Genomic DNA, 144,179 nt, shown 5'->3' with positions numbered 1-144,179 from the left:
CCCTACGAGAATAGAAGCCATCTTACAATACAACACCCAAGGAACATTAGAGAGTTACAAGCTTTTTTAGGAAAAATTAACTTTCTTAGAAGATTTATATCTAATTTGGCAAAATTAATTAGATCACTAAACAATATGCTGAAAAAGGATTCGACCATAAAATGGACTATTGAGGCTAAAAAATCCTTTGAAGACATTAAACTAGCCTTAACTAAAACACCTGTGTTAATTAGTCCTAAATTTGACAGAGATTTCATCTTGTTTTCCTTTGCTTTTAAGCACACAATAGCTGCAGTTCTATTGCAGAAAAATGACCAGGGCTATGAACAACCCATTGCTTTCTTTAGCAAAGCCTTGAGAGATGCCCCCTTGAAATACAATATAATGGAAAAACAAGCATTGACTTTAGTCAAAGCCATTAATGACTTCAGGGTAGACGTCTTATATTCTCATATAGTAGCATATGTTCCAAATTTAGTAGTCAAAGACATCCTAACTCAGGATGGTCCTGATGGAAAGAGGGGAAAGTGGATTGCTACTATTTTAGAGCGTGCTATAGAAATCAAACCTACTAAGTTAATCAAGGGCCAAGGTTTAGCCAAGCTCATGGCTGAATCGAACTGTCAGGCCTTGGATATAAACTTTATTGCAACAATAGATAATGAAGAGGAGATGGCAACTCCACTAATCAGCCAGGCCTTTATTGAATCACCTTGGTATGTTGATATTATTTATGTTTTACAAAACTTACAAGCTCCTCCTGAATTATCTAGGACTAAAAGCAGGGTTTTAAAGATGAAATCCTTGAAATTTGTATATTAGACAATGCTTTGTTTTGGAGAGATCATGAAGGTATTCTTCTTAACTGCTTATTAAAAGATGAATCTGATAGAGTTTGACAAGAGTTTCATGCAGGTGACTGTGGAGGACACCTTTACTAGAAGACCACTGTAGATAAAATCCTTAGAGTTGGTTTCTACTGGCCTAACTTGTTTTCTGAAGTCAAAAAATATGTGACCTCCTGTCACAAATGTCAAATTTTTGAGGGAAAGAAAAATCTTTTACCTTTACCCCTCAAGCCAATCTCTGTTGAAATACCTTTTCAACAATGGGGTTTAGACTTCATTTGTGAAATTCACCCACCCTCCTCTTCCCAGCACAAATGGATCCTCACAGCCACATACTACTTCACAAAATGGATAGAGGCCATACCTTCAAGGCAAGCCACATACACTATTATCATAACCTTCCTTGAAACCAATATTATATCAAGATTTGGATGTCCAACTAAGCTAATTACTATAATCCAACAACCTTTAAATCCAAAAGAATGATAGATTTCTGTAGTAAGTATCATATCACCTTGGGCCATTCTACAACCTATTACCCTCAAGGAAATGGACTAGCAGAATCCTCAAACAAAAGCCTAGTAAACATCATCAAAAAGTTACTAGAGGACAACAAGAAAATTTGGAACAAAAAGCTAGTCAATGCCTTATGGGTAGACAGATTGACTACTAAGAAATCAATTGGTACTTCTCCCTATCAACTAGCTTATGGGATGGAAGTTGTCTTCCCATCCTCTTTGGGAGTACCAGTAATGAAGATACTTCAAGAATTGCAGGTTGAACCCAATAGTATCCAAAGAAGAATCAATCAAACTATTCATCTTCAACAAACTAGAGAAGAGGTCTACATCAAGTCTCAAGTTGTGCAAGAAAGGGTTAAAAAGATTTTTGATAAGAGAACCAAGGCTGAAGATTTCTACCTTGGGGACAAGGTTCTCAAGTGGGATTCAAGGAGGGAAGACAAAGGTAAACACGGGAAATTTGATTTCCTATGGAAAGGTCCCTATGTCATCTATGCTTACAAAGGAAATAATGCTTTCTTCCTAAGAGAAATTAATGGTACAAAAGCAGAAGATGGGCCAGTGAATGGTCAAATGCTAAAACATTACTTTGAACCTAGTTACTAATTTTCATTTCCCATGTGTACATATTCTATTTTCAAAAATATAGTTTGGATTGGATGATGATTTTTGAAGTTGAAGCCCGAAGAGAAGGCCCTAAGCTTTAAAGATTTACTGTCATAAGTATCAATAATGCAGATGCATAAAGGAACACTTTGCAAGGTAACATCAACAACAATTCAAAGGCCACTAATCTTCAAAGTTCTTGACATTTCACTAGAAAATTCCATCCCCAAGTGGAGCCACTGTTAGGTTCCTATACCAATAGGAGTCATAATTTTGAATGACTAAGGTTAAGCCTTGTAATATTGTACATACCTTTGCTTTCTGCAAATGTTTTCCATATTAAAAAATTAAAAAATGTAAAGAGGGTATGTCCTAAAAGAATAATCAAAGGACAAAAAAGAATAAGAAAAGGTCAAAAAATGAAAATATATGAACCCCCCCAAAAAAAACAAAAGAGACCATGAAAGTGTGCAAGTCAAAATGCCACTACTATTTACTTTTATGCATAATAATGATTGTGTGTAGCTTGTTATTCATGCCACAATCCATGGTAATCAAACTGTTTAATCTTGATTATACCATGCTTTGAATTTTATGTTTATAGTTAGAGAATAAAATCTGACCAAACAGTTTAATCTTGGCAGATCATTAGATAGGTAGAGAAAATAAAAGGAGCTCATCAGTTTAATTTGAGCCCTTGGATGATATAAGGTTAGAATTAGATAGTTTACTTTGTAAAAGAAAAAGAATTGATAAGGGTTTGCTAGCCTAAATGCACCCAAATAAAATGAAGAAAAAATAGCAGGGTAAGTAAAATGGGTAAGTAGTATAAAGATTGCAGAAATATCAAGTGATTACACAAAAGCACTTATGTCATGTTTAAATGCATCTTTCAAATGTGCATAAGCAGTAAACAAAGTAAAGACAATGATTCACAACTTGGTTTATTTAACATCCCCTCATTCATTTCACCCCTTTACTTACTAATTTCCCATAAATAAGTTCTAGTAATTTAAATCCTACAAGTAAAAAAGGCTTAGAGCATTTCTCTGACTTTTGGAGGGACTGGACCCTCGACTTAATGACTTATGGACACAAGTGCTAGAATCCCCTTCATGACAATTCATCTCCCTTCATTTTCCCTCATTTCCCTAATAAAACCCCCTTTTCCTAAGGTTAAACACCATTTGCCTATGAAAAGTAAAAATCCTATGATTAAATTCCTTTTCACTCAAAAACCCACAAAAAACACTTTATCCTAAGTATAAAGCGAAGTGCACAAAAATGTTATGTTTTACCTTTTTACTTAGGACAAACCCACTCCGCCCATTAGATTTCATATTAATTTCTAATTTTATTATATAATTCCCCCATATCCCTTTTCTCGTATATTAACTAAATCCCTATGTAAATAACCCAACCACTAGTTTAGATATAAACTATACACTTTACCCCATATCCCAACAAAAGTTATTAATTGCGTCATTAACCTCACCCGATTCTCTAATCCCGGGGTTAAGCCCCCCCGATCACTTAACCTAGGATTAATTCCTAAATTAATCCCAAACCGTTGTGATTAAAACCCCTGGGCCGCCCCCCCCCCCCCCAACTCCCGTTCATTTCCTTCACGCATCTTCTCCGCCTGACTACTGTTTGATCATCGCCCCCCTCATCCGACAGCCTACGTCCATATCGGCCGAACCCGATCGCCGACCTTTACCCGCCTGATAAGGCAGTTTTCCCCAACCCCCCGAATGCTACGTGTCACACTCTAAAGCACATCGGGCAACCCCTCCTAAAAACCACCCTCACCACAAAAGCGGTGCGACAAACCTCCAATACCGGTTCCCCACTTAATCGAAAAAACCGCCAACTGTTCATTTGTAAATGAACCCGCCAAAAGTAATTGTTTTTCTATAAAAGGTCGAAAATCCCTCTTTTCGACCTTTTCAACCAGTTTCTCTGTAAAACTGTGAAAACCTTTGTGACTCCTGCAAACGCCGAATTGACCAACAGACCTCCAAATTGGTTCCAGAAGACACTGCAGACAACCCAACTAACCTCCTAGTCTGTACCAGAACCGTACAAACCTCTGCAGCTATCACGAACCATCAATTTGAAGCCAATTTGCCCAATTCTAGGTATTTCACCATAGAATACCACTCCCTATTCAAATTTGGAAAAATTCAGCCTGTCAAGCATTTTCATTAAGTAAAATTAATTGAAAAATAGCTTAAATTTAAAAACCTATGGCCAAACCCTCTGATAACTTTCCAATTTCCATTTAAAACCTTTTGAATAAACCCCCAACACCTAATTCAAATCCACAAGAACTGAATAAATGGCTGCCCCTATTGCCTTGGACGTTAGACCGATCACAACTCCCCATTTGGACCTCGACCACCTTCCCTTGGCTGATAGGGATTTCCAAATCAAAGATACATCTACCCAGGGAAACTTGCTTAGAATCCATTGTCAAAGTAGGGACAGATACCTCAACCATGCTGATGATATTGGCCTTTGGGAGTCAAATTTTCCCAAATATCAGTTCCCCCAAGTACATATCTTCCTAGAAATTGTTCATATGTGCCATGCATGCTACATCCCTAGCCATAGAACCATAATGTCTCATGACCAAAAGGTGTTGTTTACTATCACAGCTGAATCCATAAATGAAATGCTGCAACTCCAACTAGGACCAAACCTGACTCCACTCTCAATTGGAGATTTGTTAGAACAATATTCCAAACTAAGTCCCTCAAGACTGGCCCAATTGTTCCAAGATTTCATTGTTGAAGAGCAACACATTCCAAAAAATTCCCCCCGCCCCCATATCTCTATGCCATGTTCTCTGAAAGGGGCAAACAAATCATCACCATGATATCATGTGTCCTAGGTTTCTCTGCTGATGAATTTGTTGATGAACTTGTCCTTGCTGTCATGTCAATCTATACCCCAAGATAGCCTCCTGCTGTTGTGTACAATTATGCTGAGTTCATAGCTCAGAGAATGCATGAATAGTTCACCAAGATGAACAATGAAAGAGTATTCAAATACTCATCTATCCTCTACCATATGTTTTTATATTATCAGCTAGACAAATTTCCTTTTCCCCTCCAGAAGCTGGATACCAAAGGCCAGCCCAGGTTTGTCATTTTTTGGACCCCACTGTTCCATAAGTATGGCTCACCATATACCTATTTAGATTTCATAGATTCTTTTGTTCATCCAGTCATGACTATGCTGAAAGGAAGCCCTCCACCCAGGATAAGTCCAGAGATCAAAAGGGTCCTTCAGTTGTCTAAACAAAGCAAAGTGGGAGATTGGTATCTGTACCAAAACCACATAGAGATAAGGATTTATGGTTTCCAGCTTGCACCATATAAACTACCCAAGTACCTCCCCATGAGGTTATTTTCTCTAGAGTACTATAGGCAAATAATGAACTTTGATGAGATAAATTTTGTCTCGGCCAAGAAGAGATCTCAATTCAAAGTAAAAAACTAGTTAGGCCCCTTCATCTGCAATTCTAGAGAGGCAGGGAAGGAAGCAGACCAAATTTTGCAGCAAATGAAGTTCCAACAGAGTTTCATGTGGAGGTATGACCCACAAGAATTCATGACCAGATTGAGAAAAAAGTCCAAGTTGGCACCTTATATCCACCACCCCATACTAGAGATAGAAAGATATGCAAATCAATCTAAGTGGGTGGAAAACACTCTTGTAGACAGAGATAGTACAAAGGTAGATGTAGAGAATGCCTTATGTGATTTAGAAAGGCAGTTTGATGAGAGCTCGTTTCTGCAGGTACCTGAACAGCAAGAGCCAACCATGAGCACCCCTCCTATCATGTAGACTCCCCAAAATGAAGAAAGAAATCCTAAGAGGAACAGAGAGGGAGCTTCTACTTCAGGCATGGAAACATCTAATGTACAATTTGAAACCAGTCACAGCAAAAGGCAAAGGCTCAATCCTGTTTTTGAACAGGAGGATACAGAAGGCTCAACACAGGTGACAAACACTGATTTGGATAGCAACAAGGGCACGCCCTCATCTGGGGAGACACAGGAACCATCCACATCACAAACTCAGACGTTGGAAAGGCAGCTAAGTGTGGAAGTGTCTTCGTTTAGTAGGCTTGCTGACAAGGACCAAGACATAAAGGACATATATAAAGAAATCAAAATGAGGAATGAGAAGCTTAAAGCTCGGACTTATGCACAATAACTGAAACTCACTCCCACAAATCAAACAAAACTGATGTCAGCTTTTGACATCAAGGAGGGAAAACTTCAAATGTCCTTTATCAAGCCTACAACACAACAGCCCAAGACATCTTCAGATTTCAAGAGGGTTCACTTTGAAGTATTAGCAAGGGATATTCATACCATAGACTAGATAGAACTGCATAAACAAGCTGGAGAGATGATATACCCACCCTTACAGGTAAAGCCATAGCTGCCCATCAGCTACAAAACTCATTGAACAACATATCGACATAGTTTCAGTTGGAGAAGGCCTCCTCACAAGCCAAGGATACAAGGATTAAGTCTTTGGAAGACTTAGATATTGAGTTGGGACATGATCCGAAAGATATAAAGGCTACCGAGCAACTCATAAGGAAGAAAAATGATGATATTGCTGCACTTAAGAAGCAATTGAAGATACCTTAGTTGCAACATCCTCAAACACTTGAAGTCTTAGAGAGCCAAACCAAACATGAAGAGTTGATGAAATTGGTCCTAAAACTCAATGATAAACTAAGGGAGACAAAGAAAGAATTGGATAGCTTGACCAATTAAAACAAATTGACATTGCCACAACTTATACAAATGTCATCCCTACAATATCTACAACAGTCCCTTCCACACTGGAAGCTTCACTAGCACCTACAAATCCACCTACTATAGCATTTCCAGTCACAATAGAGTCTACAACAGTAGGTGCAGCAGGAGAAAGTGCAGCAGAGTTAGTTAGAGCCATGGAGGAAATGTTTATTCAGGCTACAAAAATGAATATACTGGAAGAAAAGTTGGCAAGTTTAGAAAATACAAACTTGCCCAAATTATGCAAAAGCAAGAGGCACAAAAGGCCAATAGAATGAGTGAAAGAGTCAAAGCTATGGAGAAAGGCTTAACATTGGAGAAACCCCTTGGACAAGCCAAAGAACTGTTATGGGCCAATATCATTGACTCCGTCAAGGATATTTGGCCATCTATTTAAGCTATTTTTGAGCAGACAGAAATGATAAAGATAGATACAGTAGCTATTCAGAAAGTCAAGGAGGAATTGGGAGACATGCCTGAGGATGCCAATAGACTCATCCACTTTCTCAACAGCAAAAATAGGTATGAGCTTCATGAGCTAGATATAGAAGACAGAACTGAAACCATTTTGGAAATAAGGAAGGTCCTTTCCAAGAGAAACCTAATGCTGAACTTGGAAGAAAAGTGCTAGAACATGCAGGTAGCCATTGATAGATTCATGGCTAAATTCCAAATTTTGAGGGAGAAAGGATTGCCCAGTCCATTGGTCATCAATGAAAAACTTATGACACAACTAGACTATGATAAGAGACTCAGGCAGTTGGCTAAAGAACAAGCTAGCACTTCAGCAATAAAAGCACTACCAATAGGCAAAGTTTTGTATAATACATTTCAGAACTTGTTTTTTCTCCAGAATGAGATAAAACACTTAGGCATCACCAAGCCCAATTTTGCCAAGTATACCGAGGCTGATGAGATATATAGGCGAATGATGAATGTCAAGTTACCTGATAATAAATGGTGGGAAACAATGACTGATTTACTATGAGAAATTTACAGTAAAAAAGTTACTACACAGTAAAAGTAGAACAACCGGGTATCAGTGTCAAAGAGTATCAGGTGAAAGATAAAAGTTAAAGAGATTCCAGCGTAAAAGACAACAACAACAAGCCAACATAAAGGGCTTAAATCCAACCTTAAAAGCCAGCAACACCACAATAAAAGAGACATCATGAAAACAGTTCAATAGCCGTCTCTATCTTCTTGCAAGAATATATTTGTATTTCCTAGATTAAATCTCAAGTTAGTTTGAGATATTTTGTAATAATTTCTGTATAAATACTTCACAATTTGAAGTATGTAGGGTGGATTCTTAGACATTTCTATAGACCTTTTTGATCAAAAGACTGTAATATATTGTATCACTGATTGGACCAACAAGTTGGATTAATGAATAAAGACAAGACATTTCACAGGATTCATGTGTAGAGTGAAGTGCAGACAAGTATTTTCTCTTGTTGTTGTTATCTTTCTTTAAAGTTTTTCCATAATATTTAATGCATTTCAAATCTGAATGATATAATATGGAATGATATCTCAGGATTTGCTTCATTGCACTATGTTTTAACTGTCATGCATTTAAATGTTTTCTGTTGATTATCTAAGTTAAGGAATTCTTGATTGCTCCTTAGTTTAGGTTGTCTCCTCGTAATCTATAGCAAAGGATTCTTAATTGCCCTTTGTTTCCGATTATCCTCTATTCCTCGTTTTGAACCTGGTTTGAGAATTCTTAATTGCTCTCTCACCCTGGTTAAGACCATTTCACCCATCTGGCCCAAAGACTTGCACTTTCCTCTACTAGCTTTCCCTTTGAACACTCCCTTTAGTGAGTTAATTTCAATTCCACTGCCCTTCTTTTGACTCCAGAGCCTAATGGTCCAAAGACATCATTCTATCCATCTGTTTTAAGGATTCCACCATCCAACCTTCAATACAAATAAAAAACCCCCCTGAACCTTTAGAACTAGCCTGGAATCTCAGCAAACAAAGCTAAATCATATAGAGAGAGCCCTCTCTGAGCCATAGGTTGGCTAGAGCCTATGCTTAAAAGTTGGTTTGTGGTTACCTCGGTCCTTTCCTTCTTCTGGAAACTTCTAGGGAAAAGTTTTGAGTGATAACACCTCCTATAGGGTTAAGGTCGAAACGTGGCCCCTTGACCAAAATGCAGGGATGGCGTGGACAGGATTTCAGGGGTGCGGATGAGTCCGAGGTGGAGGAGGAACTGGTAGAGGTCGAGGACAGTTGATTTGCTACAATTGCAGAGGACCAAGACACTATGCCCAAGAATGCCCTAATCCATCGTGTCTGTCGTGCAAGTATTGCACGTTGTTTGATCATGAAACAAAATACAGTCCTACGCTGATAGCTAGGATACGTGACAAAGGGGCACTATCACCTCCGCCGACTTAGAACTTGTAGATGATGAGGTCTGAGCCATGTGAGGAAGATCCAAATGTAAATATAGTGCTCAGGAGTGAAATCGTGATAGGAGATGACAAGGGGAAACAACCAGCAGATAGTACATTGGTTCGCAAAGCCCCGACGAAAGAGGCTGAGTTCGATTTGGAGCACGTTCGTGAAGCCTTCATGGAAGCTAAGAAGAGCTTCGCTAAGGCCTCCACCTCTGGAAGCAAGGATAAGCCTGAGCTGGAGATGGACCCCTCTATGCTCACAACTAACCTGGAAACCTATATGAAGTTACTGCGCGACAGTAAGTCTGTGAAAGGGTTACAAGAACTGATCAATAGGTGCGCTGGAACTGCGCTAGGTGAGTCGCGCGTAGTATGAAATATTGGCAAGCATAAAACAAGGATGGGATGGGAGATGAGACTAACCGCACAGATAGGAGAGTATGAAATGGATCAGGTCATTTCGGACCCGGGGTTAGATGCGAATGTCCTACCAAAGCAGACTTGGGAGCGAATGGGGAGACATGCGCTGCGGTCTCCGATTCAGCTAAGGATAGCGAATTAGCAGAAAATAATCCCCATGGGGCGGCTATAAGGGGTGACCATGGATATTGAGGGAGTGAGTGCACTGGCCGATTTTGAAGTAATAAAGATAGTGGTTGACAACAATCCCTACCCTGCACTCTTGAGAAATGACTGGGCTACTGATATGAATGGGGTAATCAATATCAAGAGGCGAAAGATGATCTTTGAGAAGAAATTGCTGCGCGTAATAGTACCCCTCGATCCTACTGAAGGATCGTGCTATACTAAACCTGCTCGTGATTATGAGAGTGATGACCACCTGGAATGTATCTATAAGATAACAACGTGAGACCAAGATTGGGTGAATCCTACCATGGATGGACGGATTACATGGGATCATGAGAGTTCCTGCACTTCGGACTCCGACGAAGAAATAGAATGTTGGCAGAATCGGTTACATGAAGTAACTACGCTGAATTGAAACATGATGACCCAGTCGCTGCGCTGTGTGTCATCAGAGGTAAGAAATATGCCTATTTATGATGGTATGAATGAGGTAGATATCTTTTTGGATGCATTTGAAAGGGAGGTACCAAAAAAGCAGCGCTTCCAGGCCTTGGACTGGGCACTGCGCACTACGCCCGCAAGATGGTGGGGTACGCACAAGGGAAGCTTTGATGATTGGCGTGAATGTAGGAGGATGATGAGAACACGATTTGGGAAGCCTAAAATGTGACTGACAGACAAGTACAATGGGCAGAATGATCCACACACACATCTGGCCAAATGGACGTAGGCTTATGGAGAAAAGCCCCAACCTGAGTGGGTGCACCTGTTCTATCATACCCTGGATGTTATCCCAATGAATTGGTATATAGAAACATAGCTCTGCCATGGGATAGGTGAATGGGATATCTTGCACGAAGGATTCATGATGACATTCAGTTTTGAAGACGGGTTTGACAGTATTGATGAAGCGCTACAAGAGGTGAAAGCAACTATCTTTAGGATACCACAAGATCCTTTAGACCTGATTCAACTTGAATGGGATACTCAGCTGAGTCGTGTGCTCGAATTTTATAATGTAACTGCTGAAGCAAAGGATGAGGATCTGTGTATGATTAACATTCCAGAAATAGAAGGTCACCACAAGGTTCAAGGACCATAGATTGAGAACCCTGATATAACCGTGCTGGTGAAAATGAAACAAGTGAACATTGGTACAGAGGTAGAACCCAAATTTGTGAAGATTGGAGACTACTGGGATGACGCGATAGTGGATAAGGTTGCTGAATTTCTCCGCGAATACCAAGACTTATTCCCCACCAAGTTTACAGATTTGAGAGGAATAATCGGGGACCTAGGAATGATGAAGATCATGTTAAAGCCCGACGCGAAGCCAGTTAAGCAAAGGCCTTACCGTCTTAACCCGAAATACAAGGAGAAGGTCCGCTTAGAGCTAGACAAGATGCTAGTGGCATGCATCATTAAGCATGTGGAAGAATCTGATTGGGTAAGCCCAATGGTGTTGCAAGAGAAGAAGCAGAAGGATGAGATAAGGATATGCGTGGATCTCAAAAAACTGAATGATGCTTGTGTGCATGATCATTTCCCGACTCCATTCACGGATGAAGTGTCGGACAATGTAGGCAGCCAAGAAGAATATTCCTTCACTGATGGGTTCTATGGGTATCACCAAGTCAAAATCGCACTGGAGGATAGGAGAAAGACAACCTTCGCGACTTAGTGGGGTTGTTTTCAATACATTGTAATGCCGTTTGGATTGAAGAATGCACCTACAATCTTTTCGTGCGTGGTTGTTGCGACATTCGAGGAATTTATTCATAAGTTCCTGGGGGTATATTTTGATGAATTGACTATATTTGGGCTGGTTAAGCGCCATGTAGCAAGCTTGCGCCTAATGCTGGATACTTATCGAAGATACCAGATTGCGCTCAATCTCAAGAAGTGTCTGTTTTGCGTTCCTTTTGGGAACCTGTTAGGGCATGTGGTTTGCAGACAAGGACAGATGGTAGATCCTGCGAAGATTGCAGTGATACTGAACTTGGAAGCACCAACGAGTGTGAAACAGTTGCGTGCTACTCTGGGACATACATGATATTACAGAAAGTTTATCAAAAACTATGCCCAGATCACTGCGCCTATGGAAAAATTGTTGAAGAAGGATGTCACATTCTGCTGGAACGATGATTGTAAGAAAAGCTTGGATATGTTGAAAGGAAAGATGGTTACCGCACCGATTCTAGTCTTCCCAGACTGGAAGAAAGAGTTTCATGTACATGTCGACGCGTCATGTATAGCACTGGGGGTAGTACTAACACAGGCTGGCGGAGAAGGCTTAGACCATCCTATTGCGTTCGCAAGCCGCAGATTATCCAAAGTAGAGAAGAACTATTCTACCACTGAACGTGAGGGGCTAGCTATGGTGTATGCGCTCCAAAAGTACTGACACTACTTGCTAGGAGGCCATTTTAAGATGTATACGGATCACTCCGCGCTGAAGTACCTAGTCAATAAGCATGTGTTGGGGGGGTGAATCTGCAGATGGCTCTTATTGTTCCAAGAGTATGATTTTGAAGTTGTTGTGAAGCCTAGATGATTGAACGCGAGACTATATCATCTATCGTGCATTGAAATACAGAGGAACCTACTAACTTTGAAGAAGGATTGCTTGATGCGCAACTATTTGCAGTGCGTGTTTCATATGGTCATTTTGAGGATATACTACACTTTCTAACAACACGAATTGCACTGGAAGGATACTCTGTCCAGCAAAAGAAGGAATTAGTGCTGCACATGATAGATTTATTTGTCTATACAAGATGGGGACTGATGATATATTGCGACGGTATGTACTTGAGTTCAAACAAAGCAGAATCCTTGTAGATGCTCATGGGGGCACCGCGGGAGGACATTATGCGGGGAGAGCAACCGCGCAGAAGATTCTATGTGCAGGGTTGTGGTGGCCAACCCTTCATCAGGATTCAAAATAATATTGCAAGGCGTGTGATGTATGTCAAAGAATGGGCAAGCCATCGCAGAGGGATGAAATTCCTTTGAATCCGCAAATGACATTGCAACCCTTCGAGAAGTGGCCAATAGATTTTGTATGACCCATTCAGCCACAAGGGAAGAGAGGAGCAAGGTACATTATCATTACGATGGAGTATTTGACTCATTGGACGGAAGCACAGCCAGTGAAGGATTGCACGGGCGCGATGACTACGAAGTTCCTGTTTGAGCATGTACTGACGTGATTTGGATGTCCAAGGATCTTAATGAGTGATCATCGTACGCACTTCTTGAATGAGGCGATCAATGCACTAACAGAGGAATTTTAGGTATATCACTAGAAGAGCACACCTTATCACCCATAGGCTAATGGGACAGTGGAGGTGTTCAACAAAGTGCTTGAAAATACGTTGACCAAGGTTTGCAATGCTCAGCGAAGTGACTGGGACCTACACATACCTGCAGGACAAACCCCTTTTAGGCTTGTTTATGGTGTGGAAGCCGTAATGCCTATGGAATACATCATGCCTAGTCTGCGCATAGCAGTGCTCACAGGTATGATGGATCGTGGAGCCTTGGAAGAGAGGCTTGTGCAGCTGGATGAGCTCGAAGAAGAAATATTTTTGGTTGGATTTCACCAGCAAGTCCAAAAGCAACGTGAAAAGGCATGGCATGATCGACACATCAAGTTGCACACATTTAAGGTAAATGATATGGTTTTGTTGTATGATAGTAAGTTTGATAAATTTCTAGGAAAATTCAGGATGCACTAGTTAGGGCCTTATGTTATTAAGGAGATTACTGACGGAGGAGTAGTACAACTGGTCAAGTTAAATGGAGAACCCTTCCCAAGAAAGGTGAATGGTAGTCACTTGAAGCCATACACTGGCGGTCCGGCCATGTGACTAAATGAAATTAGCACAATCTTAGTGCTCCAAGCAGCTGAAAGGAGGCGTCGGACTATAAAATACACTACCCAAGTTGGGGAGCTACGCGATTAGAAGATGGTGCGAAGCAAGGACGTGTCACTGGGTCTGCGACAATGTGGAGGGAGCTACGCTACCTAGGAAGAAATCGCGTAGGTCAGCCAGAAAGTGACCGTTAAAGTCACTGTTCATGAAAAGACGATTGAAGTGAGGCCAAATGGAGTGGGCGACCGACATTTAAGACGGAATTTATGGCTTAGATCTTGAAAATCTGCCGCCAATCCGACATTAATGAACCAATTTGGGGGGGAACGGTCAGATTTGAATTCAAATTGCCCTATAAATTACAAGTGGTTGCCTAGCAAAAAACACTTGGCATTTTAAGAATTCAGTTGTTGCGCTCTCCGGTGCAAATGAATTGCGAATTCTTTCAAGACTTGATAGCGAGTCCAACATTTGAACAATTGTCAAAAGAGACACAAGCACTATTGAAAAGCGTCATGTCAACCCGTGCAGAATCTATGAACACCGAAGGAGTAGCCGTCGAGGAAAATGTGCAAAAAATTGATATGGGACCCCAGTAGCTGCCCTGGAAGTGGCCAAAGTATTGGCGGAGGTCCCTAAATCCCCAAGAATGCGGAGATTGAAGCCGACCCCAACCAAGGAGACCATGAAAGACAAGAGGGTCAAGCAGCTTTCCATCCCGGTGCGCCCGTCATCGAGACGAAACCCACAAAAGTCCACTATCCAGGAGAAAGGCAATGCTATAAACCTAGAGGCAGAAGAGGAGGATATCAAAGACATCCCCTTGGACGATGAGGATGTGGGAGTGGAAATAGAGGAGGTTGAAGCCTAGGGTGTGGACCCTATTACACGGTTGCCAGAATATTTCCCTCCGTGCAAGCCTAAGTCCAAGGTCCCAAAGGACATTTATGAAAGTAAGAGTCTCCTGCAAACCCCATTGCTACCAGATGAGATCACTTTTGATGGTCTACGTTTGGCACGGGTGCCGATTTTGAAGCTCGAAGACTGGGACTTGGCGGACCATGAGAAGTTACTACACTTGGCGACTGAATAATTGATGCACCACATCATAGATACAAATACGAGGATGACTACATTGGAGCTGCGGAAGTGGCTCAGAGGAGTAGAGAAGGCAGGATTAATCAACTTGCTCTCGGTGCCGCACTATAACCACACCCCCGTGACAGTTTTATTCATCAAGCAACTGCTGTTCCTGGTGCATGATGGGTGTCTGTGGCTGGAGGAGCCGATACCCATCACTGATATGTTGATTCACCGCATAACACGCCTGTCGTATATAGGCGAAAATCTAGCTATGATCTTTGGCGGCAAGGGTGGTGAGCTGGCACTCACAGAATCAATGAAAGAGAAGTTCAAATTGGTGAAGAAGCCGCACGGGTACGCTATCTCTAGCATCTGCGACCCCGCTGTGAAGGTGGCAACGTAGATCCTTGCATGGAAGGTGATGCGGAAGTGCCATGCTGACGAGGTGCCGGCACCTTTCGTCGTGCTCGCATAGCAGTGCGCGGAAGGGGTCCATTTTAACTGGTCGGACTACCTTCACGGAGAATTCCTGGCAAACTACTGCGAAGTGCAAGAGAAAAGCAAGATGTTCCACTACATGTGGCTCTTGCTATCGATTGTGCTCGTAGCATGGGAGCTACTAGAAGAGAGCCAATTCCCCTTGGTTGCGCCAGACCTTCCTGAAGCAGTGAAGTACGCTTCGCTGTGGGCAACCAAGGACGCGGAGCACGTTCGGGACAACAAGATCTTCTGGATCTTGATGGAAATGAATATCAGGATGGCTATCAATCGCAAGCCATGATTTTCACCCATGGTATATGCTAACCTACAGAGCTATGCCGAATTCAAAGCTAATTTCCATCGGATATCAATTAGGGTGCAGAAGGACCCTGCGTAGAAGTGGTACGATTTTCCGTACCTAGCCACAGATGATGCCATCAATGCGGTGTTGGATAAATGGCCGGCAGAGTGGCGCACCACCATGGACTTGGTGGTGGGTGGAAGCAAGTCTGCCGCACAAAAGAAGAAGGATGAGGCCAAGCTGAAGATGGCGCAGTTGGTCGAAAAGAGGAAGAAGGAGGCCGCTGAGAAGGCCAAGGCAGAACATACAGGAAAGGAGGTAGGAAAACAGATAGGTGGCATAGAGTGGGGCTCTGAAAAAGGCACGCGGTCGCCTTCACCTGAAACCAAAGAAGAGGACATAGAGTAGCACGACGCAGACCCTTAGGAGACGTCCGACTGCATTAAGCGCCCGAGAGAGCTAGAAAAGGGAGGGTCCAGAAAGAAATCCAAGGAAACCAAGACCTCACTGGACCCTATCACATTAACAGAGGGAGATTTATATGACATCAGTGACACAGTCAGAGATGTCATCGCGGAGGCCCTGCAACAATTTGAAAAGCAGCAACAGATCATCCTAGGGGCCATCTAGACTGGACTGCAGGAGTTGCAGACCCGCGCATTGCAAGTTGGTACGGTGTCTACCAGCTTGGCTATCAACACATCAGAGGCTACCGATATGCTGCACATGAAGGCTTCCAATGTGCTAGTGCTGATGGATGGAACACTGAAAAAAGAAAATAAGGTTGATAGGCCCACTGTCAATGCCTTGAGGGGAGTGGGATTGAACCTGGAAGTGCTCTTGCACGAGGCACTCCTCCTCTTGTAGGATGGAGTAATTGCACAATTGAGGGCCCATGAGCACCATGCCCTCCAAGTGATCAATGAAAATAAAATAAACAATGAGCAGATGGCCTTACAGAGGAATGCTACCATTGTCGCTGAGTCTGAGGATTTCAGACAAAGCAAGAAGATCATATAGGTCATGGAGGAGGCTTCCAGAATGGTCTTGGAATTGGCCGTTCCGGAGGAGGAGCCAGTCGAGGTCCGCATCCATAAATTGGCCATAGGGGTGTGCAAAACTCGGACGAAGATGGCACGTTTTCAATTGGAGCTGAACCTGCAGATTACAGAGCTCCAGTTGAGGGCTTAGCCTTGAACACCACCAGAGGTAAAGGAACAGCGGGCGAGCGCTATCACAGAAGTAGTCATGACAGTGGAGAGTGTAGTAGAAGATTGCACACAGTTGTTTAAACAATCGTTTGAGGTCTTGATCAGCTTGCAGGAGGACCCAACCATCCAAAGGCTAGAGACGGAAGTGCACGAACTCCAACAATGCTATGACGAAGTTAAGGGCACAATGCGAATTTTCGCGCTGACACAGAGGTTAGCCAAGCTGTAGGAAACCAAGCAGATGAAGGAACAGGTGGATGCAACGCTGCACAAGAAGCAGTGCTTAAGGAACGACTAAAACCCTGGCTGGAGAAAGCTTATGCAGTCACAAGAAACATTGAAGGCAAGCTAGTGACTCTGCAAGTGACACAACAACAACTTCAGGTTGACAGCGCAGGGGTAGTAACTGAGAAGGCAGTCGAAGATGTAAAGCAGGCAGCAACTCAGTGCACAGTCGAAGTTGTGGTCATCAAGGTCGAGCTGGATGGGCTTCACGCAAAGATATCTGCGCCTATCGAGTGACTTGAGGGCAAGTCATGATGTTTGTGTTGGGGGCCTGTTGGGAGCGGGATCCCCCAAGGATAGTTTTGGGGATAAAAGCCCATGTTTAAGTCAATTTTTTGTAATATTACTGTAAAGGCTCCGCATTTTGTGGTTTCGGAGCACAAAGGTGTTGTGTGTCATGTTAACACCCAGGTTGTTCCCTATGACTCCCAAGGGAATACGGCCGGGGTAACCACTAACCAGTCTTTGGATCACTGTTTCTAGCCTAACAGTGATCAGAGAGGGCTCTCTCTTTATGATATGTAGCTGTTTGTTGTAGGGTTTTAGGCTAGCTATTATGCACTGTGTTTGTTTGTGTTTGGTTGGTGAAAATTCCTTTTAGGTTCTGGTGAAGTAGTTTTCTGAGAAGTTGAGTACCATTGGGCAATGGAGTCTGCAGCTGTATGTATTTGAAATTTTGGGATGAAAGATGGGACTTACAGGGCCACTTGGGTGTTTAATGAGACAGATTTTGGTTAAAAGACTGGAAACAGCTAGCATGAACAGTGAAAGCATTAAAGAATTTTCACTATTTATTTATATGTTCCCAACAGATAGATTTAAGAGGAGAAAACAGATGTCTTAGGGCAGAGTTGAATCCCTGAGAATGACTGTTATATTAAATACACAGTTCTGAATTGCAGCATTTAAGAATTACAATTCTGTTACTGTATAAGAGGAAAACATTTATAGTAGCTCAGTTTGAGTCCAGGGTAAACATGTTTAAATCCTGGTACTAATCATTCACCTTGCTATCAAGTGTAAACATAAGAACAGTAAAGAGAACAAAAGACTCAAAGCAGACACGACAAAGAGATTTGAGAATACTTATAGTCTTATGCAACACCCATGGAATCCTGTAACATGCATCCTTCACCACAAGACATCAGATAACACTCAGCCTTGGAAATTCCATGCTTTCTTTGTATTAGTTTCTCTGAAAAATTACAATCATCCAGAGCTCTTCTAGGAGAATTATAAATATCGACCAACCAACCAACCCTTTTCACTGCTGTGAAGGGTGAATATATACTAGTCATTCTTTACAAAATATCTGAGTCCTCGGTTATCTCAGATTTACTTCTTTACCAACTATCTAAGATATTATGGGCAGAATTTAATACAGCATTTAATACATAGTACAGGCATTTTAATGCTCTGTCAGAAGATATTTCAGATTACTGGGAATAGCTAAGTCGGTCTGAATATTTGGAGTTAATGCATGGAGAACCCGACTGTAGGCTGGTACACTGTATCTCGGACCTGTCCATTATGACTTTGACTGCTGCAGGTGGTGAGTCATTGGTCTGGCTGAGTTGGCTCAGCCTCTGTCCTTTCCTGTCGGTATTAATTCCCAAAATTGTCGCTGTATGTACCTGTTTCTTTCCTTCTGCGCTATTGGTTCTGTCCTGTCAAAATTGTCTGAGTCAAATGCCTCCAGACATCCTGTGTGGGCAGTTGATGTGCCAAAATTGCCCCTAAAGTTTCATCTGCCTCTGTGAACTTAAAGAAATTGGGAGGTGTATCAAACAGGTGATCTATCTCATTCATGAGAAAAAACAGGTTCTCCACTCTATCATACATCATTTGTCCCGTGGCTGGCCCTGTGTCCTTTGAACTGCTGGGAGCTTTTGCAATCTCTGCCACAGCATGGGCATCAATTCTCTTATTATAGTTGTCCAAAGTGAGCAGTCTACCCACACTGCTCAAAATGTTGGGGAGGCCTCTGTTCTGCAGTGTTACAAACTTCTCCAGGAACCTGTTGATTTCTGTCTGCATATCTTGTGTCCTTCTTTCCAAGGTTCCAATCAAGTTTCTCAGAGTAACCACTCTCTTGGCTATGGCAATTGTTTCTGTTCTGTTGTTGATTCCCATGGTGGCCAATTGAGTGCTGGTCTTGTAATTCAGGATATTGATCATCCTGGTAGCTGCTTCTGGCATGTGCCCAAGGCTTGCCCTTGCTCTTTGTATCTCTTTGTTAGCTTTGGTGATGAGCACCATTTGTTCATCCATGGTCTCAATGTATTGCCACTGTTTGGCAATGGATCTCCCAATGTTGCTCCACAACACTGCTTTCATGTCAGCTGTCACCCTTTCCAGTGCAAGCTCCTTTTCCAGCTCAGCAATCCTTCTCTTAAGGGTTTTCACCTCCCTTTCCTTGGCTGCCTCATTTTGTTTGCTTTTATCAAATCTCTCATGAACATTAGCCAAGTTCTGTTTGAGCTCATCCAGCTCTTTCATTTGAGCTTCCATAGCTCGGATTTCTGCTTGTAGCTTCTGCATATCTAGGGTAGCAGCTTGCTCTGATGTTGTTGTGGGGGCTGTGGATGATGCTGTAGCTCCTGTTTGCTGAGGAGGAGGAGTGATGATCGGAGGTGTTTCCTCGAGATTTATTACTATTGGAGGAGGCTGGGAGGATTGACCTTCCCCTTTCTGCTTCATGGCTTCTTGTAGTGCTGCCTTTGCAGCTTCAGTTTGCCCTAGCTGGTCTTGAGTCCTAACCAGCTCCTTGTATAAGGATACCAGCAAGTCTGTGGTATCTTTTTCTTGCCTTTGCTGGGCAACTTCATCTGTTTGTGGATGGATGGTGGCCGGGAGCTTGATTTTCTTTCTTAGGGCTGCCATGTCAGCATCCCTTATTTTCAGCAGTTCTTGGATGCCCTTGACATCCTTGGGATCATGTCCAATCTCTATGATTACCTCCTCCAAGGATTTGATTCTGTTGTCCTTGGCCTGTGAGGATGCTCTTTCCAATTCCAGCTGGGATGATGTATTGTCTAGGCTGCTCTTTAACTTGTAATTTTCCAGTGTCTCATCTGCCAGGGAGGCATACACCATTTCACCCGTTTGCTTGTGTAACTCTATCTTATCCATGGGGTGAATATCTTTAGCCAGAACCTCCATATTTGTTCTCAAATAGTCTGAGGTGGACTGAGGATGTAGAGTTGTGGGCATGAAATGGCTCATTATCATTTTTCCCTCACTCACATCAAAAGCAGACATTAGTCTCTGCTGGTTGCTGGGAGCTAGTTTTAACAAGTGATCATAGAGTTGCACTTTTATGGGATCACTCCTTCTCTTGATTTCTATGAACTGCTGCTTTATGCTTGAGTGCCCCTCTCTATGCTGGCCAGAAGAGCTGACCTCTCCTCCCATTGTCATATCTGGTCCTCTTTGAGATGAGCTGGCCGAGAGTTCTCCACTGGGTGGGCCCATGCCCATGGCCTGCCTTACTGCCATGTCCTCCTCTTGGGAGTCATTCAATCTTTGTCTCTTCTCTCCTCTGATAAAGGATGAAGTCTGGGGAGTCTCCCTTTCTCTCTTTCTGGTCAAGTCCTCCTTCTGAGGTGTTTGGAGGACTGAGCTGTCCACATTGATGTCTGTTCTTGGAGGCAACTCTGTTTGGGGCTGCTGTTCTGTAGAATCAGGCAAATCTGTCTCCTTACTTTGCTGTAATGGCTGCTGCCCACTAGTTTGTGGTTTCTCTTGTTGCTGCCCCAATGCCTGTGCTTCCATTTCTTCTTGCTGCTGTGACAAAGTGTCAACCTGCTCTTCTGTTAATGTAGGTGGTTGTTCCACCTGTTTGCCTTTGTCCTTGCTTGCTGCTTGGGTTGTCTGCTCGGCAGTTCGCTGTTGTGTTGCTGGTGTTGTGGTGGCTGCCCCAATTTGCCTCCTGTAGGAAGTAGGCACCTGTCCACAAGTTTCCAAGTCAGCTTGTTTTTGGACATTTCTAGCCTCTTGCTCAAATATTTCTTCACTAGTCATTTGCTCTATTAATGTGCCCTCTTCCCAGTCTGGTGCATTTGCATATTTCTCAATTTCAGGTAGTCTTGCATGTGCATAGTTGCCTAACTTGTACCTGATCCTCCTGAGAGAAATAGAGTGGTTAGGGTCATATGGAATCCACTCAAAACTGGTTTTCAATTGGAGTCCTTCCAGGATCCTGTCTGCCTCTTTCCAGCCTTCTTCCTTTCTGTTGTATAAGAAAGGACCTAGCTGATTTCTCACTTTCAACTGTGATTTCTTGTTTTTACTCTGAAAGTGTAGGTAATCTGAGTTCCCAAATTGCCTGAAGTATTCTAAGGCAAACAGTCTCATGGGAACGTACCTCGGCAGTCTAAATGGATTTAATTCACATCCATACACCCTAATGACTGTGTGATTCTGGTAGAAGTACCAGTTGCCAATGTTGTAAAGCTTGTTCAAATGAAGAATTCTTTTCATCTCCTCTGTCAGTCTAGGAGGAGGGGCACCTTGCAGCACTGTCAGGGCTGGATGGACAAATAAGTCAATAAACTCACAGTATGTATAAGGTGATACTGAGGTACGATGGAACACTGGGGTCCAAAAGACAACTGATCTTGGGGTTCCTTGGGCGTTGAGTGGCCTCAAAGGGACAGAGAAGGTAGCTGGCTGGTTGAACAAGAACAGATGGTATATGTAGGAGGTGTATTTGAACAGCCTCTCCCTCTTCAAGTTCATGAACTGGTCATGAATTTTCTCAGCTATATAAGTAGCATAATCATAGTGGATAGCTGGAGGCTTACCAGGGGCAAATATGGACAGCATTGCCAATATGCACTCATCTACATCTTCCAGTCCTCTGAATCCTAGGACATAGCTAATCAAGTCCACCATCATCTTGCCCAACTCATTCAGGTATTGGTAACCAATGGGAGGGGTTCTGACTGCTTCAGAGCTAGGTGCAACAAATAGCTGGTTGATCTTCACAATCTGGTCATTAGGCAGGCTGCTCCCTCTCCTTATCAAATCTTGCATGGAAAGAGGGGTCAGCTTCTTGGCTGTATGGAAATGCAGCATCTGATTTATACTCTCTGGAGTGATCTGAAACAGTACTAGGCCTGTGGGGCTAATGACTGCCCTTTGGCTGGGGTCATAGCGCTCTTGGCAACTGTAGATAAGCTCTGGCATGGGATTAACTTGGGGAAGGTTGTATATGGGCAAATTTGATTCCCAAATTCCCAGGATATCTGCTCCACTCATGTGCTGGGCTCTCAGTTCATTTAACATTTGGATATTATACTTAGTTCCCATAGGGAACCAGTCTGACATCTGGTAATCCATGTCTCCCAGGGCTTGCCATGCTAATTCTTGGTGGGGGGCATTGATAGGCTTAATATTGAGAGCAATGGGAGTCTCCATAGCTTGTGAAAGGATAAACAGTTGCAATTGGACAATTGAGTGGCAAAACAGACTGCAGATTGCCCTCTGTGGTAAAACTTGATTTTCTGAAATGTCAGAAGGGAATTTACCAGCTAGAAATTGAAATACTGCTGGTAATTGGTTACAGAGGCTCTTTTTGGTGTTCAGTTTTGCCTCCTGGTAGTATTTCAGAGGTGTTCAGAGGGGCATTGACCGAGAACACGGAGGACGAGGGGTTTTCAACTGAATTGCGGTTTGTTAGCACTCTGCAGGGAAGTTTGGGACTTCACAGGGACAATGGTGGAGGTATAATTTGGTTCCAGCGGTGAAAAATTTGTTTTACGGTCCTATTGTGCCTGTGAGTAGCTTAGAGAAGAATGCAGGTCGTATGGAGGGCAGAGCAGGGTAAATACCTGTAATTCGACGTGCAGAGGTCGTGGTTAGGTGTGGCGCAGGTACTGGAGCGGTCGCCTTGGTCGAATTTCACAGGTTGGCGAAAATTCGGGCAGCAACGGTTAAGCAGAGCATTCAGCAGACACAACAGTAAAATGACGAAAAACACGGGTAAAATTGGTAAATATGGGTTTTTTACCAACTCGGCGCTTTTTATGATGACGTCAGCATGACGTCATTGGTGGGTCATGGTGACGTGACGTCGGCTGACGTCATCGGGGAGGACGTGGCAGCAGACGACTGGTCAACGGGGCGGTGAGGTGGCAGCCCAGTCAGCAGTGAGGTGGACCAATAAGAAAGGCGGGTACGAGCGGAGAAAGACGTGGCGCTGGGTCAGCGACGAACCGGTGGTGGTCAAACCGTAGCGGTCACGGTTATAGCCTTAACCGCCGCGGTTTCTCGGGGCGGTTTGAGTACGGCGCGGAGGGTGTCAGACGGAGCTCCGAGATGGGTGAGCGCTTGACGCGTGGCGGAAGCATGACAAGGCGCAACGTCATCTTCTCGGGACATAACGTGCGGCCATCGGATGTGCTCCGATATTGATGAGGACCGTCGGATCTGATGGGCTTGATCCGACGGCTGACGGAGGAGGAAGGTGTACGTTCGATAATATGGGCGGAAAATATTAAAATTTATGGGTTTTGTATGGTTTTTTCAAATGTTTTTATTCAAATCACCTGCGCTCGCATTTGGGGGTGTGCCGAAGGCGGATTTTGATTTTTGTAAGGTTTGCAAAGGATTTTATAGGCCAAAGGGGTTTGGAAAGGGGTTTTACCAATGCAGAGGTGATTTTGAGGGTAAATTGACTTGCAGCAAAGGGGAAAGGGGTGGAAAAGGTTCACCAAAGTGGCCAGATGCCATTATGGTCCCTTTTTGAAGAATGCTCGGCTATTATGCCTAGGGGAGGGAATATACATAAGATTTGGGGCTTTATACACCTTAGTGTTAGTATTATTAGGGGTAGGGGTAAAATAGGGGAGCTAAATAGTAGAATTAGGAGTTAGTATAAGTGAAGGTGGGGGGTTTAGAAAGGGGGTGTTAGTGATGGAGTAGAGGGGGAAAAGAGAAGTTAGTGATGCTCTTTGCTGTGAGTCCATGGAATTCACCACCTTGTTTGCTGATATATCTATTGCCTTGGCAAAACATCTTGTGACAACTGTGTAATGGTGAACATATCCCTTCTGCAACCACAACTGCCTACCCAACTATTTCACCTAACATTTTTTGTTTCTTCTTGGAGGGGCACTTAGACTTGCAACCCTCAATTGCCTTTTCTTTTCTTTGGCTTTTTCCTTTTTTATCTATCTACTTCTACCCTTATCTCCTCCAAGGTCCCAGATTAGACTTTTGGGACCTTTGTTTCTCTACCTGAACTACCTGTCTGCCAAGATTAGGCTGTTTGGACAGACTTCTTCATCTATTCTACAACTCAAAATTGAAACATGGCATGATCCAGTTTAGACTGTTGAATCATCCACAAAATGAAATAAGGTCCTCCATATCTGAAGTAATTTCACACACCTCTGATTACCTGGAAATATGTGATCTTTGTGCTAACAATGCAGAGCATATTTGGAAATTTAATAATCAATCATGAAATATGAAACCTATTACTATAGGCATCCAACAGTGGCTCCACATGGGGATGGTTTTTCTTTTGAAAGACCAAGAACAGCAGGTCAGATTGCCTTGTTCCTTGGATGTCCATCTTGATCTTTGAGATCTTATGCATGTAACCTGTCAAAATGGTGTGTTTCTTTTTTGGAGAACCTCTGATATTATCTGCCTGTTGCTGCTAGTTGCAGCACTTGGGAAAACCTCTTTATACAATGTAAATCAAAAGAGAATATATACAATTGCATATATACAATGAACCTTAGGAATCCTCATCATATTGAACCATCATAATAGTGCTTCAGCATCCTGCCATTGACAGGACCTTCATCTGGTTCAGTCACAGTCAAGCTTTTAAGGAAATAAGTATTATTACCTTGTACTGCTTGGATGGCAAATGGTCCTTTCCATAAAGAGTCAAACTTCCCATGTTTCCCTTTGTCTTCTCTTCTTGCATCCCACTTTAGAACTTTGTCTCCTAGATTGAAGTCTTCTGCTTTGGTTCTTCTGTCAAAGGCCTTTTTCAGTTTCTCTTGTAGTATCTGCACTCTGTTGAAGACTTGTTCTCTGGTCTGCTGTAAACAGATTATCTGGTTGATCCTTCTTTGCATGTCATTTGGCTCTGCTTGACTTTCTTGTAGAAGTTTCATAACTGGCACCCCTAGTGATGAGGGAAACCTGGCCTCTAATCCGTAGACTAACTCATATGGGCTGGTCCCAATTGATCTTTTGGTGGTTAATCTGTCTGCCCATAAAGCATTTACTATTTTCTTGTGCCAGTTCTTTTTGTTCTCTTCCAGCACTTTCTTAATGATGTTTATCAGGCTTTTGTTTGATGATTCAGCAAGACCATTTCCCTGAGGATAGTAAGCTGTAGAATGGCCTAAAGTGATATGAAATTTATGGCAAAAATTTATCATTTTCTTGGATTTGAAGGCAGCAGCATTGTCTGTTATTATCTTGTCTGGGCAGCCAAATCTGGCCAGTATATTGTTCTCTAAGAATTGAATGATCACTGAGTCATTTGCTTGTCTGCATGGGGCAGCTTCAATCCACTTGGTAAAGTAGTCTGTTGCTGTTAGAATCCATCTGTGTTGTCCTGAAGATGAGGGGTGAATTTCTCCAATGAAATCCAAGCCCCATTGTTGAAAAGGTCTCTCTGTTGCAATGGGCCTCAAAGGAAGTGGCAGCAGCTGTCTTTTGCCTTCAAACAGTTGGCACTTGTGGCATGATGTTGTGAATTTCTTCATATCTGAGAACATAATGGGCCAGTAATAACCAGCCCTTAATATCTTGTCCACAGTGGATTTCCAGTACAGATGTCCACCACAGTCTCCAGCATGGAATTCTTGCATAATTTTATCAGTTTCATTCTCAAGAAGACAGTGCAGCAAAATACCTTCATGGTTTTTCCAAAGCAGATTCTCATCTAACACACAGAATTTAGATGTTTTCATTTTTAGGAACCTAGACTTAGTTCTGGACAGTCCTGGGGGAGCACACAGGTTTTGTAACACATAACAGATATCAGAGTACCATGGAGATTGTTCAAAGGCTACATTGATCTTTGGAGTCGCCAGCTCTGTTTCACTGTCCAGTTGGTTGATATCTGAGGCTTGGAAATTTGATTCTGTCATTAACTTAGCCAAACCTTGCCCTTTTATCAACTTTGTAGGCTTTATTTCAATGTCAAATTCGAGTATGTTTGCAATCCATTTTCCTCTTCTACCCTCTAAGTTTTCTTGGGTGAGAATGTCTTTGACAATAGGACTTGGTACATAAGCCACAACATGAGAGTAAAGGATATAGATCCTAAAATCTTTGATAGCTTTGATTAATGCATAGGCTTGTTTTTCCATTATTTGGTACTTCAAAGGAGCATCTCTAAGAGCTCTGCTGAAGAAGGCAATGGGCTTTTCATTCCCTTGATCGTCTTTCTGCAATAAAACAGCAGCGATAGTATGTTGGGAGGCAAAGGAGAAGATGATAAAGTCTCTGTCAAACTGAGGGTTAGTTAGTACCGGGGTTTGGGTTAAAGCCAGTTTTATGCTTTCAAAGGCTTGCTTTGCTTCCACAGTCCACTTAACCTTTGAATCTTTCTTTAGCATATTGTTCAGCAGTCTGATCAATTCTGCTAAATTTGGGATGAACCTTCTTAAAAAATTGAGTTTTCCTAAGAATCCTTGCAACTCTTTGACATTCCTAGGGTGAGGCATTTGTAGGATCGCTTGTATCCTTTCTGGATCAATTCTTATGCCATCCTTTGAAATGATGTGTCCTAAAAGTTTCCCTTCTTCCAAACCAAATAAAGACTTCTTGGGGTTCAAGGAAATGCCATATTTTCTGCATGTTATGAAAATCTGTCTTAAATGTTTCAAATGTTCTTGGTCAGATTTTGAGAAGGGTGTAAGATCATCTAAGTAAATGACCAAGAAGTCATGAATTTCTTTTGCAAAAGCAATGTCCATTGCTCTTTGAAATGTCGCCCCTGCATTTTTCAGACCAAATGGCATTTTCACATACTTGAAAGTACCCCATGGGGTAGTAAATGCAGTCTTGTCTTGATCATCAGGGTGTACCAGGATTTGATTGAAACCTGAGAAGCCATCCAACAGTGATATTCTTGAGGCTCCTACTACTCTTTGAAGAATATGGTCCATTTTGGGTAAGGGATAGTTGTCTTTGAGTGACACTAGGTTCAAATTCCTTAAGTCTACACAGAGTCTAATCTCACCAGTTTTCTTTCTTGTAGGGACCAAATTTGAAATCCAGTCAGAGAACCTGATTGGTGCTATGATCCCAGCTTTGAACATTTTTTGTAATTCCTTTTCAATGGACGGAAGAAGCACAGGATTGATTCTTCTCAATTTCTGTTTGAATGGTTTTTGATTAGGCTTGAGGGGAATGGTGTGCTGTATAACAGAGGTATCATAAGACTTCAAGTCTTGATAACCCCAGGCAAAGACATCTTGGAATTCTTTAAAGAGATCAACATATTTGGGCTTTTGATCGGGGGGCAAAGAGGCGGACAGCTTGACTATCTTAGGCTTTTCCATAGTGCCAATATTACATTCTTCAACTCTTGCATCTAATGGCTGCATCTTTGGTTTCCTGGGGACATCATTTGAGTCAAAAATGTCCTCTAGTGGGGTAAGGCCTGCTGGGAGGAAGTTGTCTTTGAGTTGTATAATTTCAGTTTCAATGTTGCTCACCTCTTCACAGTCCATTTGTTTAATTTGTTGAATGTTTTCATTGTTGAAAATGGTTGGGCTGAGTAATTGTTTTGCTGTCCTAAGTGACATTGGGTGAGCAGATTGTTGAAACTGTAATTGTGATTGACTTGCTCCATCAGTAATTTGAGATTGACTTGCTGTCTCAAGATCAATATTTAATCCTGTAAACTCTTGTTGCAAGGTTAAAAAGTTGTTTATTTGCCTATCATTCTCAAATACTTGCCACTCTTTGACATTGTTTGGGATAGAAGGTCTATATTTGACTTCTGCTGTGAAACAATTGTTGGGCTGCAATGGGAATTTGAAGGTGCTGGCAAATGTTGCCAAGCTGTGAGCATGGAGATTGTGGCCCCTTGGAATCTTTGTGAGAATAAACTCGGAGAAAGTTTCTAATATTTCAATTACAGCAGACCTATAGGACCTTAATCTTTTGTCATTGGTGACGAAATCTCCTTTTACTTGTTGAATTACTAGATCAGAGTCCCCCATGATTGAGAGGTTATGTGCTTGCAATGATTTTGCAATTTTGAGGCCTAGTAGCAGAGCTTCATATTCTGCCATGTTGTTAGTGCATCTAAAGTTCAATCTATAAGCCCTGCCTTGTGCACAGGCTTTCTCTTTGTTATGTATCCACACTCCAGCCCCTGCCCCTAACTTGTTAACTGAGCCGTCAAACTCTAGGACCCACAGACTATCCTGCTGTTCAGGAGATTTGAGGTTCTGTTCATGGGATGGCAGTGTGAGCATGAGTTGGGGTATCTTCTCCCATTTGTTTTCCAGGGTAGCTTCATCATTTGTTTGACAATTTTTTACAATTAGGGGAGGGTGAATGGGAGCTGTTGGACTGATTGAAACTTGGCAAGAGTCACTTATTTGACTGATGTTTTGTCCTTGTATGGGTATTTCAGTCTTAATGTCATTGTTCAAGGAGCTTGTGCTGTCATTAAATAGAATGAAGGAGTCTATGTCTGAATGGACAGCATATATTGGAAAGTTTTGAGGTTTTTCTTCACTGCTGACCATGTATTTCATGAGGGTTTCCCTATAAAGTCTTTTAGGTTGTCCAAAGACAGAGATGGTTGCATATGACATGTCTAATTGCAGGGAGCCTTGGAGTTTGGCTCCCCATGATCTTGATAAGAGCATTCCATATTTGGGTGGGATATCAGCAACAACAACATCCATTAAAATGGTTTTGTTGGGAAATTGAACCAAGGACACACACAAATCCTTAATCAGGCCCAAGCATTTGACTTGACTAGAATCAAAAGAAAACAGGTCTTTGTATGGTCTTGTTATATCCAAATTTAATCTTTCCATGACTGCTTTTGGCATGAGGTTATGAGATGCACCTGAGTCAAACATTGCATTGTGCAGTATTTTATCATGAACATGCAAACTGACATAAAAAGGTAAGACCCCTGTGACTACTGTTTTTCCATCTACCTCTGGACCAAACAGTAATTCTGGAGTGTCATCTAGCACATTTACATCATCTTTGTTGTTGGTGAGCTGAAGGGATTTTTTGATCTGTTGTTTGTATATGTCATGCTTTGCTAACTCTGAGAGGGGAATTGCTACCTTTAACTTGCCTATCTCTACTCCTAAGTCAAAGGGTTTATCCACCTGAATTTTAAGGTCACGGACAGCAGTCCTTTCCTTGTTCAATGACTCTTCTGGTTGGATTTCATCTTGGTTTTGGAACCTGCCCCTCATGCCTATGTCTTGAGGGGTGATGTTCGGGTTTGGGTGGGAGGATGAAGTTGCTGTGGGCTCTTGTGATGTAGGCAGAAGTTCAGTGACCTCCTCAACCACTACTTCCTTTGCAGGTAAGTTTGTTTTGTGATTAGGTTCAATGACTGAGTCTTCTTTAGATTGTTGTTTATCCTTTACCTTTTCTGGTTGATTTGCATTCACAGTCCGACTTCTTAGTTTGTACTGCTTATGAACTTCATATATAGCAGTATCATATCCTTGCTTGAAGTCAAAGGATTCTCCTGATTGTGTTTGGAATGTTTTGTTTTCATCCTCATCATGGTCTTCCTGTGTTAGGAAAACCTGGCTTTTACCATCCAGCCCTATTAAATTGATCTCAGGATCTTCATTGGGCTGATTAGCTGAGGAAGTCTCTGCATAATTTTCTTGAAAAGGGGGTCTGATATCTTGGTCAGCACCTGTTTTTCCTGTATTGGGGTTTTGTGTTCTCCTAAAATTTGGGTTTCTAGGAATATTGTTTTGTGGCGCTTCCCAGGATGACTTTCTTTCTACTGATTCCACTCTCTCACCTAGTCTTTTCATGCTGTTTAGTATTGCATCCAACTTCTGATCAAAGCCAGAGGGCTCTTCCTTGAAACCCACCTTCTTTTCCAGCTTTGCCCTATTTCTTTTGGCAATTAGGTTGGCCTCTACAGTGACTGCAACTCTTTGGGCTTCTGCAAGGGTTGGAGGGTCTCTTTCTCTCAACTGATAAGCCATATCCGAGTCAAAACCATCAGGGAAGTTATAAAGGGCCAAATCAGGAGGGGGCCTTAAGTTCTGGGGAATAGCATTGTATATGTTGTTAAACCTAGCACAATATTCCAACACCGTTTCTTGGGGACCTCTTTTAATAGTGTTATATTCACCCAGTATGTGGTGGGGATCTCTCTTTTTCTCCCATCTGTTAGTAAATTCGTGGTATAAAACTTCAGGGGTTGCAATGGAATTTGCATTCAAGGATCTAAACCAAGTTCTGACATCCCCAGTCAAGCTTTGAACAAAGATTCTCATCCTGACACTGTCATCATCAATTTCATAGGTCTCAAAGTGGTCTTGCATCTTTTTAGCATGCTGGATGGCTGTCAAAGGGCCATGGGAATCAAAAAATGAGAGTTTGGTTTGATAATCTTGGGGTAGGGCTGGCGCATTGGCTGGAATCTGCAATGGTGCATATCTGTTAGCCATGTTTATAGGGTTAATAGGGTTGATAGGAACAAATGGGACAACTGGGATAACCGGTGTACTGGGGTTAATAGGATGGGTAACAAGTAGAGAACTGGCTGAGTGAGTATGTGCAGATGGTGAAGATGGAAAGGTAGGACTTTGAGGGGTTGAAGATGAACTAGGGGAGTTGGGTGTGGAACGAAAAAGGACTTTGCAAGGAGTGGGAATGAGGATGGGTTGGTCTGACCTTATATCTGAATCAGCAGGTTTATCCTGCTTGTGCTGTTTCCTTATGTTCTTTGGGATGATATTAGGGTTATCAACAATGATGGGTTGATCAGGGTCAGGGTGTGCCCTAGTATGCCTTGGGTTTCTTTTAGGAGCCAGCTTCTAAGTGTTCTTTCCGAACTTTATACAGAAGTTTAGTATTTACAAGGGCAAAATAAGAACTCTGGAATGACTATATATGTTTCAAGGCTAGGATAAGTTTCCCTAGTTAGCTCTTCCCTAAGACTGAAAAAACAGTCCTAAGATGTCTTGGCTAGTTTCAGGCTTGATGAAAGCTTTGAAAATAGATAGTGATTGAATATTCTTAAGTTTCCCAGTGGAGTCGCCAATTATGTTAACACCCAGGTTGTTCCCTATGACTCCCAAGGGAATACGGCCGGGGTAACCACTAACCAGTCTTTGGATCACTGTTTCTAGCCTAACAGTGATCAGAGAGGGCTCTCTCTTTATGATATGTAGCTGTTTGTTGTAGGGTTTTAGGCTAGCTATTATGCACTGTGTTTGTTTGTGTTTGGTTGGTGAAAATTCCTTTTAGGTTCTGGTGAAGTAGTTTTCTGAGAAGTTGAGTACCATTGGGCAATGGAGTCTGCAGCTGTATGTATTTGAAATTTTGGGATGAAAGATGGGACTTACAGGGCCACTTGGGTGTTTAATGAGACAGATTTTGGTTAAAAGACTGGAAACAGCTAGCATGAACAGTGAAAGCATTAAAGAATTTTCACTATTTATTTATATGTTCCCAACAGATAGATTTAAGAGGAGAAAACAGATGTCTTAGGGGCAGAGTTGAATCCCTGAGAATGACTGTTATATTAAATACACAGTTCTGAATTGCAGCATTTAAGAATTACAATTCTGTTACTGTATAAGAGGAAAACATTTATAGTAGCTCAGTTTGAGTCCAGGGTAAACATGTTTAAATCCTGGTACTAATCATTCACCTTGCTATCAAGTGTAAACATAAGAACAGTAAAGAGAACAAAAGACTCAAAGCAGACACGACAAAGAGATTTGAGAATACTTATAGTCTTATGCAACACCCATGGAATCCTGTAACATGCATCCTTCACCACAAGACATCAGATAACACTCAGCCTTGGAAATTCCATGCTTTCTTTGTATTAGTTTCTCTGAAAAATTACAATCATCCAGAGCTCTTCTAGGAGAATTATAAATATCGACCAACCAACCAACCCTTTTCACTGCTGTGAAGGGTGAATATATACTAGTCATTCTTTACAAAATATCTGAGTCCTCGGTTATCTCAGATTTACTTCTTTACCAACTATCTAAGATATTATGGGCAGAATTTAATACAGCATTTAATACATAGTACAGGCATTTTAATGCTCTGTCAGAAGATATTTCAGATTACTGGGAATAGCTAAGTCGGTCTGAATATTTGGAGTTAATGCATGGAGAACCCGACTGTAGGCTGGTACACTGTATCTCGGACCTGTCCATTATGACTTTGACTGCTGCAGGTGGTGAGTCATTGGTCTGGCTGAGTTGGCTCAGCCTCTGTCCTTTCCTGTCGGTATTAATTCCCAAAATTGTCGCTGTATGTACCTGTTTCTTTCCTTCTGCGCTATTGGTTCTGTCCTGTCAAAATTGTCTGAGTCAAATGCCTCCAGACATCCTGTGTGGGCAGTTGATGTGCCAAAATTGCCCCTAAAGTTTCATCTGCCTCTGTGAACTTAAAGAAATTGGGAGGTGTATCAAACAGGTGATCTATCTCATTCATGAGAAAAAACAGGTTCTCCACTCTATCATACATCATTTGTCCCGTGGCTGGCCCTGTGTCCTTTGAACTGCTGGGAGCTTTTGCAATCTCTGCCACAGCATGGGCATCAATTCTCTTATTATAGTTGTCCAAAGTGAGCAGTCTACCCACACTGCTCAAAATGTTGGGGAGGCCTCTGTTCTGCAGTGTTACAAACTTCTCCAGGAACCTGTTGATTTCTGTCTGCATATCTTGTGTCCTTCTTTCCAAGGTTCCAATCAAGTTTCTCAGAGTAACCACTCTCTTGGCTATGGCAATTGTTTCTGTTCTGTTGTTGATTCCCATGGTGGCCAATTGAGTGCTGGTCTTGTAATTCAGGATATTGATCATCCTGGTAGCTGCTTCTGGCATGTGCCCAAGGCTTGCCCTTGCTCTTTGTATCTCTTTGTTAGCTTTGGTGATGAGCACCATTTGTTCATCCATGGTCTCAATGTATTGCCACTGTTTGGCAATGGATCTCCCAATGTTGCTCCACAACACTGCTTTCATGTCAGCTGTCACCCTTTCCAGTGCAAGCTCCTTTTCCAGCTCAGCAATCCTTCTCTTAAGGGTTTTCACCTCCCTTTCCTTGGCTGCCTCATTTTGTTTGCTTTTATCAAATCTCTCATGAACATTAGCCAAGTTCTGTTTGAGCTCATCCAGCTCTTTCATTTGAGCTTCCATAGCTCGGATTTCTGCTTGTAGCTTCTGCATATCTAGGGTAGCAGCTTGCTCTGATGTTGTTGTGGGGGCTGTGGATGATGCTGTAGCTCCTGTTTGCTGAGGAGGAGGAGTGATGATCGGAGGTGTTTCCTCGAGATTTATTACTATTGGAGGAGGCTGGGAGGATTGACCTTCCCCTTTCTGCTTCATGGCTTCTTGTAGTGCTGCCTTTGCAGCTTCAGTTTGCCCTAGCTGGTCTTGAGTCCTAACCAGCTCCTTGTATAAGGATACCAGCAAGTCTGTGGTATCTTTTTCTTGCCTTTGCTGGGCAACTTCATCTGTTTGTGGATGGATGGTGGCCGGGAGCTTGATTTTCTTTCTTAGGGCTGCCATGTCAGCATCCCTTATTTTCAGCAGTTCTTGGATGCCCTTGACATCCTTGGGATCATGTCCAATCTCTATGATTACCTCCTCCAAGGATTTGATTCTGTTGTCCTTGGCCTGTGAGGATGCTCTTTCCAATTCCAGCTGGGATGATGTATTGTCTAGGCTGCTCTTTAACTTGTAATTTTCCAGTGTCTCATCTGCCAGGGAGGCATACACCATTTCACCCGTTTGCTTGTGTAACTCTATCTTATCCATGGGGTGAATATCTTTAGCCAGAACCTCCATATTTGTTCTCAAATAGTCTGAGGTGGACTGAGGATGTAGAGTTGTGGGCATGAAATGGCTCATTATCATTTTTCCCTCACTCACATCAAAAGCAGACATTAGTCTCTGCTGGTTGCTGGGAGCTAGTTTTAACAAGTGATCATAGAGTTGCACTTTTATGGGATCACTCCTTCTCTTGATTTCTATGAACTGCTGCTTTATGCTTGAGTGCCCCTCTCTATGCTGGCCAGAAGAGCTGACCTCTCCTCCCATTGTCATATCTGGTCCTCTTTGAGATGAGCTGGCCGAGAGTTCTCCACTGGGTGGGCCCATGCCCATGGCCTGCCTTACTGCCATGTCCTCCTCTTGGGAGTCATTCAATCTTTGTCTCTTCTCTCCTCTGATAAAGGATGAAGTCTGGGGAGTCTCCCTTTCTCTCTTTCTGGTCAAGTCCTCCTTCTGAGGTGTTTGGAGGACTGAGCTGTCCACATTGATGTCTGTTCTTGGAGGCAACTCTGTTTGGGGCTGCTGTTCTGTAGAATCAGGCAAATCTGTCTCCTTACTTTGCTGTAATGGCTGCTGCCCACTAGTTTGTGGTTTCTCTTGTTGCTGCCCCAATGCCTGTGCTTCCATTTCTTCTTGCTGCTGTGACAAAGTGTCAACCTGCTCTTCTGTTAATGTAGGTGGTTGTTCCACCTGTTTGCCTTTGTCCTTGCTTGCTGCTTGGGTTGTCTGCTCGGCAGTTCGCTGTTGTGTTGCTGGTGTTGTGGTGGCTGCCCCAATTTGCCTCCTGTAGGAAGTAGGCACCTGTCCACAAGTTTCCAAGTCAGCTTGTTTTTGGACATTTCTAGCCTCTTGCTCAAATATTTCTTCACTAGTCATTTGCTCTATTAATGTGCCCTCTTCCCAGTCTGGTGCATTTGCATATTTCTCAATTTCAGGTAGTCTTGCATGTGCATAGTTGCCTAACTTGTACCTGATCCTCCTGAGAGAAATAGAGTGGTTAGGGTCATATGGAATCCACTCAAAACTGGTTTTCAATTGGAGTCCTTCCAGGATCCTGTCTGCCTCTTTCCAGCCTTCTTCCTTTCTGTTGTATAAGAAAGGACCTAGCTGATTTCTCACTTTCAACTGTGATTTCTTGTTTTTACTCTGAAAGTGTAGGTAATCTGAGTTCCCAAATTGCCTGAAGTATTCTAAGGCAAACAGTCTCATGGGAACGTACCTCGGCAGTCTAAATGGATTTAATTCACATCCATACACCCTAATGACTGTGTGATTCTGGTAGAAGTACCAGTTGCCAATGTTGTAAAGCTTGTTCAAATGAAGAATTCTTTTCATCTCCTCTGTCAGTCTAGGAGGAGGGGCACCTTGCAGCACTGTCAGGGCTGGATGGACAAATAAGTCAATAAACTCACAGTATGTATAAGGTGATACTGAGGTACGATGGAACACTGGGGTCCAAAAGACAACTGATCTTGGGGTTCCTTGGGCGTTGAGTGGCCTCAAAGGGACAGAGAAGGTAGCTGGCTGGTTGAACAAGAACAGATGGTATATGTAGGAGGTGTATTTGAACAGCCTCTCCCTCTTCAAGTTCATGAACTGGTCATGAATTTTCTCAGCTATATAAGTAGCATAATCATAGTGGATAGCTGGAGGCTTACCAGGGGCAAATATGGACAGCATTGCCAATATGCACTCATCTACATCTTCCAGTCCTCTGAATCCTAGGACATAGCTAATCAAGTCCACCATCATCTTGCCCAACTCATTCAGGTATTGGTAACCAATGGGAGGGGTTCTGACTGCTTCAGAGCTAGGTGCAACAAATAGCTGGTTGATCTTCACAATCTGGTCATTAGGCAGGCTGCTCCCTCTCCTTATCAAATCTTGCATGGAAAGAGGGGTCAGCTTCTTGGCTGTATGGAAATGCAGCATCTGATTTATACTCTCTGGAGTGATCTGAAACAGTACTAGGCCTGTGGGGCTAATGACTGCCCTTTGGCTGGGGTCATAGCGCTCTTGGCAACTGTAGATAAGCTCTGGCATGGGATTAACTTGGGGAAGGTTGTATATGGGCAAATTTGATTCCCAAATTCCCAGGATATCTGCTCCACTCATGTGCTGGGCTCTCAGTTCATTTAACATTTGGATATTATACTTAGTTCCCATAGGGAACCAGTCTGACATCTGGTAATCCATGTCTCCCAGGGCTTGCCATGCTAATTCTTGGTGGGGGGCATTGATAGGCTTAATATTGAGAGCAATGGGAGTCTCCATAGCTTGTGAAAGGATAAACAGTTGCAATTGGACAATTGAGTGGCAAAACAGACTGCAGATTGCCCTCTGTGGTAAAACTTGATTTTCTGAAATGTCAGAAGGGAATTTACCAGCTAGAAATTGAAATACTGCTGGTAATTGGTTACAGAGGCTCTTTTTGGTGTTCAGTTTTGCCTCCTGGTAGTATTTCAGAGGTGTTCAGAGGGGCATTGACCGAGAACACGGAGGACGAGGGGTTTTCAACTGAATTGCGGTTTGTTAGCACTCTGCAGGGAAGTTTGGGACTTCACAGGGACAATGGTGGAGGTATAATTTGGTTCCAGCGGTGAAAAATTTGTTTTACGGTCCTATTGTGCCTGTGAGTAGCTTAGAGAAGAATGCAGGTCGTATGGAGGGCAGAGCAGGGTAAATACCTGTAATTCGACGTGCAGAGGTCGTGGTTAGGTGTGGCGCAGGTACTGGAGCGGTCGCCTTGGTCGAATTTCACAGGTTGGCGAAAATTCGGGCAGCAACGGTTAAGCAGAGCATTCAGCAGACACAACAGTAAAATGACGAAAAACACGGGTAAAATTGGTAAATATGGGTTTTTTTACCAACTCGGCGCTTTTTATGATGACGTCAGCATGACGTCATTGGTGGGTCATGGTGATGTGACGTCAGCTGACGTCATCGGGGAGGACGTGGCAGCAGACGACTGGTCAACGGGGCGGTGAGGTGGCAGCCCAGTCAGCAGTGAGGTGGACCAATAAGAAAGGCGGGTACGAGCGGAGAAAGACGTGGCGCTGGGTCAGCGACGAACCGGTGGTGGTCAAACCGTAGCGGTCACGGTTATAGCCTTAACCGCCGCGGTTTCTCGGGGCGGTTTGAGTACGGCGCGGAGGGTGTCAGACGGAGCTCCGAGATGGGTGAGCGCTTGACGCGTGGCGGAAGCATGACAAGGCGCAACGTCATCTTCTCGGGACATAACGTGCGGCCATCGGATGTGCTCCGATATTGATGAGGACCGTCGGATCTGATGGGCTTGATCCGACGGCTGACGGAGGAGGAAGGTGTACGTTCGATAATATGGGCGGAAAATATTAAAATTTATGGGTTTTGTATGGTTTTTTCAAATGTTTTTATTCAAATCACCTGCGCTCGCATTTGGGAGTGTGCCGAAGGCGGATTTTGATTTTTGTAAGGTTTGCAAAGGATTTTATAGGCCAAAGGGGTTTGGAAAGGGGTTTTACCAATGCAGAGGTGATTTTGAGGGTAAATTGACTTGCAGCAAAGGGGAAAGGGGTGGAAAAGGTTCACCAAAGTGGCCAGATGCCATTATGGTCCCTTTTTGAAGAATGCTCGGCTATTATGCCTAGGGGAGGGAATATACATAAGATTTGGGGCTTTATACACCTTAGTGTTAGTATTATTAGGGGTAGGGGTAAAATAGGGGAGCTAAATAGTAGAATTAGGAGTTAGTATAAGTGAAGGTGGGGGGTTTAGAAAGGGGGTGTTAGTGATGGAGTAGAGGGGGAAAAGAGAAGTTAGTGATGCTCTTTGCTGTGAGTCCATGGAATTCACCACCTTGTTTGCTGATATATCTATTGCCTTGGCAAAACATCTTGTGACAACTGTGTAATGGTGAACATATCCCTTCTGCAACCACAACTGCCTACCCAACTATTTCACCTAACATTTTTTGTTTCTTCTTGGAGGGGCACTTAGACTTGCAACCCTCAATTGCCTTTTCTTTTCTTTGGCTTTTTCCTTTTTTATCTATCTACTTCTACCCTTATCTCCTCCAAGGTCCCAGATTAGACTTTTGGGGACCTTTGTTTCTCTACCTGAACTACCTGTCTGCCAAGATTAGGCTGTTTGGACAGACTTCTTCATCTATTCTACAACTCAAAATTGAAACATGGCATGATCCAGTTTAGACTGTTGAATCATCCACAAAATGAAATAAGGTCCTCCATATCTGAAGTAATTTCACACACCTCTGATTACCTGGAAATATGTGATCTTTGTGCTAACAATGCAGAGCATATTTGGAAATTTAATAATCAATCATGAAATATGAAACCTATTACTATAGGCATCCAACATGTCACAAAGGGTAGTCCGCCCTTAGTTTTTTAAAGTAAGGTCGGCTGTAAGAGATCTACCCATGGTCCGTGGACCATGGAAATGTATAAAAAGAGCTAAGCTCTAAGTAGTTAAAATAAGAAAGAAAACAAGAAAGAGAGTTGTAGCTTTAGAGCAAGAAGTCTAAGTCTTGGGTTGTAGCATAGGTAGAGGCTCTATAGCTGAGTGCGCAGAGGCCTAGGGTAGAAGTCCGCAGCTGAGTGCGCGGACCCCTACAGTTGTGTGCGTAGGGTGAACAGATTTTGTAACACTTGGAAGATATTAATAAAAGGAGTTATTCTGCAATTTTTGTGTATTTGTTATGTTGATGGGTTTGGATATTTTGTGTATGAATTTCCTTTATTATGCTTCTATGATGCATGAATGAATACAATTACATTGAATAATTAAACACAATTACAAATATTTGATTACGTGGTGATAACTTTAAGTATTCGGAAAAATAAGCAAATCACTTAGGGTAATTGAGGAATCTGCATGGCGCGCTGCCATAACAACACGAAAGTACCTGAGCCCCAGGTTAAGGCGGCGCGAAGGTCAATCGTATACTTTCGCGAAGGTATTGAAAGCTGGAATAAAGGGTTTGTCTTACAAGCCCTAGAGCGAGATCACCTGCGTGAAGGTAGGGATAGAAGAGATCAAACGACATCACAACCATCTCAGGGTGCGGAAACTTGGTTCCAGCATCCCCCCATACTGCTTCGAGTGAGACTTCGGTCCGCACTCTGCGGGCTGATGCTGAAAGGGCCAGTAGTGTAGGGATTTGTTTGGCTAATTAACACTGAACATGGGTCAGGCCCCCTCAAGCCAACAACCACCAATTCTTTCTTTTGTTGACTGGTGTATTCCTTTAGATCCGTCCCTATGGTCAGAAAGTGGATAATGTCCACAAAGTGATTATTCGCTATGTGCACCGTGAAGAGCTACGTGTTAGGCAATCCTTCCTCCAAATTGGTAGGCTTCTCCCCTATTTCAATGCGTGACAGATGGTCTAGCCCTGCGTTCCACCTTCCTGGCTTCATAATCACCTCGAAATCATACTCCTGAAACAACAACATCCATCTGCATATTTCCCCCCCCCAACACAGGTTTATTGGCTAAATATTTTAATGCAGAATGGTTTGTGTACATCTTGAAATATCCACCTAGCAAGTAATGTTTGAACTTCTGGAGCACGTACACCATAGCTAACCTTTCACTGTTATGCTCTTAACCTGCAAAGTAATACCGAACATAGAATATGCGAAGAAAAGATACCCAGAACACAGAATATGCGAAGAAAATATACCCTGAACACAGAATAGCAATGATTTTATTACTCAGAGAGAAATGTTCACAAGCCTCTTCGAGGGGGCAACCTCCAATAGAGCAGAGCTCGATTACAAAACAAGACACGATACTCCTCGCAGGGAGTCTCTATCCTTTATATATGACTCATACATGCAATACCACGGGCCAATACCGTGGGTTTTATTAATACCATCTATCTAATACTACCGCCCATTTGCAACTAACTGTGGTCCCGTCATTAATTGCGGGTTAACCACTTACAAATATTAATATGGGCTTTATTGACTCTTGACTATGACGTGATCCCATGACATAAATAAGGGGGTTAGGGTGGGACCCTAACATGCCCTCCCCCTTAAGACTAGCCTTGTCCTCAAGGCTGAAGCTGCGGAAACTGCTGAAGAATAGTGGCTGGTTCCCATGTTGCATCTTCCAGAGAGGTGTCTTTCCATTTGACGAGGACCTCCTTAATCATGCGGCCGCGCAGGTGCTTGTCTCGTGTGTCTAGAACCTGTTCAGGTTGAAGCCAGATTGACCCTTCTTCATCCAATTCAGGTAGACTAGTTTGAACTCGGCAATTGTTCCCAATCACTTTCTTGAGGCACGATACATGGAAAACTGGGTGGATTTTTGCTGTAGGTGGCAAAGCCAACTTGTAAGCCACTTCTCCAATGCGCTGAAGTACTTGGTATGGTCCGTAGAATTTTGGAGAGAGCTTTTGACAACCCTTGTCTTTGAGTGATGTTTGCTTATATGGTTGCAGCCTCAAAAAGACCTGATCCCCTTCTTGAAATTGGCGCTCTGAGCGATGTTGGTCAGCCTGTTGCTTCATACGGTTCTGAGCTTGATGAAGATTCTCGCGCAGATGGGCAAGCATGGTTGCGCGGTGTTGTAGGAGTTGATCCACAACTTGCACTTTGGAGCACCCCATGAGATAAGAAGTAGGGGAAGGCGGAAGTTGTCCATAGACTGCTTCATAGGGAGTCATTTTGGTGGTGGCATGATAGTTGGTGTTATACCACCATTCCGCCAGAGGTAACCACTGTACCCAAAGGTGTTTCTTTTCTGAAGTGAAACACCTAAGGTAGGTTTCTAGACATTTGTTGACGGCTTCGGTTTGACCATCTGTTTGCGGATGATATGAAGTACTGAGTTTGAGTTGAGTGCCTTGTATTCTGAAGAGCTCCTGCCAAAAATTACTAGTGAATATTGGGTCGCGGTCGGACACAATAGAAGTGGGCATGCCATGCAATTTGAAGATCTGATCCATGAAAGTTTGAGCAACCAAAGTTGGTGTAAATGGTTGGGGTAGGGCGCAGAAATGAGCATACTTCGACAGTCGGTCCACAACCACCAAGATGACTGACTTGTTCCCAGACTTTGGAAGACCTGTAATGTAATTGCGGACAAATTTACGATAATAGCCTGTGAGACCCAAAAATCCTCTCAAGCTTTTCAAGGTCTTAGGTTGAGGCCATTCTTGCATTGCCTGGATATTTTTTTGGGTCCACCTTGACACCTTCACGCCCCACAATGTGGCCCAAATACTCAACTTCTTCCATGCCAAACGAACACTTAGACATCTTGACAAATAATTTATGCGTGCGGAGCAGTTGCAACAGTAGATCTACATGCTGAAGATGTGCCGCCCAAGTGCCACTATAGATGAGGATGTCATCGAAGAAGACAAGGACAAATTTTTTGAGATATGGTTTGAGGAGGTGATTCATAAGGCTCTGAAAAGTAGAGGGGGCATTACAGAGACCAAATGGCATGACCAGGAACTCATAATGGCCTTCATGAGTTCTGAAAGCTGTCTTGGGAATGTCGACTTCCTTCATGCGAATTTGGTGGTAGCCTGAGCGAAGATCCAACTTAGTGAAGAATTGAGCCCCATTGAGTTCGTCCAGCAAATCGTCAACCACCGGGATGGGAAATTTATCTTTGACTGTTAACTTATTGAGGGCCCTGAAGTCGGGACACATCCGCCACTCCCCATCTTTCTTGAGGACCATGACTACTGGGGATGAATAAGGACTAATGCTGGGACGAATGACACTTGCTTCCAACAATTCCTTGATGATTTTTTCTATTTCATTCTTTTGCGTGAACGAATATCTGTATGGCCGCACATTTGGGGGTTGGGCCCCTGGAACCAATGTGATGCTATGATCATGTTCCCCTCGCGAGGGTGGAAGCTCATGAGGCTTGTCAAAGACCGTCCGATGTTTATTTAAAATCTGTTGCATCTCAGGATGAATTGGTAGAGACATGGTGTCTACTACCTGGATGGCATTAAATTGAGCTACCACTCCATGATGGCCCTTTTTTAACAATTTTTCCATCCTATGCGAGCTGATGATAGAGGGGGCTCCCGCCTGTAGTCCACGGAGGGTATGTGTGGAGTTGTTCTGCTTAAAACTCATATATAACTCCTGGAAATCCATTGTGATTGGCCCAAGAGTGCGGAGCCATTCCGCGCCTAGGACAATGTCGCAACCCCCCATGTGTATTGCAAACATGTGGGTTTTAAATTGATAATCCCCCATTTGAATTTTGACATTTTCACAGCGACCTTCACATTTCATTGTGCCCCCATCTGCAATCTAGACTTGGAAGTTAGAAACTGCCCGGACGAAACAATGTGCTGCTTCAACGATCTTTTGATGGATGAAATTATGGGTACTTCCACTATCAATCAAGACTACTACTGGGCGATGTTTAAGAAAACCCCTGATTTTGAGAGTTTGAGGGGAAGAAATTCCTGCCAATGCATTTAGCGAAATAATTGGTTCATCAGATACAATCTCCTTTTGTTTATCTTCTTCGATCGCCTTCGGTTCCTCAAGTGGTGGATCTTCCTCGGTGGAGCTGTAGTCAGTGGCATCTATTTGAAAAAACTTGTGCTCTTTGCGTTTATGACCCGGGGAATATTTTTCATCACAGTAGTAACATAGTCCTTGCTTCCTTCTTTTGGCCATTTCAGCAGGTGACACCTTTTGAATCTTAAGTGTTTGAGTCGTATTGGGAGCCTGTGAGGGACGACCTTTAGCGGGGAAGTTGGGGCGGCTGGATTGGGCTGTTAATGCACGTTCCACCTTACGGGCTACCTGGCAAGCCTCTGTCCATGTGGGAGGGTGGTGGAGTAGAACCTGAGCTTTGATGGCTTCTTTAAGACCGCTGATAAAGCATTCCATGTAGAACTCATCTGTGAGACCCTTAGTGCGGAAGGCTAAGGCTTCAAAAGCAGTAATATATTCCTCCATTGTACCCATCTGTCGAAGCTTAGTGAGACGCCCCAAAAAAGAGTCTTCCTGTTCAAAGCGACTGCGAAGAGTTTTGGCAAATTGGGCCCAATTCTGAAAATGTCCATTGCAACGCTGATGCCATTCCTTCCATTGCCATCGTTCATTGTCCAAGTACATGGTGCCCACCATAAGCTTAGTCCCCTCATCTATGATATGATTCAATTGGAAATACTGCTCCATTTGTGCTAGCCATGCGTACGTGTGAGAACCGTCAAATTTATGCATATCCAACTTGGGAGGTCGCTGACTGGATGAGAGTGGCTAGACTCACCCTCATGGTATTCATGGCCATTATACGCCTCCTCGTGGGCTGGCTCCTTGCCCTTTGGGAGTGCATCATGTATCTGGTGACTTATTCCTTTAAGCTCAAGTTCGATATTCTTCACCGCAGTTTGGAGGGAGTTCACATGGTCTTCAATTTTGTCGATCCTTTCATTGGCCATCGCTTGAGCGCGAGTTTCTACCATACACCAACCTGATGAAAAATTGGGACCGCCTAAAAAATTTTTACTAAGAAATTGAATGGTACCACCTTGCTCAGCTCGTCGTCCTGATTCTGATGGGCTAGGTCACCAATAAGCGCCCCGGAAGATCTCAGACTCTTTTTTTTTTTTGGAAAACTCCTAACGGAGTTTTACTCCTTCCTGATCAATACTGCAGTCGCCAAATCCTCAGAATGTCAATGCCGCCAAAAGTCCTGCGAAAATTATATCCAGGGACAGGAACCCTTCACAACTACTCCGATCTGGTGGATCTGAGAGATCTGAATGGTGGAACAACTGCTGCTGCTGATCTGATGGAGCTGCGGGACTGATGTCGGCTGCTGCTGCACTTGCTGATCTGGAATAGGTGATGTGTGATCCCCCGATAGAAAGGGAACTATGGTCTTGAGGAGTGTTAGGTGCTACAGATCGCAATATACATAAGGGTCTGACAGTAGTACTCGGCCCAATGTTTCAGGGCTCTAACTAAGGAGGATCGACCGTACCCTTAGCCGTACAACCCGACTACCCTATCGTACGGGCGAGTAATCTCTCCGAGTGCTGTTCTCGGTGTACTGTAGCCACAAGACGGCCGAAGGTTTATCTATGGCGAGGTTTCAAGGGAGCTAGGGGGCTTCCTATATACCCAGAGGGTACGTGGAAGACAGTCCGTGCGCGGTTCTGTCTAATGCGCTACTACTCGAAGGGGTACCCACAGGGGTTACAAGGGAGTCCAACAGACGTGACCACCTCTTGTATTTCCTGCGTGCATGCCTCCCCAAATCCGCAGGTTTATGCGCTTAACGACAGATCCCGTGGTTTAAAGACGCCGAAACACGTCTCTAGCCAAAATTTTTTTTGCTAAAATTTGGAGATCCCACCGAGCCCTGGAAAGTGCTCTGATACCACTTGTTATGCTCTTAACCTGCAAAGTAATATCGAACATAGAATATGTGAAGAAAAGATACCCAGAACACAGAATATGTGAAGAAAATATACCCAGAACACAGAATAGCAATGATTTTATTACTCAGAGAGAAATGTTCACAGGCCTCTTCGAGGGGGCAACCTCCAATAGAGTAGAGCTCGATTACAAAACAAGACACGATACTCCTCGCAGGGAGTCTTTATCCTTTAGATATGACTCATACATGCAATACCACGGGCCAATACCGTGGGTTTTATTAATACCATCTATCTAATACTACCGCCCATTTACCATCTATCTCATACTACCGCCCATTTGCAACTAACTGTGGTCCCGTCATTAATTGCGGGTTAACCACTTACAAATATTAATATGGGCTTTATTGACTCTTGACTATGACGTGATCCCATGACATAAATAAGGGGGTTAGGGTGGGACCCTAACATTCACGCTTTGTCGTCGAATAATTCTTTTTAGCCTTAGACAGTTTCCTGCTCGCAAAAACTATAGAGTGATCCGATTCTCATGCACTGGCTTGTGTCAGCACTGCTCCTAGCGTAGTACATGAGGCATCTACATGCACATGGAACTCCTTCTTCCAATTTGGGAAGACTAGGATCGGTGCGGTGAAAATTTTCTCCTTCAGTACATCCTTCGTCCCAACAGAATGTAGCATCCTTCTTCAACAACTTTTCCATTGGCGTGGTAATCTAAGCATAAATTTCGATGAACTTCTGATAATATCCAGTATGGCCCAGTGTAGTGCGCAACTGTTTAACACTCCTTGGTGCCTCCAAGTTAATTATTACCATGATCTTAGCAGGGTCCACCATGAGTCCTTTCCTGCATACCACATGACCCAACAAGATCCCAAAAGGGACAAAAAAAAAGCATTTCTTCAGGTTTAGCACAATCTGATACCTTCGACATGTATACAACATTAAGCACAGATTATCTACATGGCACTTAACTAGCCCAAACATGGTCCAGTCATCGAAATAAACATCCAAGAACTTATGAATGAACTCCTTGAACACCATGATGATCACACGTGAAAAGATCGCCAACACATTCTTAAGTCTAAAAGGCATCATTGTATACTAGAAACATCCCCATTCTATCATGAAGGTGGTCTTATTCCTGTCTTCTCACGCGATATTTATCTAATGGTATCTAGAGAACCCATCAGTGAATGAATAGGCCTCCTACTCGCCAATATTATCCAGTACTTCATCTGTGAATGAAGTTGGAAAATGGTCATGAATGCAAGCATCGTTGAGCTTCCTGAGATATACATAAATCCTTATTTCATCCTTCTGCTTCTTTTCTTGGACGACCATTGGACTCACCTAATTATATTCCTCCACTGGTTCAATAGTCCTGCTGCAAGCATCTTGTCCAATTCCAAGCAGACCTTTTCCTTGTATTTGAGATTAAGGCGATATGGCCTCTGCTTAACAAGCTTCACGTCTGGTTTGAAAGTTATTTTCATCACTCCCAAATCACCGATGATGCCTTTTAAGTCTGAAAATTTGGTAGGGAATAAATCTTGATATTCGCGGAGCAACTCAGCGACTTTGTCCACAGTAGCATCATCCCAGTAATCCCCTATCTTCGTAAACTTCGGTTCCACTTCTACACCAATGTTTACCTGCTTAGTTTTCAGTGGCGCGTTGATGTCGAGGTTATCTATCTATGGTCCCTCTACTTTGCAATGGCCTTCTACTTCAGGGACGTTAATATTCCTTGGATCCTCATCCTCTCCTTCAGCAATCATATTATAGCATTCTAGCGCATGGTGTAGCTGGGTGCTCCAATTCGGTTGAATCAATTCCAAGGGATCCTAAGGAATTATGAATATTGCTACCTTAACTTCTTGCAACACTTCATCAATACTTTCAAATCCATCTTCAAACCTGAATGTCCTCACAAACCCTTCTCTTAAAATATCCCATTCCGCGGTGCCATGGTGGAGCTCTGTTTCCAAATTCCAGTTCATAGGGATAATGTCCAAAGTGTGACAGAAAATATGCACCCACTCTAGCTACGACTCTGTTCCATAAACCTTAGTCCACTTTGCCAATTGATCGCGTGGATCATTTCTCCCGTCATACTTCTCAGTCAACGTACCTTGGGGTGACCAAATCGCATCTGCATCATCCTCCTATAGCCGCGCCTGTGGTGCAGGTAAATTCTCGATGTGACAAAGACATTTCCTCTAGCCCGAGAGAGCGGGTCTAGCCACAAACAAACAATCTATGGAAAACTTACTTAAGCTAGAATCAAATAAGAGGGCCTACCTCTTAGAACGCTATTCCACTTGGTGATGATCTTGCTTCCTTACTCCAGCTACTTTTCGTTTCCTTCCTTCGAATACCTGAAACAAGAAAACAAACAACGTGATAGCATACAAATTGCATTCAACCCACTTAACAGGTCAAGGAACATTAAGCCATAAAATGTAAGATAACACTTAAATGTAGGAAATCAATCAATAGTTATATTCATATAAGTTCAGAAAGAGATTACAACCAATGCCTTGACGTTGCTAGTCTCCTCCGACGTATCCGGTTTCCACACTTCTGCTAGAATCTCATGGATAGCCCCAACAATGGAAGTTTTAAGGCTTCTTCCCTTTAGACTCAAACCAAATCAAACACACTATCTCCCTCAAACATAAACTATAGAGCTACAAGCTATAATATCTTGCTAGTTATTCAAGCTCCAAAAATACTAAAACTGAAACTACATCCAAAAACTAGTTCAGCTTGGGAAAGGAGGGGCTTATATAGCTTTGATGGAGGGGAGATGGTTCCTCTTATCATGGGAGAGGCATTATCTCTTGGGTTTGTTCCATCCTAATAAGGGAAAGGAACCCAAACTAACTTCCTCGGCTCCATCCAGCCCAACCATTTATTGGACTTCCATTACGGAGTTTCTAGACCTGGAAGCTTTGACTCCATATTTAAACGACTTGCCAAAAGAGGATTGGCGTGTTTGAGACAAGGCTAAGTAGCACTGATTGGTGCTAGTCCCAGTGTTAAAATTTACAGATCGGCGTGGGGGATGAACTGGTCATTAGCGTCGGTCTTGTAAACTAGGGTAAAAGGAAGATTCTTGGGAAATGATGCAAAAGGGAAATGTTCTGCTCATGAAGAGGGACATAATGAGAGTTTCTTCATGATGGGAAAACACATGAGGGTCACTGTGGAACAATGATAAAATGCTGTGTAACATATGCCCCCTAAAGCGTGAAGGCCAAACTAGAGTGAGGGGTGAAATTCTTTACAAGTAGATGCGGGGAACCAGAGTCCGTCGTTGGAAACCCATAAGCAAGCATACATGTACATATTTGAAATCTGATAGTCGTGTTTTATAAACATGAGAGGCATATAATAATACATGAATCCATGGCATAGGACAAACTATCCATCAAGAAAAATATCATGTGCATGGATCCTCGGCATGGACGCAGCCATTCGACTAAAGGGATAATATGAAATAGATCCATGGCATGGGTGCAACCATCCATCTAAAGAATCATGTATATAATAGTGAATGACTCATTACTCCTTGCAACCTGGAATTTTGTAATCTAAGACCAGGGTCTTGCGCTCCAACACGACCTAATCAAAGTACAAATTCTAACATGTGAATAAATGTGTTGAAGTTGAACATGTTAGAAAGTCACTTGATTACCGGTCAATGATGTGAACCATTACCAAGCGTGAGGGAAACCACTAATAATGATAATGGCTCTCAAGGTACCAGCAACACAATTCACGGGGTGTGAATAATGAGCTGAAGTCGAAAACACGTGAAATCATTCGATCGAAGGCCAATGATGAGAACCTGTCGTTGAGTGTGAAGAACTTGCCATTGAGGCATAAAAGCTCTAAGGTACTGGAAAGGAGTTTCTAGACCAACTTCCTAGATAATGAGCTGAAGTCGACAAGAAGCTGTTATCACAAAATCTAACCCTTAAAGGCTACTGATTAGGTAGACCTTGAGTAATTGTTTCAAACCAACTTTTTGTTGAGGCTTAGCCTCCTCAACCTGAGAGGGCTCTCTCACTAGATTAAAGGTTTTGATAATGAATTAGATGGCTAACTCTATGAAACAAACGAATGAGTGTAAATGGTTGAAACAAAATTAGAAAATATTCATTGGGCTTATGGAGTCAAAAATGTTTCAGTATGACAATAATGTTAGCTTTACATGGAAGTCAGGGCATCTAGAATTCAACACATGGTGAATACATCAGAAACATAAAGGACAACACAGTTTACAAATGTATGAAGGAAGTTAGAGCACAATTAGTGATTTCTAAGTAATCACACATTCATACCACTATAAATAATGAGAAGATGGAAATACAAGACATTCTGAACATTGAATTCCTTATGATTCCTGAGAAGCAAAGCCAAATATTGTATTACTTAAAACAGAGTTTTACACAAAGCACAATGTGAGAGTTTTTTTCCTGAAAATTTCCAATAGCCAACCTGTTTGAAGCTCGTTCAACTTCATTGTTCTTCAGGAGAACATCTAAGCCTTCAGGCTCATTCCTCAGACACTTGCTTGACCTATGCTCCTTCCTTTCTGTAGACACCTCCATGGAATTCCTGCAAAACGAAGATTGAAGAGCTTGCACTGTATTAATCTTGATCATTGCCTTGCTTGATCTTAAACAAGGAAACTGCCTCGCTTGATCTTCAGAGAATTCTGATTAAATGCTTGTCAATTTGATTCTCATGCATGAACCCAAACATAATCATAACTGAAAACACTTGGATCCCTTTTTTGAAATTTGAAACTTGAGCATACCAAGACACCTAATGAAACTAATGATGAGAATGAGTGGTTGCATGTGATAGGCATGGTGTATGGATTGACAGTTGATGATGTAAGACTAAGAGATTCTGATAGATTTGACAACTAGGTGAAATTTAACACGGATCAGCACAAATCCCCGATTTCGTAGCGCAGCCAGTGCAAATTCTAGGTTTTGCGCTAGAGAAACTCCTAGACAGTTTCGTAGTGCATGAAAACCTTGACGCAAGCTTGACACATGGAAATTTGTGTATGATGTGGGACCAAGGATAATCAAGAAAAAAGTATTGACCCTATTTGACCAAACCAACAAGACTATCTTCTAGATCTTATATTCTAAAACAACCATGGAAAGACTAGACCAAGACTAACATCAATCCTTTGGAATCAAACTGATGCTCAGAATATAGAAAATTTTCTTAAGTGATAATAGAAGTGATCCACCGAAGGAAGGTCATAATGAATCCTTCATCATCGACACGAAATGGGAACACAATCAATGAGATTAATCTAAGATGATCAGACAATGTACTGGTGGGAAGACTTCTCTTGAACATATGGATGACACGACTCTAGAGTTTGGCAACATTTGACATCATAAGATCAAAGGTCATGGTGACGTGGCAGAGATCATATGAGAGGTTTAAAATGGATAACCCAAAACCCAGGGAGACAAGTGACAGAGTGAGGATGTCCCAAAACTTTTCACGAACAACAGATGAGTGTCAATGTTCAAGAACGACATGCAGCCTCAAGTGAATACAACTGATGAAATACTTCCAATTTTCCCTCCTGGTGAGCACCCTAGTTATTTTTACACAAGCTTAACGTGGATAACATATGCTTGTAATATAAGTCCATCCTTAGGATGAATCCGACCTAGTAAGATTAGTGAGCCCTAGGAAGGAGAAGCTCATGTTCATCATGGTGATGAATCCAATGTCATTTAATGTTTAACGAGTTCGACAAAGTTGTAACTCGGTATCTTTTTCATGTTTAGAGAGTTTGAAAAAGACACGGAAAAGAAAGCTCTACATGGTCCCTTTTTATACATTTGTGTCTCACGAGCCCAAAAAGGTAGAAAATAATACTTGAAAGAACCGCTTGACCATTTCAGTCAAGGAGTACAGTTTTCGTAAATAGTTCATCCCAGCCCGAAAAAAGGGGTAAATGTATACTTGGTAAACGATGTTTCGTAGCCTTTAACAAGTTCAAAAATGACAAGAGCTCGGAAAACTTTTCGTGTTTTAAGAGTCGGAAAAGAGCTGAAAGCAGACCCCCCCATTTTTATTCTCTTTAACGAGTCAAAAAAGGGAAAAAATACTCAACAACCTTTTCATCTTTTACGAGTCAAAAAAGAGCTTAAAGGTACTCATCCAAGAGGAACGAGTGGTATAAAGGGTAGCAACTGGTTTCGGCAATGGAGGAATTGCTCAAAACATGTAATGGTCAAGAGGTTGGCTAATAAAACCACTCATTGTTGTGGTTCCTCAGGAAAGGAAAAAAACCAAGTGAAAGCATATGATCGACAAAAGAGATGGTGGTGATAGAATAAAACAACCAAGGCTCATCTAGCAGAAATTAGCTGATTAAATGGAAATCATGAGATGTAAATCGGGCATGGGTTCATTTTTACACAAGCTTGAACCATGGAGAACTCTGCTTGGATTTAGTTTCATGTTTACAAAAGCTTGAAACAAAAAACTATGCTTGAAATAAGTTTGCATGCCCCCGAAATAATGACTCAATTCGAGGTACATGCCCCCCAAGCTTCATTTCATTCAACTAGGTGAATGGAATGAAGGTTCAGTTTCGAGATCTAGGAAAGACTCGACTGGGATTTTATGAGATCTTAATCAAAGACTCGATTTGGAAAAGGGAGGTGCTTCATTTTTTAATGAGGTTGACATAGTAAAAAAACTATCCTTGAGATCCTTGTTTCATTTTTTAACTATCTTGACACAAGACAAGGAACTATGTTTGCACTCCTTGATTCATTTTTTAACAAGTTTGTCACAAGACAAGGAACCATCCTCATGACTCCTTGTTTCATTTTTTTAACAAGGTTGACACAAGACCAAGAACTATCCTCATGACTCCTTGTTTCATTTTTCAACGAGGTTGACAGAAGACCATGAACTATCCTCACGACGTCTATTCATGACCCATAAGAGAACATGGCTCCCAAGAGGTCTTCACTAGATCGAAGAACCACGCTTTGGGAGGAATACATGTCATTTGGTACTAAATACAAAACGGGTTCCAATGTCCCCAGTACATAATGTACCTTCTGTGTAATCATCAAAAAATGCGAAGACGGAACGGGTAGCCACATAATTGACCTGTGGCGAGGAAGGTACTGCTTGCAAACAAGAGCTGATAGGGGATGATGGTTGCAAAGGAGGCACCTAGTGACCAATGAACGACAATTGATCAATAGTCACAATTCTCCCTTCGTGCGGAAAACAAACCACACGGAAAAGTGAAGAAACAAGAGCTCCCATGACATAAACATAGTCGCGTCCAAGGAGAAGATTAAAATCTAAGGGACCTTGGACTACCATCATGTCTATATAGATGGTATTTCCTCCCAAAGTAATAGGGAACTTCAGAAGGATCCCTAAGGGTTGACTGGTTCCTCCGTTGAAAGCCAACAGATTTTGGGTGACAGGCACAAGCTGTGGGGAACCCAAAGCTTGCCAAGTAGTAGAAGACATGATGCTAATAGATGCGCCTTCATCTAATATAGTGCCATGTACTACCATATTATAGGCTTGTACTGTGATCTGGAAAGGCACATAAGATGGAAGGCGGAAAGTAGTCAATTTACTCCAATCAAAAGAAACGACAGAACTACTTGGTGGGGGTATCATATGATTTCCCCCATGCTCTACAGGAATAGGAGAAGGACTCTCCTGAACAACTGGGACGGGAGGGTCACTCTTCGATTCATGAGAATCGAGGAGATGAGAAGAACATGAGCAGTATGATCACCACTCTCTTTGGGAATAGAGTGAACAATTGAAGGCGGAGCCAAGTCGACACTCTTTTCGACCAATGGTTCATCGGGAACAAACACAAGAGAGTCATGCTCAAGAGGAGCAGGATGGGCAAGAGATGAATCCAAGTTAATCTCTTTACCATCAAGGAGAGGGTTAGAAGAAAGCTTTTGACAACCAACAGAAGTTGGGGTTGAGCAGCTATAAGGTTTTCCAAAACTTTGGAAGCTTTATCCATAAGAGGACAAAGGTGAAGAAGATGCTTCCCTTCACATAACCTACAGGGGAATCTAATCTTTCCCTTCCTCTTACCATCATTAGCTGAAGGTGTAGCATCGACATGACCTCCAGAGGTCAACAGGGATGTTCGATTCAGGTCTTGAGACCATACCTTTAAGACTCTGGGAATGCCAGGACAGTCTCAAAGGAGATGGTCACCCTTAAACAGATTGCAAGGGAATTTGACATTTCGTGGAGGATCAGAAGGTTTTCTAAGAGAGGTGCATTTGGAGTAACAACTACACAGCTAGCCTCTCACTTATCTATCTTCTTCTTCTTCTTAGCCTCCTTGTTACTGGATTTCAAACTTTCACCAAGCGAAGTAGAAGAGGAGGGTGAATAAATAGGAGAAGAAGGTGAGAGGTCAACCTTAGAATCAACGTGATGTGGTTCAAATGAAGGAGATGGCTGGGCAAGGGTCGGGACACTCGGGACCATCGAGGTTGAAAATAACCAGATAGGTAAACCAATGGTTAACCCAGGGAGGGACAACGTTGCCATATAAGGAGCACCAACATTTCCAAATGAAGGAAAAGGACTAGGATTCCAATCCGAGGGGAATCCTTGACTGGTAGACTCTGGAAATGTTGCCATTGGAATCAACCCTAAAGAATTACTAAGGAAGATAACTTTAACCAGGAATATTTCATGGGAAGTTAATTTTAAAACACTGAAACAAAACTTTGCCTTTTCATGTTTTAAGAGTCGAGAAAAAGAAAAAAGGTAACTATGGTCTCTTTTGGTTTAAACGAGCTCGAAAGGACAAGTGCTTGATGAAATTTTAAATTTAAAGAGTCAAAAATACCAAAACGACTGCTCTAGATGATCTAGGCAAAATGATTACTAGGTAACTGTGAACTGCAAAATACCTCCCGACGAACTGAGAAGTACAGGTAGGAAATCTCCCCGAATTCTGTGTTCGATGTATCACATTTACAAGGTGGCAGAATCGGCTTCCAATGGATAAAGGATTGAATACCTAGTGGGGTCTCCCTTTATATACTCGATGGTACGGGGAGCACAAGTCCGTACTAGCGCTGTCTAGTTCCGAAGTGAACGACAGCTGCTAGGTTTAAAGACGCCGAAACATGTCTCTAGCCTAGACCTCTAAATATAAGCATTAAGTTTCAAAGCTTCCTTAGGTTAATTCAATAGATTTTAATGGTTGAGCTTGAATTAGGTTTTAGTTACAAGGCCCTACCGCTGTCAACTGAAAAAACTCCTACATGTTGTCATTCTTCAAAATTGTCTTTATTCGTACCCCACCACTGTGCAGGCGTAGCGCGTAGCACCAAATCCAGCGCTTGGAAGTGATGCTTTTCAAGAACTTCCCTTTCAAATGCATCTAGAAATGTATCCACATTAGTTATACCACCACAATACGGTAAAATTCTTACCTCGGATGATACACATTGCAATGATTTAGTCATCATATTACATCACAGTGTAGATACTTCGTGTAACCTATTCTATTAGTGCTCCAATTCTTCATTTGAATCTGATGTACAAGAGTTTTTGCAGTCCCATGAAATTCATCCATCGGCTGTCAGATTAACCCAATATTGGTCTCGTGTTATTATCTTATAGATCTGGTCCAAATCATCGTCACTTTCCTCATAGTCACGGACCGGTTCAATGTAGCGTGACCCTTCTGTAGGGTATAATGGTACTACCACGCAGAGCATTTTGCTTTCAAACGACACCTTTTGCTTCTTCAAATTGATGACCTCATTCATGTATAGCCCAGTCAATTCCAAGGAGCATGGGATATGGATTGTTGTCATCAACAATCTCTATTACTTCAAAGTCAGCCAACGCGCTCGCACCCTCCATATCTACATTTACTCCATGCAATCTCCCCATAGGGATAATCTTATGTTGATTTGTGATTCTTAATTGAACCGGAGACCACTGCAGCGCAGGCCTCCCCATCTTTTCCCAAGTATGTTTAGGCAAAACATTTGCATCCGACCCTAGATCCAAAATAACTTGATCCATCTTGTATTATCCTATTTTCATAGTGAGCCTCATCTCGCATCTTGTTCTCGTCTTATGTCTGCCGATCTTTCTTACCATGTGGTGCCCATCAGAAGCATTATCCCTACCATCACATTTGTTTAACAACTCCTGTATTCCTTTCGAAACCTTGCTGTCGTGCAACAGTTTCATGCAAGTCTCCAAGAAAGTAGTTGATCCGGATTTAAGTAGGAACGCAATAGATTACAGAGATAACCATAAATACAGAGATGCGATAACCATAAAAATAGAGATGCAGCGGAAATAATACTTCATTTCATTAATGGAAGATACTGAAATATGTTTACAAACAGAAATGGAAAGAAACCAGCTAGGGCGATGGTAGCTTATCTCTGAGAAGAGATGTGGCGGCTACATGCCTCTGAACTGTTCCGAACTGTCTTACAATGAGGCTCGAAGGCCTATTTATTGTTGAGAAACAATGAAAAACCCTTCACATCCCGAAACCTAACCCTAGAAGATGAAACGCCAAATTGTGGGCCCCGTTTGGGTAAATTGGTACATCAATTTCCCGGGGTCGTAACTTTGGCATACGATCTCCGTTTGACGCGTACGATAGCTCGTTAGAAAGATCTATCCGAGTACTACCACTTTGGGAGGCAACATTGGTCTATGACCCATGTTGCCCTAGATTCCCAAAAAAACGTCGTTTAGGGCCTCAAAACGATTCCGGAAGTTCAGGACCCGAAAAACTGCTAAAAATAGTAAACTGTGCTACAATTTAGGAAACTGAAAAAGCTGAAAGAGACAGTTGTGGGGGTCCAAATGGGTTGGTGGGTGGCCACCAACATCCACCTGGATCATTCCTCCCCCCTTAGGAAGCAATGGTCCCCATTGCGTTGAGCTCCTCCATCTGCTGAACTTGTCCTGCAATCTCTGATATGTCCAGTAATGGTGGGAAGCATGGTTGACGATGGTCCATATTGAACACTTGGTGCAGGCAAAGGAATGGAGGAATGATGTGCTCCAAAGCATTGTTCCCCACAGCCTTGGTACTGCTGTAAGGACCATGTCGGAGTGGTCTGAGCTTCTGATGGGTTCTGGTAAGGCGTTCTCTCTGTCGATGCAACCAGAATTTGTTGCCCACCTGAAACTTGTGTGGTACCCCTGTGGGTGAGGAGAAGTTGTTCCTGTGTTCTTTCATGACCGTATCCCTTTGCTGCTGCTGCTGTGTGGAGGAACCCTTTGCAGGGGTCATGGATGTAGCAACGATCTTCCCCTTAGTTTGGGAGTGAACCAGACAAATGAATTTCCTGGTCTGTGATATGAGCTTGCTGCCTTTCTTGGTAGTAATCAAAGATGTGGCGGTAGGCGGGGCTACCTCCGGTATCCTGTATAATGAATTATTCAAAGAAATAATGACAGCACGAGGCCTTGACTCATACACAGCATGTCGCCTCCACAAGTATGGCTGGCCTAATAATACATCACAAACATCCAGAGGTGTAACATCACACAATACCTCGTCTGTAAAGGGTTTGATGCTGTAGGGCAAGCGACACTGCTGGCGAACTTTCAGATCTCGTCCTTCATGAAGCCACCCGATACTGTACGGCTGCGGGTGCGGTGTAGTCGGTAGGCCCAACCGCTTCACGACCTCTGCTGAAACGAGGTTCTTTTGGCTACCACTGTCGACAATGAATTGCAGCGGTGAACCCTTCACCCACATCTGTGAGTGGAAAAGACGCTCCCCCTCCTCTGGATCTTCGGGCTCATTTTTCTTGATCTTGGCGGTGGCAACAGTGGCACTGGGATCCGCATCAATGATCTGCTTCCCTTTACCATTCCCCTTGTCGGGTTCTGGCTCAGGATCAGAACATGCATCTGATTCGGAAGCCTTCAACTCGGCCACCAGCGACTGCTTGGTCCGACACTCACTTGTGTTATGAGTGGGACTCTTGTGGAACTCACACCACTTTCCTGTGTCCTTCTTTGGCTTCGTGGTGTTGTTCTTTTCTTGCAGCTTCGACGGGTTGTCTTGGGTCACCCCGCCTTGGCTTTGTCCTTTGGGCTTCGGATTTGCAGATCCAAAGTCTCGCTTCTTCTGTTTGAACTTTTGCTCGATTTTGACAGCGTATCGGTATGCTGTGCCGAGTGAGGGGATGTCCAAGAACCCCATCTCTTCCTGGATGTATCTGTGTAGGCAGCCGCGGTATTTGAGTACCAGATGCAGCTCAGAATCTTTGATACCCAACTGTGTGCGAAGGGTATGAAAAATGTTTGTGAACTCTGGCACATCTTGGTCTCGTCCCTGCCGTAGTGTGGTCCATTTGATGTATTTGTCCTCATAGGTTCCGACAGGGTAATACTGCTCCTTGATGGCATCTCGGAAGTCATTCCAAGTGGGTGCGGCTGAAAATAGTGAGCCTGTACTTTCATCCTTCTGCTCGCAGTAGGTTTCCCACCAGTCCTTGACGTGGGGGGCTGCTTTGAGAAGAGCGAAAACAATCTTTTCCCGACTTGAAAATTCATGAACAGAAAAATACCCATCTAGCAGATTTAACCATTTATCTACGGCATCTGCGTCTATTTGACCCTCGAAGATGGGGATTTCAAAATTAACTTGTACCTTGAAGGGTGTGGCGTTTCCAGAGTCGCTTTTGGAAGCCGATGCGTCGCCTCTGGGTAGCCGCTGAAGGATCTGCGCAAAGCTATCCATCATCGCGTTCCTTTGCCGCTCGAGCGCTTCTTCGAGCAAGATTTTGATAGGATCTCCTGCCCCCTCGTCTTTCTTCTCATCCGCCATGGGAGGCCGTCGGGATTTTCGAGGCTGGTCTTGCAAAGGTTCGACCAGTTCAAGCCCTAACTCCTTATATCCCGACCTCGTTGGGGACATGCAAAGAAAAACAGAGAAAAAGCAGACCGCTCTGATACCACTGATCCGGATTTAAGTAGGAACGCAATAGATTACAGAGATAACCATAAATACAGAGATGCGATAACCATAAAAATAGAGATGCAGCGGAAATAATACTTCATTTCATTAATGGAAGATACTGAAATATGTTTACAAACAGAAATGGAAAGAAACCAGCTAGGGCGATGGTAGCTTATCTCTGAGAAGAGATGTGGCGGCTACATGCCTCTGAACTGTTCCGAACTGTCTTACAATGAGGCTCGAAGGCCTATTTATTGTTGAGAAACAATGAAAAACCCTTCACATCCCGAAACCTAACCCTAGAAGATGAAACGCCAAATTGTGGGCCCCGTTTGGGTAAATTGGTACATCAATTTCCCGGGGTCGTAACTTTGGCATACGATCTCCGTTTGACGCGTACGATAGCTCGTTAGAAAGATCTATCCGAGTACTACCACTTTGGGAGGCAACATTGGTCTATGACCCATGTTGCCCCAGATTCCCAAAAAAACGTCGTTTAGGGCCTCAAAACGATTCCGGAAGTTCAGGACCCGAAAAACTGCTAAAAATAGTAAACTGTGCTACAATTTAGGAAACTGAAAAAGCTGAAAGAGACAGTTGTGGGGGTCCAAATGGGTTGGTGGGTGGCCACCAACATCCACCTGGATCAGTAGTAAGCATGGAGGGGTCAACTTCTTCAGATAGCCTATCCTAACTTCCTGAGGTAGATGCTTCAACGAAACTTTTCTTTGCTTCCATGAATGTTTCCTTTGTGTGCTCCAGATCAAACCCAACTTCTTTTTTCTGGAGCATTGCAAACCCATCCACCTTCTTTAGGCTACTTTCCCTTATCGACACCAGTTGTCACACCACTTTGCAACACAATATTGACATTGGGATCCTCTTTGTGAGGTTCTACCCTCATCATCTGTAGTTTCTGGGTAGGCTACTGACGCTGCGCCTTCTTCTCCTGCATTTTAGCTATCAATATGGGGAATTCTTCTATTGCATGGTCAAAATGGGTACAATACCGGCATGATGGGCATGTCTGGCTCGTACACTCCCATGTGTAGTGTCCTGGCACTCCGCAATTATAGAAAATAACTTGCCCTCGACCTCTACTAGGTCCTCCTCCTCCTCAGCCTCGTTCGCGTTCCTGATATCCTCTGTGTGCTCCCCAGTGCCTTGATCCAGAGGTTGAGTTTCTATTTGCATCTGATACGCGGGTGTTCTTTCCATCATTAATTCATAGCTACGACAATTACTCTCATCATGGCCTACTGATTTATAGAAGTTGCAGAATAATTATTGTTGCGTCTGTACAAATTTTTGCAGTAAGTGGCAATCATCTGTTACATGTTTCCCTGCTACTTGATAGATAACACACCACAGCGCGGGCCCTATACTTGGTCTTGCTGGGGCTTCTTGCCTCAGAGGCATGGGCCCTCCTCCTACTATATAATTCGTGAAAATAGGGCAATGATCCTTATCATGCCCCTTGTTCCTACACTTGAGGCACCAAACTTCTTCGCGCACCTCTGGCTGAGCCGCTTTCTCCTTTTGCAAGCTCTGAAACTCCAAGCAGAGGTTCTGCAACTTCGCATGAGTCTGTTGAATTCCCACGTCACGTCCTAGATAGGCGTCTCATTAATCTCATTGCGATCCCCAATGCTTCCGCCTATGTTCCTATCTTTTGTTGTGACAAAGCAATGCTTAAGTGAGGCAAGAGTGTGGCTATAAACTAGTCGCAGTTTTGACTGTCTGTGAGATTCATATTGGATTCATGGATTCTGCACTCAGTCTCTGATCTAGCTCCCAGGGTGTTTCAATGATCCTCATCGCGATTTCCTTGAACCCCACTACCGACTGTGTTTTAGACTTAGGCCTACGGAATTCCTTGTTCAGAGAAATCTGAGTGTGTGCTAATGATGCCACTGGGTTATCAGTGCAGTACTTAATGTACCACATCAACACGTGATCTTGTAGAGTAGTAACCAACTGCGTTTTCTTCATATGATAATCTCTAATATTTTATGTTGTCCACACGGCCTTCGCAATGAACCAAAACTAGTCTACGTCCTCATTTCCCAAGCCCTTCAAAATGGGAAATTCATCATATTCAACATATTGAACAGTGGCAGAGGTGGTGGTAGTGTGGGCGAAGGTGTATGCTATGGAGGTGAAGGTGGAGGTGGTGTTAATTGGACAACGCTCTGCGGTGAAGCCTGTGTTGCTCCTTCGTCGTCACTCAGAGGAGGCTCAATCAATGGGCTATATTTAGGGCCTGTTCTCCCTCTATCCTTGAATAACTTTCCACTTCGCGTAGCTCCAAACATCAAGGTAATGGCATAACCCGCTTTTCACACAAGAGCATCTTAATCCAAGTATTCAAAGATCTCAAATACTTACCTCGCGGTCCCTTGAAAAACGTCGCTCTGCTTCATTGTAGCTGACTGAGGTATCGACCGTGAATTCTATCACAAATCCTCCTATGACTCGATCAGGCCAGTCATCGATAGCGCGCACAATCTTATCTTTAGAGGATTCCAACCTCCGTACTAGCTTCAAGGTCCACACTATTGGACTGTCAAGCCTCCACCTTCCTTGGCCATCTGCCAATTTAGCGATCCACTCGTATAGTTCGATCGTGAAGGTGAAAAAGAAGATCTCGTGTATCTCTGTGTAAAGGTATATGTCCAACCACTGTTCTTTCTTCAGGCACGGGTTTCTATTTTCTTGCATCGCAAATTCGTGGATCTTTCTATCCAACCACTCGTACTTTTTCTTTCTTGGTCGGATTCCAGTGATGCGACGTCACACATCACTTTATGCAGATCCTGGTCCCGAAAACATAACCATTTGTTGGCCTAGTGGGTCTTGACCCAGGTTCAGAGTTAGTTTCACCAAACAAATCCCTACATTATTGGCCCTTTCGGCATCAATCCACGGAGTGCGGACTGAAGTCTCACCCGAAGCAGTATGGGGGGATGCTGGAAGAAAGTTTCCGCACCCAGAGATGAACGTGATGTCATTTTATGCCCTAAATATGCCTTCACGTAGATCGATAAGCCTTTAGGGCTTATGATTTAAAAATCACTCTTGAGGTACCTCAGTTAATTAATTATTGAATGAAGGTATTACAGACTCATGTGCTAGTGTGTGTCTATGTCATTTTAGGCAACGGATCAATCAGATTGCAAAATACACAAACATTTGGAAAATGGAAAACAACAGAGAAAAACAGTAACCAAACACAAGAACACAAAAATTAATAAGGAGTTCACCCTATCCTCCAGGGCTACGTCTCCAGTCCAGCTCTCAGTGGTGGCCTTCTTTTATTGTGTCTTTAAAGTAGAGAATTACAATGAGGAGCTCAAACTGAGTCTCCTGAAACAGAATTGCTTGGCAGGGTGGTTCTTGGATTCCCCAAGCCACTAGAATGCACAGATTCTTTTCCTTACCATCTCTTGACCTTTCTGGTCTTTAATGGAAGGAGCCCAATGTGGTGCTCAATTCCTGACAGATCCTCTTAGGGATTTCTCGATGCTGCCTTATGCTGCAGGTCAGCTTGGCTCTCTGTCTTTCTGCTATTTGCTTCACTGTCTCTTCGTTCTCTGTCTTCGTCTTCTTCTTTCTGTTCTCCCTCTGTATTTTCTGTCCTGTTTGTTCATGGCTTTAATGCCAAACGATCTCATGACTACTTGATTCTGATTCCTTCCTCCGTCGAATCGCTTGCTGCTATTCACTTGGAATTCCCCATCTCTGCGTCATCATCAACGACTCACAGGGAGTGGCCACTTGTCCTCTTGCGAACTGCGCTAGCTCTTCCTCGTCGGTTCGGTTTTCCAGTTACACTGTGGAATAAGTCATCCACCATCTCAGCGGTCAAATTGGACCTCAAATCTTTATACATCGTGGCTTAATCCCCTGTTAAATCTAGTTCTTTCATCGAGCGTGATCTTAGCCATTAGATCTGGAGCCCCCAGATTCAACTCCATTCGCTCATATCACGCGGTTGACTTGCCCGGCCGTTAGCGTGCGATGAGCGGCAGTTTTCTCTCTCCTCCGCTTGCCACGCGTAGGGTGCTGAATGGAATCACTCACTTTTCTTCAATTCCGCTTACCGCCCAAGGGTGCCCCCAATATACTACCGGTTTTGGAGAGTGGGTCTCGCCTTTAGCCTTTAGTGCTTTCCCCACATTTTTCCTGGCTTCCATGCAACCGAGCACTTCGGGGCTTTCCTTCTCGAGGGGTTTTGCCCAGTGATGCGCTAATCACGCATCAGAAATGCCCTCTGTTTCCCGATCTGGGCTTCCCAATGGCCAGTTTCGCCTCTTGCACGGTCTCCATGGGCCTCGGTCAGCACGCTTTGACCGAGGTCCTCGTCGTTCCTCACTGGTTGCCAACTTCCACTGTTCAAAGGTCTTCCTGATCACTTTGTGCTTTGGAATTCAAAGTTTTGTCCTGATTTGATAAAGTCATGGTGCTTTGATTATTCTTCATGGATCCAATTCGAATCACGACCTTCCCACTGAAAAAGCTTTTGGACCACCAAAAGTTGGTTTTCAAGCATCGACTAAGTGAGGGTACAACTGTCTCACTTGTCCAATCTCTATCCACTTTGCACTGCTCAGCTTTGAACCTTTAAGCCCAATTCTGAAGTACTCAACATCTCCTCTGCACGTTGTCCTCACCTTCCTGTCCAGAACTGTGTCCTCCTGCAATTCATTAAGATATTCAGGTAGTAGGTCATCAATAGAAGGCAACTGACTCTGCTCTTTGGGATCCTCAATCAATGAAGGTTCAAACAATCTCAAGCAATCTACATTTATGACTGAGTAGATGTGCATGTAAGCTAGTAGATCAAGGCGAAAAGCATTTTCACCAATCTTCTCAAGTATCTTGAAAGGTCCATACCTGATAGGCTTTAGATTTTTACCTTCACCTTGCATCTTGTCCTTGCTGATGTACAACCAGACTTGGTCACCAACTTGAAAACTATGCTCCATCCAATGCTTGTCATGCCTTGCCTTGTATTTGGCTTGACTCTTTTCCAGCTGTTCCTGTACTGCCTGGTGGATCTCTTGGATTTGTTCAATGAACCTAGTTGCCCTGTCCACATCACTCTGTCCCTCAACTGTGGTATCTTTACCAAAGAAAAAATCCAAAGGAGACCTTGGTGTGAAACCAAAATAGGTCTCAAAAGGAGTTCACTGCGTAGAAGAATGTTTTGCTCTGTTGTAAGCACGCTACACATAACACAAATGTTCATCTTAAAGCTTAGGATGTTTGCTGCAATATCCTCTGAATAACTGGATCACTGTCATGTTAAGTACTTCTGTCTGGCCATCAGTTTGTGGATGAAAAGTTGTGATTTTCTTCAGTTTGGTGTCCATCAGTTCCCATAGACTTGACCAAAACTTCCCCACAAATTGGGTGTCTCGATCAGATACAATGGAAGTGGGTAATCCAAAATGAACCCATACATGTTCAAAGAACAATTTTGCACTTTGTTCAGCCGTAATCTGTTTATTTCAAGGTATCAAAATACACATTTTGCTGAACCTATCCACAACAACATATAGATAATCATGACCTTTCCTAGATTTAGGCAGTTCTCCCACAAAATCCATGGAAATACTTTCCCAAGGGTGAGAAGGAACTGGTAATGGAGTGTACAAGCCTATTTTTCTATTGCTGGGCTTGCTTCTAGCACATATAGTACACCCTCTTACATATCTAGAAACAGTCTCATTCATTTTTGACCAATAACAAAATCTTTGCAGCTGTGCAACTGTTTTACTTACCCCAAAGTTACCTGATATCAGAGAAGTGTGTGCTTCTCTAACTATCTTTACTCTCTCAGTTTGTGGAATGCATAACTTCCCACAATGGTATAAGAGTCGGTCCTTTACATGATAATCCAATTCTTCTACTCGTTTGTCTTGACTTAAAGTTGCATATACATCTTTAAAGTCTATATCTTGAGCATATTGTTCAATGTAGATTTCATGTAACATAGAATTATGCTTAAGTATAGTAGATTCATTTATAATGGGTCTAGATAACATGTTTGCAACTTTATTATGTATGCCCTTTTTTATGACTAAATGAAACTGTTGTAGAAAACCCATCCATCTGTAGTGTCTTGATTGTTGCAACTTAGTTTGGGAGTGTAGATATTGAAGTGGTTGATGATCAATATGTATTACTGTCTCTTTGCCCATTAAGTAATGTTTCCACTTTTTCACACTCTGAACTAATGCATACAATTCTTTATCATATGTAGGATAGTTAACTACTGTAGGATTAAAAGTCTCAGAATGATAACATATGGGTTTACCGTGTTGTGTCAACACTGCTCCCATGGCATAGTCACTGTCATCCGTTTGGATCTCAAATGGTCTTTGAAGATCAGGCAGTGCTAGTACAAGTGTTGTACTAATCTTTTCTTTCAAGGTGTCAAAGGCTTTCTGATGTTTGCCTCCCCACTGAAACACCTTGTTCAATCCTGTTAAAGCATGTAAGGGAGCTGCAATTGAGGAAAAGTTAGAAATGAACTTCCTACAATATTGTGCTACTCCTAAGAAGCTTCTAACTTCTGTAGTAGATTTGGGTTTAGGCCAATTCACAATGACTGCCACCTTAGAGGGATCTATCTTCAATTCACCACCCCCCTACTATATGACCCAAATAATTCAGAGATGATTTGCCAAATTCACATTTTGAGAGTTTAACATGAAGTTTTTCTCTTTTCAAAACATCTAATGTCTGCTTAACATGCTTTAAGTGTTCTTCCCACGTTTTGCTAAATATCAGAATGTCATCCAGATACACAAGAACAAAATCATCAAGAAAAGGTCTGAGTACATCATTCATTAATCTCATGAAAGTAGTAGGAGCATTACTTAAGCCAAAAGGCATAACCAACCACTCATACAATCCCTACTTTGTTTTTAAAGCAGTCTTCCATGCATCTTGTTCTGCAACTCTGACCTAATGGTATCCACTGTGCAAGTCTATCTTGGAAAAATAAAAAGCTTCTTTCAATTAATCCAAAAGATCATTTATGCGAGGAAGGGGATAACAATTTTTGATTGTTATCTTATTTAGTGCTCGGTAATCAATGCACATTCTCCATGAGCCATCTTTATTTTTCACCAAAATGATTGGTGACCCACATGGTGATGTGCTAGGCCTAATGAACCCTTTCTCGAGCAACTCCTGCACCTGCTTCTTGATTTCAGCATTCTCTAAAGCAGACAACCTGTACATTCCAATGTTAGGCAATGGAGCATCTTGCTGCAAAATAATATCATGTACTATTTCATTTTTGGGTGGCAGACCTTTAGGTTCTTGAAACAAGATATCATACTCTGAAACAACCTTTTCTAAATCAGTTTGATGTTCAGCATTACAACCCTCAAATACATTGGTTTTATCAGGTTTCTTTTCCTTTACAACCATCAGTAAGAATTGTTTGCATGAATTTATCATTCGTTTCATCTGCCCTGAGTTTATGAGAGTATAATTATTCTTGAGCTTATGAGCTCTTACAAAGTATTCGATTCCATCTTTAACAAGTAGATACTTGTTCTTAGCTCTATAGAAAATAGCTTTTCTGTCATACAAGTAAGGACTTCCTAAAACAATTCCACATATATCCAAAGGAATTATGTCTAACTCAACCTCATCTACAAATGCTGACCCAAAAGAAAACTTGAGTTTGCATTGTCTAGTCACTTGTAGTTGTGATTTATCATTCAACCATCCTAATGGGTATGGTTTCTTGTGAGGTGTAGTTACTAATCCCAATTTCTTTACAATTGCTTCAGAAATTAAATTTACTTGTGAGCCACTATCAAACAAAGTATCAATCTTTTGATATTTGGAAACAACTCGAATATGGAAAAGCTCATGTCTTTTTCTCTCATTTTCTTCATTAATAATAGATTGAGCAGAATTACTAGTAGATGCTTCAAAATTCTTACCTTTTATACCTGTGGCTGCAATGGTTGTTTCATCTCCTGAGTCTGACCCCAAATCCTTCTGAATAGCTGTAGTAGTCTTCTTCTTCTTGCCCTCGAACTTCTTAGGTCTCAACTCTGGATGCAGAATCCAACAATGCTCATCATCATGCCCATCCTTTTTACAGTGAGTGCATGAAGCTTTGCTCTTCTGTGCAGTGTTAGCCTTCCTTGCTTTCCATTTCTGCTTTCTTTTCTCCTTATTCTTGCTTTCAGTGGGTTGGGATGGTCCCCCAACTTCTGGATTTCAATTATTTCCTCTAGCCTCTAGATGAGTAGCTTGTACAGATACCTCATCTATACTAGTGGGATTAAACATGAGGATGGTATGCCTCATGTAGCTATGTAGACCACCAATGTACTTCAAAAGAGTTTCAGGTGAGTCTAATGAGATTCCTAGAATCAATGCTCTCTTCCTAAATTCTTGAGTGTACCCTTGCACACTTTGCCCTTTCAACTGTCGAAGAGTTTGCCAACTCATCATGGCTTGTTGCATGTAGGCCAATGGATAGAACTCCTTTTTTATTGCAGAAACATTCACTCCAGACAGAGATAGTATTACCATGTCTTTTCATATCAGCTTGGGTACTGCATTCCCACCAAACCAAGGCAGTGCCTCCAAGGTGTAGGTTTGCCAACTGAATCTTGCTCTTGTCTGAATCAATACTCTACACTATGCAATAAACATCAATTTGTCTAATCCAACTATCCAACATTTCTGCATTCAACTCTCCATCATATATAGGCAAATCAAATTTAATATCTAGCTTAATCAAAGATGCCTTCTTGTTATGTACATGGCTATTAGGAGGTGTGAGAAAGCTTTCTTCTTTCCCTTTGCCCTTTGAGTGGTCATGGAAATGTGACTCATCTTCTCCTTTGTCTTGTTTAGAGCCAATTGAATCTTCATCCTTATGTTTTCTAAAGTCCTTATACATTTCTTCTACCATGGACTTTATGGCTAGGAAAATTTCTATGAATTGAGGGTCTGGCCCCATAGAACCTTCCTTTGACATTGTCTTCCGAGGATAGACTCTCCTAATCTCAGGATTAGTTTCGACCAACTCTCCTCCTCCTAATTTGAGCTTTGATCTAGTGAGCGTTCAATAGCTAAACCAACAAAAGCTTGTCTAACCTTAACAACCTAAAGCTCTGATACCACTTGATCTGAAAATCACTCTTGAGTGACATCCGTTATTTAATTATTGAATGAATGTATTACAGACCCATGTGCTAGTGTGTGTCTATGTCATTTTAGGCAACGGATTGATTAGATTGCAAAATACACAAACATTTGGAAAATGGAAAACAACAGAGAAAAACAATAAGCAAACACAAGAACACAACAATTAATAAGGAGTTCACCCTATCCTCCACAGCTACGTCTCTGGTCCAGCTCTCAGTGGTGGCCTTCTTTTATTGTGTCTTTAAAGCAAAGAATTACAATGAGGAGCTCAAACTAAGTCTCCTGAAACAGAATTGCTTGGCAGGGTGGTTCTTTGATTCCCCAAGCCACTAGAGTGCACATACTCTTTTCCTTACCAGTTCTTGGCCTTTCTGGTCTTTAATGGAAGGAGCCCAATGTGGTGCTCAATTCCTGACAGATCCTCTCAGGGATTGCTCAATGTTGCCTTATGCTGCAGGTCAGCTCGGCTCTCTGTCTTTCTGCTCTTTGCTTCACTGTCTCTTCGTTCTTTGTCTTCGTCTTCTTCTTTCTGTTCTCCCTCTGTCTTTTCTGTTATGTTTGTTCATGGATTTAACGCTAAACGATCTCATGACTGCTCGATTCCGCTTCCTTCCTCTGTCGAATCACCTATTGATGTTTACTTGGAATTCCCTGTCTCTGCGTCATCATCAATGGCTCACAGGGAGTGGCCACTTGTCCTCTTGTGAACTGCGCTAGCTCTTCCTCGTCAGTTCGGTTTTCCAGTTACATTGTGGAATGAGTCATCCACCATCTCAGCGGTCAAATCGGACCTCAAATCCTTATACATCGCGGCTTAATCCCCTGTTAAATCCAGTTCTTTCATCGGGCGCGATCTCAGCCGTTAGATCTGGAGCCCCCAAATCCGACGCCATTTGCTCATATCGCGCGGTTGACTTGCTTGACCGTTAGCGCGTGATGAGCGGCGGTTTTCTCTCTCCTCCGCTTGCCACGCGTCGGGTGCTAAATGGAATCGCTCACTTTTCTTCAATTCCTCTTACCGCCCAAGGGTGCCCCCGATATACTTCCGGTTTTGGAGTGCGGGTCCTGCCTTTAGCCTTTAGTGCTTTCCCCATGGTTTTCCCAGCTTCCATGCGACCGAGTGCTTCGGGGCTTTCCTTCTCGAGGGGTTTTTCCCAGTGATGTGCTAATCACACATCAGAAATGCCCTTTGTTTCCCGATCTAGGATTCTCAATGTCCAGTTTCGCCTTCTGCACGGTCTCCATGGGCCTCGGTCAGCTTGCTTTGACCGAGGTCCTTGTCGTTCCTCACTGGCTGCCAACTGCCACTGTTTAGAGGTCTTCCTGATCGCTCTGTGCTCTTGAATTCAAATTTTTGTCCTGATTTGATACAATCATGGTGCTTTGATTATTCTTCATGGATCCAATTCGGATCAGCTTATCGATATAACTATCCTTGATCATATTCTATACCTCCGCGAACATTTATGACTGTCTTTCACAAACCCTGAATAGGTGAATTCACTAGTTACGTGTACCAAAGATTACGTATAACCCAACAATTATTCTGATTATATTAAGTGTTTGGTAACTTCAACATACACCAAGATAATCTTCGCGTAAACAGTTAACAGTAATTGCGTTCATATAACAATATAGGTCGTGTAAAGTCACGCATCAATGCATCATTATTTCATAAACCCATTATAACATAAGGCATATTCATATAAAGAGAAGTAAAGAGATAAACACAAGTATTTCTACAACAATCTTCTTTATTAATAGTCAGTTCATCTTACAGACTTAAGACTTCCCCGTGCACTCAGCTGCAAGGGTCCGCGCACTTAGCTACAGATTCTACTCTAGGACTCTATGCACACAGCTGCAAAGCCTTCCTTCTACTCTAAGACTTCTATGTTCTTCCTCTTATTGACCCATTGCATTCATCTTCGTCTCTATATCTTGCTTTAGACATCCTAAGACATGCCTATCTATACAATCCCATGGTCCGCAAACCATGGGTAGATCTTCAAAAGCCGGCTCAACTTACATAAAAGAAGGGTAAAACCCTTTATGACACTTTAACTCTCTACGTGCTCCACGACCACAATTTGTGGAGACTTTACATTTTGTACATCAAAACTTGGGCTTTTTCCCCAAAATTGACCCTAGGGGACCCCATCCCAACATCATGAAAGCAACTTTAGAAGAATAATCAAAGAGGAAGTAGAGGATACAAAGAGCAAGCAGAGGAAGAGAGGAAAACATAGCTTGAAGGAAGCAAAATTTAGATTGAAGCAAGCAGAACAAGAATTGAAGGAAGAATGAGAGTTGAGGAGGAAAGAACAAGAAGATAAGAAGAAATAGGAAGAATAATAAAGGTAAGGCACCATATTAGAAGAAACAACACCAATACAGGTTGAAGAACAAGAATAGAACTAGCCAGCAGCAGAGGATGAGGGTGAATAGATGCAGGATCTAGAGATTACTCAACATATTGAAGACTTGATTGAAGTTATAGATATGGAGTTAGATTTGGAGCCACAAAATGAGGCTATTGACCTAATGTTGAGTGCGCCATAGGTCACCGTTTAGTCTCCATCACCTCTAGCAACAGAGTTAGCTCCGAGCGAAGAAGGGGATGTTGTTCCTCTTAATGATGATTCGGTAATGGACTTGTAAAATCTATCTTATGATGAATTCTAGAAGAGAATTGTACAAGCACGGAGAAAGAATTTTCCGGATGATCATGAATCACCTGCATTCACTAGAAAGAGGGTGATAGTGGCAGTGTTGGGGGTAGTAATTGAATTTCAATTACTCAACATTTAATTATCAATCCAGAGCTTCGTAATCTTTGATGCTCAGCATAAGAAATGCCAAGGATTCTGGATCAGTTTTGTAATCTCTATTTTTATCCCTACAACTAAATCATTTAGGTGCAATAAAACATATCTTGTAAAGTATACCTTTAAATTCTGTTTTTTGTACTATCAACACAATGACACCACACCACTCAAGAGACTAGATCTTTACTAAAAAAGCAAAAACTAGAGATATTAAATAAATAACTCAAGAGAAAACAAATCCAAGATTCATTTCAAACCATGCAAGTGCAAACATTTGAAAACAGAAAGAATTTTCAAAATAAATCTATTTATGCAATCAGTTCCTGTAAAGGAAAAGTAATTCCTGCACTCTGTTCCTGTATTGAGTAAAATATAACAATACCTGCTCTTTGTTATTGTACTAGGAGAAATGAAACACTCTATGCCTATACTAAAGAAAAACACCATGTTCTTGCAATAAAAAAGGATATCGTGTAGCAAGTCTAATCTCAAATGTTGTGGAAAGAAACTTTTCTTGAATTAAGACAAAACTCTCAGACTCATCACACCTTCAATGCATGAACCTCAAGACTTCTTCAATCATCGAAAGAAAATTAAACTCCTGTGCATAAATCTGAAGATAACCTCACAAATATATCTATCTATTTCTGGTTTAACACTATGTTCAAGATCGACTTCTGTGCATATAACTTTATGAATAAAACTCAACTAATGACTTCAATTTGGTTAAAGATGACAATATTATGTTCCTGCACTTATCATTTCCAAATAACCAAAGGAAAACTTACATTCAACAAGACCATAGTGACACGGTGAAATTTCAAAACAAGAGATCCTCAACCAAGAACAAATTCACTTGCACAGTAATGCTGCCAAATAGCTACAGGTACCAAAACAAGGATTTTCACTTGCCTGCTATGTAAAAAGACAATTTAAAGAATAAATGTATCAATTACCAAGAAAGATTGAAATAACCCCTCTATGGATCTTATCTCAGGGAATATGTGTGCACCACAAAGTAGATTTAAACTAAAGAGATGACTTCGAAAACGAAAGAGAATTTCCAGATTCAAACCCTTACTGTGGCTTACAATAAACAAAAGAAATTATTCAATAACAAAGAAAGCTCTGCTTAAAAGTAAACCCCAAGCATAAACACAAGAATGCAAAATTATAGATTTAAACCTTTATCACTTGTTTCGAAAGAAAACACACAAGAGCTTATCCAATCTAGTGCACCTCTTACAAGCAAAATTTCACACAAAAATATTTATCACATCATTTACTTACCACACAATATAATAGACAGAGGGAGAACGAGCTGGGTTGGCTGGGCCCTAGCCAACCAACGGTATCCCTGTTTAAGTAATAAGATTAATATATAAGGACATGTTGTTCAGCATTAGAAATAAATAAACGAATGCATGAATATGGAATTAGCCCTCTTTTATTAAACAACAAAAGTCTCTGCTCGATACATAACATATAGTGAAAAATCCAGCCTTAGAGAGGTCGTGGCGATACAAACTTTTTGAAGATATAAACACCAAAATTGTTCACAGTATCACTAGCTTCCATCCTAATCTATCTTGACATATATACAAATTACATTGGCCCTTGACCATATCAAATAGCTAACAAAATATAGAGTTGTTGGCAACTAATCTCTAACTTTAGAAACCCTCCAACGCTCCAATCCATTTGCAGGAAAAAAGGAACAAGTCCTTAGGAGAGAATGCAAACCTTTCTTCTTTTACAATAGGGACTGACTCCCAGCCAGACTCTCGAACCAAAAATATTCCATATTCGGTGCAGGAATCCAGATTAGTGCAGGATTTCTCAGGATCTTCTAGTATTATAGCCAATTTTGATCTCGAATTAGTGAACATACATTGTAATAGTCGTAAGGTAATACAAATCGAAAGTTACATAGAAAAACATAGACCTTTTGAATTTAATTGAAATGGGCATACATTATCCATTTACCCAAAGAATGATTAAAGAATCTAAAAATACTTGCATAGAGATCTTGTTTAGGTTGTAAAATAGAGGCTAAGTGATCAGGAGCTCAAAATTTGCCAAAAATCAAAGTGTCAGAATCTTGATAAGCTTAGCTTCAGATCAAAGAGCTTGTTATTATGAATCTAATGGTGTGAACGACACTCAAATCCAAGCTCATATGCAGGAGTTAGAGAAAGTCAAAGGTCAGGTTTGACTTGTCCAAGTGCAAGATTGGATGACGTGGCAAAGGTTTCAGCGAATGGGGAAGCACCAAGTGGCAGGTTGCCATTGCGTTTTGCATATCGCATATCAGAGAAAAACAGATGAGAAAATTAAGGAGAATCGGCCTTAGGCAAGTTGAGATGTGATAATCACATATCGCAATTGCACAAAGGGGAGTGTTAAGAATCGACCCTCGGCAGGATCTCGGCTGTGATTGCGATATTGCATATCGCAAGTCAAAGGAGGAACAAGAATTGATCCTGACGAAGCCCGGTTGTGATGTGACAAAATCACAATCACAGATCGTAGCGGGAGCATGAAGTAACACCCCGACCACCGCCAATTGTGATTGTGATAGTGTCCCTGGATGCGATATTCTATATGTTGTGTTTTATAATCCCGGTGGGTCTGTGTATCGCAGAGTGCCTGTTGTTTAGGCTTGAGGTTATCCACCAATTGCAATGAGCGATAAGTCCCAGATGCGATGTGACTATAGGTTCCGTTTAATCGTCCATCGGGTTCGCCAATATCGCATCGCACATCGCTCGTTTTTGTTCACAGACCTTGACCACAGGTTTTTCCCATGATTGCGATATCCGACAGGGCTGCGAAACCGTCGCCTTTTCTGTCGGACGACCACTTTGCATGTGAACACTCGGCCTTAACTGCGAGATAGGCAGGGAAGTTGGCGGGACTGCCGATTTTGGCGGAACTGCTAGAATTAGCTCTGGATAATGAATTTAACTGGTAGTAAGCTAGATTTGGAGGATAAAATTGTGGAAAGATTGAAAGAAGTCACGACTAAGGAAATTTTCAACCAAATGGGATGAAGAAAGAGGCTAAATAGCCATTTTTGGGCATTCTGAAATGATTGGAATAGGTTTCAGGATCAAAGGAGCATTTCTGGATAATATTTTTGCAAAGTGAAGCCTATGGGTGCTCTGGTCAACCAGAATGTTGATTCAGTTTATGGAGGAGTATGAAGATGGAGATGACCTTGCAAGGATCTTCTAGCCTCCATGTGCTTTCTGCAATAACCATTATAGCAGTGTTGTAGATTTATTTCTTCTTTGCTCTATATGTGTATGGAGAAAGAGACTTGCTTAAGTACTTCAAGTGGATTGTAGTACTGTCTATGCTCTTGAAAGTTGGAGTATGGGGTCTTGATTTGAGAGCCCTTAGCTTGCTGATTGTTTCATGAATAACTGTAGGTTGTCATGTGTTTAGAGTGAGAGTTCTTTGTAGAATAATGTTTCCTTGAAGGGGAAATTAGCCACTCTTTTTGTCAGCACACTTATGTACTCTTATTATTGAAGAATTTTGAGCATAATTAGAATGGGTCATGCCTTTAGAGTTGATCCAAGGAGATGTAGCCCAAGAGGGGTGAAATCCTTTAACAATGGTTGGTGTATTACTGTTTGATGCATGTTTCCATTTAGTTTTTTGGTTTCATGTTTTAAGTTTTCTTCATGAAAACTAACTTAAGTAAACACACATAAAATTTATGTTTTTACTTGCTATTTTGGAGTACAAACCTCAAGCACATTTTTATATTCTAAATGGGGAATTAACACAACATTACTAATCTGCTCGATGTCAGATCACTAAGGCAGGCTGATTTAGGTGAAAAATAGGACAATTATGGCAACCAACATTCCCCCAACCTCATCGTATTGTGTTTCCTCACACAACCACTAACCTCTACAAATATATATATATATATATATATATATTGAAAAACTTCTCCTCCTCATTGTTGGATTTGGATGTTGATTCCTGAACCTTCTACTTTAGCCTTCTTTGTTTGAGTCTTCCTCATACGTTTTTCCAATTTTCTAACACGAGTTCACAGATGGGCCACATGGAACCTCCATTTTCTCACTGATTTCTTCAACTCAACCACTGTTATTAACAATTCTCCATTCCTGGTTCTTAATGTTGCATTCTGAGTGTCCACACACCTATTTAAGACCTCAAGCTCATAAATTTGTTGTTTCAACTTTTGAGTTTGGCTTACCCTTTTCCTAGGAACTGAGTCCTTCAATTTCTCTTCTCCCTATATCTCTGTTTCTTCTACCATAGATGTAGGAGGAACATCATCCTTATGCTTTTCCTCTTTCTTATGTTCTTGAACTCCTCCCTACTCCACCTCTTTCTCACGGGTTACCTTCTATCTTTTAACCTTTTTCATTAAAAATGCTAGAGGAACATCATCATCCTCTTCCTCCCTGCACTCTCGACTCTCAACAGGAGTGTCCATTGCTGCTATTCCTTCCAATAAAGAAATATTATCTTGCACATGTGTACTTTCCATGGGGATATCTAGTGAAGGCTCCTCGGGAGAAACACAATCTTTCCTAGGTGATTTAGAATATTCAATGGCCTCGACCTCAGATGTAGTAGCAAGTTTTGAAGCCTTCTTACTCAAAGAAGCGTAATAACTTTGTAACATCCCACATGTTATTCTTCGTTTGCTGAGGGCGAGTAATCTTGGATTCTTTGTCATGTTTACCTTCTTGTTGTAACTTTCCTTTCTGACACTAGGAAGCCTTAGGATTTGCATTTTTATTACACTTTCTTCCTTGATGTATTTTTAAACTAAGAACCTTCATACCACCCCCACTTTGATATGATTCTATAAATGCCTCCCAAGTAGATCCTCTATTTTTCATCTCTTCGCTCACTAGAATCTTGATCAGCCCATAATGACATAATTTATGACCTACTTGGTCCTTCGGGGACTTCTACATGCTTCTTGACATCTTACCCAAAATTTTTAACATGAAATAGGGGAAATTAATCAACTTACTAGATTCAAAGTGCATGAGGAGTCGAATGTGGTACAGGTAGGTCAAGGAGTATCTCCCCTCATAGGTGAGGAATTTCTGTAGAATGTACAACAAATTTCGCCACTTTTCAACCATCTCGTTCCTCAACACCCCTTTCTTCCAATCGACTGCACAATCAACCTTTTCCAAGAACCTACACCACACACCTTTCACTACTTTGCCCTTCTTGAACCATTTCTCACTAGTAGCGGGTAGCTCAGTGGCCTGCAAAATGAATTGCTCCATGACCTCAAACTTCAGCGAACCCATAGTAGTTGTCTTTCCATCAAAATTTAGTGCAAACACCTAGGTAATGGATGAATCATAGCTATTGAATTTTTGCAAGAAAGGAAGAAAGCCAACTTCCTGTAAAAGAGGTAGGCTCATTTCATATTCCACTATCCCTTCCATTTCTTTAATAGAGCAAGGTTCAATCTGCACTAGTGCCATAGTGTTCCTTAGTCTTGCTGCAACCTACAGTTCCCCAATTGTTCAACACCTCAAGCTCTTTCAATGATCAACAATCACTTGTCTACATGATGCCGGAATTATTTCATGATTTCAAAATTGGAAAGTGCAAGAATGATTTTTTTAGTGGTTGCACGATTCCTGAACCAACACTTATTTATAATGCATGCTGGTTTGTGTCATGATTTTTGTACCGACATCATAACAATTAAACTTCCACATTACCCAACAATGACCATCATCCTTGAGGTACCAAAATCCAGTTAGAGATCCGGTAGAATTTCTAAAAACGGGCAAGGTAATGATTATTAGGAGCGATGATTAGGCCAATTACGATTTCGAGGGTTTAAATGGTAAATATTGGTCATATCACATGTGGCGGAGGGAAAAATCAATGATCAACGACATGAATTCAAATGAGATGACAAGGAATTTAAATGAAATGATCTCCACACATGCATTTAGTCCTTATAATGACATCCTATGGGGATGGTTGTTGCTAATTATGATAAAAGTCACCTAGATCTAATGTTAATCCTGCACTTAACCATTCATTTCCCTTTAGACATAACAATAATGATCACTTATACAAAAAATGTGGGTACTCATTTTACAACAAAGCCATTGTTTTTATACATGGCTATCATACTTTGACCTAAAAATCCGAAATCAATTTACAGTAAATTCTTGAACTGACAAAAGAATCTAAAATAACAAGTTCCTGCTCTGTAACAGGAAATGTTTCCTGCACTTTTTGAGATTCCCGCACCATAACAGAAGAGTTCCTGCACTATTTTGGGTGCCATTTGTGCACTTTGAAAGGAGGATTCCTATACTGCTATAAGTGGTCTTCCTGCACTTGTAACAGGAAAATTCCCACACTAAGCAGAAACAATCCCTGTACCAAAAAGAAGGGGTTCTTGCACTGAAATAACCAATCTAGTTACCTCTAAAAAATTGGGCCGGATTGCATAAAAATTTGCAGAGTTAGAGGAGAATTTTATCGCCATATTTAGGTGCCATCATGCTTTTACTCTTAGACAGACAAGGCTTTAAAAATTATCGGCACCTGAAAAATATGAGGGAAAAAAGAAGCGAGACAAGATTATCATAAGAAAGGGAAGGAAAATCACAAGGGACACTTAGAATAAGGTGGATTGATCCATAGAGGGATATAGGAAAAAGGGATGAGGGAAAAAAATTCAGGGGTAAGAGGGAAAAATAGAAATCGAGACAGGAAATTTTTAGAAGAATAGGAGGGGTATTCAATCTAAGGAACAAAGATGAAATCAGAGGGAAATTTAGAAAAGGGAAAAGAGGAAAGACAAAGTATTCACCTTAGATAGTAAATGTCTCTATCAAATAATGTTGTGACTTGGATGAATTAACTGCAACAGAATTTTTGTGTCACTTGCATAAAATTTCACCATGCTGCTTGCTCTGAACTTTAATAAGTGCTTAGTTTCTGTTGGTTTTCTACTGCCACCAGAAATCCTGTAGAAACCTGCTTCTTCTCAAAACAAGTTAGCCATGCTTTCTAATTCAAGTGACATTCCATTATTAAAGAGGAACTTTCCTACCAGCAAGCTGGTTTTCAAGCAGATCCTCACATAACTGCACCAACAAGCTGGTTTTCACAACCATGTGTTTTTTATTTTTATTTTTATATGTATTTATTATTATTATTATTATTATTGTTATTGTTATTTATAATTAGGAAAAGAGTAAATATAAAAGTACTTGCAGTAGGCTGGTATTATTTCCCACCTACCATCTTCAAATCTAACTATTGTTGTACTTGTTGTATGAAATCCTCTTTAGTGGTGGGCTGAAAATATATTTTGAGTCTATGCCCATTCACCAAGAAAACAACTCCCTGTCCATCAATGGTTTTAATTTCCACCGCTCCATTCTCAAAAACTTTAACTACTTCATATGGCCCCAACTAGCATGTGCAAAGTTTCCCCTTAAAATTTTTAAACTTTGAATCATAGAGGAGTACCTAGTTACTTGGCTGGAGTTGCTTTTTCTTGATCAACCTGTCATGCCATTTACTACATTGTTGCTGCATCAAGATAGTTTGTTGAACAACATCCCTTCTTATTTCATCAAGTTCATTTAACTACAAAAGGCGTTGCTGCCATGATTCCGAGAGATCCAAACCCAACTAGACTGCAGTTTTAAAGGTTTTAATTTGGAATTCGATTGGCAACAAGACCTACTTCTTGTACACCAGCTCATAAGGTGTATGACTTGTGTTATTCCTCCAGGTAGTTCTGTAAGCCCATAATTCTTTCGGTAATCTATTTGCCCAATATTTTTTATGAATATTTAATGTTTTAGTAAGAATGGACTCAATCACCTTGTTTGTAGATTCTACCTGGTCATTTTACTACAGATGATACAATGTAGACTTGCAGTGTCGAATCTTGTATTGATCTATAATTCCTTTTACTAGATTAGAAACAAACTGAGGTCCATTGTTAGTAACAATTTCTCTTGGAACACCAAATCGAGTAAAAATTTCATTAAATAGAAAATCAACAACAACTCTTTCAGTAGCATAAGGAACATCTCTAGCTTCTACCCATTTTGTTACAAAATCTTTACAAACCAATATATGTCTTCTATTTAAGAATATTGAGACTATGGGTCCCACAAATTCAATGACATATTTTTCAAAGGGTTCTAACATGACTTGAGGGCACAAAGGCATATCATTGGCTTGACCAAGTTGGCCTATTCACTGACAACTATCACAACACTTAACATACTATTTGGCATCCTTAAACAAGGAAGCCCAAAATTAGCCAATGCGAAGAATTTTGTGTGTTGTTCTTTTTTCAATAAAGTGGCCCCCACAAGGCTCATCATGGGAAGCTATCAAGATATCAAACACTTCCTCTTCTCTTACACATCTACGGATAATAAGGTCGGGTCCAGTATAGAAGAGGTCTCCTTGGATCCAGGAATATGAAGCACTTTTTTGAATGATCTTCCGCCTCTCTCGAGCGGATAGGTGTGGTGGTGTTTTTCCTGTGACAAGATAATTAGCTATGTCAGAAAACCATGAGGAGTTTGTCGAAACAAAAAAATATGTTCATCAGGAAATGAATCATCTACAGGAATTGCTTGACCAGGATTATCCAATCTAGAAAGATAATTAACTACTACATTTGATTTTCCTGGCCTATCAATTATAGTAACATTGAATTCCTGTAGTAAAAGCAACCACCTAGTTATCCTACCGCTAGTTAAAGGTTTATTCATCAAATATTTTATGGCAGAATGATCTGTATGTATAAACACTTCATAACCTATAATATAGTGTTTGAATTTATTAATAACAAAGACCACAACTATAATTTTTTTCTCAGTTATTGTATGGTTAAATTCAACAAATGACAAGTTCTTACTGACGAAGTAAATAACATAGGATTGCTGCTTTTCTTCCTATCCTAAAGCTGCACCAATGGAAGTATCTGAGGCATTTGAGGAAATATGGAATGGAAGGGACCAATTAGGTCCCCTCAAGACTAGTGCCTGTACTAATTTTTCCTTCAAATTCTCAAAATCTCGTTGGAAAGCCTTAGTCCAAGAGAAATCACTATCCTTAGCTAATAATCGAAAAAGAGGGGCAGTTATCATAGAAAATTTTTCAATGAATCTTCGGTAATAACCACATGTCCAAGGAATCCTCTCATTGCCCCTTGTGTTTTTGGTGTAGGAAGGTGTGTAATAAGTTCTATTTTAGCCAGATCTACTTGGATACCCTTATAAAAAATAACATGTCCAAGTACCACCCTTGATTTGCACATCAACCTACATTTCTTATCTCTCAAAGCAAGGCAGGCCTCTTGACACCTATTGAGTACTTTCTTCAAATTTTGAATGGCTTCATGAAAATAAATACCAAATATTGAAAGATCATCCATGTAAACTTCTACGCACTCGAGGTAAACAAAAATAACCAAGGCTGCCCTTTGAAAGGTGGTAGGAGAATTACAAATTCCAAAAGGAAGAACTCGATAACAAGTAAAGGTAATCTTGTCCTTATCCTCAGGTGAGATCTGTATTTGGTTATACCTGCTGAAGCCATCTAAAAATGAAAATTAATTGTTACCTATAAGGGTGTCTAGAACCTGATCAATGAAGGGAAGGGGCCAATAATCCTTGAGAGTGGCTTTATTTAATTCTCTATAGTCAATACAAATACACCATATCCCATCCTTTTTTAGGACTACTACCAATGGAGAGACCCATCGATTGTCAAATATAGGATAGATAAAACCAACATCTAAGAGTTTTTCCAATTCTTCTTTAACAATCTCTCTTAGTGTAGGGTTCATTCGCCTTTGGGGTTGTCGGACAGGTCGGGCACCGTCCGGAATATAAATATGATGAGTACATGTTTCAAGGGGGATGCATTTCATGTTGTCGTAAATCCATGCAAAGGCATCAAGATGATCTCGCAACAATCTCATAAGCAGCTCTCATTAGGATGGGTCTATGTTTGAACCAATATATAAAGATTTTCCTAGACTAATCTCAACAAGAGTAGTGTCAAGCTTAAGAACACTTGTGGTGGCTACTAAGGGTCTATAGTGATGAGGGTGAGGGTTGGGGATCATAATTTTCCTGGAAACTTGGACTAAAGATCTAATAAAATGATTCAATATTATGCATAATGTGTAAGTTATCCATAAAATATTGGATCACACCATCCTTAGTCGACTCAGTGTACTATTGAATCACAGAAAGGGATTGAGTACTATCATAATCTAAACACAAGTTATATCGAATCTCTTGAATAGATTAGGCAGGTGGGTACAAGGTGAACTTTTTCCTAGCATCCCCATGGGAAATATACATGTCACCTGAGTGACATCCTATATAGGCATCTTCCGTGGAAGGCCATGTTCATCCCAAGATCAAAGGGTTCCCCCCAATAGAATTCTTTGGTTGTAACACAATAAAATCTGTAGGGTACTCCCATGAATTGATCGAGACGACTACATCATCTAACACACCCTCCAACTTGATTTTAGATCTATCAGAAAGTTCAAGCACAATGGGCTAGGACGAATGTGATTCAATGGAAGTTATTCCATGGTTTTCCTGGTCATTACATTGACATCCACTCCAAGTTCTATTAAAGCATTGGGAACAAGGATATCACCTATCTAAATAGAGACAACTAGGTTTCCAGGATCAATATATTTTTCCACTTGAGCACATCCTGTCATCAACTCAACTGCTCTTCCAACAAATTGGATAGTGTGAGGTTCAACTCTCTTCCTCCCTAGATTTTTAAGATAGAGTTCCTTAATAATATTAGTACATATAGGAATCTCTTTTATAGCCTACAATAGAGGGACCTTTATACAAAGATTCCTCAACTCGGAAGCCAGGTTATACTCAGGAGTGGGGTCAACTTTCTCCACAACCAACCTCTCTAGAAAGGGAGGTTGGTTTGAAGAAGAAGGTAAAGATTATGAGTGTGTGGGAATAGGCTGAACAGTGACATTATTTTTTTAAAGTTTAGGAGTTTCCTCCTCAATTTTCTCCTTAATGATCACTGCAAGTTGTTTTTGTTTTTGTTTTTCTGAGTTTATTACCCTTCCCGATCTCAGCTGGAGGTCATTGACCCCAACTGGCATGGTATGATAAATAGGGAAAGGGATTGGTCCAATAGAATGAATCATTAGCGAAACTTTATTATTTGGATTAGGCACTGGCAATGTTGGAAATTGAGGTGGTAAAAAAAGGTGGTGGAAATGGCATTGGTGGCATAGACTGAGTTTGATGAGGCAATGTCACTGGTAATGTAGGTTGTGCCATAGGATAAGGTGCATATGATGAGGGATATGACTATGTAGGCATGGGATACAGATAATGAGAATGTGGTGGTCCCCTCCATCCCTATTTCCAAGGAGGAGGAGATTGCCCATACTGAGAATGATACTCATGATGCCAAGACTAGGGGTAATTCATGTTTTGATAGGATAATGGTGCAATATAACCAGAAAAATATGGTGCAAGTTCATAAATCATACATGTACTTACCTGTGGCCATGATTTCTGTGCTCCCATAGCATGTAATGGCTCAGGAACCGAATTCTCTCCCTCAAATGATGCTTTTAATCCTGGTATTGATTGGCATTCTTCGGTAGGATGTTTCCCATGAAAATGTTGAATAACAGAGGATGGAATATTATTCATCTGAAGCAATACATGTGGATCCACAATCGGAAACCCAAAAGTAGACTACTCCTCCGTTGGTTGGTTCTCACCCATCCCTTCAGCATGCACATCTTCATTATCTGCCATTTCTTCTCCTTTAAACATACCACTTCCCACAGACTGTGAAGGTTTACTGTGGTTTAGGTTTATCTTTTTAGTCCAAATAGTCTCCTTCTTCCCTTCTGACAGTTGTGAGATTCCTGAACTACTGTCCCTAGAGTCCAGGTGAATGGTACTTGTGTGATGGGTTTGTGTCTGCTTAGAATTCTTGCCTACAATAGAAGGCCCACCGTGAGAAAAAAATTCCAATTTATTAATATTTCCTCTGCCCTTCTTGGGCTTCGGACCCCTACCTCTCCTAGTCATACATTTTAAAAGAAATCAAACTAGAAATAATTGACAAAGCTTTAAAAAAGAAAAAAAAAATTGCTGGAACACATCAAATCAAATCAAATGCCACAACTAGTTTAAAAAAATATATCTACAACACACAATTAATTCCAAATAAATTCCTTCAAGCAATAGAAACACATTGCACTTTGAAAAAAAAAGCATACTTACCTCTATTGCAGAAAAAAGAAGAACCATAATTTTACTAGAATTCTTTTCAATGGATCCCCGACAACGATGCCAAAATGTTGGGCGTAGTAATTGAATTTAAATTACTTAACACTTAATTATCAATCCAGGGTTTCGTAAGCTTCGAGGCCTAGCATAGGAAATTCCAAGGATTCTGGATCAGTTCTGTAATCACTACCTTTATCCCTACAACTGAATCATTCAGGTGCAATAAAACATATCTTATAAAGAAGACCTTGATAATTTGTTTATGTGCTATCAACAAAATGACACCACACCACTCAAGAGATTGGATTTTCACTATAAAAACAACAACCAAAGATCTTAAAGAAATAACTCAAGAGGAAACAAATACAAGATTCATTTCAAACCTATAAGCACAAACATTTCAAAATAGAAATACTTTTCAAAATAAATCTATTCCTACAATGAGTTCCTATAAAGGAAAAACAATTCCTGCACTCAGTTCCCATACTGAGTAAAATACAATAGTACCTGCACTCTATTCTTGTACTAGGAGAAACAAAACACTCTCTACCTATACTGAAGAAAAACACCCTGCTGCTGTACTAAAAAGGATATCGTGTAGCAAGTCTAAACTCAAATGTTGTGGAAATAAACCTTGCTTGAATTAAGACAAAACTCTCAGACTCATCACACCTTCAATGCATGAATCTTAAGAATTCATCAATCATCGAAAGAAATATTAAACTCATGTGCATAAATAGGAAGATCACCTTACAAATATATCTATCTTGTTTTGTTTTAACATTGTGTTCAATATCGAATTCTGTTTGGTTAAAGATGACAATATTCTGTTCTTACACTTACCATTTCTGAATAACCAAAGGAAAAATTACATTCAACAGGACCAGAATGATATAGTGAAATGTCAAAACAAGAGATCCTCAACCTAGAACAAATTCACCTGCACAGTAATGCTGCCAAATAGCTACAGGTACCAGAACAAGGATTTTCACTTGCCTGCTATGTAAAAATACAATTTAAAGAATAAACATATCAATTACTAAGCAAGATTGAAGTAACCCCTTTGTAGATCTTATCTGAGGGAATATGTGCACACCACAGAGTAGATCTAAACTAAAGAGATGACTTTGAAAATGAAAGAGAATTTCCAGATTCAAACCCTTACTGTGGCTTACAATAATCAAAGAAATTATTCAATAACAAAGAAATCTGTGCTTAAAAGTAAATCCCAAGCATAAACACAAAAACGTAAAATTACAAATCTGAACCATTATCACTTATTTCAAAAGAAAACACGCAAGAGCTTATCCAATTGGGTGCACCTATTACAAGCAAAATTTCACACAAAAATATTTGTCACATCATTTACTTACCACACAATATAATATACAAAGGAAGAAGAAGTTGGGTTGGATGGGCCCTAGTCAACCAACTCGTTTCCTTGTTTAAGGAACAAGATTAATTTATAAGGACATGATGGTCATCACAGGAAATAAATAAATGAATGCATGAATCTGTCATTAGCCCTCTTTTATTAAAAAACAAAAGTCTCTAGTCGATACATAACATATAGTACAAATCCAGCCTCAGAGAGGTCGTGGCGATACAAACTTTTTGAATATATAAACACCAAATTTGTTCCTAGTATCGCTAGCTTCCATCCTAATCTATCTTGACATATATACAAATTACATCGGCCCTCGGCGTATCAAAAATATAACAAAATATGGAGCTGTTGGAAACTAATATCTAACTTTAGAAACCCTCCAACGCTCCAAGCCATTTGCAGGAAAACAAGAATAGGTCCTTAGGAGTGAATGCACGCCTTTCTTCTTTGACAACTAGGACCGCCTCCTAGTCAGACACTCAAACCAACAATATTCCATATTCGGTACATGAATCAAGATGAGTGCAGGATTTCTCGGGATCTTCTTGTACCATAGCAATTTTGATCTCAAACTAGTGAACATACATTGTAATAGTAGTAAGGTAATACAAATGGAAAGTTACATAGAAAAACATCGACCTTTTTGACTTTTAATTAAAATGAGCACACATTATCCATTTACCTAAAGAATGATTAAAGAAACTAAAAATACTTGCATAGAGATCTTGTGCAGGTTGTAAAATTGAGGCTAAGGTAGGGTGATTTAAGTGAAAAATAGGACAATTATGACAACCAACAAGTAGACACTAGCAAGAATCCAAATGCCATTGCCGAAGCCAACTTGGCCTTGCGGGTGCAACAAGATCAAACACTCAGTATTTAATGGCCAAAAATAAGCAGTTGGCACAGAACTTACAAGATTCCCAACAAGAGATAGAAAAACTCCATGCAACAACACAAAATGTAGTCTCCACGTAGGTCTACTTGGAGGAAATGAGAGCAACGATACTTGGTGAAGTATCAACACTTGGAGAGACCATGCAGGACCTCTATGAGGAGCTCATAACCATACATAAGGAAATTGTTCACTTGCATGGTTTGTAGCAGCAGAGCAGAGACTTTGTCAAAAGGAATGTACAAGCTACCATTGTCATCGTGCAGGAATGGACAATGCGATACAAAGGGGCACCACTTAACTTGCCAAAGAAAATGAAGCCATAGGAAGAGCTGGAGAAAGCAAGAGTTCAAATATTGATTTAGAACAACAAGCAACTCGCCTCATTCATTGGAAGTATTCAGGCCTCATATGTATGGTTATACAACAATTTGGATTTCATGGTGAAAACACACAGGATCCCATCAATTGGCTCACTCATTGAAGCCAAATGCAGACACCAAGTCAGGCAGGAGATTGAAGAGTACTTGGAGCAGTTGAGATAGATTTCCACCAAGGAGGATTTGGAGATGAAAAAATAGAACATACAGAATTACATCGGTGGTCTTGTCCAGATTAGAACAATGTTTCTCTTGCTTGAGAGGGATGTTAAAACTAACTCCAAGTCATTGTACCCGAATGCTATGGAGGCTAGAGTCTGCTTCCAGCCAGACACCATCACCTAGTTTGGGGATGTCATCATATAATATCGAGCTTGGAACCAATATGTGACTAAGAAGCATCAAGTGGAAGTTGTTGAGCTAGAGTTTCCCCAAACTCAAGCATCATAGTGTTTTGTCTTGTTAGGCTATCAAGTTGTCTCTACCCTATTTTGTCTTATATGGGTACAAGTGTAAATTGTAATATTATTTGTAATTATGTTGTAAGTGAAATTCCAAGTGTCAATATTGGAATATGAAGAGTCATGATGTAATGTAATGAGTCATTTTGTAAAGAAGTTGAAGAGTCATGAGGGTAGTCCAAAGTTCACAAAAGGGAGTTGAAGAGTCACCCCCCCTTGTTATAAATAGAACCTCATAACTCATGTAAAGGGATTATGGGAGCCAAGATTTTGTCTAGGCTTAGGCTTAGAAGGAGATTGGGAGTATTGTGAAGAGCCTGGGCTTCTCTGTAATGTAAAGAGAGTATACTTCTTTGGAGGAGAAGGTGTTCTTAACTTTAATGTTCCATTATTAGGGCTAGTGGTCCGTTAATGGTGTATGTATGAATTGAAACTTCACTTATAATAATAAAGCCAGAGCTGACACACTTTCATGTATATGTTGTGATTATGGTAGGACTATTCTTGTTGTATTTGCAATGTATGTTATTTAACTTACACTTATGCTTATGAACTATTTCGTTTACATTTGTATGAATCTTGTTGAATGTGTGTTGTTGTGCTAATTCGTCACTTTAACTTGTGGACTATTCTTCTTCTTAGCTTGTGATGTCATTACACTCGTGTGTTCCTTTCAAGCTACGTACTTTTATAGGCTTCCATGGGGCACACTTCCTTTTCTCTTTGTGTGTTGGAATCTTCATGCATTGCACTTGACTTTTAGTAGGGCAACACACTTTCTCTCACCCACAATTACCATACTTCACTCTGCGCATTTTCAAATTCAAGGCATAACATTACCACCCACTATTGGGACTCCTACTCCAAATTGTGTGAGGTCTAGTTGGGACTTCACATCGGGGAGATCCAAAGAATGTTGGTGGGTCCAGCTCCGTAAACAAGAATTCAATTGGGACTTCCAAGATGAAGATGGAAAGAAGTAAAAAGTAAAGGATTACCTCAGTAAAAGGGAGAAGACTATGAAGTCAGACACCTCGAGCTCGAATTGATGGATATTTTTCAAAGAGCAATGCTGATTCAAATATGTACTACAAAGTTGTTAAAGATGAGCCCATGATTTCAGTACTATATGTTGATTATCTATTTCTGATAGGGGCTGAGGATCTCATTGTCCAGTGTAAGAGGGAGCTGATTTTTGAATTTGAAATGAAGGATTTGGGTCTATTACATTAATACTTGGGATTAGAAATGTGAAAAAATCCTTGTGAAATGTTTTTTAAGATCCTTTAGAAGTTTGGCATGATGGACTGCAAGTCCATGGACTCTTCCATGATAACAAAATTGAAGAAGTTGCGAGCTCTGATTTTGATCTAGTTGATCCCTCTATATATCGTAAATTGATTAGCTCAGTGAACTATCTTGTTAACACTAGACTTGACATCCACTATGTTGTGGACACATTGAGCCAATTCTTGGTTGAACCCCAACATGTGCATTGTGTTACAATGAAACAAGTATTGAGATATCTATGTGGAACCATTGATTATGGTTTGAGATATGTTTCTGATGGTGAATCGTAGCTGCATGGTTTAATCGATTTTGATTGGGCTAGATGCACTAAATATAGAAAGAGAACTTCTAGTTTTTTCTTTAGCCTAGGTTTTTCTATGATATCATGGATAAGTAAAAAGCATATTTTTGTTTCTCTTAGTACAACCAAAGTTGAGTATATAACTTTTTGTTGAGCTTGTTGTGAAGCAGTTTGACTTCGAAAGTTGTTTGTTGGTGTGTTTGATCAGGTGCTAGAATCGACTATGATATATTGTGACAATCAAAGATATGTGAATCTTTCTGAGAATCCAATTTTTCATGACAGGTCAAAAAACCTTGAGATCAAGTCTTACTATATCTGCGTTGTTGTCCAAAGAAGAGTTGTGAGGCTCAAATACATCCATACTGATGAGCTAGTTGTTGATAAATCCACTACCTCAGATGAAGTTTTCTTTCTTTTATGAGAAGCTTGTAGTGGCTAAGAATTCCTCTTGGAGAGAGAGAGAGCATTGATTGTATAACATCATGAGAATGACAATCTTCCTTGGGCTTAGCTAAGAAACCATGGTTTATGGTTGGGAAGATTGTTCTAGTTACTCCCTTGGGTCATTGAGTTTGACTGAGAAACCATTATGGTTGGGGAGGTTGGTTCTGAGGCTTGGAATGCTCCCTTAGGTCATTGTGTTTGATTGAGAGAACAATGGGTTTGGTTGGGGACACTGATTTTGGGTTATCTCCTTTAAGTCATCATATTTTGTTGAGAGACTATATAGTCAAGGAGTTTGATATCGAGATAGTGATTCCTCCATTAGGTCATGGATTGGGAGAGATTTGTTTATGGTCGGGGAGACAGACCTTGTGTACTCTCTTAGGTCATTAGGTTTGACTGAGAGACCATTATTATAGTTGGAGAGATTGAATTTGACTACTCTCTTGGGTCATTGTGCTTGATTGAGAAACCATTTCATATGGTTAGAGAATTTGGCCTCATGAACAATATTGATTGATCCCATGGTCAATTGGGTTCTGACCTTGTTTCCATTGGTTTTGTCTTGTGGGATGAGCTTGATGCTATCAACCTTTTCTTATGACAAAATTTGTACATATGTTGAAGTTGAGAAGAAAATACCTCCCTGACTAAGAGGGAGTGTTGAGAAATTATAACTGCGATCAGTATTTTCAAAAGAGAAATTTATTGATTCAAACATGATCATGTTTTTGTAAAAGTAAAGTTGTATAAGGCATTTTTCATGACCTTGGAAAAAGGAAAAGAAAATTTTAATTTTAATTTACTGGTTTATGATCCCACAAGTTTTCAAGTCGGCCCTCCTAGATCAAGTCAACATGTCCCCTTGGAGGCACCCATTCAACCCCTCTTGGAGACTATATATATGTGATCACTTCTCCACGAAAAGGCATCAATTCATCTCATCTATTTTTGTTCTATGAAAAGTATACAAGGATATTTGGAGGCCAAGAACAGAAGCACACATACCATATTCTATACTACGCTCTTGTAGAAAAAGTAGGCCAATTTCTGAAGCATTTTTCTGTGGCTAAAGTGAAGGTTCCATGGAACTATTTTATGTGGCTAATGAAAAGCTTTGAGGAATTATTTTATGTGGCATCATCCGAGTTAACTCTGTGGGAGAGGCCTAATTTCGACCCTCTTGGAGACCTGTGGCATATCTAATTACAAACCTCTTTGTTGACAAAATTGAAGGGAAATTTGTATTGGATATTCGAGGGTTGGAATGGCACTTGTGGGAGGTCATCCTGCTGGTCAGTATTTGTCTATATGTCTTGTTAAAGGCTATTGTCAAAAATATGCTATTTTAACTAATGTACAAATTACTTAAATTGGAGAATTCCTTGTAAGGAAAAGTTACTGGGTTTTTTCCCCTTGAAGTGAGGTTTTCCCAGGGTAATTTTGGTGTCTCTTGTTTAATTGTCTCATTATGATCTCTACAAATTTACTATTCTTAATGCTTGAAATTTTCTAAGTGTAACTACTTGATGACGTGAATGTTATAAGAAGTTAAAAAAGTATAATTGGAAGTAGTTATCAAATAGAAATTTGTTCTAATCTACATGACTACTAGAAAATCAACAATTTGTTCTCCATTATGTATGTGTATGCACATTGTATTGGGATGTGTGTGATTCCTAATAGATTAACCATATGTATCCTTCCTAGTTCCATGCCAGTCAACCACACCCTCGATCACTACAACTCATGCCCATCTTTAAATCCAGTTTCCTCTTCTTGCTTGTTATTGGATCTAGAGGACACCTAGTCCTATCCTCTTCCTTTCAATTAAATTTATTATTCAGTCAACCCACTCAACCGACCAGGAATAATATTTAAAACAACAAATTCCTTAAAGAAATATCCCTCCTCAAGCAATCTGGAATCTGTGTCCCTTAGTCTCAACCTTTACTTAATTACAATTTATTTACAATGGAAAAAATATTAACCAGGGGATGTCACAATCCCTTGCCCCTTGGGGGGAACACTTTCCTCAGTGGTCAATAACCATATACAACAAAACATGGTTTAGACTAAGAATTGTTGATTATGGATCTTTATATACACAACTTTTACATTTTATTTACATTTTCTTCTACTTAGAAAATAAGAAAGGATGTGTTGCCTGCATCTGGTCAACCATTTCCCACGTGGCTTCCTTGGGCCCAAAGTTCCTCCACTACACTTTAACGTACTCTATTTCTTAATAAGTGTGAGTTACCTATGGTCTAGGATGCATAGAGGTTCCAGTTGGAACTCTCCCTCTAGTTCTACCTGTAACACAGACCAATCAATCACATGATTAGCATCCTGCACATATATTTTAAGCAATGAAACATGGAAAACATCATGCACTCTAATTTATGGAGGAAAATTTAACCTATAGGTTGTTGGTCCTATCCTTTCGAGCACTTCAAAAGGCCCACAAAACCGTGGTGCCAAATTGGAACATGACCCAAATTTCAAGAAGTTCTTCTTGGGTCTAACTCATAAGAAAACATGTTCCCCAACTTGAAACTCCTTGTGAACTCTATGCTAGTTCGCATAGCTCTTCTTCCTATCCTGTGCCACTTTTAAATTTCTTCTAATGGTTTTCATTTCTTGCTCCATGTCTTTCAACATATCAGGCCCAATAAATACCCTATTCATTGGATCACTCCTGTTGATAGGAGTGTTACAACTCCTCCCATAAAGTGCTTCAATGGGCTCATTATTAGCGACTATTGATACCCATTGTTGTATGAAAATACACAAGCGAAAGGTACTTTTCCCACTTATTGGGCTAGTGAATTACATGCATTCTAAGTTAGCATGTCTTCAAGAATTATGTTTTCTCTGTCTATTTTCTGATCGATCTAAGGATGATATGCTATGTTGAAAGCCAACTTTGTTCCCAAGCTTGCTAACAACTCTTTCCAAAACCTTGAAGTATATTTGGCATCTATATTCGAGATGATTTTCTTAGGAACTCCATGTAGTCTCACAATCTCCTTTATGAAAAATTGAGCCACCTCACTAGCTGAATTTGTAGATTTAACAACCACGAAGTGAGCCACCTTGCTCAACTTGTTGACCACTACCATGATTGCATCATGTTGTTTTGGAGTCCTTGGTAGCCCTGTAATGAAGTCCATCAAAATCACTTCCCACTTCCATTCTAGAACAAGAATAGGTTGCAATTATCTAGCTAGGTGCTTTCACTCAACCTTTACTTATTGGGATTCTATGCATTTGGATATAAAATCAACCACCTCTCTTTTCAAATTTGGCCACCCATACAATTTCTTGATGGCCGCTAGAGTCTTTTGATATCTTGGATGACCATAATATGGGTTCACATGGAACTCTATTTTATGAGTCTCTTTAAGTCGCTACTACTTGGGACATAAATTCTGTTTTTGAATTTAATCAACCCATTTTTTGTAAGGCAATAATAGTCTTTAACTTCATTTCCTCTAGAGCCTTACTGTAACTTCTCCTTTAATTGCTAATAATTTTCATCTCGTTTCTCAACATTTTTGATATTTTCTTCAAGATCATTCCCAGATGAAATTATGGCTGATATTCAATTTATTTTCACTCTTCTACTGAGTGCATCAATCACTATGTTCTCTTTGCCTTTAATGTATTTGATCTCAAAATCAAACTTGCTGAGCGTAGCAACCATCTAGATTGCCAAACATTTAATTTAGGCTGATTGAAAAAATATTTGAACCCTCCACGATCAATCATTAGATTAAATTTTCTATCGAGGAGGTAGTGTCTCCAAATTTTTAGGGTGTGAATGATGGTAGCCAATTCCAAATCATAAGCTACATAATCCTACTCATGCTGATATAACTTTCATGATTCATAAGAAACCACTTGACCTTCCTGCATCAAGACTCCACTAAGTCCCTCCTTGCAAACATTCGTACATACAATCAAATCCTCTTTATGATATTCTATTCCTAGTACTGGTACATTAGTTAAAAACTGCTTTAGCCTATCAAAACTCCCAGCACAATCAACTTTCCATTCAAACCTCTTCCCTTTCTTTTGCATAGTAGTAATCAGCTGGCCAATATTAGAGAAGTTCTTAATGAACCTCCTGTAATAGCCTGCCAGTCCCATTAAGGACCTAACTTCAACCACATTCTTAGGTTTTGTCCATTTCATGATGGCCTTAACCTTCTCTAGATCAATTGATACTCCCTCCCTTGAGACAATGTGTCCCAAGTAATGAATTTATGACTGAAAGAAATTACATTTACTACACTTTGCATAAAGCATATGCTCGTTGTTGGGTAATTTAATTGACCTTAAATTAATTCATTAATTGTCAATAGAGGTTCTGTTGTGCTCTACAACAACCCCCCATTTCATATCACTTTTATTCACAAAACTATAATATGAAATGGGTCCCTTTTTATTTTAATTGGTATCAACTTTGTATTATTAAAAAAGGTCTGAAAACAAAATGAAAACATTATAAAACCTTTTTGATAAACCAATTATTTGGTCTTATAATATAAATGATTAATATTTTATCATTGCGATAAAGCGATCGCAAGATCGCATGTCGCAATGACAAAGGAGGCATAATTTAAAGACCCATTGGTTTTCTTTGACGCGTCAACACTCAATAGGCTATCGGATATCGGCAATAATAAGTTAGCATAACAAAAGTGCCTTTCGCTCCGATGCGATGCGATAAAGTCCCTTTCGCTCTGATGCGATGCGATAAAGTCCCTTTCGCTCCGATGCGATGCGATATCGCTATCGGCGATCAGGGATGTACCATGCATGCTTTTCAAAGTGCTCAGTTAATACTCCCGATGCGATGCGATATCGCTATTGGCAATCAGGGATTCCAAAAGGAACCAATATAACGATTTAAGTTTTCTCCCGGCGCCTGATTGCAATAAAGCCAAAAGCGCGAACTTCAAAGAATTGTTAAAGCGGGGATATTACGATTAATTCGTATTAAAGGCCTTATCTTCCAAACAGTGATTCACCTGCGCTCAACTGCCAAAATATCCAAGGCACGCTTAAACAAATCATTCGGCCAATAAACGATATGATGGGCATTTAAAGGATTGGCAGGTTTTAACGGCCATTTAATGAAATAGTAAGCTTAAAAATCTTTTCACAGATTGTATCCGCGACCACTTTAAGTTAATCCTTCATCGTGCATTGATCAATATATCTCGCTCGTATTTGGTTTTCGCTACCAATTCATTTTCACTCCTGTGCAGGACTCTTCCGAAGTAATAGATTCAAGCAGAATGGGGAAGAAGTCTAAGAAAACTGCAATCGCTTCCGCTTCACCAGCCACAGGACAACTCGTCGCCGATCCAGGAACTAAAAAAAAGGGATTGATATTTGATACTACATGTCTAGGACTCGGAAAAACTACTTGGCAAAGTACCTATAATTTGATTGAGGCCGAAGAACCAGAAGTGACAGCAGTACAAGCCACATCAGATACCAATCGAAAATCTGATGCTACTTTAAAGGACTTAGCTGACTCTTTCCTTCATCGGATAGCAGCTCGGGAACAAATTCTCCCATATACGGATGTAGTGAGGTGGGCAATTGAGGAAATCCCAATCACAGACAGAACCTTCTGCACCAGAGATGGGAGAATCTTCGGTTCATTTCAGGCTAATGATTTGAGGCAAATGTATCATTTGCCTATGCCAGAGAAGAAGTACAACAAGGCATTTCTGGAGAAATTCCGAAATGAGAACGAAACTGAATCCGAACCCATTCGGGATTGGAGGCAAAATCTGGCAAAACACAAGCATGAATCTTCCGGTAAGTACTCTGTTGATTCCCTATGTTCTCCTTATTGTTATGCTGGGATAATGATGTGTAGATTGTGGGGGTTGCACGATTCCGCTAATTTCACTATAGAAATGGTTCCCTTGATGGAAGCGGCATGTAATAGTGAAATAATGGATTGGGCAACTATACTGTCAGATAAGCTAGCAACAGCAGTTCTTGATTTTAGAACCAAAACCCGCGTCAATGAAAGGCTTATTCCCCCATTCTATTACAGTGCTTATATACTAGACACCCTGTGTTTTAATTGTGCTCGGCTGGAGGTGGACTTCACAAGATCCCATGCCTATTCACATATACCATCAGAAATTGTGGAAAACTTCCTATAAGAACCGTTTATACCAAGTTCGCAATGGCTTTATGTTACCCATTCATTACTCTATTTTTGATAAACCTGCTCCCAAGATTTCCTACCAAGCAGGGATTGATTTGACATCAATAGGAAGATGGTTCAGAGAGGAAAAATTTACTTATATAAGAATTTTCGGCAGCCAAGCCGAACCTCATGTCCTTCCTTTGTACATACCTGATAAACTGCTGGCTAGGGAGATAGCCTATCAGATTATCTCCGAAGGAGTTACACAAACTCTAAAGAAAAATAAGAAGCAGGTCTGGCCCTCTTTTCCTCTGAGATGTGGTGTCTACACTTTGCATGATTTCAAACATGCAGAGAAAGAATCTACAAAGATGAAGTCATTAACTCTAGCAACTCTCCCTAATAGGCGATTTGATCCAAACAAAGTCGCCTATAATGCACTTGAACAGGCCAAATTGACAAAGTTTGATCATAAAGAAGATAAGTTTGATGACCTGTTCTCCTCAGCTGAGTCGATGTCCCAAGTTAAATCACTGGCCAGAATGGAATACAAAGATGACGGGTTAGTTGAATTCAACAGACTTAGAGAACAGAGGTTGCAAACTCTGCCTCTAGATCTGTTAGCAACAACCCCAGCAACAGAATCAAGCGAGCCTGAACAACGACTTACTAAGGAACCTCCTGTTACATCAAAAGAACAGGAGGAAGTGCATATGAAAAGACAAGAGGAAACCCAGACGAAAGAGCAGGAACAGAGCAACATAGAGGTGAATGTAGATACTCAAATTGACCTGAAATTGCTCCAGGAATGGCAGCAATTCGATTCAATTATCAGTAATCTTGAATGCTCTAAGGACGCCGAAACATCAAAAGCGGCAGATACACAGGAGACCACTTCAAAACAGGTTCCAAGTGGAACCAGCGGCCTACCCAGTTCGAAAGAAGTAGAAATAATCCCAAAGGATCCCTCCGATCAGATTATTTTGCAAATAGAAGAAATTCCTCCCTTAGATGTCTTCTATAGCCCAAGACACAAAGCTGTGGTAAAACGACAGAGGAAGAGGAGAAGGACTGATCAACCTTCCCTATTCCCAGAACAAACGGTGACAGGCAACGTGGTTTGGAAGGAGGAATTTGACCCCTCTGACGACCTAACAAAACTATCACAATATGCTGGAGCCTATTCGGCAGCAACAATAGATAAGGCATCAGAGGTGAGTCTTTTATTAAAAACAAAAGACCAGGAGATCTTTTCACTGCAAGCACAACTATCAGAAGCACAGCAGAAGGCGGAGCAAGCAGAACGGCAATTGTTAACACAACAGCAAATAAATAATCAATTAACTAAACAATTGCAGGAAGAGAAACAGAGGATTGATCACAATGCAGTCCAAAAGCAGAAAGAGCTGTCTGAGGCATTGGCACAACTGAAAGCAGCGAATGAACAAATGTTGAAGTCAAAAGATGAGCAGATTGCTCAACTATCAGCCCAGCTAGAGAAAACAAAGAATCTTCCACAGATAGCCAAATTCAAAGTAGAGGCATTACAGATAAACAAGGCATTGATAACACAGATAAAGCTTTTATGTCAACAAATCGCCCAGGCGGAACCGTTATGTGATTTGACGACATCAATAAGTGAAAAATCGGAAAAAGCTAGAACAAACTTGGATCAAGCCGATGAAACATTAACTAATTTTCTTGAGTGGCAAGATACCGATCAGGGACAGGCGGCTAATTTACCAAAGATTTTAGAATCACATAAGGAGATATTATTTACAGAATGGCAGTCCCAGTTAATGAAAGCAGAGAGCGCAATTTCAAGATGCAAATCAACCACAAGTAATCTGGTTGAATTGGTTAATAATACTCTCTACTTGTCTAACATGATTTCCCAATGTACTCCAGGTAAATTGACAGCGGCAAAAACATTGGAGCAGTATTGTTATCCGGAACTAGAGAAAAATGGGAGATTAATCGCAGGAATTAACAGTTTAACATGGGACACCTATTGGTTCTTCTTAGTCAAACCACACAGCCAGAGAGCCGCCCTCAATTGCCTTACAGATGCAATCGGGTATATCATTCTCGATATTCAGGATGCCACCTATGCCGCCCAACTCAATTCTCGCCTCAACAGATCGCCCGAAGTGGAGCCAATGCTTGCGATATGTCAGCTCAGGTTTAAAGGCAAATAGCGTAAATGATGATTCATGCCGCCGACTGCCAGATTGCTGTAAAGGAGATATTCAAGATCAATTGATACCAATTAAGTAGGATTTCAGTTTCATAGATAGTTAGCTTAATTAAGTATTTATAGACCCTTTCATTGTATTTGGAAAGGGTCGTAAGTTTTGTACCTGACTTAAAGCCTGAAGTTACACTACTGTACTTCAGGCATATTCTTTTATAAAACTGGACCAATCATTCTGATTTTGGCAAAGAAGCTTTTATGCAAATGTGCATTATTGTCTTTGTTTGAAAGTATTTCTGCGTTGGAAGAAGAATTTCAAATAGCGATTGATATTGGGAGTGATAAGCAGCTCATATGGTACTATTATCTATGTCTGAATTCATTCTTTTTATATGAATTGTCATTTGATCGCTTTTGCTATTATCGAATATATGTATGTGTTTTAACAGCATTCTTTATTCCTTCCACTATTGGATGTTTACATTATGCTTTTTCTTTTGATCATATATGTATCAATGATATAAATGATAAGTGTAGCAATATTGTGTTAATCACGTTGTTTAACTATTTAAACAAAGTAATCATTGAATGAATAAATGTCTATGTTTATTAGATAGAGTCATCTATATGCCTGTCAATAGACATAGATCATCAAGCGCTACATTTCAAAGTACAATAGTTCCCGGATTAGTAGTAGTTCTTTTATTTTGTTGATAGATTAAGTTATTCGCCTATCATTAGATTAGATAATCAATCATTCATCCACCCTTTTTTTTCATTACTGGGAAACTGGTCCCATTATCCCCAGTCGGAGCCACCCTTCCAAACAGAAAAGGAGCTGTATTAAGGTCTGGACTGGGTGGTTATCCCCCAATGTTGATACAACGATTTTCGGGGCATCAACAGGTTCATGTACTTATCAAGTGTACGTGCACCATATATGCTAGGAATTCTAGCTTTGGATGAAAATAATCTAAGTATGGATAAATGTTAGACAAGATTAAGAGTTGTCATGCACATGTTCTTTCCATCAAAGCTACATCAAAACCAAATGCCAAATTGTATTGAAAAATAATCTATAACTTGAAATCATAATTTATTCTAATTGTAGAATTGAAAGTCTATTTCTAATTGCAAAGAAGAAATATTAATGCTAACCGCAGAAAATAAATCCTAATATTAATTGCAGAATTGAAATCTTAACACTACTTTGCAAAAGGAAATCTTAACTCTATTTGCAGAAAAGAAATTCCAACACTAATTTGTAGACTAATGTTATTTTCTTGTAGAATAAAAGTAAATCGAGTGAAATTTTAGATTCAAGTGATTACTAATGTGCACTAATAAGCTCTGAAAACCATTTATTATAAGACTAAATTAATTCTGGAAATAAATATTTTTGATTTTATTTTTATGAGCGCTCTACTGACAAAACAACTTAGAAAACAAATGAAATGTAACTATCCATGTTGACAGAGAGAAAACTATGTGAAATTGCGATTCAAATGAAAACTATCTATGAGAAATTGCAATGTAAATGAAAACTATTTACCCTTACAACTCTCTAAGGAGCCCTCTCATGAGTGTAAGTTCGTCACTGATAAATCGATTTCTCAACCATGCATTGACAAGTAGAGTATTATATTAATCCACATAAGTCTCTTGAACAAATCTTGGTTTTTCCTCATGACCTTTATCCATTTCTTTATTGAACTGATCTAAGAATCCTGTGTCGATATGCAATTTAACTAGTCTTCCATCTAAGAAGTAATATTAAATTGAAAGTCTATCTCCTCATGATTTTCTATTGGAAGAGAAAATCATGAGGGATTCTTCTTGAACATATCTTCTCATGATTGAACAAATAATCTCCATGCTCGCTTGATCTTGTCATGATCTCTAGTCGAAACTTGCTTGACTACTAAAATGTCATAGCCAGAGTTGACTTCTGGTTTGACTTCTAGATCTTTCGATCTCTGTATATTTCTAGATCATGAAGATAGGTGGAGATCCATGTGTGGAACAATTATCATCTACAAGTACCTTTCATTCCTTCTTTGGTGCATTGAAACCTATCTAACAATGGAGATGGCTGCAAAATTCTAGATTAGTTGCGGAATGATTAAGATTCTGTAATTGTAGAGACGTTTTAATTATATTTCAAAAAAAAACAATAGATTCTAAAACATGGATGATTAATACCTTTTATATGCTTGATTAAGTCTATGATGACTTTAATTAGGTTGAAACTGCAACAAGATGGTCACAAAAAGATAAAGGAGAATAAAAAGGGTAGTAAATAAGAAACAATTTCAAACTTTAACATTCTCCCACATCAAAGGTTTTGCATGTCTTCATGCATCAAAAATTAAAATTTGGTTTCTTCTTCTTCTTCAATGTATAATCTCAAAAGCCTATGCAATCATATCTAGACTAGTACTCTTCCTTCTCTTTTCGATGCTAAAGATTTCCCTTGGTTTCTTCATTAGGATTTTACTCTACAATCTCTTGATTCTGGTTTTGAGAAATCTATTAGTTGCTTTGAGTTTCTTGTTTTTTTTGTACCAATGGCATAAATGAAATAGTATATTATCATTATGAGTCCTTAATATTTCATTTGTACCTTTTCTGCTTCTCGTTCATGTGTAAGATGTTTATTGAGAACTTCTAACTCATATATATCTTGCTTCAGAGCATCCTAAATTCTATACTCTTCAGGAGTATGATATGACAAAGGGGTTTCATCAAATGTATTCTCTTTATTATGAGAAGAGTTTACCTTTTGTTGCACTCTTTGTTCTAGAGACTCCACATAATCATAGATTTCTTGCTGCACTAGATCAATCTATGATGCTTTCCTTGTTGGACTCAATGCTTGAGGTGGTGTCCTGTAACCTTCTTCTTCGAGATCAACCATTTCCAAAGATTTTACATTTGAGAGTTTGGAAATTCTCTTGATCCTTCTTAGTTTTATTTCTGATTCTTCAATGTTCTGGCTATTCTTCCTTTTGTTGGTTTTTTCATGTTTCTTCTTTTCTGGTTCTTCATTTTCTTTAGGAAGTTTAGTACTTGAGCTGGCTTTCTTTCTTCTAACATTTTGTTTTCCATTTTTCTGTTTATATTTTTCCAAATATTGAGAAAGAGGAGTGTCATCTTCAAGTGGGTCTTCTAGTGCCTCTGTTTCATTCTGCCCCAAATTTTCCTTTTCATTTTCTTCTTCAGGGTTAGGGTTTGGAAGTGACCTGCATTGACTTCTTTTAACCCTTTTACTAGTTTCTTCCTCCTGAGCTTCTACAAAGTGATTGCGGACTAGAAAATCTTGCCAATTATCTCCTTTAGCTTCTAAGTGTGCTTCTATGAGGATTTTAATAAGTCCATGATGATAGAGGGCATTATCAAGGGTTTCGATTCTCGTTGCACACTAGAGGCCATCTTTCTAAGACTATAGAGCAAGAAATATGGAAAATTGATTTCATTTCCATCAATAAAATGCATCAGATGTCAAGCATGATAGAATAACGTGCTTTCGAACCTTCCTTCACGGTTTTTTTTTTTTTTGAATAACTAACGGTAAATTCCTCCATTTTCCTTTCAATGTTGTGATTGAAATTTCCTTTTTAAAGATAGAAATGTCCATACCTGGATCTCTGAGGAATTTTACCCAATATCTCTCTTTTATTTTTATGTTCTTAAACTAAATATCTCCATTTCGAGGTAATTCCATAGCTTCTTCCATGATGGAATTTGTTAGTGTAAGTTAAATTTCACCAATTTCTGCCTCGACCCCATCAAAAGCCCAAGAAAAATATTTGGTCACCTTTATCTCATGCCCATGAATTTTTTAAAGAACCTGAGCCAACCTACTTGCATCAACTTTTCTTTGAATAGTGGGTATGCCTGAAGGAACTTGACTCCATTAGGTTATGATCAGACGATGATACCCATGGTGGAGAGAAGTCTCAGTCCTACATTGTTTCTTCTTGACAGAGGCAATGGAGGGTTGACAAGAAGGAGGTAAACAAACTAAATGGTGAGGGGTATGGAATGATAATGGAATGGGGTGCTCACGGGGTATTTGACTTATGATAGGACTAAACTTTTTCGCATGATTTCCCACGATTTTTAGATCTGATTTCATAGGATCGATAAGATTTATGTGATTTCAAATGGATTTGATGTGACAGGTTAAGTTATGATGATGGAATGAGGTTGTAACGGTTATGGTAGTGGGACATAATTTTTAGGCAGTTAATAAGGTCTTTTAATAACCCAAGATTTTTAATAAAATCATCCAATGAATTAAAATATAATGCTCTTATATGAAAATAATTTAACATTCTACATACCTCATTATGATATTCCTTTGTTGTAGATTCTCTGAATGTGAAGTTTTTTATCTTGTCTTGACTGTAGAAATTGGATTCAACTGCGGAATTGAAGGTTAGTTGCAAAATGACATTAATGTTGGAAGTAATACTGAGAGGGGGGGTGAATCAGTATTATCAGATCAGATAAAACTTTTCAATTTCATACTCAAAAACATATACGCGACTTCAGTTAAGTGAACCAGCGTGTACACGCGACTGTGTCTAATGCAACTAGCGTATATCCAGAGATCTTATGATTCAGTTAATCTTATCTTCAGTAAATGCATCAGAACATTATTAAGCATATTAACAGTAAACAGGTGCAGTATAACAGAACAGATCATCACACAAAAGCCACACACATGAACACCATGATATAAGGTGGAAACCCAATGTGGGTGAAAACCACCTGCTGCAATTCGTCTCTTTCTTCTTTAATGAGAAACTTCTTTTACAATATACTGGTGCAGTCCTTTACCAGTATGCAGGCTACAACCTGCAGAGGGCTACAACCCTCTCTTTCGTTTTCCAACTACTTCTGGAAGGGAGCTACAACCCCCTCAGCTCTTGTACTAGCTGATCCATTTACTAGTACGTAGGTGCTGACCCTACAACCTTCAGGGACCACGTTTCATCAATTTTCAGACTGGATCCAAGAGTACAAAGCAAACATTACCGCAATACAATCATCAACTTATACTTGCATCATAATTCATTAAACAACCCAATACCGAATCACTGAAACCCTGTCATCAAGAACACAGAACCCAAACCAGAATCTAGAACTCTGCAACAACCACCAGAATCAGCAACAACCTGAAATATCAACCCTTATCATGCATACGCTACTTCACTGTACCAAAACCGCGTGTATACGCTCTTTCTCCAAAGGCAACCCGCGTGCAGATCTAGAAATGATTACTTCTGCCTTTGCTGTCAGATCCGACCCTTGCCAAGCGTCCCGAACAGATAACCAGCAATCCCAGATCCTCTCACTGCGTCAGACACCCACAATCCATGCTCCTTTGCCTAGTGATCTTCTCCTTATATAGCCTTAGGCCTTGTTCAATACCAAGAGCCAAAACCATAGAAACACAATACCATCAACCTCGAAACTAGGGATCAACACGTCCGTCGAGACATAATGGTCCGAAACCATAGGCACAACTTCCAAGGACTAACCGCCATGGACCAAAGGTACTTTTCCACATACACGCGCTTTTTCTGAAGCCAACCTGCGTGTACACGCGACATGGTCTTAACAAACCTGCGTGTATGAACTTCCTTGGCAAGCTGTACTAGGATCTGTCTTCTGATTAAGTTGCCATCTCCTGTATCAACTTCTGAGCATCTGTACCAACCTCTGAGTGAGTTGCCATCAAGGACAACACTTGAATCATAATGCCAACAATTAATTATGTTGTTGTTCATTCCTTAAGATTTGTTGCTCGATCAGAAGAAAATTCCGTATTGTTGTTGCTTCTTTGATGATCATTGAAGAAGGTTGGTCTTCAGAAGTGTTTCTTACCACCTGTAAACTTATTAGAAAAAGAGGGATACAAAGAAATAGGGAAAAGACAAGGGAATTATGAAAATCTAAACCACCAAGAACTCTTGGTTTTCAATTAATATTTTCTGTATAAGCATGCCAACATTGTTTGTTTTCACGCTTATACCTTTATTATATATATATATATATATATATATATATATATATATATATATATATATATATATATATATATATATATATATATATATATGAATATATGATAAGAAAAGTTAAAATGGAGTTGGAGAATAGGGAGAAAAATCTCCTTTCTTAACCAACTTGAATTCAAAATTTTCTTGCAAATATTTGACAAACTCTTCCTTTGTTAGTGGTTTATGATATAATCTTAATCTATGACCATTAACAAGGAAAGTAACTTGTTCATCATCAATAGTTTTGATTTTGATTGCTCCATTATAAAAAATAGTATCAATCTCATAAGGACCAAGCCAATGAGTTTGAAATTTCCCTTGAAAGTCTTTAAATTTGGAATAAAAAAGAAGAGTCCAGTCACATTGCTTGAAATTTTTAGCTTTGATAATTTTGGCATGCCATCTTGATCTTTGCTACTGAACTATGCTGGTTCTTTGGATAAAATCTTTTCGGATCTCATCTAGCTCATTCAATTGTGCTAGTCTTTGTTTTTGAGCTTTAGATAGATCAAGAAACAATTTATCTATTGTCCTAAAGGTCTCTGCTTGGAACTCAATTGGAAGCAAAATTTATTTCCCATAGACAAGATCATAAGGAGTATGCCTAATTGTGTTTCTCCATGTGGTTCGATATTCCCAAGCACCCCTGGAAGTTTGTTTGCCCAATCTCTTCTATGCAGATGCACAATTTTGGTTAGAATTGCTTCAAGTACCTTATTGGTGGACTCCACTTTTCCATTGGCTTGTGGATGATATGGAGTATACTTTCGATGCTTGATATTATATTGCTCCATGATCTTTTGCACCAATTTGGATGTGAATTGAGTACCTTTATTTGTTACAATTTCTCTTGGAACACCAAAATGAGCAAATATATCCTTAAAAATAATGTAACTACAACATTTTTAGTTGCAAATAAAAGAGGTTTAGCTTCTACCCATTTCGTAACATAATTTGTACAAACAAGTATATACCTCTTTTGTTTAGATGGAGGATTTATTGGCCCAACAAAATCTAGAGCCCATTTTTCGAAAGGTTCTACAAGTTCCTATGGTTATAGAGGCATCTCATCTAATGGAATAGGCTTCCCCATTCTTTAACAACTATCACATCTTTTGACATATTGTTTGGCATATTTAAAAATAGATGGCCAATAATATCCCAAAAGAAGGATTTTGTAGGCATTTCTTTTGTTAGCAAAGTGTCCTCCACATGGCTCATCATGGCAGGCTTTGAGGATTTCTGTTACCTCATCCTCTCAAACACACCTTTAGATGATAAAATAAACCCATTTTTTCATAATTCTCCATCTATCCAAGAATAAGGTGCACTAGTTTTGATAACGTTTTACTTTTCCCTGGCTGATAATTGTGGAGGTAATTTCCCTGTAGCTAAGTAATTGGAAATATCTGCAAACCAAGGTGTTTTACTAGATACTGGAAAAATATATTCATCAGGAAAATTATCCTTTATAGGAACTTCATCATTATTATTCTGCATTCTAGAAAGAAATCCAACATCTGTGTTTTCTTTTCCTGGTCTATCAAGAATAGTAATGTTGAATTCTTGTAATAATGATAACCATATTGTAATTCTGCCATTAGTGATTGGTTTTTTCATCATATATCTAATAAAAGAATGATCTATATGAATGAAAGTTTCATAACCAGTGATATAATGATGAAACTTATTGATGGCAGGCACAACAACTAAAAACTCTTTTTTAGTTACAGTGTAATTTAACTCTGTTGGAGTCAAATTTTCGCTTGTATAATAAATAGCATAAGGAGTTAATCTTTTTTTCCAAACGCAACTCCTAAAGGTGTATCTGAAGCATCAATAGAAATGTGAAAAGGAAGAGACCAATTAGGTCCTCTTATAATTGGTGCTTCAATTATCTTTTGTTTCAATGTCTCAAATGATTTTTGACAGTCATAATTCCAAATAAATTCACAATCTTTTGTAAGAAGTTTGAAACGTGTAGAGGCTATTTTTGTGAAATTTTCTATGAATATTTTATAATAACGAGTAAATTAGAGAAAACTTCTAACATCTCTTTGACAAACATGAATTGAAATTTTAGAAATTACTTCTACTTTAGATGTATCCACTTTAATTCCATCACTTGAAAGATGATGGCCTAAAGCATCCCTTCATTGAACATCATAAAACACTTCTCATGGCTTGATGAAAGGTTTGCTTCTTTACATCTAATAAGAAATTTTTCCAAATTTTCAATAGCTTCTTTAAAAGTATCTCCATATACAGTAAAGTCATCCATGTAAACTTGCACACAATCATGAATTAGATCAGAAAAGATACCCAAAACTACTCTCTGAAATGTTTCATGTGCATTACATCATCCAAAGGGAAGTACCTTATAGGAATATGTTCCCCATGGACATGTAAAAGTAGTTTTATATTGATCTTTATGGTGCTAGTTGGATTTGTTTATATCCACTAAAATCGTCCATAAATGAAAAATATTTATTCGTTGTCAAGGTATCTAATACTTGATCTATAAAAGGTAGTGGAAAATGACATTTTAAAGTAGCTTTGTTCAATTCCCTTTAATCAATACATACTCTCTAGTTTCAATTCTTATTTGGAACAATTACCAAAGGTGACATCCATTGATTATCTGATATCTGATATATGAAATTCACAATAAGTAACTCTTGTAATTCCTCAACAATTTCTCTCATATTAGGATTCATCCTTCTTTAAGGTTGTCTAACTGGTTTGACATTTTCCTAGATTTAAATATGATGCATACAAGTTTTAGGATCAATCCCTTTCATATCAATATTTTTCCATGCATAAGCAGAGGAATGTTTTTGTAACATCTTTATCAATTTCCTCTTTTGAAATTCTTCCAAGTTATCATTAATATTTAATGTTTTTCTTGGAAAGATTTCTACTTGAGAATTGCCAAACTTTTCCATAGAATGTAAAGCCATTTGATGAGATGATAAATATTCAATATTGCATTGTTCCTGAAAACTTTGATCTTGCTCATAGTATGAAGAAGAATCATTATTATTCATTAAATTTATCAATTTATCTTCTTCATCTATTTGTGAAAGAGTAAACACTAGTTGAATATCATCAAAGTCTTCATTATCATCATCTATCCAAATTTCACTTTCTACTTCAGTTATTGTTTTTGCAGGTGGATATAATGTGAATTTCTTAGTGGAGTTTCCATTAGAAATATACATGTCACCAGATCTACAACTTATAAATGAAGTAGCTAGCCAAGGTCTACCAAGGATCAATGGATGGCCTCCTAAATTATTTTTGGGAGTTAAGATCATAAAATCAATAGGATATTCCCAAAAATATAAAGAAACAAACACATTTTCCAAAATACCATATGGTTTGACAACATATATATTTTCTAATTGTAACAATGTAGGAGTATATTGAAGATTAGGAAGCTTTAATTGATCCATAGTTTGTTTACTCATGATATTGATAGTTGCTCCTAAATCAATCAAAGTGTTTGGAATCTCAACACCATTGATGTGAATTTTTACAATGGGGCTACCTGGATCTAGATATTTTTGAACAATTGTTTCCCCATCATAATATCAACAATTTTCCCTACCAATTGGATATTTTTGACATCTTTTATTTTTCTTCCTGGTTTTCTAATGCATAGCTCCTTAATATTTTTTGCAAATATTGGTATTTCCTTTATAGTTCGAAGCAAAAGAATTTTGATGCAAATATTCTTAAGTTCATTCAGCATATCGTAATCCGGTAAAACAATTTTCCTTTCTATTCCTTTATCAATTTTGAGCCTTTTAGGAAAGGGTGGATCCTGTAAGGAAATATAAGGTTGTTCTACTAGAGGAACTGTGGGAGCTTGTTTTATTTGCTCATCCTTTAATTGTATAGGAATATCTTCCTTTAGAGGAGTATTTTCTTGATCAAGATTTTCATCTCTTTCATGAACTTTATCCTTTTTAGACTTTTGGATGCTGATCGTTGCTGACTTATTTTGCAAAACCCTACGAGATCTAAGTTGAACATCATTTAGACCTAAGGGGGTTATCATACAAGCTTTAAATTTTTGACCTTCAATATTATAGGAAACTTTTTGGTTTTTATTATTTGATTTGGGAGTGGTTGAGTAGGTAGTTGATTGGATATTTGAGGAAATGGTAATGAAAATTGTTGATTTGGATTTTGGAATTGAGCAGATTGGTTTGGTTGAGAAAGATAATACTGTGGTGTAAAAGAAGAATAAGGTTGTTGAAATTGAGGATATTGAGGATTTCTGCCATAAGGGTTTTGCCAATCTTGTGCCCAAGATGGATTTTGAGGTTGTGGGGGCCAAGTTTTCCAAGGCATAGGTGTAATCTAGTTATTTTTTGGTTCTCCATATGGCTGATATTGAGTATTGAAACCTTAAGTCATATTTGATTGCTGATTTTTCCATGGTCTTTTAACAATAAAACAAAGTGATTAATTAGATATCGTTTTTTGGGATTCAACTGCGTTAAGTAAGTCATTAACGTATGACCATTTCCATGAGAGATAGTCGTAACTAACTAATTTCTCATGATTTTTGAATTGTTCACTTAGCACTCATTGCATCTATATCTAATATAATGCACTGCGTAAACCCCTAATACTTAAAGTGATTAATCCTGGCTTGTTCCAACCTCATCTTGAAAAACAACTTTAAGACCATGTATTGAGGGACATTCCCTTGTATCATGATTTTCAACACATATGACACAAATTTCTATACTATCAAGAGGACATGCTCTCAAGGCATCTTTCTTTCTACACTTCGTACATAAAATAGATAATGAAACATTCTCATCTTTTTGCTTGTTTTGTATCTTAAGAGTATCTAGCTATTCACTAAGATTCCCAAGAATATTTGTTTTGAAGTTATCAAGAAAATTACCTATTTCAACATACTACCTATTCTAGTTGCAGATTTACTAATTCTTGACAAGGCAGGGTCTCTTAGAGTTTTACCATATCTAGCCTTTCCCCTTGAAATATGTTAACAAAAATCACAGATTTCATCGAATGAAAGTTGAGAAAAAAAATCCTTTTCCCATTAGGTTGAGAAGGTCAATCCATTCATCTCTTATATATTTCAACAAAAGAGATTTTAATGTATCATCACCTAGTTCATGCATCCTAACCCTTTTAACATTATAAGCAAATATTTCGACTAGGTCTTCAAGGATTTCATCCTCTTTTTGCGTCATATTAAAGACTTCATCCTTGAGGTTATGAGGCATATAGTAATCCTTATATTTTTCTAAGAACACCATTTTCATTTCTTCCCATGCTATAATAGTATGTGTTCCTAGTCCCATAAACCATTTAAGTTCTCCACCTTTAAGAGTAGATGGAAATAGTTTCAATTTCCGAGTATCAAGCAATTAGTCATAAATCCTACACAAGACTTCAAACTCAAAAAGAAATGTTTCTAGACCCTCACTTCTTAAACCATGGAAATTGGGAAGAGTAAAAGGTCATATGTTTTTCATTGTGGTTGTGGTATCTTCATCAAATATAGGAAATCCATAAATATCTGGTTCTCCCCTACCTCCTCTACCACCTCCACCACCTCGTCCTCTATTTCCTCCTTTGCCTCTTCCACCTCCAATCCTAAGTGCACCATTTACATTATGTACTTATCCTTCTCCTTCCCATGCCATTGTATATTCTTCAGAGCTAATGTAAGGTTCAATGATGGGATTATCTAGCTCTTCTTCAGGTTCCTCTACTAATGGTATATCAGAATAAACTTCCTCTTCTTCACTAGGTACCTCTAGTTCTTGTCCTAAGAGTTGTTCTCCTATTGAAGAGAGAAATATTACTCCTTCTGTTGGGGATGTAGGTTCATCAACTACAACTTTAGTAGAAGAAGTTGGTGAATCTCTAGGTTGTATTTCAGACCTATGCACCTCAGGAAGTCTATGTCTACCTGTAAATGATGGAATGCAAATGTCAGTGGATGGTGTGGCACTACGAGGTCTAGCGGGAGTGAGTGGTGATGTTGGAATTGAAATTCTTCCTCTACTTACAAATCTACCCCTAGAATCCATTTTTCTATGCATAAATTATTTTTATCATGCTTTAATTATGCATCTACAAAGTTGATATGCAAACCAAGAATGGAATCCTATATACACTTACCCGACAACGACGCCAAAATGCGTGGTAATTTAATTGATCTTAAATTACTTCATTAATTTTCAACCAAGGTTCGTGTACTTATGAAGTGTATGTGCACCATATATGTTAGGAATTATATCTTTGGATGAAATTAATTTAATTATGGATAAATGTTAGTACAATACTAAGAATTTTCACGCACAAATTGATCTTTCCATCAAAGGCACATCAAAACTAAATGCCAAATTGTATTCCAAATTAATCTATAACTTGCAACCACAATTTATTCTAATTGCAGAATTGAAAGTCTATTTCTAATTTCATAGAATAAATATTAATGCTAATTTCAGAAAAGAGATCCTAATATTAATTGCAAAATTGAAATCTTAACACTACTTTGCAAAATGAAATCTTAACTCTATTTGCAGAAAAGAAATTCTAACACTAATTTGCAGACTAATGCTATTTTCTTGCAAAAGAAAAGTAAATCGAATGAAATTGTAGCTTCAAGTGATTACTGATGTGCACTAATAAGCTTTGAAAACCATCTATTCATTATCCACAAAATTTAACTGAGTTATAAGACTAAATGCATTCTAGAAATAAATCGTTTTAGTATTTTCTTTTTATGAGTGCTCTATTGACAAAACATCTTAGAAAACAAATGAAATGTAACTATCCGTGTTGACAGAGAGAAAATTATGTGAATTGCGTTTCGAATGAAAACTATCTACCCTTACAACTCTCTAGGGGTCCCTCTCGTGAGTGTAAGTTTGTCATCGATCAATCAATTGCTCAACCATGCATTGAGAAACATAGTATTATATTAATCCATAGAAGTCTCTTGAACAAAGCTTGCAATTAATAAATAATCAACCACTAATTGTCTTTTTGGTTTTGCCTCACCACTCTTATACATTTCCTTATCAAATTGATCTAAGAATCCTATGCTGATAAGAAATTTAACTAGTCTACCATCTAAGAAGTAATATTAAATTGAAAGTATATCTCCTCATGGTTTTCTACTAGAACATAAAATAATTAGGGATTCTTCTCGAACATATCTTCTCAAGATCGAATAAATTACCTCCACGCTCACTTGATCTCGTCATGATCTCTTGTCAAAACTTGCTTGACTGCTGAAACGTCATAGCCAGAGTTAACTTCTAGATCTTTCGATCTCTGTATCTTGCCAGATCATGAAAATATGTGGACATCCATGTGTGGAACAATTTTCATATACATGTACCTTTCATTCCTTCTTTGGTGCATTGAAACCTGTATAACCATGGAGATGGATGCAAAATTCTACATTAGCTACAGAATGAGCAAGATTATGTAATTGTAGAGATGTTTAAATTATATTTCACAAAGAAACAATAGATTCTAAAAAATGGATGATTAATACCTTTAATATGCTTGAGTAATTCTGTGATGACCTTAATTAGGTTGAAACTACAACAAGATGGTCACAAAAAGATAAAGGAGAAGAAAAAGGGTAGTAAAAAAGAAACAATTTTAGACTTCAACACTCTCTTAGAAACTGTAGTATTGCATCTGTATGTTCTTAACTCTCCTCCTTGGTATTTGAATACACCAAAATGTCATCAAAAAATACTATGGAAAACTTATCCAAATAAGGGGGAAACACATTTTTCATGAGGTACATAAAAGTTGTAGGTGCATTTGTAAGCCCAAAGGGCACTACCACGAATTCATAATGCCCATACCTTGTTCTAAAGGAATTTTTATGGATATCCTCATCCTTTATGTGCACATGATGATAACCCAATCTCAGATCAATTTTGGAGAAGACTATTGCTCCTCTTAACTGATCGAATAATCATCAATCCATGGTAATGGATACCTATTCTTGATGGTCACCTTGTTTAGTTTCTTGTAATCAATGCACAACCTGAGTGTGCCATCCTTCTCCTTAACAAACATAATAGTGCTACCCATGGAGACATGTTTGGTGTTATGTAGCCCTTTTCCAATATCACCTTGAGCTGTAGCTTCAACTCAACTAATTTTGGAGTGCTCATTCTATACAAATATTTGGAATTTGGAGATGCTCCTGGCACTAATTTGATGGAAAAGTCTACTTCTTGATGAGGAGGCAAGCCTAGAATTTATTTAGAGAATGCATTTGAAAACCATTGTAAAATAGGGTATTTCGTTAGGATATCACTATCATCATTCTCAACACTGCAATTAGCTTCAGCACTGCTAGGTATTTGCACAACAAATAAAAGGCATCCTTTTCTACGGCTTCTCTTGGCTTGCATGGCCAAAGTCATAGAGGTAGGTTTCAACTTTCCACATAGTACTCTATGCTCTCCATCTTCTTCTAGGAATTTGATGGTATTCTCAAAACAATCTACCTTGGTTCGATGTGCATATAACTAGTCCATTCCCAATAATATGCTAGATGCTCCCAATGGTAGTACATTGAGATTTACAATTGTTGACATCCCATTTAATTTGATTGGACAAGCCCTCACCCAATACTCCACTCTTATTTTCATCCCCGTGGCTATTTGAACAAGCCAAGACTCGTCATATGATTTTTTCTTTAGTGCACATTTCTTAACAACAACGAGACTGATGTAACTAAAATTTGAACCAAGGTCAATTAAAATTAAAATGTTTTGGTCATGGAGCATACCTTCCATCTCTATAATCACTACTTGATGGTCAACTGGGCGATTATCCACTACTGCGTAAATTTTGGGTATACTTTGAGCTATGTCCTTGCCTGTCTCTGCCTCCTGTGCGTTGCATAGTATTGGGCCAACATGATTGTGTTGTGGGCAATATTTCCTTAGGTTATTTCCTCCACAATTCCAACCGTATTATATGGACCCTTCTCATAACTTTTTGATTCATCTTGAATAAAAAAACCTCTGTTGGCGGCGTTGGACTTGCGCTAGTTTTCTTGGTTAACAGGGGTCGCACTCGCTCCCTTGGTTACCTTTTTCCTTTTCTCTTTAAACTTGGTATTTCCCTTGAATTTCCTGAATGATTTATATTCAGGCCTATTCCTAGATTGTTCATAGTAGTGCTTCAATTTATGGATTACATCCTCTACTGACTTGGGCTAATCAAACTTGATTCTATCCTTGAAAGGTTGTGGTAGTCCACTGACATACCTTTGAATCTTTGCTTTCTCTTCCTTAAGGTAGGGAACATACCTTATAAATTCTAAGAATTTTGTGTTGTACTCATCATATATCATTTGCCCCAATTTGAACTCATAAAACCCCTTTTCTTTGTTGTCGAAGTATCTCGTAGATAGATATTTTCTCCTAAAATAGTCCTCAAACTCCTTTCTACTCAGTCCTTCTTCCCTTATTCCCTTTACATTTTTTAGATCTTCCCACCATATATTAGCCTTTCCTTTTATGCTGAAAGTGGCTATCTTTGCTTTCATGTTTTCTGAATAATCATGAATTCAGAAAAAATTCTTCATTCCCAATAACCATGCTTTGACATCCTTTGATTTCCTCATTTCACCATCAAAGGTAGTAGGCTTAGACTTTTTAAAATCTTTTGGTATATACTCTCTTTCCCTTCTTCTCCCATGATGATGATGATAGTGATGACGAGGTAGCCTTCTATGAGTGTCCTCATACTGTTGCTCATGGGTGCTTAAGTTCCCTTTTGGGGTACTTAATAGAGTGATTCCTTTCACAATGTATTCATTGGATAACCGATGTCTCTTTCTAGACCCACTCTCATTTTCCCCATTGGTTCTTTCTTCCTGCCGCAATGTGAATTACATGTCTCTATGGATGGTCCCCAACTCATGTTGTCTCTATCTTTGTGAATCTGATAGGCTTCGCAGCATGACTACATTGAATTCAACTTGCTTCTCTTATTCTTTGACAAGCCTCTCATTGCCAGCTTTAGAACTGCTTATTTATGTTCTTAGGCTTCTCAACGTGTCCATCCAATCGGGAGAGTATGCCCCTCCTCATTTTTCTACCGATCTTTCCTCTTCATGTCCATGCTATGATTGGTTAGAGCTAGATTACACCATTTTATATTCTTTCACTGGTCTATTAGTTCTATACTTTAGTACCCTTTATTGTTCTTGTGGTATTTGGCTTTCATCTCTTTGGGCCTTAATGTCTTTTATGTGCTATCATACACAAACATCACTATTAGATTTTAACAAAACTTAGCTGCATAATGAACATTATCACCTTGGCTTGCCAGTGAAAATATGTTGGTGTAAAGCTAGCTGCAACATTACACCTCATTTAGTGCATGAGTATCAAAAAATCATATAAATCGTCAATATTATGTTACATGCAGATATCACAATAAAATACACTGAGTGACACACATGATCAATAGAAAAACAACCAGGTTCTGATGATCAATATGGGGCTTTAAGGCCTCATTAGATCTTAAAGGTCTAATGTTGAACCTTCACTTGGTTATGTTTGTGATAGAGCCCATCCAGTCCAAGTGTTGAATTTGGAATCTATGATACCACTTTGTAACATAAACCCTACTATCCCCAACCTTGGCTATGGGTAGTAAGAGGAAACAAAATATCCATGATTTAGTTATGGAAATGGGGTCCAAATTTTTTCTTTCTTTTACTCTCGAGAAACTCAAAATGGATGATACCATTATGTTTGTCTCATGAGTATGATTTCGACGATATAAATTTTACTTCGATCTAACTCTCAGTTTCAAAGATATGACCATCCAAAGATTATCCATTTAATTAGTTCCACCTCACCAACCTACCACATGGTGCTTGCGTAGTCCCACGTGGAAATATCGATCAACCTCTCTTTGGAACATGGAAATATTACCATAGATTTTGACTCACTCATCCAATCACATAATACCCCACTAGACAGAGGACACAACCCAATTTATGACACATATACATTACGAGGGAGGTATTATAAGTGAAATACCCCCCCCCCCCCCCCCTTCGAAGGCCACATCACCCTAGGGATAATACCCTGAAAAATTTCTACCATGCTCCATTCGAAATCCCCAAAGGGGAACCTCTGGGGAAGAGCCTCCGGGGTCATCCAAAAACCATGGATGCACTCCATTGATGGCTTGGATTTTTCCTGCCCAAGAATTTGGTCGATGCACCCAATCACATGGATTATGAGGGCTCTAGACCTCTAACTCTTCCGGTTCTGAACTTTAGCCTACCACACTTATACTATTGAGAAGTGTAGTAAGAAAAACTCAATTTGACTTAGCCTTGGTCAAATTGAGTAAATTCAAAATTTCCACATCAAAAGACAACTTGGAGGCAGTTAACTGAGGTAACACGGCTCTTGTCACTCAACTAGCTCAGTAAATTCAAGTTAAGGGCTTAGAGTTCAGTTTGCATGTGTTGATTGCTAATTTATAGCAATCCAGTTCATTTATTTCTAGTTGTATTCAGTTAAACTAGTTCTAACTGTTGATAGAACTAGTTGGAGGATAGTTGTGTAGTGGGACAACAATCTAACTCAGTGATCATCCAGTTAATTGATCTATCAACCAAAAATAGTTCATGCATGCAAGGAATTGAATTTATCAGTTGTGGTGGGGATCCCAAGGCAGTGTAACATCAGTTGTAGACTAGTTTTGAGTGTACAAGTGTTGCATGCAATCAATGATCAATCCATGGGAATTGCGAAATCAATTTGGAGGAAATTCATAAAAAATAGGGCCAATTTTATCAGGATTTTCACAAGGAAATAGGAGCTCAGGTGGACGCAAAAATTGACTAAGTCTGGGTCAAAGTTATTCATTGAGCAGAGAGAAAACTTATTCACTTATAGGTTGAGCTCAAAGTGAGAAAGCCATTGTAATGCATTCTCTATTCATATGATTAATGCAAGCAGGATTAAGGGATTTTTACCAGTTGGTTTCCCCTAGATAAATCTGTGTACTTGTGTATGTGATTGATGCATGTTTGCGAATGTTGTTCTAAATTGTGAATTAATTTCCACATAGCAGTAGAGTAGAATTGTGTCTCTTGATTTAGATTAAATTTCTTGAGCAGTTGCAATTCTATCACCATATTTCTACATGGTATTGGAGCAAGATTCACATTAGAAAAAGAATTTTGAAGTTTTTCCTCAGGAGATTCGAATTTGCAGCTTCAGTGTAGTAGGATTTCTTCAGAGTTGGGAGAATGGACTTCAATGGACTGAGATTAGAGTATGCCTTGGAAGGCAACTCAAATTTCATTGCCTGGAAGGATCACATGGAAGAAGTGCTTGATGACAATGGATTGATGGAATATGTCAAGACAGACATTCCAAAACTAGGATCAACGAATGCCTATAACCTAGCCTAATGAAGAATGATGTAGCTAAGGTGAGGAGAATAATCCTGGAGGGAGTGAGAGACCACATTCTCTCAAATCTCCATGGGAAAGAAACTCCTTTCGTAATGTGAAAGGAAATGATCGAGCTATTCGAGAATAACCATGACCATAGAAAACTGGCCCTCAAAGACACACTTCAAAACATTAAGATACATAAGAATGATACTATTCTGCAGTATCTCATTAGATTTACATACGTCCAGGATGAGATTGGATGGGTTGGTTTGAATGTTGCAGAAGATGACCTGGTGAGTCTACCTCTTCCAGGCCTTCCCAAAAGTTGGCATAGATATTGGGACTTGGTGAATAATAGGGATAAATTACCGAATTGGGAACGCTTATGGTCTGATTTGGTGCACGAAGAAATCAGGCGAAATACGAGAGTTGGAAGTTCATCCAAAGGAGGGGATGAAGAAAATTTTACATTGATTGGAAAGGGAAAGAAGGGAAAAGGGAATAAATCTCAAAACAAACTAGAATCCAACCAAGGGGGCAAGAAGAAAGACTTGTCCAAAATAAAATTCTTAAATTGTCATGAATTTAGGCACTATGCTACAAAGTGTCCACATAAAAAGTCTAACAAGAACAACTTAGGAGGAGAAGAAGGTGAATCCAATGCATGCATGGCTAGAATTGTGATGAGGAGCATGTGGTACTTGGACTCGGGTGCCTCATTCAACATGAAATGGTGTAGAGAGTTTTTTAGTGACCTGGAGGAGAAATATCTCGAGATGCATATTCAACTTGGGGACAATGAAAGGTACAATGCTACCGAGATTGGTAGACTAACCTTTACAAGGGAGTTGGGATCCCCTCTTTGCCTCAAATATTTCATGTTTGTACCAGGCCCGAAGAAGAACCTCATCTCTATAGCAGTTTTGGAATACCATGGCTATGATGTGATCTTCAGGAAAGGGAAAGCCTTTCTGAGACACATAGCTATTAGGCAGGCGAAGCAGATTGGGGTTCATGTGAAGAATCTATATAAACTTGATGTGGAATATTGTGCTGTATTAAGCAATAAGGGAGAGAAAGTTAAAAGTTGCGATGTGGGTGAACTCTTGCACAGGAGATTAGGCCATTTGCATCATGGAACCTTAAAAATTATGCAACAAATAACCACTAGCCTCCTTAAAGGATCACTTGAGTAACAAGACGTCTGAAAGGCTTGTACCTTAGGGGAGTATGTGAATTCCACATTCCATGATTGAGATGATAAAGAAAATGTAGTCTTGGAGAGAGTCCACTCTAAAGTTTGTGGGCCCTTCTTGATAGCCTCCACTACCAGACATAAGTACTATGTTATTTTTATTGATGATTTCTCAAGAAATTGCTGGATCTTTGTCATGCCAAAGAAGGATGATACATTCTCAAAATTTGTAGAATTCAAGGCACTAGTTGAGAAAGAGACTGACAAGAAGGTGAAGGCTCTCAAGAGTGATAATGGACGTGAGTATGTTTCAAATGATTTCAAGGACTTTTGTGTGAAAGAAATAATTCGAAGAGAATTGACAACTCCCCACAACCAACAACATAATGAGGTAGTTGAGAGGAAGAACCAGAGTATTATGGGAGTTGCGAGAGCTTTGCTACATGGCCAAGGCCTACCACTGCATTTGTGGACAGAGGCATGTAACACAATAGTCTACTTTCAGAATCACATTCCTCATCGGATTCTTGGTATGATTACACCGGAGGAGGCTTTCTCAGGGATAAAGCCATATGTGTCTCATTTCATAATTTTTGGAGCCTCTTTTTACTGTCATGTCTTCAAAGATTCAAGGAAGAAACTTGAGCCGACAACAGAAAGGGGATTTCTTGTGGTAACACCAAAACTCCACATAATTATCGGGTGTACTTACCTTCCCTCAGAATGACATTTGTGTGAAGGGATGTAAAGTTTGATGAGGAGAAAGCAATGAGATGCTCTCTTGAAAGGGAGATTCAAATGCCACCAGAAGAGTAACTTTTAGCTCCAAAGGAGGAGCCTCAGGAAGTTGTGGAGCAGCCAAAAAATGGAGGAAAAGAGAGGAGGCAAAGTGTAGACATCCAATCAAGCAGAACCATCTAGAGAAGGTAGAAAAATAACCAGGGAAGCTGATAGATTGGAATAAGATGTGAGGGAGAATGTGGGAGCTCCTTTAAATTTGTGCAAGCAAAGGAGGTCACATGAAAGGTACACTAGATACATGGCTCTAATGGCTGGGCTTGTAGAGAATAAGCCATCATCTTTTGAGGAATCCATTGAACAACCAGTTTGGGCTATTGCAATGGTGGAAGAATAAAAATCCATCATGAAGAACAACGTTTGGGAAGTAGTCCCCAGAATGACAGATAAATCAATTGTGTGTTCGAGATGGATCTTCAGGGTTAAGCATGAAACATATGAAATCATAGAGAAGTATAAGGCCATGTTTGTGGCCAAAGGGTTCTCTCAAGTTGGGGGAATTGACTGTGAGGAAACCTTTGCTCCCTTAGCAAGGTATTCATCCATTATATCAATTCTTACACTGGTTGTGCAGATGGGGTGGAAGATCCACCAGATGGATGTAAAAACAACATTTCTCAATGGCATTATTGAGGAGGAAGTGTACTTCGAGCAACCAAAAGGTTTTGAGACATTTGATCGGAAGTCTTATATGTGAAAACTCAAGGGATCATTGTACGGTCTCAAATAGGCACCCTGAGCTTGGTACACTCGGGTTGATAGTTATCTCATTAGATTGGGATTCACTAAAAGTTAAGTGGATGTGAAACTCTATCATATTTTGGTAGAAGATAAATTACTTATCATTGTTTTATATGTTGATGATTTAATATTGATAGGTGATGAACAACTGATCAGCCCTTTCAAGGAGGACCTTGTAAGGGAATTTGAGATGAAAGGCATGGGTCTCATGCACTACTTCCTCAGCGGTATAGGCCATTTTGTTACATCTGGTCAATAGTCCTATAAACCAGATCAATCAACATTCGTGACCATGTTGTCAGCATCCCTTCACAAAGTCCTCAGCATGACTTTTCCAAAAAGTATGAGTTTCTAAGATTAATTGCTAACAATCAATGTTTTTAGCCCCAACGCACCCTGTCCCTTTAGCCACTTGCGATCAATGTTGGTTTCTCCCTTCTGCACCAGTGCTGGTCAGCACTAGTGTCTCCTTTCTGTAGGTGCGTTGATTCTAGAAATTCATAAAAATTAAAAATTATTCCAAAGTTTCCTCTTCCATGAGCTTCCAAGGGTTGTTTTAACTATTTACCATGGATAAGAATCTCAAATCCTATCTTATCCTACCTTGGATACTTCACCTCTTATCCCTTGAACTCATCCTCCCATCATTTGTGGATCTCAAGCCCATAATGGTAAATCCTAAACTACCATGCTTCTCCTATAAATCTACTATGATGTAAATAGTTTAATTATTAGTTTAGCTTATATTAGTTTTAGGTTAGTCTTAGATGATAGAGTAACTTGACCCATAACCAGTCGGAACCACCATCTTCAATGAAAAAGGAGTTGGTTTAAGTTCCTGACTAGGTGGTCTCCCCTAATGTTGATGGAGGACATTTTTGCCGATCAACATTTTTGGCGCTAGAAGGAGGGCCATAGTATATTTTTTTCTTTGAAGATTTTGTGCTTTGAAATTTTTTCTTACTACTATGGCTCCATTTAAAAGACCTCCTTGGAGTTGTTTTAGTAGACCTAATCCAACAATCACTCCAATAAAGGCAGTCAAGATCCTGTCTAAGGTAAAATATAATGGTAAGACTTTTGCTTTTAATCATCTCCTTCAATTTATTTTAAGTTGCAATAATTTTAATATTGATGAAGATAATATTTGCAGGATTTTTACTCTTACTTTGACAGAAAAAGCTAAGGACTGGTGCTTATCACTTCCAGTTGCCTCTGTACATAGTTGGGACGAATTTTCATAGATTTTCCTTCATGCCTTTCAGTGATATGATTATGAAAAGGTATGTAATCAATTAGCTGAATTGATGGAAGTTCAGTCATTGGATGATTTATTAATTAGATTCAAATTTATTTTAATGCAATTTCAGTCTAAAGATTTACCTCCTCAATTTCAATTGATGGGTTGGTTTAAATATTTGATATCTCTCCCTTGTATTCCTTGTCAAGAATAAAAAAATTCATTTACTTCTATTAAAGAATCTACTACTCAAACCATCAATAATGATCCTCTTCTAGAAACTAGATTGCCAATGAACGATTTTAGGAGAAAAATGTCTTCGTCCAAATAAAATAATGTTGCTATGAATGAACAATTACAACTAGCAATGAGCAGCAATCAATATCTTCTTCCTGATATTTCTTTAAGAAATGGAAAATCCAATTCTTCTAGCAATGAGAACATGGATCAACATCCCAAAGTTTGCAATCATGCAAATCAAGAAGATTTTGAAGCACACATTTTGGGAAACGAGCAACATTTTTCTAATAGAGAAATTTACAGGATTGTAAATTCAAATTCTTACTTTTATTTGTATCCCGATTTATTTGATAATTCATTAAATAATAATTCAGCTTCTCCTTTCGACATTGATAACAATTCACAAGATAAAGGAGTTACCATTTACGAATTATCAGTAAGTTCTGATAGGGATAGAGAAATTTAGTCACTTACAATTCTGCTAATTCTCTGTCTGATTCTGATTTAGGAAAAGAGGATATTAATGAAATTGTTCATAATGATGAAAACATTGAACCTCGTTATTCTTCTTCTTCAAAAATTAATTCTTTAAGTAAATCTATTTTTGAAGATGAAAAGAATGTTAATTTAAATGTTTCAATAAATTCTCAATCATTCAATCATCATGATGATTTCAACAATCACGAATCTGCCCCAATTTATGATTCCTACAATGATGACATTCCTTTTTGGGATCATAATCTAGGAATTTTCCCATCTCTGCAAGTGAATGGAAATAAAAATGATTTTAATTTTGTAATCACTTGTGAGAAGAAAATATTTACAAACAGACTCCCGTTGTGTTGTATCATTACCTGTAATTTAGATGTAAATTATAATTTTCCTTTTTCTCATTTTCTCAGATTTCAGTTTGTTTCTTTTTCGAATTTTATTTTTGATTTTCTAAACACACTATGTTGGTACTATGAGCATCATAACTCTAGTCTCTCATCTAACACATTAATCAACATAAATGAAAATCAATTTCAGAATTATAATCATGAACATTGGTTAATTCTTATTTTGAAATTCTATTTGATGATTATGTGTGGCCAATTTCTTTCTGATTTTCAAATTGATTTTTCACGAATGTTGACATTTGAGAGCCTATCATTATATATTGTCCAGCCATGTAATCCCTCTAGAAATTTTCTATATTACTACCCACGATTTATTGATTCATTTGAAAAGAAATTTTCTAGTAATGTACATATAATTCCTTGTTTACAACAACCTATGATATTCAAAGACTTATCATTTAACATGGGCCTATTGTTTCCTTTTTCCTTGAATCTCTTTCAAGCAACAATTGAAATACATCCTAAATTTTATGATCTTGTAGGCAAATGTTTGGAAGAATTTCAGGGAAAGGATTTTGTAAATAAGTTGCTTCTTGTACATACATTAACAATAGATGTACATAATGTTTTTAGTTTTATTTCTTTTGGTTTAATTATATTTATGCTTTTATTACTAATGTTTGATGTGCACATTCATGCAAAAAATAAGATGCTTGAATGGCTACATTGGAAGTACAATTTCACTTAATCTTTGTTTGCCTTTTAGATTAGGATTAGGTGTAGTTTAGAAATTAGTTTAAATTGAATAAGAATATGGTTTTGAACTTTGATTAATACATGGGAGAAAATGAAGATTCATCAGGTAAAATTATGATCGAATTCTTCCAGGTACACATTTATATGTTCATCCTCATCTGGATTGAGTTTTATTTCATCTTTTCTTTGTATAGATGGAAAGAGGGTTTCTGGCTCTGTTATAATTGCTTTGCACTATTGCATGCAGTTTTATTATGGGTCTGAGCTACTCAAGGACTGCATATTTTGTAATGTAATTTTGGCACCATTTAATGAATTTTCATTCTTGTGTACTATTACCGGAATGCTAAATTTTATATTTTTTTTCAAAGTTTTATAATTTGTCTTGATCTCCATTCGTAGTATGTTTCTTTGATATCTAACACTATTATTGAGTCAATTGTGATATGTTGCTGAAGTCCTGAAAGAGTTATCTCCAAGAGGCAGAATGAGATCGAAATCAAACTTAATTCGTTGAATTATACTTGTAGTGAACGATAACTATTTATTACTCATTTACAGGTGTATTTTTCTTCTATGTGTATTAATTCAAATGAACTATTCTTTTGATTGATACAAATTTTATAATGAATTATGTTTAAAATGAATACAGGATTGTAGATGGACTTACCTTAATAACTATTTATTAAAGTATATTGATTTACATAGTTGTTTTAACCTTTTATGAGTTTACAAACTATTTTGGAATTCATTATCAAATATTAATTTTGAATTCATTCATAAACGAATCATTCCCCCTGTTTTAGTTAACTTGCTCTCGGATTAGGAGAGGGCTATCCCATTCTAGTTCGAGATAGGATTTTATGTTTTTATATTAGTCTTGCATTTGTATATTTAGCTTTGCATCAATTCCTCTCTTAAAGAGACAAATAAATCAAATAATTGTGGTTTGATCAATATTTTTAAATCAATCAAGCCTTTGTGTCAATTTACTTCTTTAAATTACATCTTTAAAGATCGATATAAAGGAAATGTAACATACTATGATGTAAATAGATTAATTATTAGTTTAGGTTGTATTAGTTTTAGATTAGTATTAGATTAGTTTTGCGTTAGTCTTAGATGATAGGGTAACTGGGCCCATAACCAGTCGGAACCACCATCTTCAATGGAAAAGGAGTTGCTTTAAGTTCCTGGCCGGGTGGTCTCCCCTAATGTTGACAGAGGATATTTTTTTTGATCAACACAAGGCTAGGCTGAAAACACTACCACACCTGGAAAAACCCATGCCATGATAGAAAAGAACCACATGCAATACCATGCATGCCAAATCTATCAAGGAAAATACACATGCAAATCGATACCTTCAAAGAATATTATTTTAGTTGCTTGATCCTACCTTTCCCTGCTTGATCTTTGCTTCCTCTTGCCTTCTTTGCCTTTATTGCTCCAATGCCAAAGTGCTCCAAGAAAACTCTAAGCGTCCAAGAGTGAGTGAGAGAGCTCCAAAACTAAACTGAAAAAACGTTATCAACTGATCCTCAGAAACCTTTTTATGAATGAGGCCTCTATTTTCTTAATTTTCCATTATTTTCGTTCATTTTCCTCCTCACATGCAACCTGTGACCTTTAACCTCCCTGTTCTCCTAATTTCCATTATTTTCATAAATAAATGTGCAAAAAATGCCATTTTCCTTTCCAAAGCCTTTTCCATTGCCTTTTCCAATTTCCTTAGCCATAATAAACCAGATGAACACCCACTAGGATGTTTTTCCCACCATTCAGCTTGGAATACATGTCCCATCAACTGTGGTATTATATATTTTACATGAGTTTTTCACCAGGGTTATTACAATACGAGCATCTAACAATTTTCTCAATTCCTTCTGTATGAGGGGCTCAAGCGCAGGATGAACTTTCCTTAATTTATGCTGAAAAGGCTTGGCCCCTTCCTTGATTGGTATCACATGCTAGATTATTCATGTGTCATATGTCTTGAGATCGTCATATCTCCACGTGAAGGCATCCTGATACTACTTGAATAGGCGGATAAAATCTTGTCTCTCTTGTGGTGTACAACAAGTACCAATATTAACATACTTCAGATCTTTCTCTGTTCCCAAATTGATCTGCTCATGTGAAAATGTAGAACTGTGGGTCTTGGCATTCATAGGTCCCCGAAAATGGTTCTACAGATCATACAATTTTTCCAGTGATACCACACCCTTGGGGATGAGGTTTCCTTTGCTTCTATTGGTTGTGTCTGCAGAGTCTGCTCATGCTCGTACTTGTCCTCATCATTCGCTGCATCTTTTAATAGTTAGAGTGCCCATAAAGTACAATATCTGTTGGTCATCATAAAAAATGTGTAAGTTAGTTATGTTTTTTGGGACAAAAGGTTTATAAAAAATTTCAATAGTAAATTCATCCCTTAATAGTAACATCCTAGCAGCTGCATTTGCCAAGGCATCTGCAGCTGCGTTACACACTCTTGGTACTGAAGCAATATTGAAAGCTTGGAAATGAGAGATGAGTCACCATACCTCTTATTGATAACTCTTAAGATGAGGTGATACATCACATATAGTGTTACGTACCCGACACACCACGATTTCAGAGTCACCTACCACTTTTAGGACATCAACATTGAGGTTGATGGCTTTTTGTAAGCCCAGGATGAGTGCTTCATACTCTTTGGTGTTGTTCATGCACTCAAATTCCAAGTGACTAGTATTAAGTGTTTTCTCTGTAGTGCATCTATTAAAACACAACCAGCTCCAGAGCTGTCCTATGTCTTGGACCCGTCAAAGTACATGATCCACATATCATCTGTACAAGGAATGCTTACCGCACTAGTACTACTACTACTACTATTATTACTACTTACTGTACAAAGTTCATTATCACCAGGTGGACATGGAAGGAGGTCCAACTGTGTGTTTGGTGGAACTAGGGATGGATCTGTAAGATAGCACCCCAATTGTGTTTCTAGAAAACAATTGTTGAAAACAAGTTCTGCAAAATCCAACGGCTCGTTTTGCCCATCCAAGGGAGTCACAATGTGCTTCATGTATCTCTCTGACTGTACCCAGATTTGATTGTTCTTGCCTCTACATGGAAGCCATAAGTGTGACCATTCAATGGAAAAGTATCCTTGCAGCTTGCTTGACCAGTCTCTGCTCAGTAATACCCCATATGCTTCCAGAATGTCCACAATTACAATGTTGATGCATTAATGAACTCATTTGTCAGTTGATAATCAGATGATAACACCCCTAAGTTCACCAATTGCTGGAACACAAGTTCTATTCAGTTGGATGATTTGTGCATCTATCTTATTCCATTGAGCATTGATCTTCTTAGCCACAGAGAGTGGCATGACATTAACCGATGCACCGAAATCAACCAAGAAATTGTGTACATTGAAGTTAAAGATTTCAAATGTTAACAACAATGGTGGGAAGAGTGATTTACCCTCCAACCGGAGTGCATTAAGCACATATGCGAGAGTGTCAAGAGACTTATTAGATCCCTTATCTGAAGAGGTATCATTACCGATAGAATTTTTCGCAAGTGCTCGTAGAAGAATGTCCCGCTAGCTCATGATTTTTGTGAGTTCAAACAGGAGATGTTTGCATGAACCTTCTTCATGTCTTCTACAATGTTGTATTGTATTATGGGAAGACTCACCAAGGTGTCCCGGGTTGAAACTCATTTTATGGTTTCTGGTGGAATGGTTTTGTCTTTACTGCTGGTGGAAACACTTTTCATTGGAACAATCTTCCCGGACTTTCTCTAAGTGTTCTACATTGAGTTAGCTGGAGGACTCAGTTTTCTTAACAGATTTTCTTTGCATTTTTGTTTCGTCACCTCAATCACAGTGGTTGACCCCTGACTTATCAATTTGTATTGGTTACTCTTCTTCTAGGCGGACCATCACTCGAAGGCTCCTTGTCGGTAGTGATTTTCTGGGTTGCAAGAACATACTGATACATGTTTATTGCATGCCCAATGCTTGGAGCTTCATCATCAGGCTCAACATGTTCCTCAACCATGACGAATTCAAACAATTGTGCAACCAAACTTCTGATTCCTTGGTTCCATTATGGGCATGTCTTCTCCGAATGATGCTCATTATGGAACCTGTAGTATGAATCCGTGCCAATTTTCTCAATGTTCAGAACCATATTGGAACTTTGTGCATATTTTGCTAGCTGATTGTTGCTGCTATCAGAAGTTGCATTCTTTCTAGACATGAACCTGGGGGCTTGCTACTCATGGTAGTATTGCTTTTCCTTTGTTTTAGTTCAGCCATTTTGGTGGTTAGAGACTTGACGAGATGAGTAAGGCTTTCAAGATCATTTGATTCCTTTTCCTTAGCCTTGCTCACAGAGGCTTGAGACCTCTTACCTGTGTCTTTGGAGTCTTTGGTGGGTTCATCATCTGTGATGACTCCAATAGCGTGTAGGTCCTTCTCTACAACAATAGCCTCTTCATAGTTTTTTGTTAGAGTTGGTCTCACAATTCGCTTGAAAAACTGCACAATACTGGTTGGCAAGGCAGAAGTGTAGTAGTCAATGGTGATGGAGTCATGAGGTTTTGTGTCATCCGAAAACTTGTTCAAGATGCAGTTGAACCTCTAATTGAAATCTTTAACCTTTTCCTTCTGCTCCATCTTGAGACTACCCAACTCCTTCAGTAACATGGCAGGGGTCTTATCTTCAGAAAATTTCTCAAGAAATATCCTTTTGAATGCCCTCCAATTATGAATGGAGTTTGGAGGAAGGCTGTGGTACCATACAATTTCTCTACCATCCAAGGTACATGGAAATAGTCTACATGGAACATCATCATAACATACCTCAAGTGTTTGCAGATGTAGGTAAAAATTGTCTAAGTGATCTTCAACCTTCACCATCTTGTCAGGGTCATATTTCGTTAAGAGCTTCTCCACGTGTCTTGGCATCTTGTGCAGGACACCCAAAAGTGCCAGTGGGCCCTGAGTCATCCAATCCAAATTTTGGTCTGCCATGTTGTCTTCTTTGTTATCCTCCTCTTCCTCTTTTGAATCTGTTGGTTCCTCTTCCTCTTCTTCTCCTTCGTTTCCTTCCCCTCCACCTCCTCTGCCAAAATTTGAACCCGAGAGTAAGGGATTATCTCCTTCTCCTTGGTGAAAGAGTGGAGGCTCCTCTTCCTTTTCAACAACCTCTGCTAGTTCTTCAAGAGTGGCGAGGATCACTTCTTCAACAGAGGAGACCACTACTCCTATGGGGGTGGTCTTGTTCTTCTTTTGAGAATATGGAAGAGCGATTACTCTCAGAATCAGTCCAACAACTTTTGAAAATTGACGAGTGATGGGGCAGAGAGATCAAATTTGATGGTACGGGATTTCACGTTCAAGCCTAGGAGGTGAGGAGTTACCAACCTCAGAATTGTGAGTGGGGGAGAGGGAGTGGACGTTACTACCTTGACCAAAATATGGATGAGTGGGGTCGATGGGACAATCAGCCACATAATACTGGCGGCCCTCCTTCTAGCACCAAAAATGTTCACGGTGCTGGACCTGCCAAAATTCAGGGGATCTCCCCAGTATGAATTCCCAATCAAACCTCACACCATTTGGTGTAGGAGTCTCATTCAGCATAATGGCCTGGTTGCAAAATTCTTATAGATTTGCCTCAGCTCTAACTATCATCACAAGAGATTGATGCAATGGTATCTTCAAAAAGCAAGTTGAGTGTGCCTGGTGAGTGTGGAACACAACTATTTCTAGGTTATCTTACTGCAAAATGGGAAGAAAAGTGAGCCTCTAAGTGAGAGGTAATAGTACCACCTAGGAAGAGACACACATGAACTAGAAATGCTTGTCCAACATCCAGCGGAATAGTCCACATCAGATGTGACAGTCGTTAAAACCGATGAACAAGAGAAGATCTGTCTACCGTCCAACGGAATAGTCCACAATGGATGTGACGATCATTATAAACTATAAGTAAAGAAAGGTCTGTCTAGTATCCCGCGGAATAGTCCACAATGGATGTGATGGTCAATATAACTGATAAGTAAAGAAAGGTTTGTCTAGTATCCCGCGGAATAGTCCACAAGGATGAGACAGTAGTGACAAGCATTACAACACATTCCCAACAAGATAAGCACTAAAACAACCGAAATAGTTCAACTATATTAGTACATGTGAAAGAAAACATGAAATACAAATGCTCATAGAATAGTCTTACAAACATCCATAATTCATGCATGGAAACGTGCTGGCCTAAAAAGGATTTTGTAATAAAAAAAAGTTCCAAGACACATATTTACATTGTACATCACTAGCCCCAGTAGTGGGACATTGGAGCCACTCCTTGCTCCTCAAAGAACTGATTGATCTCTCTAATGCTTTGCAAGAGGAGCCAAGGTGAAAAGTCCTTTGCTCATATAATGAGGGGGTATATATAACCAAGGGGTGATGCTTGCCCCTTATGACTCTTTGACTACCCTCATGACTGTTCAACTTCCTATGAATTTTCAACTAACATGACTCTTCATATTCATGTGTGTCCATTGGACTTCCACTTTACAATACATTTGATTTACAATATACATGGCCCATAATAGTGATGTGGCCTTTGACAACTCATGACATGACTTGACATGACACTACTGACATGGACTAGCTTGATGATGTGGCAATGTCAAGCCACAATTTCTGTTGAGTGATAGATGTGTTCTTGGATATTATTTATCTTTTCCTCCACATAGCTTGATGATGCGGGTTTTCAATGATATTTGGTCCTGAGAGGTGGCTGCATACATGTGTTTCTTTTTCTTTCTCTTAATAGGTTCTTTTGTCCATCCAGCTGTAAGTGAGTCTTCGGGCATGTTTCCTCCTTCTCTTTCTTCATCATCTCGCCATGATTTGAGAGTGTACATGTTCCTACGTTTCACTCATGACGGGATGACATCAATCCGAAAAATCCATATCCTAAGATGATGCATTTTTATCCATGAACTAAGCCTGGGATAGGTGACAGGCTGGGAAAGAGGGCCCAGTAACTACACTGCATAGTTCCAGGTGACAAGGAGAGACGTTGATCACTGAGACTACGCAGAGCGCAACTCAGGCTTGACTGAGGAACTTCTACACATAGTCCTCAGTAGGGGGGTGGATTCTGTAGTGGCCACTAGAAGTCAAGATTACGCAGTTAAGACAATCGATGGCTGATGAGGGATGGGACCTATTAGCCCTGAGGTGTAGCATTGCTTGTCTGAAGGCTAAAGGAAGGAAATGGTCTATTTTGCTGTCGTGGAAAGGTTCCCACACGGTCCATCACCCCACTTTTCTCACTCATCCACTCCCATTCTCATTCGCTCATATCCTAACCCAACCCTCACATCCTAACAAAACCCACTTTCGCCTTGGCCCTACGTAAATTAACCCATATTTTCCCCGAAAACCTTACCTTTCTGCCCATATGCGCCCTTTGCACATTTCTCGAAGACATCTCGTACCTCCGTGCCCGCCCCCGCTGTCGATCTTCCCACCGATCCAACGGCCCACACTTCACCCAACCGACGTGATATGCTCGATCAATCATTGTTGTTAGATCATTCCTGCCAGATCTAATGACTATTACACATATCGCTCGGGCAACAAGCGAGAGGGATACCTGCCTGATAAAGGCGGTTTCCTCTCTCTTCTCCGCTGCTACGTGGTGCCCGATGAATGGAATCGGGCGGGCTTCGACCTTTACCGCTTATAGCCCGATGACCGCCCGATGTAAACCATTTCCCGCTTGGGTAAAACTGCTCTTGGGCGTTATCTTTCGAGCCACTCCTCCACCCGATAGCCGTTCGATCTACTCATCTGAGATCTGACGGCTCAGACTTATTCCGCTCCCACCACGACTTCAGGCCTCTGGCGATTGATCTCCTCCGTCCATCTCTCTCAATCCAATGACCTTCGTTCATGATCACCTCAGTTTGTCCTCCGCTGCCTGACCAACATCCTGACCGTTGATCCATCCCATCCAACAGCCCATATGCCCCCGTACCCCACTTCCCATTAGTCACTCGGGGAGGAAAGTTGTTGGCTCTGTCAGTGTTTGTGACAGTCGGACAATTGAACTGAAATAATGGAATACTTGGCCGAAAGGGGAAAAAACAATAGCACGATGCAGTCGAACCAACAGAAATGGTCATGGAATGTCGCTGGCACGAGCGAGCCACCTGACAGTGTGGCAAAATTACCAAAATTTGGTCACTGTGTTTGTTAGGAAAAGAGACCTCTGGCTCATGTCTGTCTAGTTATGGCATCAAGTAGTTAGAAGCCAGAGGGGATAGATTAAGACATCTCGAGCCCTAGAGAGCCCGAGAGCATTGTAAAAAGCCTATAAATGGCTGAAAGTTAGAAGGAATAAGGGTTCAACTTTTGGAGACTGTGAATACTTTATTCCTCCCAGCGTCTCATCTTCATTCCAGTAAAACAAGCTTCTTTTGCTATTACATGTTCAATTACCATTTTCTCCTCTGTTCTAAGCTTGCACTTGAACGTGTTATTCAGGTTTTCTTCTGTGTCTAATGCCAGATAACTGTCATCTTATCTTTGCGTTGATAAATTAGATTTACAAGCTTCATTTACTTTCTATAGCTATCCATTCATATGTGTTTATGTATGCATCTATTGGTACAGTCAATATTCTCCATCTATCCATTGAATCTGTAAACTATTGAGCATTAGTGGTCTAATGCCTTGTCAAGTTGAGGATGTTCATGCATGTCTAGAGTGAAAAAAGAGATGAGATCCAAACCCCAATCCATGCCAATAGTTCAGAGAATGATATTGAAGATTTATATGTTACGAGGCATCTCCGAGCTACAACCTAGGATATTTTCTTGGAGTGCTAACATAATTGGCGCTGCTGCCAGGGAGAGGAGACTGAAGCTTAGCTTCCCTAGGGGATGACACAGATCCAACTTTGATGATAGACAAAGTCTGGACACTATATGGGTTGTAATCATCTATCTGGCGACTCCACTGGAGGACAAACCTCTTGGTGACTCCACTCCGTAGTTCTGGCTCAGTTTGGAAGGCATACTCAGAGAAATACTCAGAAGCCACAAGCTGGCCCAGTACCTGACCCCGGAAGGATCATCAAAGAAAGAAAGGTGTTACAGAAAGGAGCATCAGGTTTAGGCAGCTCTAAACAATATTCTATATCTCTTCAAGAAAAATTTGTAATAGAACAAATACATGTTGAGAGTATAGCATCTAATACTAGCAGTGAAGAAAAAATCTCAGAGATTCATAGAGCTCCTTATTCTTTAGGTTCTTCTTTGGTTGTAAGCCCAAATGAAACCTCTCCTCCTATCCATCATACTCCTTTAGTCCTGTCAGTCACTCCTCAACCCTCTGTCATTTAGACTTCCACTACCCTTATAGCCACTACAGCTATGGCAACACCTACCAAATGGAAAGAATCATAGCTGCTAGGTATGGACCTCTAGTACTGCCCACTCCTCTAAATGCCATGCCTACTGGAGAATATCAGAAGTATATGCCTAAGTTCATTGGGACTGGAGGTGTCACATCTGAGGAACATCTTGAATCATTCTATAGCTATGCTGATAACCTGGACATTAGTGAAGATGATGTATGGATGAGAGTCTTTGTCCAAAGTCTAGATGGAGAGGCTAGAAAATGGTTCAGAGAACTGACTCCAAGGTCTATAGTAGATATTGAGGCTTTAGATGATGTATTCCTAAAGCATTGAGGGGATAAGAAGGATCTACTCTACTACCACACTGAGTTTGGGAACTTAAAGAGGGAAAATGGTGAGTTGTTGTCTAATTTTAATAAGAGGTTTAATTGCATGTATAGCAAGATACCAGCTGAAGTAAAACCCACCACTACCTTTGCTAAACTCACCTATGCCAGTGCCTTTGATTCTGACTTATGTCTATTGTTGAGGGAGAGACGATGTGCTACCTTGGCTGATATGCAGGATGCAGCCTTGGAAGTAGAATTAAACATCATGGCTGCAGATAAGCTCAAGGGGAATGTTGATAGAAGGAGACAGAGGGGCGAGCCTTTATCATCTTGAGATCCCAAGATAGATAAAATGACCAAGATGATAGAGTCACTAGCCTCTGAAATCTACAAATTAAAGGTTGAGCAGCACCTTGGGAAAGGAAGAGTTCCTAATACCTTTGCTCCTAGAAATCCAAATCCATATAGAAGAGCTAATGAGCAGTTGCAGATTCTACAAAGAAGCAAAGATGCCAATTAAGACCAAAGGGTGAAGACCCCTTTTCATAATGTAGTCATGGAAGAGGAGCAGTTTGATGAAGATGATGAGATACATTATATGGAAGACAAAGGCAGTGCCTCCTTTTTGACCTTAGCTGCCTATGAAAAGTCATTATTCAATGACCAGATCAGCCAAGATTGGGATGGTGGAGTTGTTCTGCAAATTGGTGATCAACATAGATATGATCTAAGGTCGAAGATGAATAATGTCAAGCAAAATCCTATTCAGAAAGCTGTTTTACCTGCAATGCAGCAAGCTAATAAGCAGAAACGACCAACAGTTGATCCCATCATCCTCAAAGCTCCAATTCACGAGGTAAGAGGCCTTGAAAAGTCTCCTTCTCCTTTCAGTTTTGAATCAGAAATTCAGAAGCTAAGAATACCTATACCTTTGATTGAACTAGTGAAGAATGAGTCCTTCAAAAGATCTATCCTCGAGGCCCTTGAGCCTAAAGCCATCCAAGCCTCCACTGAGTATGTAAATCTGCAAGAAGACAAACCAGCTATTGTTCCTAGTAAAATGATTGAAAATTATGATGACAGCTCCCCATCATTCTATGTCTCTTTGAATATTCATGAAAAAATCCTTCACAACTGCCTTCTGGACATAGGAGCCAACCATAATCTAATGCCCAAGGCTGTCATGGATGAGTTGGGTCTTGACATTACGAAGCCTTATCATGACTTGTTTTCTTTTGACTCTAGAAAATTGGAATGTTTGGGATTAATCAAAGACCTAGCCATCACCTTGTCTTAGCTATCCATGAAGAGCATGATGATGGATATTGTGGTAGCAGATGTACCCCCCAAGTTTGGCATGTTGCTTTCCAGAGGTTGGATCAAGAGATTAGGTGGAACATTGCAAAATGATCTGTCCTATGCTACTATCCCAGTTTTTGGAGGTGAGAGTAGGATATTATACAGAGAAGCTCAGTTGGCTTATATGAAAAGAATCCCATTAATCATCCCATCTATGTTGTCGACACTGATTTTGGAGCATGTATTCTTCAGATTGAAGAATCCCAGTTGGCCTCCATGCAGCTTAGGAAACCAGTTTGCTAGATCACAGAGGAAGAAGGCCCACAAATTTGGGACATGTTCTTTGATGGAGCTTGCTCTAAGGAAGCTACAGGGGCAGGTGTAGTCCTTGTGTCCCCCACATGAGAATGCATTCATTTATCTTTCAAGTTAACTTTTCAGGTCACAAATAACATAGCAGAGTACGAAGCTTTGATATTGGGCTTAAACGCTGCTAAAGAAATGGGCATCAAAGGACTGAAGGTGTTTGGAGATGCAGACCTTATCATTCAACAGGTGAACAAAACTTTCCAAGCAAAGCATCCAAGGCTGAAAGCATATAGAGATGAGGTATGGAAGCTCAAGGGTTCTTTTAATAGTTTCAACATTTCTTACATCCCTAGAATGAAGAACCAACTTGTTAATTCCCTTGTTATGTCTGCTAGCACGTTTATCCTGCCTTTGCCTCCTAAATTGACTTACGAAGTTTGGGTGAAATATAGATCATCTCTGCCTGAAAATTTCAAATACTGGAAAGTTTTTGAAGATGATGATGAAATTAATAGGTTTTTACAAGTCATTGATGAATTTTCTGAAATGCAAATTGACCAAGAAAATGAAACCATTGAAGAATGCAACCAATCCAAGCTAAAGGACGAAATTGGTCAGGATAACATTGTTCAACTGCCTAGTAACAATATACCCAAAGGATTGTTGCCTCTAGAGAAGCTGTTTGATCATAATGTTGTACCTTATAAGCCTGCGGAAAAAGAAAATGAGTCTGCAATTCATAGACATAATGTAGGGAGTCCATACCATCCAAAGTACATAAATCTGTCCACCCACTTGTCTTCTGCCCAAAGTTCTGAGTATTGCACCCTGATGAAACAATTTGCTGATATTTTTGCCTGGGAGTATAGTGATCTTAAGACCTATGACACAAACATCATTCAACATAAGATTCCACTGGAGAAGAACACCATCCCTTTTAAGCAGAAGTTAAGATCTATCAGCCCTCTCTTACTGCCTTTGATTGAAAAGGAAATTAAGAAACTGTTGGATGCCAAGATCGTAGTTCCCCTAAGGTATTCAAAGTGGATAGCTAACCTTGTGGTAGTAAGAAATAAGAATGGAGAAATCAGGCTTTGTGTTGACTTCAGGAATCTGAACAAATGCTCTAGAAAAGACAAATAACCCCTGCCTAAGATGGAACACTTGTTACGAAAAGTTTCAGGGGCTAGAGTCATGTCTTTCTTAGATGGATTTTCAGGTTACAATCAGATTGCTGTACATGAAGAAGATCAGGAAAATACCGCCTTCACTACTCCTTGGGGCACTTTGATGTACTCCAAGATGCCTTTTGGATTGATGAATGTTGGGGCTACTTTTCAGAGGGCCATGGACATAGCCTTTGTGGGAGAGAAGGACAAGTTTGTCCTTATTTACCTTGATGACATAACAATCTTTTCCAGCACTCACAAGGACCATTTGCAGAATTTGAAGAAGGTGTTCCTAAAGTGCAGACGGTTTGGGATTTCTGTGAACCCAAAGAAGTCACAGTTTGCTCTAGAAGAAGGCAAACTTCTGGGACATATTGTTTTTTCTGAAGGTGTGAATATCGATCCAGCAAGAGTTCAAGCAATTTAGACATTGTCCATCCCAAGGTCAAAAGGGGACATTCAATCTTTCCTGGGTAAGATTAACTTTGTCAGGAGGTTCATTCCAAACCTTGCAGAACTAGTGAAGCACATCACCTCCATATTGAAGAAAGGATCAGAAATAAAATGGACAGATGGTGCAAGAAGCTCTTTTGAAGCCATCAAATGAGCTATCATGGAAGCTCCCACTCTAATCAGTCCATATTACACCAAGGAGTTTTATATCTTCTCTTTTGCCTCTTATGATACACTTGCAGTAGTTCTATTGCAGAAAAATGATGAAGGTGTAGAGCACCCTATGGCCTTTTTCAGCAAAACTCTGAGGGATGCTGAACTAAGGTATGACCTTATTGAAAAACAAGCTTATGCTCTCATAAAATCTTTAAAGGCATTCAAAATTTATATTCTGCATTCCAAAGTGGTTGCGTATGTACCTTCAGCCTCAGTGAAAGATGTCCTAACGCAGCCAGATATTGATGGAAAGAGAGCTAAATGGATTGCAAAACTCATATAGTTCAACAAAGAGGTGAAGCCCACCAAGCTTGTCAAAGGCCAGGGCTTGGCTAAGCTTATGGCTGAGGAAAATTGCAGTTTGCTAGACATAAATTGCATGGATTCAAATTCAGGTGGTGAGCAAACAGAGGAAGCAGCAGAAGAGCAAGAGCAAAATCAGTCTTTGGCTGAAAATATAGCCACCTGTGAATGGTATTCCAATGTAGTTCATTTTTTGCAAAAGCTAGAAGTCCCTCCAAGGCTTAGCTCAAGTCAAGCCCGGGCCATTAAGCTCAGATCAGCCAAATTCTGCATTAATAAAAACCTGCATTATTGGAAATATCCATCAGGGATCCTCTTGAGATGTCTAGACAAAGAACAATCCGTGGAAGTCACGCACCAGTTCCATTCTAGCATCTGTGGAGGGCATCATTATTGGAAAACCATAACCCACAAGATCCTGAGAGCTGGGTATTATTGGCCTACTCTTTTCTCTGATGTGTTTTCTTTTGTGAGGTCTTGTGACAAATGTCAGAGGTTTGCAGGAAGACAACATCTATAATCTCTGTCCTTGAAGCCAGTACACGCCAATGGTCCCTTCCAACAGTGGGGCTTGGACTTTATAGGTGAGATCAATCCACATTCCAATGGCCAGCACAAATGGATCTTGGTAGCCATCGATTATTTCACCAAATGGATTGAGGCTATACCCACTAAGAATGTTAATCATCAAGTTGTCATGAAATTCTTGAATGAGAATATTCTCACTAGATTTGGTTGCCCAACCAAACTAAACACTGATAATGCAACAACTTTCAGGGCACAAGAATTGGTGGACATGTGTGAATCTATGGGCATTAAATTAGTGCATTCTACCTCATATTATCCTCAAAGCAATGGCTTGGCAGAATCATCTAACGAGAGTCTTGTAAGGATAATCAAAAAACCATTGGAGGAAAACAAAAAGAACTAGGATTCCAAGTTGAAGTTTGCACTATGGGCTGACAGAGTTACCAACAAGAAGTCCATAGGAAATTCTCCATTTAAGCTGGTTTATGGCGCTAATGCTATTTTTCCTATCCAACTGATTCTCCCTATGGCCAAAGTCTTGCAAGAAGAATAAGATGAAGAGAATGACATGGCAAGGAGGATGAGTAACTTGGTTGAATTACAACAGATCAGAGAACAAATGGTGGAGAAGTCAAGAATTCATCAGAAGAAGATCAAAGAAACCTTTGATAGAAAAGCAAAGGTGGACAGTTTTCAGGTTGGTGACTGGGTTCTCAAATGGGATGCATTGAAGGAAAAGAAGGGCAACCATGGTAAATTTGATGCCTTATGGACAGGACCGATTGTCATTGCTCAAGTTTAAAAGAACAATACTTTCATTCTACAAAATTTAGAGGGGGAAGGTGTTTTTGATGGCCCAGTCAATGGGCAGTTTTTGAAACTTTACTTCATATGAGGCTTTAAGGCCTTAATATTGTAATAGGTTTTTCAGTTTTTGTTTTTATGCAAATAAACTCCATGCGCAATGGAACACTAGGAGATAAGCTTTTTTTGGTTGTTACTGGAAAGGCAGTAGTCTGCAGTTCTTGAAACCTCACAGGGAGGCTTTCATCCCCAGAAGGAGCCAGTGTTAGCCCTGAGGTGCAGTGCTGCTATTTTGAAGGCTAAAGGAAGGAAATGGTCTGTTTTGCTGTCGTGGAAAGGTTCCCACACGGTCCATCACCCCACTTTTCTCACTCATCCACTCCCATTCTCATATGCTCATATCCTAACCCAACCCTCACATCCTAACAAAACCCACTTTTAGCTTGGCCCTACGTAAATTAACCCATATTTGCCCCGAAAACCTTACCTTTCTGCCCATATGCGCCCTTTGCACATTTCTTGAAGACATCTCGTACCTCTGTGTTCCCCCCGCTGTCGATCTTCCCACCGATACGACGGCCCACACTTCAACCGACCGACATGATATGCTCGATCAATTATTGCCATTAGATCATTCCCACCAGATCTAACGGCTATCGCACATATCGCTCAGGCAACAAGCGAGAGGGATACCCTCTTGATAAAGGCGGTTTCCTCTCTCTCCTCCACTGCTACGTGGCGCCCAATGAATGGAATCGGGCGGGCTCCGACCTTTACCGCTTATCACCCGATGACTGCCCGATGTAAACCATTTCCCGCTTGGGTGAAACCGCTCCCGGGTGTTATGTTTCGAGCACCTCCTCTGCCCGATAGTCGTTCGATCTACTCATCTGAGATCTAACGGCTTGGACTTATTCCAGTCCCGCCACGACTTTAGGCCTCCGGCGATTGATATCCTCCGTCCATCTCTCCCGATCCAATGGCCTTCATTCATGGTCACCTCAGTTCGTCCTCCACTGCTCGACCAACATCCTGACTGTTGATCCCTCCCATCCAACGGGCCATATGCCCCCGTACCCCACTTCCCATCAGTCACCCTGGGAGGAAAGTTGTTGGCTCTGTCAGTGTTTATGACAGTCGGGTAGTTGAACTGAAATAACGGAATACTTGGCTGAAAGGGGAAAAAAATAGCACGATGCAATCGAACCAATAGAAATGGTCATGGAACATCACTGGCACGAGTGAGCCACCTGACAGCATGGCGAAATTACCAAAATTTGGTCACTGTGTTTGTTAGGAAAAGAGACCTTTGGCTCATGTCTGTCTAGTTATGGCATCAAGTAGTTAGAAGCCAGAGGGGATAGATTAAGACATCTCGAGCCCTAGAGAGCCCGAGAGCATTGTAAAAAGCCTATAAATGGCTAAAAGTTAGAAGGAATAGGGGTTCAACTTTTGGAGACTGTGGATACTCTATTCCTCCCAGCGTCTCATCTTCATTCCAGTAATACAAGCTTCTTTTGTTGTTACATGTTCAATTACCATTTTCTCCTCTATTCTAAGCTTGCACTTGAATAGGTTATTCAGGTTTTCTTCTATGTCTAATGCCAGATAACTGCCATCTTATCTTTACGTTGATAAATTAGATTTGCAAACTTCATTTACTTTCTGTAGCTATCCATTCATATGTGCTTATGTATGCATCTGCTGGTACAGTCAGTATTCTCCATTTATCCATTGAATCTATAAACTATTGAGCATTAGTGGTCTAAAGCCTTGTCAAGTTGAGGGTGTTCATGCATGTCTGGAGTTAAAAAAGAGTTGAAACAGTCATCTGACTTGATCCAAAACCAAATCCATTCCAATAGTTTAGAGAACGATATTGAAGATTTATATGTTACCAGGCATCTCTGAGCTACAACCTAGGAGAGTTTCCTGGAATGCTAACAAGACCCTAGGGGACAGATCTGCATAGTTTTTACAGGCAAGGAGGACTAGGCAGCAAAGAGACCTGGAGGACAAATTTGTATAGTTCTTAAGGTTAGTGAGCTCTAGCTGAGTGAGGACATTGGGGGAAACTTCTACGTTTTTCTGGAGGCCAAGGGAGGTTGGGTTCTCTGCACATTGTGGGGTTCCAACAAGAAAGGGGAGAATCTTGAGGACTGAGATCGCGAAGTGCGCAGTTCAAGTCAGACTGGGAGGAACTGCTACATAATTCTGGGGATGAAGGGAGGTTATTGAGCTATGAAATTGCGCAGTGCAACTTCCCTGGGGGATAGTGACTGTGAACTGTGCAGTTCTAGGAAGCAAGGTTGCATCACTGAGGGCTGAGACTGTGTAGTACACAGTTCAGTCGGGGTCCGGTGAAACTGAGTTGCCCGTTCGGGAAGTTTTTCATAAAAATGGCTAAGTGTGAGATGAAGATGAACTTGTGAAGAACTTGAACTTGTGATCACAGACTTAGAACTTGAACTTGTGATCACAGACTTAGAATACTCCGACGACACAACAACATAGACCACCGAAACAACAAGACAATGCATTACCCTATGTGTGACTATCTCATAACAAGAAGTGACAAGTGCGACACTTGAGATAGACTTTAGGATGACGTGACAACACTTGTGCAAAAATGCTTAAAAATTTGTGTATGAGTGCAATGGGTGTTTACATAATTAGGACAACTTGAATACACAAAGACCAACCTTCGAAACCACCATAAAATTTCCACTAGCATAGAAAAACAGTCAAACATGCCAAAAGACGATAATTAGTCAAACAAGCAAAAGGGGTGAAAGGAATCTAAGAAAGCTCATGAAATGAGCTCAACTGTTTGTAACAATCAAGGGAAAGACTAAGGAAGGCTCCGAAATTTGAGTGCAAGCCAAAATTTTGGAGGGTGTTGCAGCCACTACAATAGGTTCCTTTCTTGGTTCCCTAGCTTCGTGTGCTACTTCATTCAACTCTTTTTTTAACTTTGGTGCAAGGATTTCTTGTAAGAATCTACTCGAAGAAAACAAGGATGAAGGAGCTTGGGGAGGGAAAGAGACCAAAAATACCTCTATTAGCAAAAATCCTTTGTTGTGTTCAATTCCTTCTAAGAACCCTAAAGACACATAAAAGTGTTGAAAGTATGGCCCATTATTCAAGATGGAGGAAGGAAAGATTGGCTACATAGAGTGGGTGACTTCAAGTGAATCCCATGTTAGATCTGACAAACCATAACTCCATATTATTGGTCTTGAATTAACTATTCCTTGTAATCCCATACCTTGCAATTCCAAGGCTAGGATTGGTGCCTCCAAACCTCTAAACGTCATCAAATTCATATATTTTTGTTGGAATAGAGTTATAGAGGTGGTGACCAACCCACTGCAACCTTGTGAGTTGTATCCTTCCTGTGCATGGGTGAATTCTAGGGTAGTTTCCCAAATGTTTTGGAAACCACCCTATTCTGGTTCATACTCGACCTATTCTTCCGCCTTTATGTGAGTCCTCAGGTTGGTAATCGATAGATCCACCCCTACACCTGCCAAGGAGCCACTGTTGCGTTCCATAAAACTTCTTGTTGTAGAGATAACCAATGATTATTGATCTAGGTGGATATTGGTGGCCACCCGCATATTCCACTTAGACCCTCATCATTGTTCTTTTAGTTTTTTTAGTTTCCTTAATTGTAGCACAGTTTACTATTTTTTGAAGTTTTTCGGGTCCTGAACTTCCGAAGCCATTTTGAGGCCCTAAACAATTTTGTTTGGCAAAATGCCTCTAGCGATTTCTATGGAAATCGCATCATTTGTTATAGTCCTCGAAGAAATCCTTCCAACAAGGTATCATACGCATCAAACAGAGATAATATGACCAAATTACGACCTTGGGAAGTTGGCTGCCCAACTAACCCCAATGAGGCCCATAAACTCTTGGTGTTACATCTCCTAGTGTTAGGGATTTGGTTGTTTAGGGTTTTCTCTTATTGTTCAATAATAATAAGGCCCTTGAGCCTCATTGTAACTCAGTTCAAAGGCATGTAGCTGTCACATCTCTTCTCAGAGATAAGCTACCATCGCCGAGCTAGTCTTATTTCCATTTTGTTTGTAAGCATATTTCAGTATTGGATATTAATGAAATGAAGTGTTATTTCTACTGCATCTCTGTATTTATGGTTATATCTATAATTTGTTACGTTCTTGTTTAAATTCAGATCAGTGGTATTAGACGCGGCTACTCTTTCTCTGTTTTTCTTTGCATGTACCTAACAAGGTCGAGATATAAGGAGTTAGGGCTCGATCTGGTTAAACCTTTGCAAGATCAACCTCGCAAACCCCGACGACCACCCATGGGGGACGAAAAGAAAGACGAAGGAGCAAGATATCCTATCAAAATATTGCTCGAGGAGGCCCTCGAGAAACAAAGGAACGTGATGATGGATAACTTTGCTCGGATCCTTCAACGAATGCGCACCAACAGTGCATCCACATCCACTAGCCACTATGTAGGCTCCACATCTTTTAAGGTACAAGTAAACTTTGACATTTCCATTTTTGAGGGCCAAATAGATGCAGATGCCGTAGATAAATGGTTAAATATGCTAGAAGGATACTTTTTTGTTCATGATTTTCCCAGTCGGGAAAAGATTACTTTTTCTCTTCTCAAAGCCACCCCGCATGTCAAAGACTAGTGGGAAACCTACTGTGAGCAGAAGGATGAAAGTACGACCTCACTATTTTCAGTTGCTCCCACTTGGAATTCATTCCGGGATGCCATCAAGGAGAAGTACTACCCTGTCGGGAGCTATGAGGACAAATACATAAAGTGGACCACGCTGCGGCAGGGAAGGGACCAAGATGTGTCAGAGTTTAACAATGTTTTTCATACCCTTCACACGAAGTTGGGTATCAAGGATTCTGAGAAATATTTGGTACTCAAGTATCGCGGCTTCCTACATAGATAAATCAAGGATGAGATGGAGTTCGTAGATATCTCCTCGCTCGGCACAACGTACTGATACATCGTCAAGATCGAGCAGAAGTTTAAATAGAAGAAGTGAGACTTTGGATCTACGAATCTAAAGCAAGTGAAAGGTGCCCCCAAACCACAGAACAAAGGAAAAAGCCAAGGCGGGACGACCCAGGAAAACTCGCCAAATCCAAAAGAAAAGGATAACACTGCAAAGCCAAAAAAGGACACGGGAAAGTTATGTGAGTTCCATAAGATCTCCACTCACAACACAAGTGAGTGTCAGGCCAAGCAGTCACTAGTGGCAGAGTTGAAGGCTTCGAAATCAGATGCATGTTCCAACTCTGAGTGAGAACCCGACAAGGGGAATGACAAAGGGAAGCAGATTATCGATGCAAAGCCCAATGCCACCATTGCCACCACGAAGATACATAAGGAGGAACTTGAAGATCTAGAGGAGGAGGAGCGTCTCTTCCATTCCCAAATGTGGGTAAAGGGTTCCTCACTACAGTTCATTTTCGACAATAAGAGCCAAAAGAACCTCATTGCAGAAAAGGTTGTGAAGCATTTGGGCTTACCGACCACAAAACGCCCACAACCGTACACCATCAGGTGGCTTCACCAAGGATGGGATCTTTGTGTGAGCTAACAATGTCATCTTCCATATAGCATCAAGCCGTTCACAGATGAGGTATTATGTGACATTGTTCCCCTTGATGTTTGTGATGTATTATTAGGTTAACCATACTTGTGGAAGCAACATAGTGTGTATGATTCAAGGCCTTGCGCTATTATTGTTACATTGGGAAATAAGTTGTACAGGATATCGTAGGTAGCACCGCTTACCGCCATCTCTCTGTTTACTGCAAAATAATGTAGTAAGCTCATTTCCAAAACCGAGAAATTTGTTTTCCTGATGATACACCCTTAGGGAAAGAAGAAGGCGGTAGCCACAACCTCCAGATAGGGCCCCTCCGCACGACAAAAACAGATGGACAAGGTTGTGGAGGAGTATGAGGACATATTCACCTCCCCCGTAGGGGTGCCTCTGCATTGTCAGGTCAAGCAGTCCATCAATCTAACCCCAGGTGCATCATTTCCTAGTGGACCAATCTATCGGCACTCCATTCTAGAGAACAATGAAATCAAGAGGTACATGAGCTACTGCAGAAAGGTCACATCTGGCCGATTTGATCACCCTGTGGAGACTTGGAGACTTTGTATTGACTATCGGGTGCTGAACAAGATCATTATCCAGAATAGGTACCCGATCCCACGGATTGATGACCTTTTGGACCAATTCAAGGGGGTAAAATATTTCAGCAAGATCGATTTGAAGTCTGGATATCACCAGGTACCAATCGAACCCTTCGATGTGTGGAAGACTGCCTTCAAAGCCAAGGAGGGCCTTTTCGAATGGTTGGTTATGCCTTTCAGGTTGACAAATGCTCCTACAACCTTCATGAGGCTGATGGATGACATCTTGTGGCCATTCACCAACTCATTTGTAGTGGTATACTTGGATGACATCTTGATCTTCAGCCAGAGTTAGGAAGAGCACCTCCACCACATCCGATAGGTTCTCCAAACACTGCGGCAACACAAGTTGTGTGCCAATTTGGAGAAATGCACTTTTGGCATGACCCATGTTCAATATCTAGGATACATCATTGATGAACGGTGTGCATGTGGATCCAACCAAGATCCAAGTCATTCGGGATTGGCCATCCCCAACCACTCTGACAGACCTCTGCAGCTTTCTGGGTCTTGCCAATTTCTACCACAGGTTCATGTTGGGGTTCTCTCATATCACTTGGCCCTTGAGTCAAGTTACCAAGGGAGGAGCGAAAGCAAAATTATTTTGGTCTGAATCTCAACAAAAGGCATTTGCAGAGTTGAAACATCGCCTCTTCTTTGCAATAGTGCTCCCATTACCAAACTTATAACAACCATTTGAGATCGAGACAGATGCCTCTGACTATGCTATTGGGGAAGTCCTTACTCAACAGGGGCATCTAGTGGCATACCACTATATAAAATCTTGTAGATTCACAATCTCATGCAATTTGCTAAAGCATAGGACAAGAATCTACTTCTACTTTCAACCAGAAGAAGCCAATAGATCGATGAAAACAATAAGAACAAGAAGAAGATAAATCAATGGCACATAACACAATATGTCTATGGGTAAAGACACTCCTCAAAATCCCGCTATTCGTATTGCATATATGAGAAATATGAGTGAATATACAAAGATTGTTCTTACTAGAACAATTCCACACAAGTATGCTCAACTCTCTTAGCTCACAAGCAAGTTCAAGCTAAATCCACTCTCTAGGCCCCTATTTCCTTGCGTAATTCCTATGGCTGAATATCCCATATTAATGGGAATCTAGTGCTTCCAAAACTACACAATCCAAACTAGGTCCAGTTCCTGATTGCATGCATGATCTATACAACTCAGTAAATCATACAACTGATAGTACATTATCTCTGCACTCTATTATCAACTGGTTCTTTCTCTGAACTGACATGCATGAGTTTCTCATGAGGAAATATTTAGTTAACTGGAGTAGCACTAGTGGATGCATTAGTGCACCAATTGACTGTTAGTCCTCTATTAGTTTGAAAAACAATTTATAATTAATTTAATTGAACTTAACTCAGTAAACTGAGTGATCTAATTTCCAACTCAATTTAAACTCATACTGGACCCCTAAAACTTAGGGAGAACATATACATGACTATAGAAAGACTTCAAACTCGAAATTCCTAAGCTAATTAAGTTAATTAAACTTAATTAACTATTTACAAGTTGCTATGAGAATATAATTCGATTTTAATTCTCAATTTAATTCAAGGAAAAATTAAACTGGAATTTCTTGTTTTCATTTCTCAACACTCCCTCTCAACAAGAAAGAGATTATCAGCTACCCTGATCCTGTCTCTATGAAACTCGAATTTACATCTTGACAATGCCTTTGTCAAAATTTCAGCATCTTTCTCCTCCATGGGAATGTACTCTAACAACATAATCCACCTCAATACACAATCTCTGAGATGATGATATCGGATATCAATATGCTTAGAACGATCATGAAAAACTGGATTTTCAGAGAGTTTGATACAACTCTTATTATCGCAGTAAATCATAGTTGGATCCATCTACTGACCAAAAAAACCAACCAGGATCTTCCTCATCCAGATGGCCTCACATGTTTCCTAACTCACAACCATGTACTCTGCCTTTGCTAAATTGAGTGCAACCAATCTTTGTTTCCTATTGTACCAAGAAACTGTCACTGACCCAATACTGAAGATCCCTCCTGATGTGCTCTTCCTGTCAGATGGACTCCCTGCCCAATCTGCATCGGTGAAGCCTTGAAGCTTCACTCCCTCTGTTCGTTTGTACCATAATCCATACTGAGAAGTGCCCATGAGGTATCTCAACACATGCTTTGTCGCCTTCCAATACATCTTGGTAGGCCTAACTATCGCTTGACTAACCTAGTTAACTGCATAGCACATATCTGATTGTGTGTTCGCCAAGTACATGAGTGAACCCACAGGCTACCTGTAAACAGTAGCTTCCACTACTTCCCTTGAAGTAGCATCCTCCTTCCTCCAGTTACCTGCTAGAGGAGTCTCCATGGATTTGTTGCTCTCCATGTGGAAGCTCATGAGAATGTCGTTGGCATACTTTCCCTGAGACATAAACAACTCCCCATCTCCCTGCCATACCTCCATGCCAAGAAAGTAATGCATGAGCCCCATGTCCTTCATCTCAAACTCTCTTGCAAGGTCCTCCTTGCAAGATTTGATCAGCTGATCATCACCTGTCAGTATGAGATCATCAACATAAAGTACAATGATCAACAACTTACCTTCCACCACTATGTGGTACAGGTTCACATCCACTTCACTCTTCGTGAAGCCCAACCTGGTGAAGTAGCTATCTATCCTAGTGTACTAAGCACAGGGTGCTTGCTTCAACCCATACAACACTCTCTTGAGCTGGCACACATGCGACTCACGGTCAAAGGTTTCAAAACTTTAAGGCTACTCTATGTACACCTCTTCCTCAATCATGCCATTAAGGAAGGTTGTCTTCACATCCATATGATGTATCTTCCAACCCATCTATGCTGATAGTGCCAATATAGATCGATTGACGAGGACCTTGCAACAGGAGCAAAGTTCTCATCATTGTCAATCCCCTGTACCTCTGAAAAGCCATAGGCCACAATCTAGCCTTATTCTTCTCCACACTACCATCTGTAGCTTTCTTTACCTTGTAAAGCTGACGGGAGCTCACCACTAACTTGTCCTCCTGTCTCGGGACCACATCCCAAACACTATTACGAACTATGGAGTCATACTCCACCACGGTATCAACCCAAACTGACTGCTACACTGCTTCCTTAAAGGAAGATGGCTCTGTCGCAACACATTCACCCATAAGAGCCATGTATCCATTGTACCTCTCAGGTGTCCTCCTCTTCTTGCGCTGAGAAGTGGGTGCTCCCACATTCTCCCGTGCATCATTCAACAATTCGTCAGCCTCTCTGGTGCACTTTCTTCCCTCTCTGGAAGACTCTGCCTGAGTGGATATATCCACTCTCGAATCCTCTGCATGTGGTTGCTCCACATCCATCTGAG

The sequence above is a fragment of the Pinus tabuliformis genome, chromosome 9 (genome assembly GCF_031772625.1).
Source record: "Pinus tabuliformis cultivar Carrire ecotype Pingquan chromosome 9, CPIR1, whole genome shotgun sequence".
NCBI classification, from domain to species: Eukaryota; Viridiplantae; Streptophyta; class Pinopsida; order Pinales; family Pinaceae; genus Pinus; species Pinus tabuliformis.
Note: the sequence above shows the minus strand (reverse complement) of the source record.